Raw genomic sequence first — 107,373 nt, forward strand, 5'->3', positions numbered from 1 at the left:
GTGTATCAGGGGTGTGTACCATACCAGAGACAGAAATTAACAGACAGGGTAAGAAGACAGTGAGTGCATCAGCATGGGGAGAGACTTGTCTCTGGGAGCCCAGAGACAGCGAGACACTGGCTGGTTCTCAGCAAACAGCAGTGAAATGCTTCAGAGCAGCTGGGAAAGGGCAGGCTTTCCGTTAACAGTGCCAGCACCACCGACCGACCGACCGCTGCCATTCAGAAAAACAAAGACCTGCCCCACATTGCCAGAGACACAAAGGCAGTTCCAAACTGAATGAAACCGGAGTGTGAAAGGCAACACTCTAAAGTGTGTAACAAGAAAATCTCTGTTCATTGTTTTTACCTAGAAGTTTTATTTTTGTTGCCTTTTTTTTTTTGGTGGTTCTGGGGAATGAACCCAGAGTCTTGTGAATGCTAGGCAAGCATGCTAACATTGAGCAACATGCCCAGAACAACAAAAGAATAATGTTCAAGTGAGATGCTCAACAAGCTAGCCATGAGAAAAATAGCAATACATTTGAACATATTAAAATTAAAATGTTAATGTATCAAAACCATCATAAAAAGACAAGGCACAAAGTAGGAAAATGTTGTGTAAAACAAACTCACAGTAACATCCAAAATATATGAAGAATATCATAGGGCTGGAGAGGTGGCTCTGCAATTAAAAGATCTTTCTGCCCTAACAGAGGAGCCAGGTTTGGTTCCCAGCACTCATGCTGGGCAGTTCACAACCACCTGTAACTCCAGCTCCAGGGCCTCTGACACTTTCTGACCTCTGGGCGGGGGGCACCTGCATATATGTGCTCTCTCTCGCTCTCTCTCATGCGTGTGCGCACGCACATACACACACACACACACACACACACACACACACACACACACACAGAGAGAGAGCAAAGGTTGTTCAGGAAAAATAAAATAACACCTTGCCAATTCATGAGGCTGGGCAAAGGTTTTAACATATACTTTTAGCAAAGATGACCTCCAGGTGGGCAATATATCAGGAAAAGGCTAATTAAAACCACTATATAACCAGGCATGGCGGTGCATACCTTTAACCCCAGCACTCTGGAGGCAGAGGCAGGCTGATCTCTGAAAGTTTAAGGCCAGCCTGGTCTATGTAGTGAGACTTTGTCTCTAATTAATTAATTATTTAAAAAAAACAACCTCCCATATTTACCTGCCATTTTTAGTAAGATGATGATAATAATAATATAAATAAATCAAAACACCTGAGGAAAATGTAACTTAGTACAAGACTCTTTGGGAACAGTTTGGTAGGACTTAATAAGGAGTAACAAACCCTGGAGTGGGTAAAAGCTCTTGCTGCACAAGCCTGACGACCTGAGTTCAAATCCCCAGATCCCACATGGAAGAGGAAGAGAACTGATTTTTCAATAGTTGTCCTGTCACCTCCACACATGCTATGGCACCTCCACACCGGTATTCACACACACACACACACACACACACACACACACACACACACACACACTATATATATATATATATATATATATATATTATATATATATATATATATATATATATCTTATGGCTAGCCATGTGCACATATATATAATACAGGCTTAGTGTCCAGACCTACAATCTTAGCACTGTGGAGGCTGATGCAGGAGCATCCCAAGTGGATATTCGAGGGAACAGGACTATAGTATTTAGGGATGAAATGTGAGCAGTGAAACTACAGAGAAATGGGGAAATGGCTGGCAGGGATGGGGTGGAGGGAGAAAGAGTGGAGAGGGTGGATGGGTAACTTCTGGGGTGTTAGGTGTGTTCTTCCTTGTCCTGGTCACCACATGAGTGCCATCTGAACACAGGCATGTACAGGTTTCTGTGTGTATGTGCACACATGCTTCATATGCCTGCTGTACATTTCACAAGAAGAAAATATACAGATGACCAGCAAAAAAACAAAACAAAACAAAACAAAAAGACAGCAGATGGGCCACCCACTCCTACAACCCCAGCACACTGGAGGGGAGACAAAAGGTTGCCACAGATTCGAAGCTAGCCCGATCTACATGGGGAGTTCCCAGACGCTGAGGTAACAAGAGTGAGTCTCAAAAACCAAAGCAAACAAACTAAAAAGACATTTATTCAAGCCCATTAGTAATTAGAAAAATAAACCACTGTTTATGACCCGGCTACAAAACAGACAATCTCCTGTGCACCCTGAGAGAAGGGGAAGTAAGACCTTTGTGAAGAGCCGTGTGGCAAGAGGGATAAAAAAATATGAAAGTCAGCTGGGTGGTGGTGGCACACACCTTTCATCCCAACACTCGGAGGCAGAGCCAGGCGGATCTCTGTGAGTTCAAGGCCAGCCTGGTCTAGAGAGCGAGGTCCAGGACAGGCACCAAAACTACAGAGAAAACCTGTCTCAAAAAACCAAAAAGAGAGAGAGAGGATATGAAAGTCATCTATTTCGTGAATTAGAACTCTCCTGATGAAATACTAACACAGCAGCTCACGACATGCACACAAAGATGTTCTCCTTACACTCCAGTGTTGTTCGTAATAATGAAATGACTAAAGGCTCCATAGCCCATACAGTGAACTACTATGCAGCTACTAGAAACAGGATACATTTTTATAAACTGATGTGGAAAGATCTCAGACACAGGAAGAAAAGCGAGCAAAAGAATCACCCATACATTGCCTAACTCCGGTTTTAAATATGTACATATGCAGATGTACGGAAAATGGATCACAAATTCGGGCTCTAACCTGTCAAGGAGTGACAGGAAGTGGGGTTGAGGAGCAGGCAGAGGGCACGCCGTCGTCTTCCTCCACACACGGTCATGTCATTTCACATCCAGGCGCTACCTGTACAGTTCTAACAAGCACAGCGAGAGCGATTGTGCCCTATGCTCAGGTCTAAAGAGACGAATCTAACACATTTAGAAATAGCTTGCTTTCAGTCAAGTGTGGTGGCGCACGCCTTTAGTCCTAGCACTCGGTAGGCAGAGGCAGGAGGATCTCTGTGAGTTCAAGGCCAGCCTGGGATACAGAGCGAGATCCAGGGCAGCCAGGACTACACAGAGAAATCCTGTCTCAAAAAAAAAAAAAAAAAAAAAAAAAAAAAAAAAGAAAAGAAAAAAGAAAAGGAAAAAGAAAAAGGAGAGCGAGAGCCTGCTTTTAAATACCATTCAAATATTGTTTGTCTCAGGGCTTCAAGAGAGCTCAGAGTCGTAGATACAGGGCTGTCGGCCACCAGCCGATGAGTGCTGTGTAGGGCACGGGATGACTTGGTCCATCTCCAGGTTCGTCCTTAATCATCCATACATCTGTCTACATCCTCACATCCTGGTCAATGGCCACAGCCGTGTTTTCCCAGAGCGCTTTGCTAAAGTCAGTCAGTCCTGATGTCACCACCGGTCAAGTAAGAGCCACAGCCAAGTGTGCTGAACTTGGAAGTGACTGTTAGTGAGTAAGTGGGCCCCAGGCGAGAGACCTTCTGAGGGAGCCGTCTCCATCTCCGCGCCCTGTGAGGACCTGGACCCACAAGATCACCACCTAGGAGCTCTCCTCCTTCCCTTCCCTCACTCCAAAGTCCACAGTTCCTACGGTAGGAGAGGCACAGACTCAATCCCGAGTCACGTAGAGTCAGCAAATCAGACAAAAGCACCATGACCATGACCCAGGAAGGAAACCGACTCCACGCAGACGTTTTGGTGTGCGTTTATTTTTGATTCATATCATACCACACGGAGGGAAACTTCCAAACTTTTACTCTTTCAACATCTTGGCCTTTACCTCGCTGCCCAGGAGGAAAGCAGAACTAAGGGAGCCGAGCTGGAGCCCATCCTGTTTCCATGTGTTCGAGGACACCAGCAGCCACTTCCGGCTGTCAGAAAGACTGCACTCTGCTACAGACAGCTGGAAACACACCAGCACACGCAAGTCACCAGCTGGTCCTCGGGCATCCACGGGCATGCACCTTTTCAAAGCATCTCTTACTCAACGCTGTGAGCATCATCTCCCTCTGCCTTTTACGAGCAAATGCCTTCCTGTTCCAGGGTGGGAAACAAACTGAAATCGGATACATTCAACACTGAAGCCTGACTTCTCTAAGTCACCAAGAAGAGAATGAATTTAACTTTAGTACATTTATTCTTACATGATTCTTAATAAAACACTTTCAAAACATTCTGTACAGTTCAAGCCACTCAGAACTGCGTTACATTTCTATAAATGTGATTTGTTGGGATGAGGTGCCAAGGTGTCTCTGTACAAAGATGTACAATATGTACAGTCACTGTAGGTACAAGCTTGCGAAGCAGAGTCTAGAACACGGGATTCATGCCAAGGCTCAGAAAACATTTCAACAGATAAGACTAAAGCTTGGAACTGCACTGTGGCTCTCCCTGGGCATATGATCACTTTATGAACAATACACGTATAGGTCGCACAGAAAGTGGTTGACCCCAGCGCAGACAGTACCATGCGGCTGACTGGACACGGTACCGGCCGTTCTCCTGGGCCTCAGTCTGCAGTTGCCACGTCACTGAGCCGCCGCTGCCGCCGCTGCCTTGGGCTGAGCCACGGCTACACTAGGAGACTTAAACTTGGGGAGGTAGAGGCCAAACTTGTTTTCGATGCCGGCGAAAGTGGCTGTGGCAAGTCTGTAGCCACCAATGTGATCGGGGTTGGCAGGAGGCAGGTCTGCGATGCGCGACTTCGGTGTGGGGTCTGAGCCCGAAGGTTTGCTGTGGACAGGAAAAAGGAGAGTGAGCTCAGGGCTGGTGAAGGCAGCTGACGTTAGGCATGGTCGGTGGCTCCCGCACACCACCAAGAAGGCTGTCTCAGCTCTCCATGTCACCTCTTCTGCGTCTGTCGTGATTTCCAGCCTCACCACAACATTGCTTTCACCTACCTCATATAGAAGACAAATGGCCCCACCCTCAATGCATGAGCAAGCAGACTCCTGGACTCAGGAGAAAACACACTCGAATACTGATAGTCTCTGGGAAACTGGCTATGTGTGGACTTCTCTCAATTTTCAAACTGTATGCAGGAAACATGCATGAAATCTATCATAAAGGTATAAAAATTGATATAATTCAAGAGTTTCTTAACTAGTGGGCTCTTGAAGCTTCTCACTAAAAAAGAGACAGATTCAGTTCTGGCTTCTATAGTCTGAGGGTACAGAAAGACCAACATCAGCATCCGTACGATGGGATGATACATTGCTCTTCTTGCATCTCTTCTATGTACAGGTCCCCCAGGACTTGGGTCGATAGCTCACACCCCACTGAGGCTTTCGGCAGGAGAGGGGCTCACAGGCTTAAGAGATACAGACTCCGAGCGGTACTTGACCCTCTGTCCAACCGCTAATAACTGCTTGCTTGCTTTGGATACCGCTTCCCTGCAGACTCAACAAGCAAAATGCTCTTCTCCCAGGGTAAGCCCTGAGTGCTGAGCTCGGAGCAGCTCAGTCTGGGGCTGACACGGATGACTGACCCACTTCCCTTTGAAGCCCTGTGTGTGAACTAGCTATGTGAACATCTAGGTAGGAAATGGTGGGAATGATGAACTATCATCTCAGGAGTGTGACTACTGCCCGTTGGATTGTTTCTGGGCCATATTAAACGATCCAACTAATAATGACATAATCTCATTTTTTTAAAAAAAAAAAAAGACACTTATTCCCATAGCATTTTAATTCAATGCCTCCCTAAAATGGCCCCAAATAGTTGTTGAATACTATATGCTGAGTCACTCTGAGAAGGTCTGACTCTAACATGGGAGCTTTTAAAATCCATTGCTTTCTATGCCCTGGTTTTAAAGGACTCTGTTGCCTCCATTTTCTCGGCATTCCCAAAGAGGCTCCGTGAACAGAACAAGCACAGGTTTGGGTCTTTATCAGGAGAAGCAGATGCACTCACAGGCCTCCAAAGTCAATGTAAAACCACCGCTGCAGAAGTTCATAGGTGACCAGAGTGACTCCAAACTGAGGGGAGGACCGGAACACACGAGCTAGAAAAGACGGACAGGGAGAGGAGGCTTAACCCCTGATGGCTGTGGCAAGGCTACTGTGGAGTCACAGGGGCAGGACATGAAAGCCGGACAGCCACTCTGGAGGACCCCCCAGCATCTACCTGCGGTCCCTTTCCAGAATGCTGATGGCCCTTCTTCCCGGAGAATCTTCCGGAAACAGTCAATGACCCCGCTATATGTTGTCTGGCCAGCCCGGGCGGCCACCTGCAGCCTTGTCTTGATCACATCAGCAGGGGTCACCAGAGAAGCAGCAGGCACACCTTTGAGGAGAAAGCCACATTTCATTCATCCTAAGGGCGTCATCCATGGTGGTGAGATTTTGTTTGTGCCCTAACAAATAAAGCTTGCCTGGAGATGGGAGAAGCAGCGCAGGCAGCCGCTGGAATTTACCTCTAGGAATCCTCAGACTGAAAGGGCTGAGCTCCGGTCTCCTCCTGCCTTATAGTCTTCTATCCGTCCAGCCAGATCACTTCCTGTCTCCACCTCCCTAGTGCTGGGATTAAAGGCGTGAGCCTCCCAAGTACTGAGATTAAAGGGGTGTGCCGTGACTACCTGGCCTCTACAGTTAACTAGTGGCCAGCTCCACACTCTGATTTCCAGGCAAGCTTTATTTGTTAGGGCACAAACAAATTATCACCACAATACATCCAACAAGACAATCCACAACTGTAACCCCAAGGGGAACCGAAAGCTCCGTAAACAGACACCCAGACACAAGAGGAAAAGGAGCATTGAGGAGCCTGCTAGTTGCTTCAGCAGAATCTGGGAGAAAATGTTTTGTTTTTCTTTCTGAATATAGGAAATCTCTCTTGATTGCACCATCCCAAAGAACGATGAAAGAGAGAGAAATGTAATAATAGTGATAGGATAATTGCCATGTTCCCTTTCCAGTTTCAACTACTTTTACATTTTTCCCTCTTTAAATAAGACAAAAGTATTTTCATGTATAATGTATGAGATGACATTGATGTAAGGAGCCACAGAACATACGTGGCACCAAACCATACTGGTCTTGGCTGATTCTTGCCAACCACACACTATAGAGGTGAGTGTCAAAAGCATCAAGCACTGGCTAGTTTGAGGTGCTAAGAGAGAGGTGACTAATCCTCCCTTCAGATCTGCTCACGTGACAGAAGTCATTACAACCTGAATGAAAGCAGGTCAGGCATCCCGTTAAAGAGCAGCAGGGGACCCGAACATCCAAAGGCCACTCTTCCTCCCCTGCGCCTCAGCTCCCTGGGGTCGCCTGAGATGCAGCAGCAGCAGCAGCAGCAGCAGCAGCAGCAGGACACAGAAGATGCATTTCTCAAGCATAGCTTTTGTTCATAAAACAGAACAAACCTTGAAGGAGCAGCATGACCTTCCCCAGGGGGAAGGAATTCAATTTGGCCTAAATATCACGGTCTCATCACTAGGCAAATGGAGCTGGTGGCCCTGAGGGCCTCTGTTTAGAGAATGATGCCAGTACTCCCCTGGATGCGCCCAGCACCCTCTTCAGACAGAAGCAGGTAAACTGCTGCCTTCTGGGGCGGCCCTCCAGACGCTCTCAGGACCTGCTAGCGAAGCTTGACTGGTAATAATTGGAAAAACTCTCCTCTTTCTGGAAACCCGGCAGATGTCTACAGGCAAGAAGCTGGTGGGACTGGGAACTAACTGCCCACGTGGTTCTGTTGCCCACTGGCAAGTGCCTGGCTGTGAGCGAGCAGACGGACTCCCCTGGCAGGCCTTGCTGCTGATTAGGAAACACAAGGAAGAGTTGGAAGGGGAAATGCTGCCCCCTTCGGAACAGTCTGGTGAGTACAGGAAAGGAGCTGGGGGGGGTCCTTATGCCAGCCTGACCAGCAGCTCCCACTCCACTAGCCAAGATCACACATGCCAGAGGCCAAAGCATGTGCTGGACCCCAGATGAGGGCTCAAAGGCCTGGTTGTTTTTTGGGGGAGGAGCAGGGGGGGGGTTGGTTTACTTTTTAAAGCAAGTTGTCCCTTGTCATCAGAAGCAAGAACAATGTACCCATCCCAACGCTCTCAGAACCCAGGACTCCTAATCGAAAACACCAAACAGAAGAAGAGGATAACCTAGCAAGTGCTTGCCTCTGCAAGCAGGGAGGTGGCTCTGTTGTTAAGAGCACTGGCTGCTCTTCTAGAGGACCTGAGTTCGATTCTCAGCACCCACATGGCAGCTCACAACTGTCTGTAACTCCAGTTCCTGGGGATCTGACCTCTCCTGGGCTCCTCCAGTAACAGGCATGCATGTGCAATACATACATGCAGGCAAACACACACACATAAAAATAAATTAATCCTGTTGTGATTTTGGTTTTTTTGAGACAGGGTCTCACTCTGCAGCTCTGGCTATCCTGGAACTAGTCACTATGTAAACTAGGCTGGAGCTCTGCCTGTCTCTGCTTCCCACATGTCAATTAATAATAATAATAATAATAATAATAATAATAATAATAATAATAATAAACCCAAGCAGGGACCAGGAGCCTAGTCCTGGCCATGCTAGGTTCTGTGCGGGTTCGTCACTGGCTGTGTGGAAGGAAGACGGGCCTTTTCCCTGTCATTTCAGTGTGTGGCTGCCTCTAAGGATGCCTGGTTGGTCCCTTCTATTCCAAGTCAGTTCCCTGGTAACTCAAGAGTAAGGACACACACACGCACACACACACACACACACACACACACACACACACACGTTCAAACCCTCCCCTCCGCTCTTGGTCAGGAGCATCTTGATCCCTTCCTGACTGCCAGGCTCCTCTTTCTGATGGACTCTGTTCTGGGCCTAATCTGGTGTCTTAGACCAGATGAAGATCTTCATTCGATCTGTCATCTGTTGCCTCGTCCTGAGCCTCTACTGTTATGCCGGCCACTCGGGGGAGGCAGGGCCCTCAGAAGCACTCAGCCTACTACTACAGGGAAGGAAAGAATTCAAGCAACCGTTAGCCAAGCTGAACGCTATGATCAGAAAATACGGTCAGAAAAGAGATGAAAACGGAGTTGAGGGCGCGTGGGGGGGGGCGGGAGTCTGCTGCGGGGCGCTGCTTTGGTCCCACGAGAGCTGTGGTAGCAGGAAGAGAGAACTGAGCCCAAACAGGAATACTCCACCTTACAGGACAAGTACAAGGGCAGGCAGGGCCCGCACATCAGCACTAGGTCAACGGAACAACTGCTCTGGCAAAGAACTTCTCCACCTCCGTTGGCTGCACCCAAGGTTTCGGGAGCCCAGGAGGCTAAGAACCGTGTTAATGATGAAAGCCCAATTTAGATGGGCAGATCTAATTTGGCTCCAAGTTGCTAAGCTGCATTAAGTTGTTTATCCACATTATGCAAATGTAATTAACTCTCATCAGAATCACAGCACATCCCACAAAGGAGAAAAGGCAGCTATATCCAGCTAAGTCAGATCCCAACAATAACTTCCAGAAATAAAGAGCGAAGTCAGAGACTCTGTACTTCTTAAGAGAATTCTTTGAGTTAAAAAGGTCTGTAGTTACCTGCTATGGCTCCAGCCGCCAGGAGATTGATGCCTCCCACGCGTCCGTTCTCATCAGCCAAAAGGAGTTTGCAGTGAGCGTACACAGGAAAATAGATGGCAGAGAAGGGAATGTCTCGGAGGAAACAGGCTTTGGCACCCTGTCACACGCGAGGAAACAGGGCAAAACAGTGTGTGAACAGGGTTTGAATGTCCGCATGGGAAGCAGACCAGTGACAAGCGGAAATGTCCTTCAAACAGCATTAGGAGTGACGTGAGGGTGATTAGGGGGGGATAGAGGAACAGAGCAAGTGTGCCTGGCAGAAAGCATACTCTCCTTTCACGGGGAGACTGGGTATGCAGGCTAACCCCAGCAGCACTCTGGCAATAAGAACTTCCTAGCATTTCCAGAAGTGCTAGGCTTAGGGTTTGAAAACTTAGTTTGTTTTCTGTTCTGGTATTCACACCAAAGTGCAGTCGGAACAATATTAACCCCAAGGGGAGCTCTGCTGCAGGTCTCTGCAACTTGGCAACGTGTAACTGGAACTTTCTGTGCACTAAGCAAGGCAACATCTTAGGATTCATAAGGAGTCTCAAACTCCCAAGGCCGCTTGACCTGTCAGCTTTGCTGAGGGTGGGGGTGGGGAGCCGGAGTGGGGATGAGGTGTAAGGGAAAAGAGCAGAAGTATTAGAATGGCTTGATTCCCAAGCACACCCCCACAAAAAAAAAAAAAAAAAAAAAAAAACAAATTACCAATCTCAATCAGTTCCAAGCCCTGGGAGTGCCAGGCAGAGAATGCCAGAGGCAATGGAGAGGGCCCGTTCTAAGAAAAGTAGAGGGAAAAAACCCTAAAGCCTCGCCTGTTCATTCCCACATTCTACTCAAGACAGCCTGTCCCGGCCATGGAGAGGGCAGTGAACATCTTCCTCAGCATTGCCAGGGACCCATGACAGCCCCGTTTACCTCACTAGCCAAATGCTACACCCAAGCCCTGGGCTCCCCGATGGCTGTCTTTATAACAACAAAAACATCCAAGGACTCTTACAGGATGATACAGACAGAACCAATATTTATACATTCTGCTCTCCAAGGGAATCTCAGCGGACGGCAGAGGGTGGGCGAGAGAGGAGCAGAGTGGAGGCATCCTGTAAAGACGCACATGCCCGGCAGCTGGGCTCCCGGGCACCCTGTGGTGGCATGCCTCTAATCTAGACATTCCTAATTTCTAATTTGCAGTTACAGAGGTAAATTTACACATTTCAGCAGTTATGGATCCATAAATAAATTCAATGCTGCGAAAACACAGTCCCCTATAGAGGTGAAATTTCCGTATTCCCCCGTCTACCAGGGAAAGGAAAGGAAAGAAATACTCTCCTAGTTAGAGAAAAACCCTGGCTTCTGCTCCATTACATCTGATCTGTAATGACGGCGGCGGTAAGTGTACCTGCAGGGGAGGAATCCGTTGACTGGCGTTTTGTGAAAGTACAGTAACTGTTGTTGTTTTTTAATGGAATTCATTATTGACAAATCCTCCCACTTAACTTCTTAAAGACCCAAATCCTGTCCAATTCCACTATCGGGTTTTGTTTTGTTTTTAACCATGGTCAGAACGCTAAGACAAGAGGAGCCCCTCTTGGTCTGATAACAGAAGAAAGTATTCAGCCTCAGAGTAGGCCCAGTCCTAAGCCCACCCAAAGAGTGAGTACCACAGGAACTTCTCAAAGGCCCCGTGGGATGAAGGCCGAGAGCCTGAAGCCAGCCGTTCTATGGAAGAGATATCCTGCACGCGTAAGAGCTAAAAAAACGACAACAGGCGCCCTCGAGCGTGTGTCCCACTGCCTTTACCCGAGCGGACTGGTTTCACTTGGGTTTTCTATCCCATAGGTCACTCTGCTGGGTAGGCGTGCTTTTCATGTCGGGGATGGGGGTGTCACCTGGCTTCTGCATTCCTTCGCGTCTATTCTGTGTGTCACAGCTTCTCCACTCAGTCAGCCAAAGAAATCAACCCACCTTGTACAGTCCAAAGAGGCCCAGGTCCCGAAGCACGTTCAGAGCGCTGACTCTGGGCCCTGTGGTGATCTCTCCCGCCACCTGCAGGCGGATCTTCACTATCTCCAGCGGGTTGGTGAAGATGACCTGGGAGCCTCCAGCCTGCAAGCAAGGGAGACAGACAAGTTCTTCCACATCGGAGCTGGACGGGGGGTGTCCAGGCAGGAAAAGCCACAGAAGATTCCTTCACTTGACACTAGGGAAGGAGAGGCCCACATGGTGCTCAGTGTGAGAAGTTCTCATGGAGATGTCCCAAAGATGCCTCATGTCAGTCTCTCTTTAGGCTTGTGTTTAGCTGAGGCAAGGTCTCGCTCAGTCTGTAGCCCAGACTGGGCTGGAACTCACTATGTTGCCCGGTCTCAGCTAGAACTCACAGCAATCCTTCTGCCTCAGCCTGTAGAGTGCTGGGATTATGGACGTGAGCCACCATGGCTGGATTTAGGTTAATTTCTATTTGAAATGTCAAGACCGATTCTCAGAACTGACCTTCAGGGATAACCTCAAGCATATTCAAAACAGCAAAATCAATAAACTCAATTTGGAAAACCAAATGGAATGAAGATATAGGGGGGGGTGGACTCTGGGTGAACGGGAATGCTCCACAGAGCACTGTCTTCAGCCTGCCAGCTCGAAGGAAAATGAAGACAATGTTAGCCCCACACAGGTGCCTTCAGAGTCAGACTTACCTGCTCCGGGTCAAATTCTACAGTATGTGAGCATGCACAGAGCTCTGAACTTGGCCCAGCAACACCCACACAAAAGGAAGGAATTTGGGAAGGCAAACTTTAGTATCATTTCAAGACAAAACAAGGGGAAAAAAATCTTCAAGACAGAGCTGGGAAACAGAACTCTGAGTCACCCAGAGTGCAACACCCTCAGATCAAAGGCGCATTCCACACTCTGGTGGTGAGTGACAGATTTGATTTTTAAATGATCAGAGTGTGTTTGCATCTGATATCTGCTAAGCAGTGGAGGGATGAAAAAAGGAATGGTTGAAATAATTGCTACAGCTCCCTTTTGGGTTTCTGTAATATAAAGATGAGCATGTGTGCATGATCACATATCTATAAAAATAAATAAAATATATATTATCTCCCTTCATAAAGCGAAGGAATCTCATTTGTGTGGGTTTGTCTTAAATTGAGGCTGTTTATATTCTATAATCAAAACTATATTCATACAATATTCATAATTGTAATGGTATTCATATAATCATAATCATCACACAGTTGTAACTCAGCCGCAGCGCACGTCCCTGTAAAATAAGAAGTGTGCTCCTCGACGGGCACTTTTACAGGTGCCCAAACATCATATCAGTCCTCCAGCCATACTCCTCCACATCTGCCTAAACCTGTCACCCTCCCTGACCCTTCCAAAGGACAGCAAGGAGGCTCCTAACCACTCTGGGGCCACACGTCAATGCCTCTGGTGTAGATCCTGGCCGACCTTCAAACTCACGACTTTGAACACTACACAGCCCCAGATTCCTGTTCTCCTCTGGGCAGCTGACTGTCCTGCATGCCCCAGGGAACTAATCCCCCTTTGTCTTGACACAGCACAGATCACTAGCAGGCATGTAGGTCCCCCAACGAGGACGTACTGGTCGGATTTGACATGTGATTTGCCTGTGTGTCTTTCTTTTATAATCTGCTGCGCTGCAGGCAGAGAGGAGTGTTCAATGTTTCAATCTAAGCAAACAACACTTTCAAAAGGATGGCTGGGTGAGAAATTACGTTAAAATGATAATCCAAGTAATTACTCCTGCAGCTAGAATTAAAGCCCAAATCAATTGAAAAGTTTACTATTTCCCTGAAATTGCTTTTTTAAATAATAGTTGGAAAGACCGTATTTGGGGAAACATGCTTTCTATTCTAAATTAAGGCAGATTAAGATAAAAAGAAAAGAACTATACATTTTTATTATAATCCCCCAGACATACCACCACCAGTGAACTGGCCTTTAGGTGCTAAGTGTTAAATACAAACGTTATGTTTAAATAAACCCCAAGTCCTTTCATGGGTTTTGTTAGTTGGTTGGTTTGGCTGGTTGGTTTTTTGATACAGGGTTTCACTGTGTAGCCCTGGCTGTCCTAGAACTCTCTATGTAGACCAGGCTGGCCTCGAAATCAGGGATCTCCCTGCCTCTGCCTCCTGAGTGCTGGGATCAAAGGCGTGCGCCTCCACCTCCAGCTTGTCTTTTCACACTCCCCACTGGTGAATTCCACATCCCGCCCATCTCCCCAGAGATGGCCCCCAGCTCCCTTCTCTTGAGATTCTCTTCTCTCATCTGATCCTCTTAGAAATGAGGACCAGTTGACTAAGCTGTGCCCTCCTTCAACACGTCTCCAAATCTCTCAGGGTACAAACAAGCCTTCTTCAGTATAACTGAGGAAAGGGGCCGGCGACACACTTTCCACATACAGTCACGTTAACTGCTGTCTGCATTGAAGGTGTGCATGTTGGCACCCACAGGACACCCTGGAGCTGACAAGACCAGCCACCCAGCTACACAGTAAGCCATGGAGTAAGAGTAAGATTTACAGAAGAGAACAGAAAAAGCCCAGAGGCAAAAGGTAGCTGGGATAATTTAAAGTTAAGTAAAGCTGGCTAGAAATAATCCAAGCTAAGGCCAGGCATTCATAAATATAAATAAGCCTCCGTGAGTGATTTATTTGGGAGCTGGGTGGCAGGCCCCCCAAAAGAGTAAAAAATACCAACAACAACACAGGGCCTCATTTAGCCCAGGCTAGCCTTGAACCCATATGTAGCCAAAGATGACTTGGAAATTCTGATTCTCTTGCATTAGCCTCCCTAGTTCAGGAATTAGAGGCAAGCACTAACTACCCCTCCACTATAAAAGATACCTAGCTTTCCAGGGATTCCAGGCAGGTCTGTGTATGCTGTAGTCGATGAGTTAGGAAGCTAAAACAACCGATACAATGTATCTATCATCTGCAAAGAAGTGAAACACTTATTGCATCTACTTAGAACATAAGGGGGAAGAGCATACTTCCGTGGACACATGTAGACAGGGGCTTATCTTTCATAAAGGATAAATTGAGCCAAGTAAGTCTCTCTCCTGAGAAAGCACACACAGCCATGGTGTATATGTAAATATGCAAGCCTGGCCTCACCCCACACACAAGGCAAGGGCCCCACTGACAAGCCTCATCATGGAGAAGCCTGGAGCAACTGTTCCCCCTGACCCCAGGGACATCTTCTCTGAGTTAAAACTTCTAAGGTCATTGACCTCATCATCTCAGGCTCCATAAGCAAGTAAGAAAGAAGGTTTTCACCAAGACCTCCGGCCAATTCAACCAGAAGTTATTAACATTTTCAGGACCAAAATGAAGCACCAAAGTCCCAAGCAGATCACATTAGCAACTGTTAGGCAGACCACACACACTTAGATGTGTCAACCGGTCTGAATCCAATGCAGTGCTTACACCTTCAACACAGAGCATCTGAGCGCTAAAAGAATTTACGCTCTCTGTCTCCGGCTTGGGAATTTTTGCCAATGGCTACAATATAGTTACAGGGTCTTACGGCCCCTTGCAGCCCCATAAGGAGGCTTAATTAAACTACAAGGGCACACTCATTCCTACACATAAAACTGAAGGACCCAATTAACCAGCCCCCTCCCACTTACAAATTCCAGGGAGAGAAATGAACCGTCAACTCTACCTGCTATTACATTTCCTTTGATACTTAAAAAAACAAAACTTAAGAATTTAAGAAGCCTAGAGGGGGCTGGAGAGCTGCTTCAGCGGTTAAGAGCACTTGCTCAGTTGCTAGCACCCACGGGTGGCTCACAAACATCTGTAACTACAGACGGAGATGACCTGAAGCCCCCTTCTGACCACCATGGGCACTGAACCCACATAGTGCGCTTACACGCATCCAAGCAAAACACACATGAAATAAAAAATATATATATATACACACATATACACACACACACATATACATACACACACATATATATACATATGTGTGTATATATATATATATATATATATATATATATATATATATATATTTCAAAGTCTAGAAGACAGAGCTTTAGGAGCTTAAAAGAAACAAAGCTCGTGATAATAATACTCAAAAATCAGATTACCCAGCAGGGTGTGGTTGTGCACACCTTTAACCCCAGCACTCAAGAGGCAGAGGCAGGTGGATCTCTCTGAGTTTGAGGCCAGCCTGGTCTACAAAATGAGTTCCAGGACAGCCAGGGCTACACAGAGAAACCCTGTCTGGAAAACCTACAAGAAAAAAGGAATCAGATAACACAACGGGAAGAAGACTGGGTTAGAAGGCAAGCCCGAGGACCTGACTTCCATCCCCACAAGCCACACAATCCCAAATGTGGCGGCCTGCCTGGGAATCCCAGGGATAGCAGGGGTGGAGTCAAGAAGGTCGCTAGGGTTCACTTCCGGCCAGACTAGCCTAAATTGCTCAGCTTCACACCAACGAGAGATTCTGTCTCAAAGGAGGTGGACAGTTTTCTTGAGGATGCCACTCAAGGTTGTCTACACATACATACACTCACTTTAAAACACCACTTACCATGAGAATCCTCTCGGGCAGTTCTTTGAGTTAAAGGAAAATGTTGGGCCAGCAAGGTGGCTCAGTAGGTAAAGGTATCTGCTGCCAAACCTGCAGCCCTAAGTTCAATCCCTCCTCAAAGTTGTCCTCTGGCCAACCACACACAAACACCAAGGTGGGCAACACACACACACACACACACACACACACACACACACACACACACACACAAAAAAAAATGTAGTAAAAGTTTTTAAAGAGGAATGTCATTCATATTTCATACCTACTTTGCAAAAAGCTTAGAGGAATATGTTTGCCACAAGAAATACTCAGGATTGACACTCACACAGCCTCCGGCGAGGATTTCCGCTGGCAGTGGGATGGAGCCATCTCTTTTGGTAAACTTGTCCCGGACAAAATCATTAACCTAATTAGAAAGACAAGATCAGCTCATCAGAATTTCCTGTCACTTCTTCTGCTGGCACACCGTCATATTTCCAAATTATCAAAACACTTGTCTCGTGCTAAAAGTCAGATTTTACCAAATGTCTCCACGAATGTGAAAATCCTTACAAGTCCCTTAACAGTGTGCCAATCCCACCAGTATTGATTGATCTTGCTTTTGGCTTCACGACAATCTAAGTAAGTGACATCAGACCAGTGACAAGAAACTTACTGTCAGTTTAATGGCTTTTTCTGGTGCGACTCCGATCAGCTGTGGAATCAGACCTGGACAGAAGGAGAGGATCATGTCTTTACGTGAGTGGACAAGCCCAACAAGGAAGTGTTTTCTTCCAAGTTACCCACCAAGTAGCTCAAAGTTTTCATCTACATGGGGAAAAGGGATTATCCTAAAAAAATCCTAAATATATATTTAAAAAATCCTATGTATTATATAAATATATGTCACGCACATATATATGTATATAATTTACCAATCAAATATAATGTCATTTTTGAAGCTATAAGTGTTTTTCTTTAACATCCTTAAAAGATACATAAATAAATAAAACCCCTCTAGCCAACATCTTCCCTAAAGTACACAAGAAAAGAATGGAGCCTCTGGGTTTCTCTGCTCCGTAACTGAATTTCTCCCGGTCCCCAGCAGCACACGCAGACAGTTTACAGAAGCCAGTGCCTTAGGCTTGGAGAGACGCTCAGGGCAGTGTGCTTTCAACACAGCTAGGTTTTCCAACAGACAGACAACCTTGCTGCACAGTGTATGGCTGCTACTCACTATCTGCTCCCCTTAGCTTCTCTTCAGAGAAGCCCAGCATTCAGCACTCACGTATTTTAAAGAAAGCTAAGACTGTAAAGAAAAAAAAATGCAGCTTTTAGTACCAGTTTGTGAGTATCTCCTATAAGAGAAAACATATGCCACTTATATTTTTATTTACTAATATATGTCAAGCTTAAGGCATTTTAAAAGACTCTTCTCAAAACAAAAGAAATCATTATGCTTGGAAAGCTACATTTCCCAGGCTGGCTAAGAACTGGAAAAGAACAGGCGTAAGTAAACAACTCCATCTGGAGACGCCCGTGGAGCTCCGCTTTCTAGAGCAGGCAGGTTTACCAAGCTGTTGGCTTCTTTCCTTTTCCTTTTCCTTTTTCTTCTTCTTCTTTTTTTTTTTTTTTTTTTTGCATACATTTTTTAAAGATGCTAACAACAAACACATCTTATGGCTTTAAAAGCAGGGGAGTGATACTCATGTCTGCACGCTTCGTCTCAAGCCTCCCTGGAAGGTGCCAATGAGTGATTTTCTGGGAGCTGAGAGCCAGCAAGTAGTCGTGCATACAGGCTACTGTCAGTCACACTGAATTACCAACGACAAACACAAGCCGTGCACACCTTCTGCGGGCCGCAGACTGATCTAAAAGAACAAATCAGCAGATGGCAGTCTTAACATTCTTCCTTCCTGATGAGCAGACCCTATTACTTTGAGCCTCGCTCCAGAACCATGGTGTCAGCATGTGTATTTGTTTTCCAACTTTCCTCCCCAAAGCTCGTGGAATGTTAATAAAGTACTGATTTGTGTCATTTTATCATTGTTGCCTGCAAAAGAAATTTAGCGAGTCTGTCAACAACTCTGTCAATCATCTGACAGAATAATGGGCCAGTTCTAAGCAATATACGACAATCTCAACAATCACTGTGCTCCCAGGCAGGGCTCCGACAATCACTCCGTAATACAAAAGTCTCTCATTTAAAGGACCCATTTTATCAGCTTAGATCCTCACCAAAGTCAACAGCAACCTCCCCTGCTTGCAGTATTGCACCCTCTTAATTAATATGATGGCACTTCCAAACAAAACCTTCTAGAAGTATCTATCTACTGAGAAGGCTATCCAAGGCACGGCTAGAGTCCTTCTAATAGTTCTCTGTAGACACCCTTTGTAACGTAAAGCCACGCTAATTAAGAGAAAGGTCATTATTCAATAATGAAAGATTGGAGATGTCAAAGAAATAAACAACTTTAGTGCCATCCGCCCGTGATTCCCCCATTAAGTAAGACCTAGGTGCGAAGAGCTGAGTCCATTTAAAACAAGTCTTTGCACGGCCAGCGCCGGACCCCTGGGACAGCGGCCGCTGTTGACCCTGCAGTACAAGTCACGCAGCTGGGATCTGCAGAGTCCAAGCGTTCTGAATATTTGAGCAAATTTCACTATACTCGCTTCAGAAGCGGGGCATTTGGGCCTATTTACTCCATACACGGTGCCCACAACAGACATGCCAACGGCCTTCTCCGCCTCTAAATGTGTCCACTCAAATGCCTGACGGCGATGCCAACTACAGGTGCTTCTTCTCCTGCCCGTCTGTTCGATCCCAGTCTCTCTTTCCTAGGAAGAGCTCTGAGCCAAACAGCTCGACAGAGCTCAGAAGGAGCTGGGGATTAATAAGCCTGGGAATGCAAGCACGTACAGTAAATTACACAACCGCCCGGGACCAGAGCATGTGAAGAGTGTTTCAAAGAATTCCAAGTGGCGCCCAAAGGGATTAAAATATTAATCTCCCCCGCAAAAGAACCCTAAATTCTAATGTGAAAACATGTAGATGAAAGCCACCCGCTCTCCAAGAAGACAAGTTCCTACAAAGCCCCATTTGGGCCCGGGGAGAATTCTACACAGGGCTGCCGCCGGGGCTGGGCGCTCAGGAAAAGTCACCGCGAGAGAAGAGAGGAGGGAAGAGAGGAACGCTCTGCTCTGCCTGCCATGGGGGAAGGGGGCCCAGCTGAAGCTTGGGGCCCTAGGGTTTCCCTGCCTTTTAAAAATTCAGATGACCCAACTGGAAAAGACTTATCACAGGTCTCCTTGGAAAAGACAAAAACAAAAAATAAAAATAAAAAATAAAAACTCTCACCTTCAAGTAGCACCTGGCTTCGATTTCACGGGGAATGAGTGTGAGGATAGTACTCCTCTCTACATCTCTGTTGGCCCGTGCCCTCAGAGAGCACACTTACTTACACGGGATTTGGATCCCAAGAATTAAAAACAGCAGGAAGGGGAAGGGCACACCTGTTTGTAGACTACTATTTCTAGTCCCCAGAAGATGGCAACATGGGAAAAAGTACAAAGGGGGCGGGGACGAGGATGGGGGGGAGGGGAACAGCCCTAACTGGTCTCATAACAAGGGAGTAACATCTACTGATGGTGACGGAAAAATCACCAACTTCAGCGGCTGAGATCTGCCCACTCACCTCGGTAGAGTCCAAAGAAACCCTCATAACGCAGCACTTTCTTAAAGCAGTCGAAGCTGTTCTTGTACATCAGCTCCCCGACCACAGAGCCAGTGCCACGCTGGTTTTGCATCCGGGTCTTCACCAGATCTATGGGATACACCGCAGTGGCCCCCACAGCTACAAACAGAACAATTTTTAGGTTTAACAAGAGGAACACAATTAGATGGAGCGTTCACAAGGACATCAAATCTCATTTCCACGGGTGAGAAATAAACATAGTGTCTATTCTTACAAAAGAGACTCAACTTACTACACTTTTTCCTTCACTTATTAATAGAGCCAAAAAAAGGCAACACCATAGCTCAGAGGTAGTTCTTACCTAGCATGGGGGAGGACCTAAAACAATCTTTGATATCTTTGGTCTATGAGTTAGAAAGTAGATTCTCAAATCACCACCAACCAACATTAGAAAACCAGCTCCGTTTCCCTTAGTGACACTAAACTATTATGCATGGGCACCATTTCTTTTCATTCTATTAAATGCCTAAATAATACACCTACTCCTTCTTCATAACTGTGAAATGATGTTACATAAGCTAAGTGGTTGTGATTTTACAGTTTAGTTCACTGAAGCATTTTAGTAAATTAATCGAAGCTCTAGCCATTCTCTGGAGGAAAAATCCTCCACAAGATCCTGCCCCTATGTATGGAACTGGGTTGAAAATCAAACACACAAACAAAAACTTACAGTCCTGCTTTAGAATTTCTTGGGGATTGAAATATTTCATAGGACCTAGAGTGTTCTGATTTTGGGCTGTTGAAAACCAGAACATACTTGGCACCTTCTAAAACTGAGGCTGAAAAAAAAAAAAATCCTAGTCACCAGTTCCAGCTTGCTTTAAAAGTTCAGGAGCATTTTAATCATTTTTGGAGGTTCTTCTCAACAAAGCAATTTCAGGTTTTATATATTTTCTTTGTAGAATTACTAATTTTTTGTAGTAAAATTAGTCTTGGGCTGGGGAGGTGGCTCAGGAGGCAAAGGTGCCTGCCACCGAGTGTGACAACCTGAGTTTAATCCTTGGACCCCACACAGTGGAAGGAGAGAACCGACTCTGGCCAAGTTGACCTCCGACCTCCACATGCACACCATGATGGCACATGCTCACACATGCACACACAAAAATGGAAACCTTTTTAACGGGCTCTCTAATTTATGCTGTGAGCAGAGAGGAGAGGAGAGATTCTTTTTAGCAAATAAACAACATATCTGGACACTCTTAAGCCAGAGAAAAGAGAGAAAAATCACAAGCTCACTGCTGTGACTCTCTGTGAGAGGCTGTTTCATTTCACGAATTTCTGAGTTTGCATCTCAGATCTCGGCCTCCTCCCTGCCCCAAGCCTGACCCCATAAACTCCATTTTTAGTCTCCGTTTTTCACGCTGGTCTTAACTGATGTAATTAAGGTGAGTGCACAGCGATGCACTTCTGACTCTTCCGTCATTACAGAGGTTTTATGCTGAAGACAGACTGGAGCCAGAAGGGCCACAGCCAGGCTATGACAAGTCCCCCTGAAATCAAGAGCCTTCGGAAAGCCCCGCAGTCCTGACCCCCAGGAACAATGAACTGCACCTTCCCTGAGCTGTCCAATCTGCTGGGATAGTGTTACAGCAAGACCAGCCAGCAGCATGGCACTCACCTCCAGCAACCGAGCCCAGAGTGAACCTGTAAGCAGACTCGGCAATCTGGAGCCAGATAGGCCTGCCCAAGCCAGGAGATTGCTGTGGGGAGGGAGAAAGCAGAAAAAAAAAAAAAAAGCCTGAAAAAGTATTCTGCAGGTGATAAAAAACAAACAAACAAACTACAATTTGGCATTTTTCGAGTTTAAAAAAAGAAACTTTAAAACTGAACGCACACAGGATATTAGTGTTTTTTGAAAAGAAATACCTCGGGGCCAGAGAAGTGGCTCAGTTAAGAGTGCTCACTGCTCTTACAGAGGACCCAGTTTGGGCTCCCAGCACCCACACCGTGGTGCACTATCACCTGTAACTTTAGTCCAGGGAATCCAAGGCCCTCTTCTGACCTCCAAGGGCACCAAGCACACATGTGGCACACCAATATATATGTTCTCCAAACACTCAAAAACATAAAATAAACTAAAGGAAAAAAAAAAACATACCCAGCAAAATGCAGAGTAGCTTTTCCTTGACTTTCACACATGGACGGCCACTGGGGAACACATATTATCCTTGAGAGGTTTGCGTTTGCTTGTGTGCGCAGTACTGGGGGTTGATTCCAGGGCTGCGCGGAAGCCTGGGCAAGCATCGTATCACTGAGACCCATTTCTAGACCTCCCAGAAGTGAACTCTTAGGTAAGCAAATACAGCAGCATACACCATTTACTCCTCTTTAACTACGTCAAAAATTTGAACTACTTCGCTGTTTTTAACATTGAATCACTTGCTCACTGTCCATGCAGTGAGGTAGGGAGGTATAGTCAGCCATAGCTCACATGTGGGTGTCAGACCACCACTACAGCAATCAATTCTTCCCTTCCACCAGGTGGGTTCTGAGGAGCAAACTGAGATTGTCAGCCTTGGTGGCAAGTGCCTTTACATGCTGAGCCCCCTTTATTATGTTTTTTGTGACAAAGTCTCAGACCCTAGGCTGGCCCTGAACTTGCTATATAGCTGAGGATATCCCTAAATCACTGACCCTCCTCTCTCCCAAGTGCTAGAATTACAGGCATGAACTGCCCATACCAAATTATCTTCCTTCTAGAAATGTATCAAAATTGCCTAGTGTGATGAGCAGGCCTTTAATCTCAGCACTCAGGGGAAAGAGGCAGGCAGATCTCTATGAGTTCCAGGCCAGAGAAGATGGATCACATCTAAAACCTCTAATGACTACTGTCCTACCCACATTCACAGTTCTAACAAAATCAATGGTAATAGTAAGATAAAACAATGAAATAAATCTCCTTGTGATTCAGATGCTAGTCCATGGGCCCTGCACCTGGATAACTTGTCTATATCAATGTGTGAGTCTGGAACTTCGTGTTTTTAGTATGAAAACATCTACGCTCTACAAGATACTGGAACAAAGGAATAAAATATCTACTTTGTTGTAAGGAGCTTTTCAAAAAGAAGAGGAACAGGAGGAGGAGGCAGCAGCAGCATCTGATGAGCATCACATGAGCCAAGGTGCTCGATGTGCAAGCCTTATGGTCTGAGTTTGATCCCTGGAACCCATGGTGAAAGGAGAGAACTTACTCCCGAAAGATGTCCTCCAAGCTCCACACATGTGACACACGTGTGTCTGCACTCACACACACACATACAAATACAGTCACAGTAAACAAAACTAAAAAATTAAAGCCATTAGCTGGACATGGTGAGTCAGACATCAATTCTAAAGGGAATGGAGGTGGGAGATTCACAAGTTCAAGGTCATTGTTAGTTACAGGGTAAGCTCACGGCCCATCTGGGCTTTGGGAGACTATCTCGAGAGGAAAAAAAGCTGAATTTCGGAATACAGACTAAAGCTAAGCATTAGGGTGCACACCTGTCATCCCAGCTACTCAAACAGCCAAAGCTGTCGGATCAAGAGTCCAAAGCTGGACAGACGGATCAGTGGCTAAGACTGGCCACTCTTCCAGAGGACGCAGGTTCAGTTCCCAGCACCCACACAGTGGCTCACAACCACCTAAAACCCCAGTTCCAAGGATGCCCTCTTCTGGCCTCCAAAAGCACTACATGCACATACATATATACATATACATACATACATACATACATACATACATACCTATATACATACAGGCAAAACATAAAACATAAAATAAAAAATAAAAATTTTAAAAATAAATTCAAGGCAGATCTGGGGTCCAAAGTGGGACACTATCTTAAAAAAGGGGTAAAAGTTTTTTTCAAAAAATAATAGGTCTATGATCCCAAAGGAGCATCAAGTGACCACTAATTCCCTTATTCACATGGGCATTTTCTTCTGCATTCAACAATATAGATTTTTCTTTCAACTCCCTATCTTCAAAGAGTGTTTATAAGCCCTGCAAAATCCTAGGAAAACTGAAGGATTATTCTGTGCTTTAATTCTTAGCTAAAACATCTCAAACTATAAATACCCAAATGCCTTTTGACAGAAACGTCACCTTCATTCCCATTAAATAGCATTTGTAAGAAAACATTCGAGAGTGGGGTTACTGAGATGTTTTTTCTGAAGGCTTAGTTATCACTACAACTTATAGTTCCCTTGTATTCAGCTATGAAAATTAATGTAATTAGTGCTATAGGTTTCACATCATGAATATTCATAAAAGGAATGTCCCCATAGCTGTCTTCCCAATTAATGACTATGTGCTGAAATTTTAGCATTTAGGCTGAAAGAAAATACTCAGCACTACAAAGATCACCTACCGGGAGCAAACGGCCAAAGGCAAAGGCACTTTCTCCTTTAAGGTTATGATCATGACTGTGAAGGTTGATATTTAACAAGGCTAATTAAGTGGGTTTTCAAAGCAAAACAGAGTTGAGACTCTTAAATGATTTTAACTGGCTCCCTCAGGAATTTGAGATTTTATTTGAAGAGAGGTCCATTTTTTCCTTTTTCTTCCCCCTTTTTTAAAAATTTTGGGTGTGTTTGTTTTTGTTAAATGTAGGATGGTATTGTGTCAATGTGATGGGAATCAAGCCTACACCAGGCTGCTTTCTGTAGGTTGCCACCCCAACGGAGAGAAGGCCTCTTCCAACAACCCGTACCAGTGTGGGAGAACAAGGATGGCCCCAGTGTCTGAGAACAGCAGCGCTGGGTTCTCCATGAGCTAAGTGTGTGGTCAGAGAAGCAAGGTAGGGCTAGGAAACACAAAACAGCTACTCCAAACCACATCTGTGACATTCCCAACCCTTCACTGCAATTCAAAGTGAGGCTGAAACCCAAAGCTATGAAAGAACAGAAGGACCAAGCAGGTAGAGGGAAACTGTAGACTTTAATCATTTTCTTGTTTCTATCCATAAAACAATGTATGTATACTTTCCTCTCAGTATGAGGGGGTTCAGATGCATTAAAGACTGCAGTATCTTCCAATCTAAAAATTTTAAAGAGATAAATGACTAATAAGTAAATAATAGCTTGCATATAAATCTGATTTCTTCCTTTTAGAGAACAAGTTTCACTTTTTTGGAACTAATCAGTAAAATGTAATGTTTTCCTCCATGTATTCACAAATCCAAGACCAAAGACAGTCCATGAGACTATAAACTACACAAAGAGACAAAATCCTAAGACTAAGGAACAGCATTTGTGAAATAAAAATGCAATCAACCCAGTAATGTCGGGGTCAGTGATTCTCAACCTGTCGGTCTCAACTCCTTTGGGGGAGTTTCATATCAGATATTTACATTACGATTCATAACAGTAGCAAAATGACAGTTATGAAGCAGCAACAAAAATAGTTTTATGGTTGGGGGTCACCACAGGGTGGGGAACTGTATTAAAGGGTCACAGCGTTAGGAAGGCTGAGATCCACTGACCTAGCAGAGCATAACTCAGCTCATTTTGAGCAAACTGCCTAGAGCTTTAATATAATTTCCCATAGAAGCAAGAGAGAGAGAGAGAGAGAGAGAGAGAAAAAGAGAGAGAGAGAGAGAGAGTGCGAGCGAGCTATATGCCCAAGAAGGTTCATATAGATCATTTATCCCATACAGTTGAAAAAGTAAATGTGGGGGACCCCCTGTAAGAGAAAGAGGAGGTTGGTTTGCCCATTCTCACACAGGAACAGCCTGGTTTGGGGAGATGGGGACATAGCTCGGTCAGTACAATACCTGTCTAGCATGAACCCCGGGTTCAATCCCCAGCACTCATAAGACAGGTGTGCTCCTCCCAAGGATAGAGAGAGAACACTGTACAGTATCTGTTCACAATTACGTTTTTCAAAATTCAAGAGTAATTTTCACAAATTTGTAGAATAAAATATGAAGTTCAATTTACTAAGAACTCTTTAAATAGTTCAATGTCTTAAGTATTTTTTATGCTATAAAATTTTATTTTAAAAAATCACCAAGCCGGGCAATGGTGGTGCACGCCTTTAATCCCAGCACTCTGGAGGCAGAGGCAGGTGGATCTCTGTGAGTTCGAGGCCAGCCTGGTCTACAAAGCGAGTTCCAGGAAAGGCTCAAAGCTACATAGAGAAACCCTGTCACGAAAAAAACAAACAAACAGAACAGAAAGGGGAGAAACTGGTAGCAGAAAGCAAGAATTTGGGGAGAGGGGAACAAGAAAGCTAAACTGCAGATCGTCACAGCTCTCAGAGGAAGCACAACTGTGAGTGCAGACGCCATTTCCCTGCGCTTCACCTGAGTCAGACAGAGGTCCCCGTTGATTGTTAAGGAGGAACTGGAAATCCTAACTGGTTTCAGAAAGCAGTTCCGAGGAGCCCATGCAGAAGGAACATTTCCTACCACCCTTCTCCAAAGTCAAGACCTCTTTCTCTGTTTGTTGTGTTTTTTGTTTGGAGTCCGGGTCTTGCCATGTAGCTCAGGCTGGCCTTGAACTCGTGGCAATCCTTCTGCCTCGGCTTCCTAGTGCTGGGTTACAGGCACTTAACACCATAGCCGGCGGAGTACTTTGATTTCTCATTAACCTAACTGACAAAGTGAATAACAGCAAACCCACCCCAGCTACTCACCCAGGAGTCACCCGAGGAGAAGGGGCAGCCTGCCCCTTACCACCCCACGTGTCCTCTGTCCTTCTGCCCCACATTCCCTCCCCATCTCCCTGGCATCACACAGCCTCAGAAAGAACCATGAGAAACAGAGGTTCTTCGAGGAGAAGCCCAGTGAAGCCCAGGAGGAAGAGGCCAGCTCCCCTAACCCTCAGCCCCCACAAGGTCCGTGGACCTCTGCTACAACTGAAGCTTGCCCAAATGCTTAGAGGTCCAGGATTCCACTTAAAACAAGGCTTCGTTAAAAAATGGTTCCATTCTGTCTTGGAGGTCATCTCAAGGGTCTGACATTTCTACCTTACAAGACATGCCGGCCCCCCCCCCCCCCCCGCTTTTTTTTTTTCTTTTTTTGGTTTTTTCGAGACAGGGTTTCTCTGTGTAGCTTTGCGCCTTCCCTGGAACTCACTCTGTAGCCCAGGCTGGCCTCAAACTCACAGAGATCCGCCTGGCTCTGCCTCCCAAGTGCTGGGATTAAAGGTGTGCGCCGCCACCGCCCAGCAACCATTTTTATTATGTTTAATGTTAAAGAAAAAAATATCTTTCTGGTTCACTCATTAGATACATTTCCTTTTTCCTCTTGTAATCTTTTAGGCACAATCACAGTGACGGTATGTTTCAATTGCAAAATGCTTTGTACTTAAAACAACTATATACATACATAAATCACACACACACACACACACACACACCAGCTTAACTATACAAAGTGGCCTGAACACTAATCTTTAAAGGTAATTAGGCAAATGACTGGAAAGGAAGTCACACCCACGGCTGTTTGAACTCCTTATCTTAATAAGCTAGAAGAATGAAACTCACAAACTAGTCAAAATATCTAGCGCAGGTGTGGGCGATAATTCAGTCAATGGAAGCTCTGAGGCAGGAGCTCTGGGGTCTTTAATATTCATGCCGACTGAAGTCTTTAGGCTTGTCACGCCCACCCAGGTCAGCACTGCTGACGTCTTGTGTAGTCACGGACTGCCCATACCTGTCTCTGAAGTTCTGCCAGGTTGTAAGGCAAGGCCCCCTCGGCCAGCGGAGCTATTCTCTCGATGTCTGCCAGAGTCAAGCGCCTGAAGAGAGGCAAAGAGAACGGTTAGATCCCGACAGACCCCTCACATGGAACACACCTTTCTCCTCCCTCCTCCCTCCTCCTCCCAAAGGGGGCTATTTCCTTGTTCACGTTTTTATGACCATTTTAGTGAGGAGAAAAGAACAATAAGCTTTTGGATCTTATTCACAACAAAAGCAAGGCCTCCGGAGCTCACTGAGGAGGGAGGGATCTAAGGAGACTCCAGTGATAGGCCCTAGCAGCCAAAGCGAAGGGCCACAAACCCTCGCCATAATGCCGAAGTCCCCAGGGTCCCAGAAGGAAAGTTAGAAACAAGAAGGATCAATGCGGTTGGCTGCCTTCAAGAGAAGGCATGGGAGAGGAAGGAGCCTTCTTCTCTTTTACATTATTCCTCCTCAAAGCCCTTGCGTTTTGAATCAAATGAATGCAGCGCCATGGGTGCCAGAACTGACTTAAAAATTAGTTCATTCTGTGAGACAGCTAAAAAAAAAAAGTCAGATGTAGTTTTGAGAAGGACTTTTAAACCCCCCCCCTTTTTTTTTTTACAAGAAGGCTCAAAACATTTGTCTAAAAGCGTGAGTGTGAGTGTCGGATGGCTGAGACATGGCCTGGCGGCTTATGTAAAACACCAAACACTGCTGTTGCACAAGGCAGCTGACTAAAAACCATCTCCAGTCAGCAACGCCTCATACGGCAAGAAGGCAACAAATCACACATGCATATTATCCAACTTCCGTAGTCTCCAGATGCTTAAAAATCATTCCTAGTTGTGTGTATTGGCATGTGTATGTATATACACACACGTGCGTGCAGGGGCCCTTTGGAGCCACCAGAGGGCGCTGGATCCCCTCAAGCTGAAGGTACAGGCAGGTATGCACCACCCAATGGATACCGGGATCCAACCTGAGCCCTCTGCAAAAGGAGCGAGATCCTTAACTGCAGAGCCGTCTCTTGAGGCCCAGGAGTTCTGATATTATTACTTAACGAACTACTACAGGTGACCGACAGGAACCCAGGTTTTTAACAGACCATACACCTCTTTAACCCTGTCCGGATGAGGGCTTTCCATGGATTTACATGTCTTTACAGGTTAAATACCCTCTACACACTTTTTTGTTTTTAATTTATAAAAAACAGAAGCATAAACACCTGAGCTTGCCTCTGGAGGAGGCATGATGATATATGAGGCATATCTTTAAGAAAATAATACTCTCCAACACACATTGGGCAGGCACACACTCTTCACAAAGACAATTGTTTATGGCAACCGAAAAGAATACAACATTCCTCACCACAACATTTCTTCCATGCACCTCGGCCTAAATTCATGAATTTACAAAACTGAACCAAATTTCTACAAATCTCTTTAAATTCAGAACACTTTGAGAAAGCCTACATTAAACCCGACTTTTCCCTCTCTCCAACTCTCTACTCTTCTGTTTCTTCCTTCTCCCTCCTCCCTCTCACCCTGAAACCCCCCCCCTCCATTCCCCTGGCTCTCTGCTCCAACCCGCTCTCTTTGCTTCCGCTCCCTCGCTCCCGCCCTCTGCCTCTCGCGCCCTCTGTCTTCTCTCTCCTCCTGTTTCTCTTGCTAAGAACCTATCCACTGAAAAGGCTGTTGGTAAAAGGAAATGGCATATGTCACATCTAAAAAGGTCCGTCCCCCCCTTACTAAACACCATGAATCACAGACATTTACCCCGAAGCGTTATATAGGTCTGCAAGCTGGTACAGGATATCAATTTCTAGCGGAGTAACTTGTCCATAGCGTATGGCGTTCTGGGCAAATTCCTCTGGAAGAGGAAAGAAACCAAGGTGAGTGTCTCAAGAGCCTAATATAAACGGAAAGCAAAGGAATTTTAGCACACTCGACACATCTAAAACTAAATTTAAACACTCAAGTTCTGCTTATAACTGCATTCCTGAAAACTGGTGAAACTGCAGAAACAGATAAACCAACCTCACGACAAAACAATCACTTTCTAGTTCTCATTTCTCTTGCTTCTTCACTCTGGCCCCCAGAGTTGCAAGATAAAGGCGGCCGTTCAGAGGTCTCCCAAAACCTCCTCTCGCCGCTCACCCAAAAAGAGGGCGCTTGCTCCTCTCTCTGTGGCAACTGGGTCCCAGCACAAACAAGCTCCTGCCACACTGCCACTGACCTGTTTGACAGACCGGGCCAAGGCTCTTTTCAAATCTGTCAAGGGCATTTTGACCTTCGGGGCCTCGGCATCTCATTAAGTGCACCTGGGGTTCGAGGCCCCCACGAAGCATGCGCATGCGTGAAACACGCACATGTGTGCGGCAACCGGGCTTTCCGGCTGTTTTGTGGCAGACCTACACCGACCTCACGTCTATCTGATGGAAAGTGCGATTTCGAATATTCCAGTCAGTTTTCAAATCTCACCCTTTGTGACTTCAATATCTTTCCTCGTGCCTGCTAAAGTGCTGTAGATCTTCCGCACAAGCTCCATGTTGTTGAGCAAGGAGTTGAACGCGTTGAAGTAGGAGAAGCTAACTTGGTGTGAGGTGCTTCCTCCAGCAGCCTGGGAAAGGACAACACAAAACATTTAAAACTCAAAAGCAAGAAACGTGGTTTGGATTCTGCATTGATTTTTTTTCTTCCCTCAAAGTGGACCCGAAGGAGTCTCCGTCATTAAAACAGTTAACTACCCTCCTATAAATATAAGGGGCTAGCTGACTAGAGCACGGTGCACTTTGTACCCTCAGGGAAGTCTACGCAATTTAGGTTTTAAAGAAGAAAGCAACATCTGGAAGCTGGAGTTCATGGTTCACCCACCGCTAAGGTCAGAAACAACAAATACAATTACTGCAGATCAAAACCTGGCGATTTAAACAGAATTCTTCAAGACCCTCAACTATGCAATGCCTGCTAGTCCTGGAAAAATATCAGTGAATAATATAAGGGATATTTCCTACTTGTTAATTTACTTTTCCTATGCATAGACACAAAACAAGCATTATTTTTCTCATGCTGTAGATTGAAACCAAGGCCTCCTCTATACTTACCATGTACTCGACCACTCAGCCACACCTCCAGTTTTAGTAACCTTAAATTTTAAGACCATTTAAAATTATTATTTTGTTCTATGTATACTGGAATTTTGACTACATGCATGTGGTACGCCACACGTGTGCCTGGTGTCAGAGAAAACCAAGGGAGGGCATTAGGTCCCTTGAACTGGAGTTACAGGTGGTTGTGAGCCACCATGTGAGTGCTGAGAATTGAACCCAAGTCCTATGGAAGAACAGTCAATGCTCTTAACCACTGAGCCATACCTCCAGCCCTGAGATGATTTGATTACATCAACTTTCCTCAATTTTTTAAAAGCTATTGTTATACTTAAGATACCTAAGTTGGTGCCGGGCGGTGGTGGCGCACGCCTTTAATCCCAGCACCCAGGAGGCAGAGGCAGATGGATCTCTGGGTTCAAGCCCAGCCTGGTCTTTAAAAGCTAATTCCAGGGCAGCCATGGCTACACAAGGAAACCCTGTCTCAGAACAAAACAAAACAAGATACCTAGTTCGTGTGGCTCTCTGATCCTGCATCATGCAAAATACAGCTCCCCAAATGTACAGAAGATCTGGCAAGGGCTTCACTACTAAGTGGCATCCTCGGTGGTTCCAGGCCACAGGGCTCACTCACACTGGAGAGCAGGCAAGGAGCCTTCCTGGCCTCTGGAGGCTGAGCCCTCTCCCATCATTTAGCATAGGTCCCAAAAGAGAAGGATTGTGTTGTTTGTTCAGTTTCTAAAAGTCTAACTGCAAAGTTACAAGGCAGAGGTGATCGAAAATTGTCACTAAGACTCAAAGAAATACTAATAGAAATACCAAGGTAACAACCCCAGTCAAAAAAAGTCCATTACAAGCAGTGTGACGCACCGGTTTCTCTTTGACATAAATCCTTCACCTTCTACAGTGTAGGTAAAATGGGCAATGTCTCTGCCCCCATATAGATTTTATTTTTATTAATGTCAATATAGATACCAAATGCAGCCATAAATCCTTTGTCACCACCAACAGGATGAGAAGCAGCCGGCAACTCAGAGCAGCAGCCGCAGCCTCCATGGTCCCCGCCGCCGCCGCCGTTTGTGGTCCGGCCCCAACTCTAGCTTTGCCTCAGCAAGCCTCCCAGGCCCGCCTCGAACTCGGGATCCTCCTGCCTCTGCCTCCTTAAGCAAATCCTACCAGCATGCGCCACCACAACCGGCCGCATGCAGCTTGGGTCTGAGCTGGGGACTGCAAGGCCACAGGCAAGTGGCTTTTCACAAATTCATACCACAAACGTTGGGCACCAACGTCTTATTAATAAAAACAAACCCAGAGCCAGGTATGGGGTGAATGCTGGAAGATCAGAAAAGCAGAACAAGCCACATCCAACTTCACCTTGCCAGTTCCTCAGCTGATCTTGTTTCCTCAGACTGGAAGCCTCTGAGTCCTCATTGGAATGGATCTAAGCTGAACTGCTGCTTTAAAAGCTTAAAAAGCCTCTAGTTCCTGGTTTTCATGCCTTATATACCTTTGTGCTTCCTGCCATCAATTCCTGGGATTAAAGGCCTGTGTCGCCGGGCGGTGGTGGTGCACGCCTTTAATCCCAGCACTACGGAGGCAGAGGCAGGCAGATCTCTGTGAGTTCAAGGCCAGCCTGGGCTACCAAGTGAGTTCCAGGAAAGGCGCAAAGCTACACAGAGAAACCCTGTCTCGAAAAACCAAAAAAAAAAAAAAAAAGGCATGTGTCACCATGCCTGGCTGTTCTGGTTGTTTCCAGTGTGGCCTTGAACTCACAGAGATCCAGATAGATCTCTGCCTCCAGAATGCTAGGATTAAAGGTGTGTGTTACAACTGCCTAACCTCTACATTTAATATAGTGGCTGTTCAGTTCTCTGACCCCCCAGATAAGTTTATTGGGGTCCATAATATATCAACTACAGGGTCAGATTCCTTAATATTTTCCTCTGAGGATTGTGATTGTATTTTGGTAAACTGAGGCAACAGCCATCTAACCAAGTTGGAAAATACAAAATGGATCCCTCCATCCTAACTGACCCTGAGTGAATCCTTCCCCTGGATTTTCTTCCTTTCTTCTCTCCTTCCCTCCCTGATTCCTTTTCTGCCTTTCCTTTCATCTTTGGTTGGGGTACGAGGTGAAGGCACAGGAGTGGGGGAGGGGCTGTCAGGGAGGGGAGATGTGGAGGGGAGAGTGACATGCTCAAATCCACTGAAGAGAAAGTCCAGGAGTTGATCTTTCTACCCCAGTCTAAGTCGGGATAATGGTCTTCAGCTGAAACAACAAAGTACCCCCTGGCTTCCCTCCATCCCAAACAAGCGGTAATCAAAGACGTGCACACGGCACAGTGTGTGGACAAGACCACAGGTGAGTGAGGAGAGTTTCACCCCTGGGCAAGGGAGTTTGCTGTGGGTCCACATGATTGCCTGAGATGGATTTGCACTTTGACAGAACAAAAGCCCTGTGTCTGGGACACACACTCTGAGTGTACAGGCGAAGGGGCAGAGAGCCGTGACTCCAGAGGCTGGCGGCCCCACACTTCCTCCAGGCCTTCTGGCATGAGCCAGTGACCATCCCTCCAGCACACAGAGGAAGGAGTGTCCTAACTAGACCGCCACACACACACACACACACACACACAATTTAAAGCCTGGTTAGTTAAGAGCCATGCGGACACAAGAAGGCGTTCCAGAACCCAGAGGTTCAAAGCAGTTCAGGAAATGGAAAGTGAAAGCCTGTCTTCTTACTTACTGAGACTAAGTTCTCCTCCACAAAAGGAGTGAGCATGTGGGACCGGATGGTGACCATGACGTCACTGAAATCCAGACCTGAGATCATGCCACTTTTGCTCTTGTCTTTCAGCGCAAAGGCTTGCCTTGCATGTTCCAACTGCAATTCCTGCAGGGGAAAGAGAGAAAGAGCATTAAAATGGTGGGAGCATCTCCCAAGCACACGTTCTGTAAAGAAAGGGAGCAGAGATGGCCCTCCCCGGCATGTCCTTACTACAGAGAGAAGCAATCTGCAGCTCTGAATTCACAACTAAGCTTCTGATTTGTGCAAGGAGGCTTTCTGACGGACGGACGTGATACATGGTATTCCTTGGGGAAAGAGAATGGATCAGAGCTGGCAGTAACCTAGCAGGGTTAGGAGGGGGGGCGGGGGCGGTGGAGGACCTTTGGGTTTTACTTGGAAAGTTTCCATCACTGAAAACAGAAGATACAGCAGTTTTAATGCCTTCTTCCAGCTGCCACAATACACAATGATTTACTTTCTGGCCACCCATGAGAACTTCCTGAATTAAGAGTTTACATTCATTTTCAGTTTTTCACTTTCAAATGAAGCAATCAGAGCCGGCCTCTCTCCTTCTCTCTACACCAGACACCGTTTTTTTTCAAAGATTAAAAAAAAAAATTAACTCAGTATGAAACTCTACCAACTGGCAAATGCAACACTTCCTGATTCTGAACCGGAAGTTAGGCTCAGGAAACTGTACAAGCTTGTGCTCATTATCAGTCTGTCAGACTTGGGGCACAGCCACTCTCCAGCTGTAAAAGAATCCAGAAACTCTCTGATGTTTTGAACTACTGTAAAACTAAGTGTTGTAACAAGCAGTATCAATAAGATGAGGAAAATGAACCCCAGGATATGACACAAAGCCAGAGCCTTTCTGTCTTGGGCATCCCTGATGTAATCCAAATGGATGTGCTGGTTCAACACATGATGTGTTTTCAGATGTTCCATGCAGCTAGAAACTGGTCATATTTAAATATTATCCAAAGGTAAGACTAAACACTATCGTCGCCATGCCGTTCATTAACCAAAGCACTGCCTTACCTCTTCTGATATTCAAAATACTTTGTGGGGCTGGGGGACTCACTGGTAGAAAGTTTACCTGTCATACACGAGACCCAAGTTTCACTCCTAGCAATCACAAATGGATGGATAGATGGATGGATGGATAGACAGATAAAATGTTTTGTTGAATTCTCGCCCTTTTTATTTATTTTTTTACATGTGTGTATATCTTTTTTAAAAACAAAAACAAAAAAACATAGTCTCATTCATATAGCCTAGACTGGGTTTGAACTCTCTGTGTAGTCAAAGCTGGCCTTGAACCCCTGATTCTTCTGCCTTCACCTCCCAAGTACTGGGGTTATGGCGTGCACCACAACATCTTTTTTTTTTTTTTTTTTTGTTGTTGTTTTTTTTTTTTCTGAGACAAGGTGTCTCTGTATAGCCCTGACTGTCCTGGAACTCACTCTATAAACCAGGCTGGCCTCAAACTCACTCAGAGATCCACCTGCCTCTCCTTCCTGAGTATTGGGATTTAAGGCGTGCGCCACTATGGCCTGAAAGCATAACATCTGGTTTTAATTATATTTTTCCATGGACTTTGATATCTCAACAGTAATTCAAGTCATTAAAATTAGTTTAGCAAGTATTTGTTTCATAATTCATCATGCTATATGTTTGTTTTATATGGTTTTCTCTATGGGTGTGAGATTTCACAATAAAAATTTGAAAATTCTCAGCAGGGTGATGAGCTAAAGACAAGTATGTCAAACTTTCTCAATCTTTCAACGGGTCAAGAGCTCCAGACAGCTCTGCAGGTGATATGGGAATCAAATAAAGGCTGGGATCCCGTTAGAACTGCAAAATCTATAGCCACATCTGTAATCCCAACACTCCAGAGGTGGAGGTTGAAGGATGAGCAGTTCAAAGTCAGCCTTAACTACAGAGACTTTGAATAAGAGACTTGGTTTCTGGGCTGGAGAGGTGGCTTAGTGGTTAAGAGCACTGACTACTCTTCCAGAGGACCCAGGTTCAATTCCCAGCACCCACATGGTGGCTCACAACTGTCTGTAACTCCAGTTCTAGGAGACCCAACACTCTCACATGGACATAGCAGACAAAACACCAATGCACATAGACTAAAAATAAATAAATTTAAAGAAAGAGAGACTTGGTTTCTTATACTCTGGTTGCTGAGTAGGGAAGAGGCCTGGAGCCCTCAACAGTTGCTATGGATACAGACTTGCAGTTTGTTTTCTTCTCTCAGGCTCCTGTTCTGCACTGGCTTCCATCAGCCTCTGGTTCCTCTGTTGAACTCTCCAGACCGACAGTCAACTTTTAAGTATTCTCTGGGGTTAGTAAAGGGCAGAGGCTGGGCTGATGGCTGATAGAATAGGCAGGTAACTGCTTTGTGTGTGTGTGTGTGTGTGTGTGTGTGTGTGTGTGTGTGTGTGTGTGTGTGATATCAGGTGACCAGCTCTATCACTCTGCACCTTATTCCATTCAGACAGAGTCTCTCACTGAACCTGGAGCCAGGCTGGCAGCCATCAGGTTCCAGTGATCCTCCTGTCTCTGCCTCACACAGCCCTGGGATTACAGGTATCCAACTACATAAACATGCCCCCTCTTCTTTGTGGTGTGGGTGCTGGCGATTGAACTGATTCTCACATTTGTGCACAAGAACTCTACATACAGAGCCAGCTCCACAGCCCAGGGAACCATTTCTTTTCTTTTCTGTTTGTTTGTTTGTTTGTTTGAGACAGGGTTTCTTTGTGTAGTACTGGCTGTCCTACAATAGGCTGGCCTTGAACTCACAGAGATACCCTTGCCTCTGTCTTCTAATCACTGGAATTAAAGGTGTGTGCCACCACCACACAGCCAGGAAACCATTTCTTTTCTCTTTTTTTGTTTTTCGAGACAGGGTTTCTCTGTGTAGCTTTGCGCCTTTCCTGGAACTCGCTTTGGAGACCAGACTGGCCTTGAACTCACAGAGATCCCCTGCCTTTGCCTCCCGAGTGCTGGGATTAAAGGTGTGTGCAGATGATCTCATTCCCTAATCCAAATGGCTTTAACACAGAGACACCAGGGATTCCAATGAAGTGGCCTTACCACAGCATTGTACATTAGAATGGTAAATCTTAGAAGAAAAAAAAAAAAAAGCCGGGCGGTGGTGGCGCACGCCTTTAATCCCAGCACTTGGGAGGCAGAGCCAGGTGGATCTCTGTGAGTTCAAGGCCAGCCTGGTCTACCAAGTGATTTCCAGGAAAGGTGCAAAGCTACACAGAGAAACCCTGTCTCGAAAAACAAAAACAAAACAAAAACTCTAAAGAGCCAGAAGGAAATAGAATGGAAACTAAAAGAGAAATGCAAAAGAGGGGGAAAAGTCACGGAATGAAATTTTCTCATGAGAGTCTATCAAATGCCCAGTCAAATGATTATAAGTGAACTCACATCAATAAATAAAATAAACTCATCATCAAGAAGGCAAGGCAGGCCAGCATAGGAAATGGCTCTACTTGGTATGGGCCATGCACACAACCTTTCCTAACAACGCACCTGGTAACCTGTGCAACCCAGGACCCCCACCTGTATCAAGCTGTATATGCGCCCTCCTCCAAATAATAGGAAAGTTACTCTCCCCCAATAGCAATCAAACACAGGTAATTTCTATTCAAATGCATTCCCAGTTATACGCTGTAGGAGGGTGGGGGGAGCCAATCCAGCATGAACTTGTCTTGCTACGTGGGCAACAAGGCAAATAATGTCCTCTGAGTGAGCTTTTAAGAAAACCTCCATTTACTATCTTTAATTATTTTTCAATTAAAAATATTACTTTCTAAAATGGGGGGGGGGGCACACCAGGATATGCATGTGGATGTGTCAGAGGACAATTTATGGTAGTTAGTTCCCTCCTTCTGTCATGAGTTCAGTTCATCAGACTTGGTGGCAAGTCCCTATACTCACTGAGCCATCTTGCTGGCCCTGCTATTTACCATCTTATGTCTATGTATACTTGGGTATGCATATGATTAAAATCAGGTGCATTGTGGGAAGAAAGACGGGCAATAAAGGTTTATAACTCAAATTGGTCAATTAAAATAGAGAACTGACCAAATTACACCCCTTAGCAGCAAGTCCCTCTTTCCTTTAGACCCCATAAAAGAAGTCTCGGGCAATCACCTAGGGCCTGTGATGAATCTCTCACTCGGGCGGTCACTGCTCAACTTCATGTACTTCCTTCCGTCTATTCTCATCTGTACTATCACTCTGCTCCCGAATAAAGTTTCTTTGAGACTGCAATCTGTGTATGCCCTTATTTCAATTTCTTGAATAAGAGATCAAAACCTGGGAGCAACCAGTCAAGAAACCAACCACCGTTAATGAGATAGGGGGGACAGGCAGGGAGAGAGAATCCTAAAACCCTCCAGAGTGCAAGAGAAATCTGAAATGAGAATGGCCCTGGGCTTCTCAGCATCAACACCACAAGGCAGAAAGCACAGAAGAAATGCTTTAAAAGCCAATATCCAGTCAAACTATTTAGGATGGAATAAGAGCCTTTTCCATACGAGAAAAGTCTCAACATTCTTTATTTTAGTTTTCCCAGAGAGCTAATCCAGGACACATTCCATCAAAAAGAAGTAAACCATTATTAAGGGAGGATGAAACCCAGGGAACAGGAGACGCGGTGTAGCAGAAGGGCAAACACCCTGGGATCTCCAGGATGAAGGGGTGATGGTTAGCACAGAGCAGCAGCCATGCGGCAAGCTCAGCTTCACCTCCAGACTGCGAGGGCACCAGGACACGGTGCCACTACCATAGACAACACTCAAGTGGCTCCTCAGACTGTCAAACCCAGGGGCCAGGACACAGCTCCCTGAGAGCACTTGTCTAGCACGCACAATGTCCATCACCACAAAAGAAAAGGGACAGAGGGACACCAGAGGATTTAATACAGAGGATTGGAAGACTGCAATTCTACTCCTAGGTGTATACACAAAAGAACTGAAAATAGGTAATCTAACCAACATTTGAATATGAATGTCTGTAGGAGCTACTGCGCACAAGAACCAGAAGGTCAGAACAACTCATGAATGGACAAAAATATAGTGAGTTATACCATGAAGGTTATTAGGTTAAAAAAAAAAGAGAGAAATAGAGTATTACTACATGATCAAATACGGATAGTTCTTTCGTCGTTCGGTTTCTTTCTTTCTTTCTTAAGACAAGGTCTTCTCATATGGCCAAGTGTGATATAAATGCATGTTTGAACTCCTGATCCCCCTGCCTCAGCCTCCCAAGTGTTAAGATTACAGGTGTGAACCATTACATCCAGCTAAAGGCCCAGTGGTTGTCTTTTGCAGTACAGGTCATTGAACCTAGGGCTTCACGTACGCTAGGTGAGCACTCTACCACTGAACTACAAGCCCGCTCCCAATATGGCTAATTCTTTTTTTGAAACAGGGTCTCACTATGTATCCCTGGCTCACTTAGAACTCTCTGTATAGACCGGACTGGCCTCAAACTCAAGAGATCTGCCTGTCTCTGCCTTCTGTATGCTGGACTGAAGGTGTGTGCTACCACATTTGGCCTAATATGGAAAATTCTTTAAAATACTATGTTAAGTGGAGGAAAAAGACACACAAAAAGTCCTGTCATACAATCCCATTGGTATGAATTGTCTAGGATTGTTACAGCCATTAAAAACAAAAGGCAGATTGGTAGTTCCCAGAAGCTGGGAGAGAAATATTGACGGGAAGTGACTTCTAAAAGGTGCGGGCTGTTCTTTGGGGTAATGAAAATGTGTGGGATAAGACAGAGGTTGCAAAATACCATTAATGTACTAAGAGTCAGTAAACTATCTACTTTTAAAGGGTTTGTTTTCTATTTTATGTGAAAATTTATCCTCCCCCTCCCGTATTTTCTTTATCCTCAGCTGTACTAGGAATCAATCCCAAGGCCTCATGCATGCCAAGCACTGGGCCACACACACCTGGCCCTCAATTTTTGTTTCAGGTGGAAGGCTGCTGGAGAGTCCCACTAATATGAAATTGATTCATCTTACTGATAACCTCCCGGTTTTAAATGCACAACAGAGATTTTAAGATTCAAGATTGCCAGTAATGACAGGATGAGTTACCATTACTAAGTAGACAAGTCAACGAAGCCTGGAGATCCTAAACAAATGAATAATTCCAGTCATTAATTAGAGGTGTCCCTCAGTATCTGTGAGGTGTTTGGTTCTAGGACCCAACCCTACTGGTCCTCTCCCCGTGGACACCAAGAGCTAAGTGGTCCACTGTTTGTAGACAGCCTACGAGTGTGCCCCCACATACTTTCAATATCCCTTCCATGTAGCCTATGTGCATCCTACATTGTTTTGCATTTATTTATTTAGTGGATATGTGTCTGTCTCTCTGTGTGTGTGTGTGTGTGTGTGTGTGTGTGTGTGTGTGTGTACATGAGGAGGTCAGAGGATACAACTATAGAAAGGATGAGGGTGGAGGCCGAGGCAAGCAGATCTCCATGAGTTCAAGGCCAGCCTGGTCTACAGAGTGAGTTCCAGGACAGCCAGAGCTACACAGAGAAACCCTATCCTGAAAAAATAAAGAAGCAAAAAAAAAAAAAAAAAAAAGAAAAAGAAAAAAGAAAAAGAAAAAGAAAAAACCAAAGGAAAAGAAAAGAAAGAAAGAATGAGCGTGGAAAACGTCCAAGTGTGTGCTTGGCAGTGAGAGGTAAAAGAACCCCTCATCTCACATAGTTAGAATTCAACCAAACACAGCTCAAGTGGGAAGATGAAGCAGGGATACTCTAAGTTGAGTATTTGAATAAATGGAAGGACGTGCTGAAAGCAAATGGCTGCAGAGTTTGAAGAGCTCGCTTCAGTGGGAGGGAAATGAAGAATGGGGTGACGTGGGGACCTCCTCTGTCCCTGTACTAGACAATGCAAGTGTCCAGGGAGGGCGCCTACCTGCAGAAACTGAGTGAATTCCACATAGTTAAGGTGCTTCTTACGATTGTGCCCAAAATGCAGTCGGATGAATTCGCAGTCCCAGTTAAAAGGGATGTGATGATGGATAATAGTCTGTCCAAAAATCTCCTTGACATTTTCTTAAAAGGGAAAAGAAAAAGGCATCAGTCACACTGACAATGAGTCAGCCGGTCCACTGCAATGCTCCTACAGAGAAGAATTAAGAAAAGTTTAAAAAGTCAAGACCGTCTGCTTCTACTAAGAGGAACTGCAAATCTCTTTGTGCCCAGAAACCCATGCAGGAACACAACTGATACAAAATATAATTTTTCACTTAAGATTGTGTACCATTACATATAAGGCCATGAGATTCTTAATTTCTCTTGATTTAATTTTAATTAGGAAGCCGATTCCTACCTCGAAATATAAATAGCTGCTACTTTACATTCCAACATAAAATCAATAGTGTTTTCCTGGTTCCTCACGGAGTCGAATTAAGCCTTTTATCAGAAGCGTGAATACCTAAATTACAGTATAATGTAATATTTGTCATACTAAGTATGGTTTGATTGAGGCATGATTATTACATTCACACTAGCCTGAATATGACTATTGAAGATAGCTTTAAGAAATACTACCAACAGCGTATCATTAGCTCAGCAGTAAAGCCCCTTATTAAAAGCTAATAGTGTCAAAAATTGGGTCTTGCCACAAAGCCTCAAAATCCCCCGAAAATCCATGATTATTAGTCTGAACTATTAAAATAGTTTAAGATAAGTGAAATTAGTGATCCGCTTGTCAATGAAGCACCAGACACGGCATGCTAACTTCTCAATAGGTACGAGTCACGCTGTATGATACAACCAGAACTCCGTTGTTTATCTTCATGCACTAGCGAGATCATTCTTTCTTACAGTTTTACATTTATAATGACTGTTGCTTTAACAAGCAGAGACTGGGTAGACTAATTCAGAAGCTCATGCCAAAAAAAAAAAAAAAAAAAAAATCATTAGCAAAGTTAAGAGAGCAGGAAGCCTTTTAGTAAATGTCTTAAGAACCAAATTATTTTCCAATTAAAGCCAATTTTATTAGTGAAAGGGTTCTGCCATCAATAGCTATCAATTATCGTAAAGAATTAATAAACATGGGTTTAATTGTTTATAATCACCTCTATGCTGTTTTCTCTGATTTCGACAGTCTTTGAATACAATGCCCACCTCATAACTGACGATGGTATAGTGGATTCCCTTTGTCTTTCATACCCTTTTTCTTAATGAACGTGATGCGTTTGGGTGGAACTCTGAACTGGATCTGCCCTAGCAGTCTGGACTCAAGGCAAAAGCTCTAGTTTACAGGATGTAGCAAAGTCGGAAGGAGGCATTGGATGTCACTGGGGAGATGGGATTCTCATCTTCTCTCTCAAATGGATGCAGGATTTCTCAGCTAAGTGGCAACAAGATCTCAGGGTTTTCAACCCAGGTCAAGTATGTTCACTTTAAATAAACATAAACTAAACACTGCATGGGGTTTGTATTCTGAAAAGACTTCAATATCAACTCATGAGATGCTGGCTCAAATCAATGGGAAAGATCATCCTTAAAACTAGGCTTGGGGATGCAGCTTGTGTAGATTGCTTGCCTATCATGTATGAGATCATGGATCCAATCCCCAACAGCCTCTACCCTGGGGAGGGGGGGCGGGGGAGACATGTAAGTGAAATTTCAGGTTGTAAAATATGTTAAAGCTTATAAAACAATTAAAACAGTGAGGATTGTAAAATGTTTAAAATATGGACTACTAGTAAAAAATGTTTTTAGGATCTATCTAATATAATTAGTCACTCTATTCCCAAATTAACTATTTACTTATTTTAGAAGTCTAACAAACTAGACATGAGAGCGTTGGCCTTTAATCCCAGCACTCGGGAAGCAGAGGCAGGAGGACCTCTGTGAATTGGAGGCCAGCCTGGTCTACATAAAAAGTACAAAGTACCAGGCCAGACAGGGCTACATGGGAGAACCTGTCTCAAAAAAAAAAAAAAAAAAAAAAAAAAAAAAAAAGTCTAACAAAAAAGGAGTTTAAATTAAAAGGTAAAAGGCAGAATGGAATGCAGAATGGGATAACATAAATCACTGTATATATGAAGTGATACTAAGATCACTAAAGAAAATGAGTTATTTCACGGTAACCTTCACTTTAAAGGTTGAAATGCACAACATTCAACTATTTAATTGGAAATGCACACACTGCTACATAGCAGGTCGGAGTCTACTTTGCATGAAGCTATCTCTAAGGCAAAAGATAAGGAAAGATATCTGCCTGATTTTTATGTAATGGTAGATGAGACTGAATCCCTTTGATATGGTTCGGAAATTAAGTGTGAAAAAGCTTCGAATGAGGTCAAAGACTTAGAAGCCTTCAGACAACAAACCAAAAATATAGTCTTTTCTATTTTTTTCTGATATCACCAAAAGGATATTTACTAAGTTGTCTTTATTTACGTGTTTATTTGTCGTGTTGGGTATTGAGCCCAGGGCCTTAAGCATTTGAGGTAAACATCCTGCTACTGATCTCCACTCCTCACCCCCAGTTCTTTTTAATTTTTTATTTTGAGACAGGGTGTCATTACCTAGGCTGGACCTGAAGCCTAAGCAGGCCTTGAATTTACAATCCTCCTGTCTCAGCCTCCCAGTGGCCGGGATTACAGGCTTACACTATTGTGCCTGGCAGAGTTTTGTTTGGGTTGGTTTTGTTATTTGAAACAGCGTCTCATACTGTTGCCTAGTATGGCCTTGAATTCTTAGCAATCCTCCTGCTTCAGCCTTCCGAAAACTGGGATTACAGGCATGAGCTACCATACTGGGCTCACAAACTAAATTTATACAACACATTAGAAAAAAGATCTTTATAGTTAAAAACAAATTGTTAAAGTGGTGCTAACGATCGAACCTATGCCCCACCAATGCTAAGCAAGCAGTCTAACAGGGAGCCATTCCCCAGCCCTGTAATAAAAGCTCTTTAGTGGGAAACTCTCTCTTCCTAACTTCCTAGCAATCTCTGAAATCTCAGACTGCTGTTCAAGCAATTAAAATAGTGGTCTGAACTAGTCAGAGCAGGCTCTCAGATACAGAAGTGGCATTTCCCACAGCAGTATTTGGGCATCTACCGCTTCTCCCCAGATGGTCCCCTGACAGCTCTGTACGTGGTTTCAATTGTAACGTCATCCGCCAGTTTATTAACTACTCCATGAGACTTTCAGTCCTTTGCATCACACGCCAGGCTGCAACTGGAGTCACTAGGGCAAATAAGACTGTAAACCTATCTTGGCATCTCCTGAGATGTAGTCTACAAATCTGGCCCATGATCCATCACCTGAAGCTGGCTCAGGAATATCACAGAGATGGTCAACTACTGAAGTCCAATTTATAATTGCCACTGTTCTTTCACTGGGGTGTGTTTCCAAAACAAAATTACGTAAAAGTTCTAGTACTAAGGAGCATATACCTGCATGAGGCAATAGCTCCATCAGTTGCAGCACTTATCTTCGTGGGTCACCAGGTCTTGCCAGACCTGAGAGGGGGGACCATCATTAACCCCGAGCATACCTGAGTCATCTCACTGCTCTGCGGAACACGTTTCCCACCCAAAGAGAATCCCATCTTTCCAGTGGCAAACAAGGATTTTTTAGTTCTAACTAGCACTCTTTAGGAGCACTATTTGCGTGGCCACAGTTCTGGCCTGGCCTGACAGTCACATCTTGGCAGCAAGATCATGATCCAGGAGGTTATACTAGGTTGGTACTGCTAAGAGAAACAGGAGTCCATTCATGTTTCTGACAGAGAAAACAATAGACCACTTTTTCACTTCCTGCAGAGAGCATGGGCTTAGGGGAAAAAAGATGCCTTACAATTCCTTTGAAGAGGGAATTGGGGCCAGATAGCAAAAGTAGCTTGTCATTATGTTCTCTTTGCTCAAAAGGAGAGGAGCACGTGATTTGTCAGGAGGGCAGGTAATGGTGACAATGTGATTAAGGAAAAATGTTCCAAGACGTCTATTAGTCAGTTTAGCCGTATCAGTCACTTATAAAGACTGGACTAGGTGAAATACACATTGAAACATATTATGTAAATATGTCTGAGCAGAGGTTTCCATTTCCCCAGCAGCCCACGTGTGTCTCCCCATCTCATCCACCCTCATGCCCACCCTGGTTCTCAAGGGCGCTTCCTCCAGGGTCTTTATCACCTTGCTGCAGTACAAAATTACCTCTGACCGGGGCTGGCACTCTTCTCCAAGACTGCCACCATGCCTGCTCCATGAATGAGCCTGGAAGGAGCTGCTGTACCAACGGTGTGGCCAGAGAACTCCTCCTGTAGGTATACAAGCCATCAGCCCCGTGACACAGCCCGCCTGCCATCAGCCCAGCTTGACATCCTGATTTCAAGGATCCCAGCCCAGCAGGAGTCGCTGCTTCCAACTGAAAGGCTTGAGACCAAGTGTTCTTATTGCCAGGGGAGATTTTTTTTTCCCCCTCAACAGCCGGGTTTCACCTGCACAGTTCTTAGGGTGAAGTCAGAGAGGCCCTTAGGATACCTGTGGGAAATGGTGACTATCCTTGTGTACAACTAAACAGACACAACAGTGAGACTTGTGGATGTGCTTTTCAGTGAAGGAAAAAGTGGGAGGAAAGCAGAGGAGCAACTAGGAACCCGGAAAAGAGAACAAACATCAACAACAATAACAACAGAAAAGATCAACAGCAGGAACAGGTGGAGGAAGCCCCAGCCGAAGCATGTGACTCTCGGCTTCCTTCCGACTCTACTTCCGGGAGGGTATTAGTGTCCTGGGTGAACTCCCCCGGCACTCTGCGGGAAGGTGTCTGTTAGCCCCTTACCTACCTCCAGAAGGGATTACTGTGTGATCAGTCAAACAGAGCAGTCCTGCTGCCAAATACACGCAAAGGTTCGTTTCTCAGGAAAGATGAGTTCACAGTTAAAGCACATCACAGAAGCTACAAGCCTTAACATTAACAACAGTCTACTACCATCAAGTGACATGAACCCAGTGAATCCTCTTCTTTAACCTCAAACTCGAAGCTACTTTAGTAGCTTGTGTATTTTTTTTTTCAAAATAGTCCCTTCTGTGATGTCTGAAAACAATATTAAAGTTTCTTCCTGATTTAATCAAACACCCACGTGCCCCTACCTAGTCTTAGGGGTATTAGAGTCCATATCTATAGTTTTGTCTCCACAGAGAAAGGGCACATACAAGGTTCTTGGTATTTACACTACCATGCCCTGACACTTGGAATAACAGTGATGGTTATGTCTTCCCTTTAGAGAAAAGTCAATTTCAAAGGCACATGTGGAATACCTTTTTTGCTTGCTGTATGCCGACACCAACACTGTACTATATCAAAAGGCACCCCTGATTTAGAAGGTTTCTACAGTATGGGTGTGTCCTTGGAAAAGTTCCTTTTGATGAGTCCCTGGTCCTTACAAACGTGGGAGTGAAATGTGCATGAGGGTTTGATAGAAAATCTAGGGCATATGGTACATTTTATATTTGTTTACTAGTAAACAGTTGAGAGGGTCTCTTGGTTTTGTTTGTTTAGGTTTATTGTTTAGAATTAAATCTGTGATAAAACAATAAATACCTTTCTTTTTTTTAAATCAAAATAAATGCATGGCAGCAAATAACAGCGCCATGCAGTATTACCATTAATGAAGATTAGGTTTCCACTATCTAATTCTACCAGCAGGATACCAGGACACTAGTGGGTAACAGTGAGGCACAAGCACATGTATACTGTATCTAACACACCAGTCATGCAACGACCTCCACAAGGCTCATGCCATTTGGCAGTAACAGAGATACAAGCCATTAAGTAATTACCCACAGCATGCACTAAAAGTTTATTAAAGATTATCAAAGAGGAACGCTTTATTTATTTAAAAACAAAACAGAAACAGAACTCTAGAAACCTCTCCTGACCTTTCTTTTCATTCTGAAATGTATTACCAAGGCCTTGATATAAGCCCTCTCTCCAGAATGGAGGCATGTCTAACAACAAAAAGCCCCTTGTCTGGCACTCAAGTGAATGTCCAATGCTGCTATGTATAGGAATACTTGTTAAGATGATAGGTTTAAATATATGGCTTGATGTGTATAAAAAACAGATCTAAAACAGAGGCACAGATGAGAACAGTATGAACAAATGCACAGATAACACGGCACTCCTGTCCGAGCCCACAGAATATAGCAATGGCAAAGTGATCGGCCTCCATTCTATTGCAGTTCGCATCCAATATCTTTCCTTCTTTTCCTCGTGTGCACAAGAGAAAACTGTACCTTAAATAGCTCCAACTAAGAAATGGAAAGCCATTTGGTGCGAAGGATTTAACTCTAGTTACAGTGAATATCAAATTTCTTTTCCCTAAACATGTGTCTATAAATATATAACAACAATTCATTTTATTAAATGGATACAAACATAAAAACTGACCTTCCTCACATAAGCAAAAATCCTATAAAAATAAACTTCAAGTTGATGCAGAGAATCTGGAGTTCTGAAATGAGTGGGCCTTAGAAATCTTATTACCTGGCATTTGCTGTAAGTAACAGTTACAATGTTTATTTTCTTACAGACATAAGTCAAATATTCTCTTCTTTACTTTCAGATCAGTTGAGAGAGTTGGTCTAAGAGCCGGGTCTGAGCTCAGTGGCAGGATGCTTACCTAGAATGCATGAGGCTCTGGGTTCAACTCCCAGAACCACAAAAAAGGAAAGAGAAACGTGATCTACAAGTGAATCCTCAAAACTAGAGATGGCGGACAGGAAGAGGAAAAGATCAAAGTCCTTACAAAATTCGAGTGAGGGGAAGAAAAAAGGGGTTTGGGGAGGGGGTGGGAGAAACAGGAGGACCAGGGCGCACTGGGCAAGGACCCCAGGATTTGTAGATAATCCGTAATAATCTTCTCTGTACATTACAGAACAGAAAAAAAGAACCCAAGACTCTGGGGTGGGCTGTTCCTATGCCCTTCATTCAGATCATGGCAGGTGCTATTAAAAACTCAAACTACTTTCTCATCCCGACTATATTTCTTAAACCCTAACTCGTAAATCATAACCTAAGGGAAAAACAAAAGTCATAAAGTAATAAAGTTAGGAGCTATTTTTGTTTATCCACAAGCTTTTTATCTTCAGGAAGTAAGGTGTGTGTCAGCCACCCAACTGCTTCCTGTATTCATTTTCATCTCCTAATCAACAGTGACAGGGATCTGTTGATGGTCTGTTCATGAAGTGTCTTCGGTGACACTTTAAAAGAGACACACACACACACAAGCTGGGGAAAGCCACCAAATGGAGGAGGGACGATACTAAGGTAGGAGGAGACAAAATAAATTAGAACCCGCGTTGGAGAAGCCTAATTCTTCATGTACACATGATATAAGCACAGGGAAACCGTCACTAACCCAGATTCATGTGTCCCAGCTTCCCAACGTCGCTGAGCCACATTGGTTGGGAAGGGGGCCATGTGAGCACGTGTGCTACCCCCTGTAGGGGGAATGCTCAGCACTGCAGAGACGACACTAACTAACCGATAGAGACTGCGCTTTCTCTAGAGCTCTGGGTGGAGTCGACGCTAACTAACTGATGATAGAGACTGTGCTTTCTCTAGAGCTCTGGGTGTTCGGGAGGCAAAATGGCCAGCGAGGACGCCCAGTTACATGCAGAAATGTAAAGAGCTCTGCAGAGTATTCTTAAATGAAAATGCTCCTCACAGAGGAGGGTTGAGCCAATGAAGAGAGAGGGAAAAAATACCAAAGCAGACAGTGTGCCAACCAAAGACACAGGCAAGGTGCAGCTGGTCCTTCTGATGGACTCGTGGTTCCTCACAGTTATGGTGACGTTGCTTCCAGTGTGCTGTTTGTTTTGTTTTTGAGATAAGATCTCCATATAGTCCTGGCTGTCCTGGAACTCACTCTGTAGACCAGGCTGGCCTCAGACTCAGTGATTCACAGCCACTGCCTCTCGAGTGCTGGGATTAAAGATGTGGGCCACCACGTGTAAATCAAGGACATTTCTATCATAACTAAAGCATCATAGGGGATAATCAATGATGTGACTGAGGGAAAGCCTGAATGTCAAAGGTCTCTCTACTAATATTTGTGGCAATTCCCACCACAAAAGGGGGTCAACCTCACTTGTAGAAGACGGAAAGTTGTGGAAATCTAACATCCCAAACCTTGCTGAACCGAACACTTAAAAGTGACTAAGATGGAAAATTTCATGTGGTTTGTTTTTAACCATAAGAAAATACTGTTTTCAAATATTAAAAGAAAAAGAAATGGTAGAGAGGGGGATCTAAATCCGTGGGAACACTACATTGTTTTTTTTATTGAAAAATTGCTGGAGGAAAGATTAGACCTGTTACTAAGCATCAACTAATTTCTACAAATGAGCACCTTTAGAGATGAATGATAGCTGAAAAAAAAAGAAAAGAAAATTTCTAGTTTGTATCCTTCTGAGACAATGTTCCTACCAAAGGATTTAAATCAATGACAATTCTACTTTTCTAGGCTCTGTTTCCTACAACCAAGGCTCTAAAGTGGGGAGGAGGCTGTGGAGACTCTAATCTCACCTTAACTCCACCACCCCCACACCCCCTTGTGGGTGGGAAATGGCAGAATAGCAATTTTCCCAAGGTGCCATAGAGAGCCTCCAATCTCCCTATTCAAAAATAAAGTAAGACAAAAGCTCTTCAAGAAGGAGGAGACAAGCATTGGCGTTCCTACTTTTACTTCTTGGAGAGTTTTTGCCCAGGCTGGCCCAGAATGAGGAAAGCTCACCCGACTCTTTTAGGAAGTCAGAGCATCAGTGTTTGAACGAGCTGAAGCAACATCATTCATGAACTCCTTCACCTTTTGCAATGGTCTAACTCTGAAGAAAGTAATGCCCACGTTTATACGTATAAATCCCTTTAGGAAACTACTCCTCCACTCATTGACTAGGCCCGAAGTAAACAGCAACATGCATTCAGTAGTTACATTTGGGAATGAAGAGCTGGACCAGCCGTGGGAGCTTTACTATGACTTATAACCCCTTTGTTTTCCCTTACCAAATGTCACCTCTCCATTTCCACTCTTGTCAAACAATTGGAAAGCCACTATGAACATGGAATCTGGAGCACACAAAACAGACTCAAATGCCAAAAACTCTTGATAGGAGATCAACCTGGAACAAAATATAAAATATTACTGGGGCTGGAGGGATGATGACTCAGCCTCACAGGGGGCCCAGATTCAATTTCCAACACCCACATCAACCACAGGTTCATCCAATGTCCTCTTCTGGTCTCCAAGGCACTCAAACACACACACACACACACACACACACACACACACACACACACGCACACGCACACGCACACGCACACACAAACTAAATATTTCTTTTTTTTTTTTTTTTTTTTTTTGGTTTTTTCGAGACAGGGTTTCTCTGTGTAGCTTTGCGCCTTTCCTGGGACTCACTTGGTAGCCCAGGCTGGCCTCGAACTCACAGAGATCCGCCTGGCTCTGCCTCCCAAGTGCTGGGATTAAAGGCGTGCGCCACCACCGCCCGGCCTAAATATTTCTTTTAATTACTGGCTAGTAGAGAATAGGAAAATACTGGACCTGACTTTTATGAATCAGAGTTGGAGTTTAATAAAGACATTTTAATATAAGCTAAAGCGTGAGGGTTAAGAGAAAGAGGCCCTCAGACAAAAGACACACCCGAGAGCCTGGGTGTGGACGCCTCGCAGAAGTCACAGAAAGGAAAACATACCCTGGGTGCCTGCTCCTCCAGAGAGAGTCATCAATACCAGGCATTTAGTATGTGTTGCTGTATGAACTGTAGCTCAGGGTAAGCAGGTGACAGATGAAGGGTGGATGCATTTGCAGAAGGGAAGGAATAGTACATTTTTGTAAGCCCTTAACAAATTAAAGAACGTGAGTATTAATCAATAGCTCCTAACACCGCAGATAGGAGCAGGCCAAAAATAAGCCTGAATTTGATCAATAGTCTCTCAACCCCAGCACTGCCGACGTCTTTAGCTGGATAATCTTTCATTGTTGGGTCCTCTATGGCTTGTAGCATATTTAGCAGTATCCCTGGGTTCTGCGCAAGAGATGTCAATTTCATCTCTCAGTTGTGATAACTGAAAATGTCTTTAGATATTGTCAGAGATGTCCTAGAAAACAAGATTACCCCCATTGAGAACCAGTGATTTAGAACTAATCATCAATTGAGAGAAAATGTAATGCACAAAGGAACATGTTAACCGCTGCCACAGAAAGGCCGCCTAGAGGAAACCGCAAGACGGTGCAGGGGTCCACGAAGGTAACAGACAGTCACAAAGATGCTCTCCTGGCCTCCGTGCCATCTTCCCTGAAACTCCTGTGCCACAGAACGAAAAGCAGGAAGAAGTGAAAGTACATGAGAAGAAAGATGATGCAGAGGTCCCTGTAAATGAGCCTGTGCAGCTCTGGGGGGTGGGGGAAGGAAGGAGGGGATGCTGGTACAAGTCATTTGCTACATGCTACTGTCTGTAATTATCTCCATGGATCCAAAACTTCACCATCAGACCACCAAGTGCGCCTCTGAGAGATTGCTCTGCTTACACCCAAAACAGTCCCTGTTGACCCTCTGCCTCGGACCTGGGTATTCCACTTCTCTCACGTGTGCCCAAGTATAACTCAGGTACAATAAATCATCTCCTTACTGTCTTGGCTGAAGAATTTATATCTATATCTAATACATATATGTATACACACACATACATATATAGTGACTTCAAAATGGGTGTGGTGGCACATTCTTATAATTCCAGTGCTGGGGAGATGAGGCAGGAAAATTAAGGAGCTCAAGGGCCAGCTTCTACAATATAGCAAGTTCAAGGCTAACCTAGGCTACATGAGATGAGAGGGGCTGGCAAGCTTTTAGAAATACAAAGAAAGTATTTGTACATAAATTATGCCATCTGGAGCTTTTGGCAAAATAAGCCAAAAGACAGAAATTTAAATGAAATAAATTCAATAATTATTTTGATAGTTACCACTAGAACTATAGAAATCACTATATTATTCTGTTATGTTTAAAAAGACAGTGATGCTGGGCAGTGGTGGAAACACCTTTAATCCCAGCACTCGGGAGGCAGAGCCAGGCAGATCTCTGTGAGTTCGAGGCCAGCCTGGTCTCCAAAGCGAGTTCCAGGAAAGGTGCAAAGCTACACAGAGAAACCCTGTCTCGAGGAAAAAAAAAAAAGACAATGACATGTCTCTAATGAACCCTCAAAACAAAAGGTAAAATCTCACATTACTGAATATCTAGAACTTAAGCCCTAAGATACATATTTAGTGAGTTCTGAAATTAACCAAACTGCCTTTAGTGATGTCATGGAGCACGCACGTGTCAGCTGCAGGAACCAAAGCACTCTGTCACTGCGGTTCCATGTTCCTGTTTCCTTCTTTTCTTTTCTTTGTGACAGGGTCTCACATAGCCCAGGCTGGCCCTAAAGTCTCCATGTGGTAGAGGATGATGTTGAACTCCTAATCTTCCTGCCTCCACCTCCTGCGTGCTGGGACTACAGGCTTCTGCACCTACATGGCCTGCAGATTACAAAACCACCGTCCTAGGTCTTTTGAAAGCTTGTCAAAGATGGCTTGACTTTAAAGCAAGTAGGGTACAATATCAAGGACAGAGGATGCCCTGGACAAGTTCCTTGGCCTCTCCGTTTCCTTATATGTAAAACTTTTAACATTGAAGTCTCAAGCTTATTTTGAGAAATCCATGATGTAAAACATATATGCTTGCCGGGCGGTGGGGGCACACACCTTTAGTCCCAGCACTCGGGAGGCAGAGGCAGGCGGATCTCTGTGAGTTCGAGGCCAGCCTGGTCTACCAAGTGAGTTCCAGGAAAGGCGCAAAGCTACACAGAGAAACCCTGTCTCGAAAAACCAAAAAAAAAACAAAAACCATATATGCTCAATGCTTGGCACAAAGAGGCATTACTGTACTTTATCTATAACCACCACCACTGCTATAAAATCAACCCTGGGGCACCATCAGATGTAGGTTTACAGAGAGGGTTGGCACCTGGGCTCAGAGGTGGACCCTTAAATTCTAAAGGCGGGATTTGGGATCTACCCACCTCATATTGCTGGCAGTCTCCCTGTATCCTCCCTTGAAAACCATGATGCCACTGGGCTGTGGTGGCATATACCTTTAATCCCAGCACTCAGGAGGCAGAGACAGACAGATCTCTGAGTTCAAGGCCAGCCTGGTCTACAGAGCATAGTCCAGGACAGTCAGAGCTGTTACACAGAGAAGCCCTGTCTGAGGGCGGGGTGGTAGGAGAGACGTGGTGCCATTAACACAACACAGACGTCCTACGAGCTTGGAGCCTACAGGGCACACTGGCCCTCAATGCAGCCCAGATCTTGTGGCCATTGGTGTTCCCCCATCTCCATCGGCAGGAGAAAGTCAGGCAGGGGACGACTCGGCAGGTCCCTGAACTTGCCGGATGTGACCCCCAGTCCTGACTCACCTATTCTTTTTGGTTTGGTTTGGTTTTGAATTATTTTTTATTTGGCTTTTTCTGCTATTCCTGTTGCAGCACACCAGAACCAACCACACAATCCTCAAAAGCAACAAGCTGGGTGAGGTGTAGCTAGGCATGTGTGAGGCCCTGGGCTCCATACCTGGCTCCAAGAGGGAGAGAAGGATGGAGGGAAGAAAGGAAAAGAGGAGAAAGAAAATCAACATGGGGGGCTGGGCTTGAGTGAAACAAAAGGCCAGCGTGAGTGGGGTGCTGGGATTGACTAGAGTGTGGAATGCCAGGGAAAGGGGGCATCGGCAGGGGGTACCGGAAGACTCATTAGCCATACACTTTTAAATTCCTGAAATTTCATAATGAAGAATGACCAGCATTATTTCTCCTGACTATAAATATAATTCTAGAGCAGTGGTGGTGCATGCCTTTAATCCCAGCACTCAGGAGGCAGAGGCAGGTGATCTCGGTGAGTTCAAGGCCACCCTGGTCTATAGCGGTAGTTCCAGGACAGCCAGGGCTACACAGAGAAACTGTCTCAAAAAAAAAAAAAAAAAAAAGATAACAATAATTCTAAAACTTAAAAATAATAGATGAGCTAATTATCTATTTTTTTTAAAAAAAAAAACGAACTTGCAACAATTTGATTTTTGTTGTTTTTTTGTTTTGTTTTGTTTTTTGAGACAGGGTTTTGAGTCTATGTAGCACTGGCTGTCCTGGAACTTGCTCTGTAGACCAAGGTAGCCTCAAACTCACAGAGATCCACCTACCTCTGCCTCCCGAGTGCTTAGATTAAAGGCGTGCACCACCACTGCCCAGCAACAATTTGATTTTTTAAGTATCCAGAATTGGGCATCAACAACACAAGTAACTCTGAAATATAGAATGCATCACTTTGGAACACATTTCACGCTCAGTAATAAAACTTTCTTTTTTATAACAGAAAATAAAGATTAGCTCCCTATCCAGCAAAGGCCGTAGCTGCTGGCTAGCAAGTGGAATTTGTCCAACAGACATGTTTTCTTTGGCAAACAAAGAATTACTTTTCCAGATGCACTTGTTGGCAACATTAGGAAATCCTAAGATTTCATACAAATATCCAGCTTTCTGATTTCCCTTGACAAATTGCAAGCTTGGGCAACAGGAGGTTTCTGGTCCTAAGTGACATTTGGTAGCTCTTGGTGCCAAGCAGGAACTGCCTCCAGAAAGACAGCTGTAGACCTTGGCCGCCGACGCCTCAGGACACTGGTGACTCACTGATATTTTACTATGTGCAGCAAGCAGCCCTGTTAAAATGCAAGCCTGATGGAACCTGCTAAATTGATACATTTTGCCCATCAGCATACTCAGATCTCCACCAAACTACTGAGCAGCCAGGGTATTAGAGCCAGTGGAACACATCTACAGCCATTTACTTTCCTACTGGTCCATCTGCACGAGAAAATCAGGTGTGGGATAGCTCACCAGGTCCCTGGACTTTGCAGGATGTACACCTCATCCCTGGCCAAGGTTCACCTATTTTTTAAATTATTTTTATGGGGTGCAGTGGGGGTAAGGGGTACATTGAACTCCTGACATGCCTGCTTCTATCTCCTGGGTGCTTGGAATTTTTATTTGAAATTGCATATTTTATAACTTTGAAGTAACAAATTTTGTGACTATGTAGCACATTTTCCCACAAAGTCCCTTATCAGAATGAAAACTAGTCGGGCAGGTGGTGGCGCACGCCTTTAATCCCAGCACTCGGGAGGCAGAGGCAGGCGGATCTCTGTGAGTTTGAGGCCAGCCTGCTCTACAAAGCGAGTTCCAGGAAAGGCGCAAAGCTATACAGAGAAACCCTGTCTCAAAAAAACAAAAAAACAAAAAAAAAAACAAAAAAACAAAAGAAAAAAAGAAAAAAAAGAATGAAAACTAATACAATGCCAAAAATGTTTGTTATTTTTATAATTTTCTACAAAATTGTACAAAATAGCCAAGATTTCTAACAAAATGAATGGATCTTCAACATGCATGATAAAAAAAAAATAAAATAAAATAAACCACTCATGAAGGATCAGAGAAAAAACTGGGTCTTCCCAGTATAGCAGACAGAGCTTCCAGATGAAATTCTGACTAGACTAAATATAGAAACCACTATCCTAGAAGTTACAGTTTCAAAGAAGCAACTGTCTAAATATTTCAGATCAGATCACATGATAATAGTCTCTGTGATCTGCGTTTAATACATAAAATCATTTTGCTTTTCATGATGCAACCAGAATCCCAAGTTTAAGCCACAATCTCACAAATAACACTTGGCTGATAACTTGACTTTCAGACAACCCAGCAGGCTATTTATACCACACGATGCTGCTTCTGCGTGACTCTGTATCAAGCACCTTATTTCACTGTCTAATGGTGGACAGGGGATGGCAAGAAAGAGCAGTTCCTGGGCTAGAAAATATCAGGGGAAACACTATGTTCTTTTTTTGTGCAAAAAGCAAAAGACTTAACCTGAAGGCACGGAGATTCCAAAAGCAGGTCTCAGGTCTCAGGTCTCCGATCAACAAAGGAAGACTACTGACCGCTCCTAAACCAGCTCTAGCTCACACGTCAAGTTACTTAAACTTGTCTCTACTGATTCTACTCTATTGCGTGGTTTCCTTTGCCAAGGTGATTCTAAGTAATGTCATGTTGCCATCAAGTTACATCCTGTACGTCTCAGCATCAACAAACCATAACAGGCCGGGCGGAAGTGTAACAGGTGGCAGAGGCGCACACCTTTAATCCTAGCACTCAGAAGGCAGAGACAGGAGGATCTCTGAGTTCAGGGCCAGCCTGGTCTACAGAGCAAGTTCCAGGACAGCCAGAGAAACCCTGTCTTGGAAAACAAACAAACAAACAAACAAACAAACAACAACAAAAACTGTAACAGAACCTTTAACCCTGAGGCCAGAGTAAAAGTAACAATTTCATTCTAACCCTGAGGCCAGAGTAAAAGTAACAACTTCATTCTAAGCCTGAGGCCAGAGTAAAAGTAACAACTTCATTCTAAGCCTTCATTCACTGTCCTGGGTAACAGAGACAGCAAGAAAGAGAGAATTGGAGAAAGAGAAATTAATGATGAGAGATTACAAGAAAAGAAGACTGGATGTTAAGAGAACTAATTGTTGATTACCAAGAAAGCTGATTCACCACTCTGAGCCTCTTTTCCTTAATTGTTAAACAAAGGAATGAGTCAAACATTACCAAAGACTTTGATTCTGGTGAATTAAGATGTAAACCCTTAACCATAATACTGAGCCTTTCCGAAAGCCTGAGATTTCTCCCTAGAAAAATTCTTATACAAATCCACCCATTCTGCATTATATTCAGGAAGTTCAACAACTTCTAAACACCATGCATCCACAAAAAGGCAAGAATCCAAGTCGTCTAGGAAATTATATTTTTTTTCCCTCTGCTTCTGGGAGTAATTTGTGGGCAAAGTGAGACTGTCTTGAAAAAATGAAAAAAAAAAAAATGAAAAGGGCTGCCAGGTGTGGTGGTGCCTGTAACCCCGCAGTTGGGAGGGGGAAGCTGGGGGATTATCATAAGTTTAAATACATATCTCACAACCACCAAAAAAAGAAGATGAAGGGTGAAAGGGTATCTTTAAAAGATAAACTCAGCCAGCTGTGGTGACACACACCTTTAATCTCAGCACTGAAAGACAGAGACTGATGGATCTGTAAGGTACAGGCTAGCCAGGGCTACATAGTGAGACTCTGTATTTAAAACAAAACAAACAGCCGGGCGGTGGTGGCGCACGCCTTTAATCCCAGCACTCGGGAGGCAGAGGCAGGTGGATCTCTGTGAGTTCGAGGCCAGCCTGGGCTACCAAGTGAGCTCCAGGAAAGGCACAAAGCTACACAGAGAAACCCTGTCTCGAAAAAAACCAAAAAAACAAAAAAAAAAAGGAGTTAACTCAATTCAATATTACTAGATTATTCACTACACAAAGCTATTTGCTGATACACTCTGCCAAATTAATACTGGGATTCTACTTGACCTCATGAAAAATGCCATACTTTAACAATGCACTTCAGCCTACAAGAATCATCTAAAGTTTCAAAGGAGAACTAAAACAAGTTGGTCACAAAAGGCATGAGACATTTATGTGAAAACATGGTCATTCTAAAACCATGTCTAGAACTGGAGAGATGTCTCAGAGGTTGAGAGCACTGGCTGCTCTTCCAGAGGATCCAGGTTCAATCCCAGCACCCACACAGCGGCTCAAAGCCAGCTACTGTAACTCCAGTCCCAGGAGATTTGATGCTCCTGCCTGATTTCCTTGGGCATTACCTGCACACACATACATGCAGGCAAAACACGAAAATAAAAATAAAGGGGGGCCAGGCGGCGGTGGTGCGCGCTTTTGATCCCAGCACTTGGGAGACAGAGCCAAGTGGATCGCTGTGAGTTTGAGTCCAGCCTGGTCTACAGAGTAAGATCCAGGACAGGCACCAAAACTACACAGAGAAACCCTGTCTAAATAAATAAATAAATAAATAAATAAATAAATAAATAAATAAATGGAGAAAAATAGGGCCAAGTGTGGTAACTGCACAGTTTTAATCCTGGCACTCCGCAGATAGAGGCAGGTATGAGTTCAAGGTCAGCCTGGTTTACATAGTGAGTTCCAGGACAGTCAGAGCTACATAGAGAGACTCTCGTTTCAATAAATAAATACAAAACCAGGTCAACAACAAACATACCGATATTTTCTAAAAGAACAAAATGTGTATGCTACCTTTAATAATTCAGAAGGAAGAATTATAATTAAATATATTAATTTCTACAGACCTTCTAGCTAACCACTATTTAGACTCTATAAATGAGATCTGAGGCTGACCTGACATTTTGGTGTTTTTTTTGTTTTTTTTTTTTGTTTTTTTGTTTTTGTTTGTTTTTTCGAGGTAGGGTTTCTTTGTGTATCTTTGGCTGTCCTGGAACTTGGTGTGTAGACCAGGCTAGCCTCGAACTCACAGAGATCCATCTGCCTCTGCCTCCCAGGTGCTGGCATTAAAGGCCACATCATGCCCGGCATCTGATCTAACATTTTCAATACTAGACAAAAATGTATAACTTTTATCCAACACCTGCCATTTACAATGATGCATCTTTCCAAGTCATTAAAGATGCATTGAGTAAACGTTTGTTGAATGTCCCAAATTTCATGCACTGTGCCAAGTTCTATGGGACAGTAAAAGTGAACTCAGAGTCAGCTCTGGCAGGAAGGAACTCTTGGCCAGTCTGGCTACTTCAACCATTATAGTACTTGGCTCCCTAGACAAGACGACCAGTCTTGTCTTCTCCAACCTTCTTTTCTAAAGCATGATCATATTTATAGTGATGCATCAAGACTCTTCACTGCCCAGCCTTTTGCACAAGCACCTCTACACCTAGGAAAAAAAAATCCTGGCTAGGGATATAGCTGAAAACTGCCATAGTGAACAATTGTTTTCTTTATGTAACTCAATAAATATTGTATTTGTTCCATAATTCAGCCGCATGCGATTTTACTAACATTTAGAGCATCCCTTAAAGAATGGACTGACTCCAGAGTCAGGTGAATCCTTATTACTTCTGCGACTTCATACACATACACTACCAGGCTAAAAGGACCCCAAGAGTGGAAGTCAGGAGACACAGCAAAAGCCTAGAACACACAGTGCCCAGTTTCACACCAACTACATCTTCTGCAGCAGCAAAGCAATGCCACAGTTGTCATACCAAAGTACTTACAACATAAATACCCCACTGCTTATACACATACACACACACACACACACACACACACACACACACACACACACACACACTTCTTTCATGTTCCTTGGCAATCCTTTCTCCCTCCCTGGAATTCTTCTCCCTCTTCGTCCCACTGGTTTGTTCAAGTGTCAGCTCCCTGTGATGCTGTCCTAACTGAGAGTTAATGAAGCTTCCTGGGTCCTTCTACTTTCTGTGTTTATCATCACTGTCTTACTCCAGAAATACTGACTTGCTTTTACTTTGTCTGGTCCTCTCTTTCCCACTAAGCTATGAACTTATTCTTAAGGTCAGCAACCTCATTTTATTCATGCTTATATTTATAAAGCCCAATAGTACCTGGCAAATTGTGGTGTTTAATGTAATGTTTTCCAATTAAATAAGCAGACATAGGAATACAGATCACTCCCTAAGTTCTTCATAGTGCTTACCTCCTCCTAACATGCTATAATTTACTTTTTTTTTTACTTTATTACCTTTTTTTTTTTTTTTTTTTTTTTTTTTTGGTTTTTCGAGACAGGGTTTCTCTGTGTAGCTTTGCGCCTTTCCTGGAACTCGCTCTGTAGACCAGGCTGGCCTCAAACTCACAAAGATCCGACTGCCTCTGCCTCCCGAGTGCTGGGATTAAAGGCATGAGCCGCCACCCACCACCCAGCTATTTTATTACCCTTTGTGGCTTGCTTTCTGACACATTCTAACACTAAGAATAATGCCTGACACATTAGCAGGTACTCAGTATTTTTCAAATAAATGAATACAAAAAAAAAAAAATTCGTTATAAGGAGCCCCTCCTAATCAGGTTATCCAATATAAAATATGGTTTCTCTCATGTAAACTTTTTTTTTTTTTTTTAAGAAAATAAGAGCTGACAGCTTGCTTGATAAGGGCATTAAGGAACCCCATTTTATAAGTTTCAAGGGAAGATATTGGTTACTGTTACAACTCTAGATACAGGGCCGGAAAGATGGCTCAGTGGTTAAGGATACTTGCTACTCTTACCGATAACACAGATTCAGTTCCCAGCACCCACACAGCAGCTCACAACTATCTGTAACTCAGTACCCGGAGAACTGATGCCATCTTCTGGCCCCCTCACACACCATGCACAAAATGCATACACATACATGCAGGCAAAACATTTACATACATAAAAATAAGTACGTCTTTTAAATAAGTCAAGATGCAAGCTAATCATAGTGATGCACCTTTAATCCTAACACTCAGAAGCAGGAGGAGCTCTGTGAGTTCAAGGCTAGCCTAGTCAACATACTGAGTTCCAGGCCAGCCTGGGCTATGTAGTAAGACCTGGTCTCAAAAAAATTAAAAATAAAAATAAAAATAAAAGGTGATATGAAACTTACAGCTTTACATTTTTAATAAAATATATGAGTAATTTTCAGAACAGGTATGAAAGTTCTTACCCATCCTTGGTTTGATCAGCTACTCCTGCCAAGAGCTGCACAATCTTTGGGTTGCTGTTTGGATCATTGTACAGACCAAGATAGCGCTGAACGAAGTCTTCTGGGGTCATGTAATGTTCTCCATCCACCTCAGTACTGGCATACTGAAAAACAAACAAAAAGGCACTTTGAAAAAGGAGGATGATTCAACATCATGTGGTGGCCAGCAGTTGTGTGGGGGAAAGTAAACCAAGTTACGGTACTGGAATCAAAATAAGGACAATAAATGTGGCCATTGATTGCCTCTGGGTGGTAAAAACCAGACACCCAGACACCAATTTAAGACCACAGTAAAGAACCGATGTGTGGTCAACACTGACGAACCCTGGAAGTCTGCTGGGCGAAATGAACTGGACACAAAAGGCCCACAGTGTAGGACCCCATTTACATCCAATGTCCACGAAGTTAAGGCCATGGAGGAGAACCCGGAATTATGACTGCCAGGATCTGAGAGAGGGAAACAAGGGCTATCGGTTCAGTGAGTGTGGGGGTCTCTCTGAGGATGATGAACGGGTTCTGGGATTACATAATGGTGACGGTCACACATTAGAAACATTTAAATTAAAACCACTAAGTAGTGCACTTTAAAATGATCACAACAGGAACCTTTATGTCATGGGACTACTTAATCTCAATTAAAAATTACATGAGATGGGGCTGGAGAGATGGTTCTAGGGTTAAGAGTCCAGAAGACCTGGGTTCAGTTCCCAGCACCCACACAGCCCCGACAACAGTCTGTAACTCCAGTTCCAGAAGATCTAACTCCCCCTTCTGGACTTCTAGGGCACTGCAACCATGTGATGCACAGACAACATGCGGGCAAAACACCCACGCACATAAAATAAAAATAAATAATAAAATACAGAGGCGCCAGCAAGATGACTCTTGCTAACAAGCCTGATGGTCTGAGTTCAAGTCTAGGGAATCACACAGTAAGAGAGAATCGATTTCCAAAAGCTGTTCCCCAACTTCCACACAAATGCCATACCACACACCCATGTGCAACACACACACACACACACACACACACACACACACACACTAAGTAAGTATAAAAGTACATGGGCTGAGGAATAGAGCTTTCCTATCATGAATTTAATCTACTGCACTGCGAAAGTAAAATAAGTAAGTAAAAATAAGAACACTGGTACGATAAGAGAAACCAGAAAAACTAAGGAAAGGGAAAGAGAGGCCAAGGCCCGGAAGGTGAGCTCACAGACCCCTCACCTCCCAGATACAGCCGTTTGCCAAGAGCCCATGAGAGGGAGGCAGGGCTGCAGGCAGTCAGGGCTGCCATTAAAAATGAAATTACTAAAGAGATCTTCCAAGTCCCAGTCACTGGAAGAAGAAATAAAAAGTCTCTTACATCTCGTGTCAATTTTTTAAAAGTGTGCTTATCAAAGAAACCCCTTATCATTTCAAGGACTCGGTGCATGGGGGCATGACCAAGAGTCATTACCGACAAAGAGGGAGTTTCCCCAACTGAAGACTAGAAGAACTCATTAAATGTCATGCACACACGCAAAAAGAATTAATGTAAAAAAAATCTCACCAAGCCTCCCTCATCCTCATAAAACTGCAGGACAGCAAAATAAAAAAGAACAATCCTCAAAGTCCCCAGAGAGAAACACTGGGTCAGAATAAAGTATTATTGTTGACAGTGGACGGAGGCCCGCGAGGTCATCTCCGGCCTGGAATTCTGAACTCCCCATCACAGGTAAAGCGAGCTACACGATGTTGAGATCTCCACGCTCTCACCACTACTTCTGTGTCTTTGTGTCCCTCTTCGGGAAAGTGTGGACTTTTCTCGTACATGGACTCATTTGGGGTGGGCGCACATGCCACGGCGTGAGTGTGGAGGTTACAGAGGTCCTTTCCAAAGCCAGTTCTCTCCAAGCATCAAACTCAGGTCACCAAGCTTAGCCCTGGTGCCTCCCTTGCTCGGCTAGCTCACCGGCCCCAGGGGAATTTTTCTTTTTTTAAGAGAGAGCGAACTAAATCAAAGAGAGTGTGTAGGAATCAGGGGCAGGCGATCCACTGAGGAAATGGGTGAGGGAACCAGGACCAAGGTGCTGCAGCCCTCCAGGGTACCTACTCCTGACTGGGGCAGACAGAAAGCTGCAGGAAGCAGAGCCACCAGGAAAAACGGAAGACCACATTACCCGAGGCCCAGAGTGAGAAAGAAAGGGATGCTGGGAAGAATGCAAATCTGCTCAGAGTTCGACCTTCATCACCTACTTACTCCTTCACCTTGGCCATGTGTGTCTGTCCCCCACCCTGATGTGTGTGTCTGTCCTCGCTACCCTGACGTGTGTGTCTGTCCCCCCCCTGACGTGTGTGTCTGTCCCCCCCCCTGACTGTGTCCCCCCCCCCTGACGTGTGTGTCTGTCCCCCCACCCTGACGTGTGTGTCTGTCCCCCCACCCTGACGTGTGTGTCTGCTACCCTGACGTGTGTGTCTGTCCCCCCCACCCTGACGTGTGTGTCTGCCCCCCCCCCCTGACGTGTGTGTCTGTCGCCCACCCTGACGTGTGTGTCTGTCCCCCACCCTGACGTGTGTGTCTGTCCCCCCTGACGTGTGTGTCTGTCCCCCACCCTGACGTGTGTGTCTGTGTGTGTCTGTCCCCACCCTGACGTGTGTGTCTGTCCCCACCCTGACGTGTGTGTCTGTCCCCCCACCCTGACGTGTGTGTCTGTCCCCCACCCTGACGTGTGTGTCCCCCCACCCTGACGTGTGTGTCTGTCCCCCCTGACGTGTGTGTCTGTCCCCCCCTGACGTGTGTGTCTGTCCCCCCCTGACGTGTGTGTCTATACCCCTACCCCGACACAGCTGTTCTCCCTTTCACACGTATCCCCTTCCACACTGTAATTTACCATCTCCCACCTAAAATGTCCGAGCAGAATCTTTGTCTAGCTTGTTCCCTAATACGCTCCTAGAAACAAACACAGTGCTTGACGCATAGTAGGCACTCAAAAGACACCCACTGAATTAATGAATCAAAAGACACCCACTGAATTAATGAATCAAAAGACACCCACTGAATTAATGACTCAGCAGTAGGTATATAAACAAGCAAATAAAAGTCTGATAATCTTTAACTATGAAACTGTATTTTTGCTGGGCAAAATAGGAAATATCAAAAGTAATGACTTGAGCTGGGGTGGTGGGGGCTCACACCTGTAATCCCAACACTCAGGAGGCTGAAGCAGGAGGAACACAAGGTGTGTGAAGACAGCCTGCATCTGGTAAGGGCTTTTGTTTACCACCAAGCCTGACAACCTGAGTTCAATCACCAGAACCCACAAGGTGGGAGGAGAAAACAGAGTCCTCTAAATTGTCTTCTGACCTCCACACGTACACCGTGTGAGCATGTGTAAGCATACACACACACACACACACACACACACACACACACACACACACGCATCGTAAACAAAATGTATTTTAAAAACTGTAAGCCAGGCATGGTAGCAACACACCCGAAATCCCAGCACTGGGGAGGCAGAGGCAAAAATCAGAAAGATCACCCCCAGTTCAAGGCCAGCCTGGTCTATGTAACAAGATCTTGTCTCAAACAAACAATCGAAAAAGCACAACGTAGCTCAAAATAATACTTGCAGTCAGAAAAATGTTGATACTGAATAATGGTCAAACGTTATAACTGTATTGACAAGAACGGAGGATAAACCTGAAAGTTTAGGAAGGAAGCTTGCCTAGCTCGGGCACAAAGCCCTGCGCTCAATCCCTGGTACTTAAGAAGAGAGAAAAACCTATAAACATCAGCATAAAAATATAAAAGGAAATACCAAAATAAATGGCTAAAGGAGGTTCAAGTGACTGGGGTGGGGGGTGGGGGTGGGACGACGACAGAGAAGGATCAGGGCGAGGACTGCTGGTTTGCTCTTGGCTTAACTATTTCCAATACCTGTGATCTGAGTAAACCATCTGCCCTTCCAAACAGGAGGGAATTTAAACCAGAAATGTTCCCGTTGTCTTACTCTGAAAACATCAAAGGTCACACTTGCAAAAAAAATCATGTCAGCTTGCAAAAGAAGGAGCCTAAGGTGGACTTCTTTCCTAGCTGATGCTATCAAGAGCACTTGAGAAGCGTCACCCTCCAAATGAATCATGCCCTGGCCACATGACTACAAAAGCCATTCCTGAAGCAGCCTTGTGTTTAATCCTGGCTCTATTACAAATCAGCTCATGTCAGTCTTTAGACAAGCTCCTTCTTTCCCCAGGACTCTGGATCATGCACACTTCTGTGCAGTGAAGATAAAGTAACTCTTTGATAGATTGAAAGAGTGGGTCTATAAACAAAGGATCAAAAACAAAACAAAAAAAAAGAAAGAAAGAAAACCAGGGGCTAGCAAAACAGCCTGGCATAACAGCACTACATAACTGCTCTTGCAGAGGACCTGAGTTTGGGTGGCTCACAAATGCCTGTAACTCTGGCTCCAGAGGGATCCTACACTTTTGCCTTCTGAGACACTCATGTTCACATGTACATTACCTGCCCTCCCACCCACCCCCCGTCCCTGAGACACACACACACACACACACATACACACACACACAGAGTTAAAAATAATAAAAAAATCAACCAAAAAAAAAAAAAAAAAGAACTGGCCAGGCAGTGGTGGTACAGGCCTTTAATTCCAGCACTCGGGAGGCAGAGGCAGGCAGATCTCTGTGAGGTCAGCCTGGTCTACAGAGTGAGTTCCAGGACAGTCAGAGCTGTTACACAGAGAAACCCTGTCCTGAAAAACCAAGTCAAACCAAACCAAACCAAACCAAAAAATCTTATAAGATATTAGCAGTGTCCGTAAAGGAATTCTAGCCGCTGATAATAAATGTCGTCTACCGCTCTCATTACACACTTCTTCCCTGTGCTTCCGTCAACATTTGCCATAATAGGATACGTGGATTTTGTTTGTTTGTTTTTGTTGTAGAAACAGGGTCTCCTGTATTCTGGGCTGGCCTCGAACTCACTATATCCTTGAACTTGGGATCCTCCTCCTCCACCCCATCATTCCACTGCACCTCCGACCCCCAGTTCTGGGATTACATGCACGAGCTACCCTGTAGGGCTGGGGATCAAACCAGGGCTTGATGCAAGCTGGGCAAGCATTCCCGACTGAGCTCCACCTTCAGTGCCCGGACAGGTTAACAAGAACCCAAAAATCAGCAGAGCTAAGGACTCGCAGTGGAGAGAGGCGCAGGAGTCACGGGGCTCCTGGGAGTGGCGAGGGAGGTCAGCACTAAGAAACCTGACAGCAGGATTTAAGGAGCCCGATGAGTCATGCAACAACGGGAACCTGGCTGCCAAAAACTAAGTAAGATCACACAGTCACCACGGACACCAAAGGAGTGTCCCTTCTAAGGGCACGTGGATGGGGTGGGGGGAGGGGCGCTGCAGTATCTGATTTCAACCAGAGAGAGGAGAGTTCAACCTGGGGGATAACTTAGAAACGAGAACAATCTTTGTTTGTTCCTTCCTGGGAGAGGGGTTAATTGGAGCAAGCAACAGTAATAAATAGAGTTTGGGGCTGGCGGATATGGTTCACGGGTACAGCATTTGCACAGAGTGAAGGAAGCCCTAGGTTTGATTCCTAACAGCACCCAAAGTCTGTCTTAAGCATGTAATTGTGTGTGTTCTCTTTTCCTGTTTAAGAAAGACAAAAGAAAAAGAGAGAGAGAGAGAATGGGAGGGGGCAGGGAGGTGGGTATAGCTCCAGAGAGGGCTCAGAGGGTAAGAGAGCTCGCTATGCAGGCATGGGACCTGAGTTCAAATCGCCTAGCTCCCATGTAAAAAGCCAAGGGTGACCACGCAAGTGTCTGTAATGGAAGCACTTGGGAGGCAGAGGCAGGAGGATTGCTGGAACTTGTTGACTGCCAGTCTATCTCCAGGTTCAGTAAGAGAAGGTGCACATAGGTTCTGCACACACCCCATTCCCACCCCAGGGTGAGCACACACCATACTCACAAAGAGAGAGGAAAAAAATGAATGAATACAGATTGAGTACTTCAAAATGCCTGGGACCAGAAGTATTTTCAATACACATTTTTTTTGAATATTTGCATAGAATATTTGCACAGGAAATCTTTTTGCTATTGTTATTTTTGTTGATTTTCTCGATTTTTCTTTTTTTAGGCGGGGTCTCAGGTAGTCTAAGCTGGCCTCAAACTCACTATGTAGAAGCAGCCGGTCTTGAACTGATTCTCTTGCCTCCACTCCCCCAAACACTGGGATTACAGGCACTGCCACATCTGGCTCCTTAATGAGATATCGAAACACAAATTCCATTGTTTCATACATACTCTTGGGGCTTCAATGAGAAATGTTCCCCGTAGTCGGGGCATTCGAACGTGTGGTCCCTAGTTGGTGGCTGGGGAGGTTTAGGTGATGCTGTGTTGCCAGAAGAACTGTGTCACTGGGGGGAGGACTTCGAAATGAAAAGCTTCCCATCACTTCCAGTTCCCTCTTCCTGTTTTCTGCTTGTGTTTGAAGATGGGAGCTCTCGGCTTCCTGCTCCTGTCGGCCGCTTGCTGCTGCGCCTCCTGGCCATGATGGACTCTTAGCCCCCTGGAACCGTAAGCCCAAATAAAACTTTTCTTCCGGAAGTCGCCTTTGTCATCCTGGTGCTTTATCCCAGAACAGAAAAGTAATACACACACCTTTCTATACACTACCTGAAGGTGACTTTAATACAATATTTTCAGTGTGCCTGTATATTGATCTCAACCCATTATATAAGGTCAGGTATAAAACTTCCTGCATATGCCATCAAAATCAATGCTCAAGAATTTGGATTCTGGAGCATTTCTGATTTCAATGTTTAAGAATAGCAATGTCCGCCAGGCGGTGGTGGCACACGCCTTTAATCCCAGCACTGGGAGGCAGAGGCAGGCGGATCTTTGTGAGTTCAAGGCCAGCCTGGGCTACAGAGCGAGGTCCAGGAAAGACGCAAAGCTACACAGAGAAACCCTGTCTCAGAAGAATAGCAGCAATGTCCAACAAACACACAAAGGTATGGAGCAGAAAGCTGGGACTGAAAAAGGTCTTTGGGACCAAGTTATGGAAGGCCATGAAAGCTGAACAGATAACAGACGTTAGTCAGTGAAGCTTGCTGTATCATGAAGGATTTTAGAGAAACTATCCCTGAGCTGTTCAGGTGGATGAAGACAGAAGACATGACTGAGACAAGGAGACCGCGCAGTGTCCATCTCACAGAGCCTGGTGAAAGTCCCTGAGGCCAGCAGGAATGCAAGGAGGTAAAAAGCACTGCCGACAGCGTTTGACTTCACAACTGTGAGGACGCTGCTTTCTCAAGAGCCAGGAGAGAACACGAACGCGTGTCAGAGCTGTTAGTAAGAATTACTTGCCCATTCCTTCTGATCGCGAGGCGTGTGTTCTCCAGTGCCTGAGCCTGGCTGCCGGGACAAGCACACAGCCTACCCAGAACATACAGTGAAAGTAGGTGGCACCCAGAGAGTCCCTAGGATGCCCCAACTTTAAAACCCAGGAAACAGCAGCATTAGCACAAGCTACCAAGGACACGGGAACAGCAACAGGAAAACAAATGCTTTTGTTGACACGAGCTGACAAAGGCCTTGCCAGTACCTAGGCTTATAAATGATGCCAGAGAACAACTCCCCGACTCTCCCAGTCTGCTTTAACTTGATTTTAATCGAAAGATGGAGTATATAGCTGAAGGGGGGAAAAAAGCCCAAGTCTTCTCCTCTGCAGGGAGTCAGTACTTGACTTCTACAGAAAACAGTGAACTAATTAACCCATTAAATTAGAGGCAATTACTTGGCAATGTCAGGAAGCCTGTTGCCTGAACAGACAGAGCCAAAGAGAGTTCTGAATGGGAACTAGAAGCTACCCAGAGTCGGTTAAAACGCTAAAACGAATTAGAGATTTCACTAATAGAGAAGAGCTGGCCCGGCCGTGACAGGCTGCAGAGGCAGTGATGTGGCGGGAGAGCACACACCTGGAGGATGGGAGCCGGTTCCAGTCCTTACACCCCTGCATCACACCACACACACACACACACACACACACACACACACACACACACACCACTCATGCCACGGCACACATGTGAAAGTTAGACGCCGACTTTTGGAAAAGGTTCTTTTCTTCCAGCATGTTTAGTCCCAGGGATGACGCTCCGGTCATCAGGCTTGAGAGCAGGCACTTTTAACGTCTGAGCCGCCTCGACAGGCCTGGAGGCACATGAATCTTTAGACGAGGACGAGGCTGTGCTTGAGTACAATCCTCAGCAGCAAAATAAAATCGAGGTGTGTGTGTGTGTGTGTGTGTGTGTGTGTGATGTGTTTAAACCCAAAGTACTTTAAAAAATAGTTTTTAAAATATGTATGGACCACTTATTTTGAATAACTTTTAATGCTTCTTTTAATTGACTGCTAATAAGAGGGTTGGATTTGGGTTATTAATTTTTTTTAGTTTTTTTTTTTGTTTTTTTTTTTTTTTTTTTTTAGGCAGGGTCTCCTGTAGCCCAGACTGGCCTTTGACATACTACGTAGCCAAAGGTGACCTTGATCTCTTTGGTCTTCCTGCCTCTACATTCCAAGTGGTGAGATTACACACTGGCACCACTATACCACACCCAGTCTGGTTGTAGACAGATTTTTATTTTTTTTAGGAAGTAAAGATAGCATTGAGGTGATGCTTACATTTATGCTTCTCAATAGGGAGCTTGAGGCCACCTACAGTGAACAAGAGTCTGTCTCTCTCTCTCTCTCTCTCTCTCTCACACACACACACACACACACACACACACACACACAAATACCAATAAGGTAATATCAGAATAGAAATTAAAACTGTTAAGGGCCTTATTGAGGCCTTCTCTCTGTATTAATCAAAATACCTTGGATATTTACATTAAAAATGGAAAAAGAGACTTAAAATAGTATTTTGAGGTCTCAGCTGTTAAGAACATGTGCTGCTCAGCTGGGCGCTCGGGAGGCAGAGGCAGGTGGATCTCTGTGAGTTCGAGGCCAGCCTGGGTTCCAGAACAGCCAGAACTACATGGGAAAACCCTGTCTTGAAAAAAAAACCTTAATTAATTAATTACAATCTTTAAAAATAGAGCTTGGAGTCTTCCAAAATAGCATTATGCCAAAGATTTTATATCTTAAGTAATTTAATGGTTTTATCACATCTTTTCCATTTTTATTCCTATCACTTCAAAGGGTAACCTAAAATGACTTGAAATAAAATTGCCGAATATTATATCCTTATGCCAAATACCTTTAGAGTTAATCACTTGCCATTTTTAAAGCTGTTTCTTAAGCAGTTGTAAATCCCTCCTGGGCAAGAAGTCAAGGACACATGGAAGACATTGACAGGAAGAAGCTCCCAGAGCTGACGAAAAGTAAGTGGTCTAGTTTCCAGATTAAACTTTTCCAACCTAACTCAAGTATTCAGAAAGCAAACATGCTCACGGCTTTTGACATTTCCAGAGACATTTACATTTCCACCAAGGATAGTTCACATGTGCTTGAGAAGGCCTTGGCAGTCTGAGGCTTGAAAAACAACACAGACCTTATGAGAGTCTGGAGCCCTCCTCATACATGTAATCAAAATCCCGTATTAAAATTGGCAGGGTTTCGTATACATAAGCATGTTGTAATTACACTGAACTGGCTACTGCCCGAGGGGAGAAGACCAGGCCACCCTGAAACGGTCGGCCTTTTGAAACTAAAAGATGAATACATCAAGGCCTCACCTGACTGGCGTAAACTGGAGAGGAGAAACTCCCTTACAATTTACTAACATTAACCTTAGGTGACCTTTCAAACACATGACACCCACCTTACCAGCTAACTGTGTTAATTATAGCTTACAAAGCACTCACACACCTCTAAATTTCTACTAAGGGGGAGAAAAGATTATCTCAAAAATTCATAACTGAAATAAATTTTGTAAAAAAAAAAAAAAAAAGTCTAAATGATAAAATGTAATCTGTTTGAATGGTGTAAGTTAAAAAAAAAAAAAAGATTCATGCCGGGCGGTAATCCTTTAATCCCAGCACTCAGGAGGCAGAGCCAGGAGGATCTCTGTGAGTTCAAGGCCAGCCTGGGATACAGAGTGAGATCCAGGATAGGCTCCAAAGCTATGCAGAGAAACTCTGTCTCGAAATACCAAAACAAACAAACAAAAAAAAAACAAAAAACAAAAAAAAAAAAAAAACATTCATTGATGATTCTTCTTCAAATGTGTGTGCCAACACATATATTTATCTGTCTATCTATCTATCTATCTATCTATCTATCTATCTATCTATCTATCTATCTATCTATTTCAGGGCTGGACATGGAAACGCAAGCCCGTATTCCAGACACTCAGGAAGGCTGACACACACAGCCTGCCACAAGTTTGAGGCCAACCTGTGGTAACTAGCAAGCTCCACGTCAGTGAATGGTATAAAGTAAGACCCTGACTCAAACAAACAGACAAAAATCAGATAAAGAAGTCAATAAACTGCAAAAATGAAAATTGAGATGTTGGCTCTAGAAAGATGGTAAGAGCACTTACCGCCCTTTTTAGAGCTCAGTTTCCAGCACCCAGGTCAAGGAGTGCAGGGGATTCAGTGTCCTTTTTATGGCCACTGCTGGCAACTGTATTGACATGCACATACCCCCAGACAGAGGGGTGTGTGTGTGTGTGTGTGTGTGTGTGTGTGTGTGTAATTAAACACACATATATAATATATGTATATACATATATAATTAAAAATAAATATAATTTTTAATTGTGACGTATTACAAGTAGTTTTTTTTTTATTGTTTTGTTTTTTGGAGACAAGGTCTCATTGTGTAGCTCTGGCTGTCCTGGAATTCACTATGTAGATCAAGCTGGCCTTGAACTCAGAGCTTATATAATGAAACAAGATCAAACTATTTTTTTTTTTAAAGTATGCCTACCAAAACTAAAGTCACATATCTAGAAAAACTGCTTTTTAAGCCAAAAAAAAAAAAATCTGTGAAAATCCAATCTTTCTGTGCTATTGTGTTTCATCAATAGCCCATGCTGGGTACCGTGCCTCAGCATTGACACCTATACAGATCTCAGTGCCGAGAAGTAAGACACACAACATTGTTAGCAGAACAGACAGAAGAATCAGAAGCAGAAAATGGGGTCCTAAATCCCAGGCCAGTAACTCATTGGGGACATTTTGGCCCCCCCCCCCCAAAAAAAAAAAAAAAATTGACTCAGCTGGGCACGGTTGCACCCGACATCGCAGCCACGTGGGAAGCTGAGGTAGAATCACTGCTAGACTCCATCTCAAAATAAGCAAATATCTCTCAGTTTCTTCTCTGACAAGTAGTTACAAGCAAAATAGCTGGCCCGTTGTTTGGTGGGGGGATCTTCAACACCAAAGTATTCGGAAATGGGCAAAGACGAGTGTTGAAGTCACCGCTCTGAAATGCTCAGAAACAGGAAAGGGGAGGGACTTAGTGCCTTCTTCTGGCTTTCCTGCTTTTAGGCAAACATGAAGGAGTTATTCTTCATACGCTTCGCCTCTCTCCAGACTGAGGTTGCCCAGGGGTCGGCTTGCAGCAGGTCAGCTGGGACTGCCCTAAGCGGCTATCTCTGCATATCCAACATGCGGCTGTAATACGAGTCAAAACAGTCTCTCTATGACCGTTGCAAGTGATAGGAACTAATATTTTAGATCTTAACATCCTTCCAACTTCACTGACTCCAGAATTGGTGTCACTGAGTTTGGTAATGAGAGATATCACACAGAGTGTTTCCCGTGTGGAAAAAGGAGTTGTATGAACAATAAGGGGACATTATGTACCAGGGCGAGAACTGAGAGCAGGAAGCTAATCCTCTCGCTGTCCACTGTTACTGCTCGTCCTTCCCACGGAAGCCAAATTTAGTCAGGAATGCGTGCCCTTTCACTGTGCACGCCGTCTGCATGAGGAGCAAAGACCACAGCACACCTGACACACGAAACTTGTACAGCAGTGGGATGTGGGAGTAACCTTACTTTGATACACTCAGTCAATGGGGAAAAAAGCTTTTTCTATCCTACGTGTTTCAAGGGGAAAGAAGTAATTTTCTACACATAAGACAAGCAGGGTGTGGTGTCTTGTGACTGTAAATCTAGCTCTCAGAAGACTGAGGCAGGAGGATTATGAATTTGAGCCCAGCCTTGACTACAGAGTAAGTTCCAGACAAGCCAGATCTACACAAGAACAAACTAATGAAAACAAAGTGACTTTTTAACTTTAAGAACTTCATTAAGACATAGAACTATTTCTTAAAAAAATTAGTAATATACAAATTTCCAAGATTATAGCATCATATGTTTTAAGGAAAAGCGGCTTCATCCATTTAATTTTTATTTATTTATTTACTTATATGCTTTGAATTTTTTTTACATTTATTTGCTGTATGCATGGGGTGGGGACAGGAACAGAACACCTGGGTTTAATATAAATAGTAAATGTACACATATAACCTTCAGATTCATCAGATACAAAACCTATTTATTTTTTGCCAACGAAATTCTCTAGAATCCTGCCTTTCTGGCTCAGAATGCTTCCATAAATGCTAGTGCTTATTTTTTTTTCTTTCTACTTCATGTATGTACTAGAAATAGACAAAAAGATTTCAAAATTGGACTTGCAAGATGGCTCAGTGAGTAAAGGAGCTTGCCACCTAATGATCCAAGCCCAATGGCCTGAGTTCAAATCCCAGGACCCACATGGAAGTGCAAGGCGAGAAACAATGTCACAATAAAATATTGAGTTAATTTTTTAAAAGACTAAAACTTAAAATGCACATGTTTTCCCTGTCCATTCTAGCTCGTCCTACCGTCCGCCAGGACAATGCAATTTCTAACAGATTGGGGAGAACTCAAGAGCCTTATAAGTGTTCAAACAAACTAATGCTAGGGCTTCATTTTCTCTTCAAAAGGATGAAAAATCTTGGAAATAAAATAATGACCTCAGAGAATCCAATAACTGGAACCGGGAAGCTTCCCAGGGGAGATCAAGTTGAATAATTCGTTTGTGTTCTTTAACTGTTCTTTAACTAAACACTTCAGTCTCTTGTTCTAAGTAACCATGGGAACATACAAGGAACATATATGTTCATAAGCCTGGACAAATTGTGTCTCTTTGATAACCGAGGTACAGTTCTTGGGGAGATAGCCCACCTCAATGCTGTTAAGTTTTGATTGAAAACCAACATTCTGTCACAGAACAAGAAGGTCTTTTATCCTGATCTGGCAGATGTTGACAGATCAGAGAGAGATCCATCCAATGCAATGAATGAGTCTAGCCTGCATCTCATCAGTTTTTAATACATGTTTGTGGGCTTTGTTGTTGTTGTTTGGGGGGGCTTTGTTTGTTTGTTGTGTGTTTGTGTCTGTGTGTCTGTGCTCACACACATGCCCAAAGATCCCCCAGAGCTAGAGTCACCGATGGTTGTGAGCCACCTAGCAGGTGCTGGGAACCAAACTCAGACCCCTGTGCAGCAGCAACAAGTCCTTTTTAACCACTGAGCCGCCGCTCTAGCCCCACAGAAAGATTCTTTGAGGCAGAACAGAGTGATTCCGGATGTACTAACCGTTTATAATTAAACTATTACTGCTTTTCTGGTCCCAACCAAGCACCTGACGGTTCAGAAGGAAACAGCTGCTGCCTGCCACAGCCTCAGCTCTCCCAGCCTCAGACTGACCATCCAACTTCTCAGAACTGTACAGAGAGGGGAATCACCACTGAGGTTGACAACATCTGCACCTGGGATCTTGTGAAGACTTCAGATGCGTGTCTTAAGAATGTACTTGATTACTCACACACGGTGATAAACACATGTTAACAGCGGAGTCACTTTATTAATTTCAGCACAGCTACCTAGACAAGAATGTACGACAGTATTCACAGGGAAAAGGAGTCTTCATCTCTAAGCACAACTGGAACAAGACACTAAGCTTGGGTTGGTTCTTTGTGTTCTCGGCCACATTTTAGCAGTCACCTCACCGAATCTTTAAAAGACCTGTCTGCACGGAGTGCATCGGCCCTTAGACAGACAGAAAATAGACTCCAGAGGCACTATACATACCCAAGGCACATTAAAAATAGGACACATGAGAATTCAAACTCAGGTTGGAAGCCTGAGTTGCAAGTGGTGGTCAATGCCTATAACCCAACACATGGGAACATGAGAAAGGAGGATTTAGAGTTCAGGACCCGCCTGGGCAACACAATAAGTTCAAGGTCAACCTGGGCTACCTAATGAAATCCAGTCTATAAAAACAAAACAGACCAACAAAAATGGATGTCCAAACTAAACCAAACACACAAAAAGTTAAAAAGCTAAACAAAGCACTGAACCCACAAAGCCCATGTTGGCTCCAGCTGGATCGATCCTGAGGCCTCCTGCATGCCTTTACCCAGCTCAAGATGTTCCGAGAGCACTGTTGACAGATAGAAGGAAATGAAACCTCCAAGAATCAGCGTCTACTCGAAGCAATCATCCACAAGGAAGCATGGAAACAGAAAAACCAGTTTACATATCAATATGATCTACTTAAACATGCTCTGTTGAAACTATAGTTTCAACCATTCCAAAGTGAAGGGGGGAAAAACATCTTAGATGTTTTCTGTCTAGCTACTAAGAAAAAAAAAATCTAAATTCCTGCATGGCCTAGACACAAAGGCCTGCTGGACGTGGCTCCTTCAGCCTCATCTGTCACTGGCCCCCTCACTGACTGACACTTCAGACCCTCTGGCTTCCTTTCCTACTGGGGGACACAGCATCTGAGCCACATAGATGAGAGCCCCATGCTTGGATCCTCCATGCCACTTGACCTTGAGGGTTCAGTTCTTAACACTAATGTACTCTCAGGAGCTGTCACCGGTCTCTTGAAGGTGGTGAGAAATAGCGGTCCTTTCCTCGTTCTTCTTATTTCCTTATTGTACTTGTCATGCCTGTAGTAATCTCTTCTTGTGAGCTTTTTTATGTCTGGGTCACTCCTAGATGCTGGGGATCCAAACTCATGACTTCACGCCTGTGTGGTAAGCTCCTTACTGACGGCCAAGTCCCCAACTCCTTAATATCTCACTGGCAACTCTAGAGTGAGGTGCCTCCCATGCTTGACAACACAGGCCCAAATGAGCCTTTGCTAAAAGCCTGGTTCTGTCCCTCCTCAGCCTTTCCTTCCAAAAACAAGTAAACAACATAACACATAAACCGATATGCAGTGACCAAAAGGATACTTCATTCCACTAAACATTCCTGCTCTCACAAAACCCTAAAAAACGCATTCTTACTTCAACATCGCCTCCGCCTTCCACTTATTCTTCAATTTAGAAGAAACAAGACAGAGCTATTGTAGTTCAGTGGTAGAGCACTTGTCCAGTGTGAGCAAGATCTTAGGTTCAAAGCACAGCAAAGGAAGAAAGAAAGAAAGAAAAAGAAAGAAAGAAAAAAGAAAAGAAAGAAAGAAAGAAAGAAAGAGAGAGAGAGGAGAGGGAGGGAGGGAGGGAGGAAGGAAGGAAGGAAGGAAGGAAGGAAGGAAGGAAGGAAGGGAAGGAAGAAAGAAAGAACACATAAGATCAAGTTCAAAGCACAGCAAATAAATTAATAAATAACACATAAGACCAAGTTCAAAGCACAGCAAATAAATAAATAAATAAATAATAAATAACACATAAGACCAAGTGCGAAGCACAGCAAATAAATAAATAACACATAAGACCAAAAAGTGCACTTCCATGTGTTATAGAACCTTCATTGTTCATTGGTGCTAATGAAGAAAAGAACAGAAATCAAAGCAATACTTGGTTCTATATCTCAGCAAACTTGGTCTGGCGTACACAGTTATGTATTGTTTTGAGCCTACAATTAGCCGACAAACGAATGCAGAAAGTTTACCAACTAAAAAGAATTAAGAGATCTTTTTAAAATGGGGGGAAAAATCTGTTCCAAGCCCACTTTGTCACACCACGCAGAGAAGGCTAACTCCTGTCTTTGACATTCATCGGATTCGTAACAAACAGCCGGTTGCCTCCGCGCCATCCTCGCCTCACCTGCCTCTTATTACTACTTATTGTACCCTGATCTCACTCTTGTTGTATACTTCTGATGCAGGAAAATTGGGTCCATGACAGTGTGTGGGCAGGAAAGGGAAAAGAAGAAAGAGACAAATCAGGAAATGACAGTTCCACGGTGGCAATGGTACAGTCGGAGTTTGAGAACCAGCTGGGAAAGGACTGCCCAGTGGAACAGCTAAGAATTCGTCGGTGGTGCTCCGATGTCCTGGGCTCGAGGGGTTGAGGTGGGGAAGGCAGAATCCTGGGGAATCTCTTTTATTTTGCTTTGTTTTATAGTTTTACTTATTGACTTGATGTGTATGAATGTTTCGCCTATGTGCATGTATGTATGTGCACCACATGCATACCTGCTGGATTGCCTAGAACTGGGGTTACCAATAGTTGTAAGCCACAGTGTGAGTGCTGGGAATCAAACCTGAGCCTTCGTAAGAGTGTCAAGTGCTCGTAATTGCTGAGCCATATCTCCAGCCCCAAATGTCTCTCTTTTTTCTTATTAGCTAACAGAAAATACATGGGCTAGGGAGGTAGCTCAGATGACAGAGTACTTGCCCAACACCAATGCCTGGTTTTGAACCCCAGTACCTGGGGAGGTAGAGGCAGAGAGATCAGATGTTCAAGGTTATCCTCAGCTACTCAGTGACTGGAGGCTGGCCTGGGGTATATGAGCCCCCATCTCAAAAAAGAAAGGAAAAGGGACAGAAATAGCTCATCAAATTTTGAGAAGTAATAAAGAACACAGGGAAGCTGGGCATAGTGACACACGCCTTTAATACTCGCCACCCTTAGGAGGCAGATGCAGGAGGATCTCTGAGGCCAGCCTGGTCTACAGAGCGAGTTCGAGGACAGCCAAGATTACACAGAGAAACCCTGTCTTGAAAAGCCAAATAAATAAATTGATAAATAGAAAGAAAGAACAAAAGGACACATGGGGAAAAAAGGAGTATTTCCCTATACCTGATGTTTCTCTTTCTGAAGCCCTTCATGAATTACACACAGAACTCCACTAAGCACAGATGTGCCTGCACTTCCGAAAGGGCTCTTTTAGCTGGGCGGTGGTGGCGTACACCTTTAATCGCAACACTCGGGAGGCAGAGGCAGGTGGCTCTCTGTGAGTTCGAGGCCAGCCTGGGCTACAGAGTGAATTCCAGGACAGCCAGGACTACACAGAGAAACCCTGTCTCAAAAACCATAACAAAAGACTCTTTTATTGCCTTACATGACAGATGACTGTGTTGTTGCTTAAAGATTTGTTTTATTTTTAACTATGTGGATGTGTCTGTGTACACGGGTGCCCACACAAACCAGAAGGTATCTTATTTCCTGGAGCTGGAGTTACAGTTGGCTGTAAGCCGGCCAATGTGAGTACTGGGTACTGGGAACTAGGAACTGATCACGGGTCCACCACAAGAGCAGTAAGTGCTCTTACCCAATGAAGTCTCTCTAACCTACTTCGTTATTATTTTAAAGGCTTTATTAAGACCAAGTTTTTTCCATGTATCTCAGGCTAGCCCGGAGCTGGTGGGCCTCAGCCTCCTGAGTACTGAATTACAGGTCTATGTTGCTGTACTCAACTCTCAATTGTGTCCTAAAATTTTAAATCCAATATTCTCTCAGCGTGTGTGTGTTCTGGAACATTACTTTAACTAGGCAAAGATGTGTTACATTTGTTTATGCTGCATTTGTTTAACGAGTGTAAAAATGTGTTGCTGTTTCACCTTGCCTGCCTAAGGTACCTGATTGGTCTAATAAAAAGTTGAATGGCCAGTAGCTGGGCAGTTGAGGGATAGGCAGGGCTGGTGGACAGAGAGAATAAGTAGTAGGAGGAATCCAGGCTCAGGAGAGAAAGAGAGGGAGACTTCGGGGTCAGCCAGGCAGCTGCCAGCCAGCAGACACAGAAATGGACATACACAAAGAAAGGTAAAAAGCCCTGAGGCAAAATGTAGATGAAGAGAAACAAATTAAGTTAAAGAAAAAAAAAAAGCTAGCCAGAAAGGAACATAAGCTAAGGCTGAGCATTCATAATAATAAGTCTCCATGTCTCGATTTGGGAACTGGTTGGTGGCCAAAGGAAAGTCTGTTACATGTGTGCATGTACAGTATGCGTGCATATGTGTTCACGTGTATATGGACACATGTGTGGATGTGTGGCCTACATTCACATTGAGTTTCTTCTACCATGGCTCTGTAGTTCTGAGATAAGGTCTCTTGCTGAACCCAGACTCTACCTCCCCCGAAACTGGATTACACGCCGTCACTGCCATGCCTGTTTGGCTTTTATGTGGGTTCTAGGCATCGCTGGTCCTCACCTTGTATGGCAAGCCTTCACCCACTTGGCCATTCCCTCAGCCCTCTGCAGACTTTCAAGTAGCAAGCGCAAACGATACTTAACTCAAATTAACTTCAGAGTCCTGCTCAAACCAGATTACACTAACAGAATGATGGACATTTTAATCTTTGATTTACCGTTTTTTGTGAAACTGCTCCTTCACATTCTCACGGCACTACGTCCCCAGCTCAGTTCCTCCTTCCCGTTTGGACTAAAAGTGCCCGCTGTGAGTTAGCTCCTGGTTCTCTGCCCTGTTTTATAGTTAGGCTAGCACCCATACCAACTTGTGTCTCTCCTAATCCGACTGTAATTTAGTGGGTCACATCCATTTAGCAATCAAGCGTAACACCGTAGCCACTTTCTCCAATTCCCAAAACGGATGCTCTATCAATTAATATCTATCCGAAAAATGCAAGTTTCACCGCTCCTCTAATCCTCCCATAGCTAGTGGCAAAGCCAATAGCTTCCGCACTTACAAAGTCCCTGGTGTGGCCTTTCCATTTCCCCAGACTTCAGCCACGCCAGGTCTTTAGTCCCACGTGGATTATTTCAACAGCCTCATAGCTTCACCTTCACTTACTCCAATCTCCCACACTTTATCCAACACACACTCCAAGTGACCCACTCAGAACCCCACAGAGTCTACCCACTGTTTCAAAACCCAACTTCTCAGCCAATTTTTCTAGGTGGTTACAACACAAAGGCATGTTTTAATTTTATCTCTTAAGTAATTTTATCTTTAATATTCTTAGCAAAATATAGCTGCTAAAATCCTTAATATAACTCTTTCAAAAATCACCTCATTTAAAAACTCCTTAAGCATGTAATTATATATATATATATAATTATATATGTGTGTGTGTATGTATACATATATACATACATGTATATATCTTCTAGGCCTGGGTGTGGTAGCACTGTCTATAAACTCAGCACTTGGGAGGCTGAGGCAGGAGACTTGCCAGTTGGAGATCAGTCTAGGGCTACAAAGTGAGTAAGACTTAGTCTAAAAAAATAACAAAAGGTCTTTTAGAGGTGAATAAAAATGGGGTCAAAATAAGGATTTTCAGCTTGACATGGTGGTGCATGTGTTCAATCCCAGCACTAGACAGGCAGGTGGATCCCTAGGAGTTCAAGGCCAGACATAGAGCATTCTAGGCCAGCCAGGGCTGCACAGTGAGAGCCTATCTCAAAAAAGGAAGAGGGGGAGTTTTAGATTCTTTCTTCTACAACCTAGTTGTGCAGGTTAGCATACCCCATAAAGCTGCTTTTTTTTTTGTCTTGAAACTTGACAGGAAGACCAAACTGACGTAGGACTCCCAGAGATCTGCCCGTCTCTGTCTCTTGAATGCTGTGATTAAAAGTTGCTTTTTTGTTTTTTTGTTTTTTTTAAGACAAGGTTTCTCTGACTATCCTGGAACTTGCTTTGTAGACCAGGCTGGCCTCGAACTCACAGCTTTGCCTCCTGAGTGCTGGGATTAAAGGAGTGTGCCACCACTGCCCGGCTTAAAGCTGCTCTTCTTAAAGAAAAAAATATGGATTCTGGAACTCATTTGATTTGATGATGGTCTCTATGAACTCAGGGACGCTAACCAAGTCATTTAATTCAATCTACATAACAGACCTACCAAGTCTACCTCATAAGAGTGGTAAGAACATTAACAATATTTTTAGAGTCCTGAGCTAGTGTACACTACACTCAAAATGAGCAAAAAATGTCAGCAGCCGCTGTCCTTATTCCATGAACTACTATTCTGGACAAACCAATGCAACTGCTCTACGCCAGGCCATGTTTTGCCTCCACAAGTCCTGACTTCCTCAACGACAGCCCGCTAAAAAGGGAGGGGGCCTCAGAGAAGGAAAGATCTGCCACCGTTCAGTCTTGGCTCAATTCTCGGCTTCAATTATTATCAAATGATTTAATTTGATGATTGCTACTAAATGAAATACAAGTGCATGGGACGTAAAGAGTCCTTAGTAAATGTTGTTGAAGGGCCGGCGAGACGGTCAGCAGATAACAGGGCTTGTTATGCAAGCCTGATGACCTGAGGTCGACACCCAGAATTCACCGGGAAAGGAAAAATCGGAGTCCTGAAAGTTGGCTTCTGACTTCTACGGATGTCCTGTGGCATGTGCACGCCCACACTCATAGTCACTCACACACACATAAACTTCATTTTAAAAATATTTGTCGGGGTTGGGGATTTAGCTCAGTGGTAGAGCGTTTGCCTAGCAAGCACAAGGCCCTGGGTTCGGTCCTCAGCTCCAGAAAAAAAAAAAAAAGAAAGAAAGAAATAAAGAAAAAGAAAAAGAAAAAAAAAAAAGAAAGAAAGAAAAAAGAAAAAGAAAAAAAATGTGATAAATGTTATTTGCTAAAGGAAAAAGTAGCTAGTGTGCATTTTATTATATCTAATATGTCACTAAGCCATATGTATCCATAATGAAACTTTTTATAAAAGTATCCAATTGTTTTAAGTAACTAGAGTTTGAAGTAGACAAACCAGGAATAAAGTCTTAAAATGCCAGAAGGTAACAAAAAGTTGCCCCAACTAGATACACTGTCCTCCCAGCAGCTTTATGCTTTCCAGGGGAGTAAGCATCCTTACACTGTTTCTCTCTTGTCTGCCAATAATGCTGAAGCTGAGTATGGAATCTGTAATCCCAACACTAAATTCAAGGTTAGCCTGAGCTACCTAATGAGTACAGGCCAGCCGGTGCTATGTAGCAAGATTCTGACTAGAAAAATGAAATAATAATGATGATAATGATGATGTTTGAGTCAGAACTTTCTGTTTAGTGCTAAATATAAATTAACAAATTTCACTAATTTTCAGTACAAAAATAAGATACAGACAACATCAAAATAATGTTTAAAGGAGTAAGGGTAATGAGACAATGTCAGTCTAATATTTATGAGGGGTTTGATTCCCCAGCACCACAAATTAAAAACAATGTGCAAAAAGATCCCGACACTACTCAACACAGCAGATGAAGAGCTAAAGGGTGAATGCTGACCAAAGGTAAGGTATAGTCATGAGCTCTCCACACTCCCACCATCACTACCCACCCTGAACAACAAAATACACAAACCAGTAACACATTCATAAGGAGTCAGGCTTTTTCTCCATATAGATTTTAAAAGCTGGAAAAGACCCCGATTCCTATCTTCTTGTGTTCTACTGAGTCCCACATAAGAAAAAGAAACTTAGGGAAGCTAGACAATTAGCTTAAGGGAAAGCAGCCATAGAAACAAACACACACACACACCCACAGACCTGGGAATTAAACCTGGGTTCCAAAAAAAAAAAAAAAAAAAATCCGGGTCTGGGGGTGCACACCTTTAATCCCATCACTCAGGAGGCAGAGGCAGGCAGATCTCTGTGAGTTCAAAGCCAGCCTGCTCTCCATAGTGAGTTCCAGGACAGCCAGAGAGCTATCTAGTGAGAGCCTATCTTGGAAAAAAACAAACAAACAACAACAACAAAAAAAGCGTTCCTGATACCTGGAACAGGCCCTTTTCACTACATCATACAGCATCTCAACTGATTCCTCCATGCCTGCTTAATCAGAAAAAAAAAAATTACATGAACTCTCCACAAAACAATTAATTCTAGTCATATGACAGAGTTTTTACTAACTTTTTTTGCTTGTCCCAAAGAATACAAAAGTCTTAACACACAAATGGCGCAGTTCTATTATAATTGGTTTTGTTCCAGAAAAGATTCATCTCTTAGTATAAGAAGCTTGGTTGTACACACTTACAATCCCGGCACTCAAGGGGCTTGAGACAGAAAGATCAAACAAGTTCAAGGATATCCCTGACAGATTTCTGTGAGTTTGAGGCTAGCCTGATGTAATATTGAGTTCCAGGCCACCCAGAGTTACATGGTAAGACTGTGTCTCTAGACAGACAGACAGACAGACAGATAAAAATTCAAGGCTGGGCTACATAGCAAGACTTTGTCTAAAAAATAAAAATTAAAATTAAATCTCATTTTTTTAAAATTCTATTTTGTTTTCTTTTGGTAAAAACACTCAAACCCAGGGCCTCAAACAAGGTAGATAAATGTTTTAATCCTGAGCTACACCCCTGCCCTTACTAATTCCTTTCCATAAACTATACAGTGTGTGCTCTCCTATGCAGTCTCCTCCCCAACTAGGATTAAGGGAACTGCATGTCTCAGATAAAAGTGCCATCTAGCCTAGACTCACTAGTAGACGCTAGAATCTGCTCCTAAAATAGAATCATAGACTTTGGAATCGGAAGGAACCCTGAAGGTCACCTTTCATTTTATAGAGGGAAATAGTACCGGGAAGGAGTCTGTCCAAGGTTAAGTGTCTACACAGAACCCACATCCAGAATACAAAATTCTAAAAAAAAAAAAACCTCTTCCGAGAAAAACATAATCTTAAGTAAAATACCTTAGAAATTTAAGAAAGCAAAACAAAAAAACTAAGCTACAATTTTTAAATTAAGTCTATAGCAAGTCACTGAGTCTAAAAGCTTAACCTAAGTAAGGTATTAGAAAGTAAATCCTTACAACAATTTTTCCTTTTTGAAAATGTGTATGGATGTTTTGCCTGTGTGTACGTCTGTGCACCACATCCATGCTGTGCCCTCAGAAGCCAGAAGGAGATGTCAGATTCCCTGGAACTGGAGTTACAGACAATCCAGTGTTGCCATGTGGGTGCTGGGAATCCAACCTAGGTCTTCTAAAACAAACAGTGTGTTCTTGTCTAGGAGCTATCTCTCCATCCCCTTTCCTTATATTTTAAACAATTTATTATGATAAGGTGTAGGTGAGTGAGCACGTGTGCATATGTACACACAAGTGAAGGTCGGAGGACAGCTTTACGTAGTCAGTCCTCTCCTTCACATGTACATGGGTTCTGGGTAGAGCACTTTATCCAGAGCCTTTATCTCACAAGCCTCCTTGAGAAAAATCTAAAGCAAACATGTTGTATCATCGCCCCCAGATCTATGGTTGTAATAATTAGAAGGGGAAGCACAATTATAATTGCTGTTTTATTGCACAACAAATGACATAGATATTTATGAGGAGGAAAACTTTATAATCTCAAATCAAGCAAACAATAGTAACTCCAGGAAAACCTCTTATCAATCCCCAATATAAAGGAAACCTTATAATCAGTTGTTAAAAGTACAAACAACCAGGCATGACGGTACACATCTTTAATCCCAGCCTTCAGGAGGCAGAGCCAGGCAGGGCTCTGAGTTCAAGGCCAGCCTGGTCTACAGAGCGAGTTCCAGGACAACCAGCACTACACAGAGAAACCCTGTCTCGAAAAACAAAACGAGTACAAACTACATCCTCCACTCATGTTTATGAGACTAGATGGAAGTAGAATATTTCTCAAAGTTAGAGCTTGAAAAGGAATAATGATTATGCTCTTTTCAGTTTTTCCATGATGCAAAATTCTTTAACTTACCTGTAGGAATATGTTTCTCAGCTCATGAGGATCACCTCGCTTGGTTGTATGCACCTATGGGGTGGGGAGGGGGGGGAACTGGTTAATGCTTAGCTAGAAAGCATACAATCTCTTTAGATTATAGTTTACATTTGCCAACATCTGCTTATCTTTTAAAAGGGTATTTAGTGTAAAACAACCCCAAAGCTTAATTGCTGATAACACCTGTCAAACTGGAGATCTATGGCTAAGGGGTGGGAAAAAAGGGTGTGCATAACCCAAGACACAGCAAATTGCAGACGATACTTCCTCTGAACTGGAAAGGGAAACCAAGTGAGATAATCGTCTGCTTTATTCCACATCTACTAGCTATACAGTAGCCACCACCAAGCTGTAAACCCAGAGAGCCTCAGGAGTGGAGCAACAGGAGACGTAAAACACCCAAATTAATACCGGGGCCTAGCAGCCTTTCTTATGGAAAGCAGTAACCGCACATCGTCATCCTGGCGACCCTTTCTCCATCCAAACTAAACCTTGAGAGCTGCCACAAATATGGATACTTTCGACATCCTGCAACCTGCCGCGCAAATGTCAACCAGTGCCCTGGGCTGTACTGAGGCCCCAAATGACAACACCTACCCCCTCCCCCACCGCGGATGCCCTGGGTATCCCCGGCTTTCCTGTCCGCTTGTCCTCACTCTCTCTCCTCTGCTCTCCAACTCTGTGCTCGCAATCCCATGTACCTAGGGCAAAAGACTGCTCTTTTCCTCCTCCCAACCGTGGTCCTCACGAGCCCCTCCAACTCACGATCCCTCCTCCTTCCCCTCCCCCAGCCGGGCATCCTCTTCTCTCCGGTCCAAGCCCGGCACAGCTCTCCACCCGCAATCTAGAGCCCCGGGACGCGCTGGCCAAGAACCAGGCAAAGAAAGCAACGGAAAGAGGCGGGGGGCTGCACTCGGGGCCCTTGGAACGTCTCTTATGCAATAAAGGCAGCAGCAGAGAGTTGGAGTCACCTTGACCGCCATGCTGTGCTCGGAAGCCGGGAACGAGCGAGTGAGCGAGCAGGGCCCGAGCTGTCAGGGCGCGCGCGCGCCACGGCCCGGGGCCGCGCCCGCGTTCTCTCCTGTCGCGGCGCCGCGCCCGTCTATATGCAAATGAGCTAGAGCGCGGCGGTGCGCACCGAGAGGCCCCCGTCGGTCCATCTGCCGGCCAGCGGGGCTGTCACCTCTCGCGGGGGACACCGGAGCTCCAGCCGCCGGATCCCAGACCAGACGACGCGTGAGCAGAAGCGCCGCGGGGCTAGCCCCAAGTCCCAAGGCCAGGCAGTGGGTGTGGCTTTGGGCACTGGCTTCAGCCAAAGTCGGTTCCCTCTTGGGCCTTAAAGAAACACTTGGGGCCTGCATTGGGCAAGGTTTGGAAGCATCTGAGCGCTTGGACCATTAATAATGAGTTAATGACAACTAGTGACAAATGCTGACTAAAAAATAAAATAAAAAGATTAGAAACTTATCTACTTAGGGCTTTGGAGGGGGCACCCTAAGTAAACAGAACTTCAGAAATAGGCTCCTGAATTGGCATTCCTTGGAGCAGTCTTAATAGTTTATTAATAGACGCGCTTCACTTTCTTAGCCACACAAATCCTTTGTGCGATGTATATAGAAAACAACTTCATTTGTCTTGGGACTGGCACTATGCTGGCTCTCACTTCTACAAGAACACAAAACAATTCTTCACTGAGTTCCCAGCTTTGCCTTAAGCCAAAATAATGTCTTAAAACTTCGCCTTGCCGTTAAGATCTCTGAGGGCCAGGCAAGTAGCTTAGTTGGTAAATTGCTTACTTAACATGCATGAAGCAGGAAGCCTGGGTTCCATCCCCGGCATCGCAGAAACCCAAGCTCAGCACAGATGTCTAAGGTTGGTAGTTTGCGTCTGTAATCCCAGCACTTGGGAAATGGAGGCAGGATGATCAGAATGCATAGGAGTAGAGGCCAGGCTGGATACTTAAGACTGTCTTCAGAGAAAAGAAAACAAGAGAAATAGGGAGGGGGAAGGAAGAAGGGAGGGAGAGGGGAAGGGAGAGAGAGGAAAGGGAGGGGAGCCAAGGTGATAGCCTGAGGACCCTCAGAACTCATTAAGGATGGAAAGGTAACCAACTCCTTATTTTCCACACTTAAGCTAGGCAGGTGTGCATATGCACTGTAATAAATAAGATAAAAGTTTTAAAATTATTAAAGAGAAGAAAAAAAAAGATTCTACTAGGTCACATACTGATATTCACTCAAACATTTACTGAAATCCTCCCTGCGCTAGACATGGTCCTATTTGTAAAGTGTGTATATAAATATAAATATATATAAAGTGTGTGTCTGTGTATACTATATATATATATAATATATATATACACACAAAGACAGTTTATTTATTGCAAGACTTTCTTTGCCACTGTTATCATAGACCGTTTAAGGTTATAAAACTAAATAGAAATCCTAAATACTGTAGATGTCCACCTTGCTCAGTCATACTTAAGTGTTGCAGCAGCATTTGTTATCCACTGGGTTGCTACAAGAGAATTCGTCACGAACTGATGGTGTCTGCCTGTATTCCTACCCCCTAGCTATGGGCTTTATGTGCTAGTTTTTAATATTTGAGGCCAGTCAAGTGTATAAGTCTTTTTGTTGTTGTGTTTTGGTTTGGTTTTGGTTTGGCTTTTTTGAGACAAGGTTTCTCTGTGAAGCAGTCCTGACTGTCCTGGAACTCACTGTAAACCAGGCTGGCCTCGAACTCACAGAGATCCACCTGCCTCTTCCTCCCGAGTGCTGGGATTAAAGGCGTGTACCACCACCGCCCAGCATATCTTTTTTTTTTTTTTTTTTTACAAACAGTTTCTTGGCCGCGGTGTGGCACGCCTTTTAGCATTTAAGACATATCTTTGAGTTCGAGCAGCTGACTAATGTCCAGAGAGCGCAAATAACAAGAAATGTTGAAAAAAAAAAAAAATAAATAAATAAATAAGAAACAGTTTACTTATTCAAACCTGGATCATTAATGCACTTGAAAAGGTTTTTTTGTAGGTGGGAAAGAAATGATGAGATTTTAATTCATTATTCCCATTATAGTGTTAAAATTAAGTCTACTTAATTCATAAAGTCATATTCATGCCCAATACTTGCATCTATCAATAAATATTGGGATATTTGAAATTGTAGAGTCAAGTAAAAGCCAGCTCTCCAGACATTTTGAGATCATGTTTACCCACAACCTCAACCACATGAGGTTTCTCTTCTTTCTTAAATGAGACGTGTTTCTTTAAATTGAAAAAAACAGGTGCAGTAGTGATAGAAGCCAGGTTCCCACATGTGAGTGACTTCGGGCCTTATCTTATGCATGCACAGAAATCTCCCTCAAAATGCATTTTTAAAGGCCAAACATAAGGCCTGCAGCCATAATACTGCCAGGAGAAAACGCCTGGGAGGAAGCTCACTGACATCGCCTTTGCATGCCAAAGCCAAGGCTCAGGTTACAAAGGCAACAAAATAAGGGCTTACATCAAACTAAAATGCTTCTGTGCAGCGAAGTGAAGAAAAGGAGGAAAAGAGCAGCCTACAGCCTGGGAAAAGATGTCTTCACATTGTCCACATCCACCATTATATTGAGAAAACTTACACAACCTAGTAGCAAATAGATCCCAATCAAACAGTGAGTGAAAGACATTGCTCTAAAAATGGTACAAAAATGGTCAGTGGGTACCCAGAGAGGGAGCTCAAGATCACTTACCACCAAGGAAGGGCCAAGAGACAAGTGCCGGGAGTTATCTCCTCTTGCCTGTTAAGACTGTTATTATCGAAAAAGATAAAAAGCCAGCAAGTAAAACCTTGGCTCAGAGATGAAGGTATTCTTGGAATTTAGTGGAATCATTATGGAATCCAGTACAAAGATTCCCAACGAAGCCAGGTGGTGTGGCGGTGGTGGCACACACCTTTAATCCCAGCACTCAAGCAGAGACAGGCGGATCTCTGTGAGTTTGAGATCAGCCTGGTCTACAGAGCAAGTTCTAGGACAGCCAGGGACACACAGAAAAGCCCAGTCTTGGGGAAAAAAAAAAAAAAAAGATTTCTAACAATGTTAAAAATGTATATGTGCAACTAAAATCATATATGTGTGTAATTAAAAATGTTTATATGTTGCCGGGCAGTGGTGGTGCACACTCCTTTAAACCCAGCACTCGGGAGGCAGAGCAGGTGGATCTCTGTGAGTTCAAGGCCAGCCTGGTCTACAGAGTGAGATCCAGGACAGGCACCAAAACTACACAGAGAAACCCTGTCTCGAAAAGAAAAAAAAAGTTTATATGTACTTTAGATCCTACTTCTGGTCATATACCCACAGGACAGGAAACTACCACATCTTAACTGTATCTACTCCCCTGTTTGACAGATCACAACAGTCCCCTGCCGAGGGGATCAGCCATGTCTAATAACCTGCCTAATCCCTCTCCCAAATGCTGAATACCCTGCATGTAGCAGCCCTGTGGGTAGGGCGGTTCAATAGAGTCAGCTTCCTGTGTAGCTTTGTATTCTCTGTTCTGTGGGCGTGCTCTTGAATCTCCTTTCACAATTTCTCCAGCTTTTGGTGGCTGGTATTATTATTATTATTATTATTATTATTATTATTATTATTATTATTTGTTTTTTGTTGTGTTGTGAGATGTCCTGTATGCTATAAATATATGTTGCTATGATTGAATGATAATAAAACGCTGATTGGCCAATAGCCAGGCAGGAAGGATAGTGTAGGTGGGACAAGGAGAGAGGAGAATGCTGGGTGGAAAAAGGCTGAGTCAGAGAGACGCTGCCAGCCGCCATGAGGAGAAGCATGATGTAAGAAACCGGTAAGCCACGAGCCACGTGGCGAGGTATAGATTTATAGAAATGGGTTAATTTAAGATATAAGAACAGTTAGCAAGCAGCCTGCCACGGCCATACAGTTTGTAAGCAATATAAGTCTCTGTGTGTTTACTTGGGAGATGCGAGTGGGAAAGATTTGTCCCGACTGCCAGCAGGCCAGGACACAGGAAAACTTCAGTTACATTGTTGTTTTGGTTTGGTTTTGATTTTGGTTATTCAAGATAGGGTTTCTCTATGTAGCCCTGGCTGTCCTGGAACTATCTCTGTATATATGTATGTACATACATATGTACATAAATATGTGTCTGTGTTTATACACACATATATGTATATACATATTTTTTAAGGATTCAGATTTTATGTATATATGTGTGTCTGTTCATAAGACTGTGCACATGAGTTCAGATGCCATTGAATATAGAAGATGACATCAGATCTCCTGAGCTGGAGTTACAGGAAGTTATGAGCTGCCAGATATGGGTGGTGGGAACCAAACTCGAGTCCTCTATAAGAGCAACAAGTGCTCTTAACCATGGATTCATCTCTGGAGCCCCTTATATACATACTGTATCACATTGTGTTACATAATATAAATATACACAGTAAAATTAGGTTTCTTTAAACAGTTTCCCCTCTCTCTCTCTTTGTTTTTTGAAACAGGGTTTCTTTGTATATCTCTGGCTGTCCTAGAACTAGCTCTGTAGAACAGACTGGCCTCGAACTCACAGAGATCCACCTGCCTCTGCCTCCCAAATGCTGGGATTAAAGGTGTGCACTACCACTGCCCAGATAAACGGAGTTCTTGTCATGAAAACACTTTCAAACTGTCATTCTGATGTAATAATTGGCTAATACTATTAGCAGAAGTTTTAACAAATTAAAATTTACTATTACATCAATTGCTAGTGATCACCAGTTAAGGAAAAACTTATTATCTGATAATATATCAAAATACAAACCTCTCAGATAAAATTCACAAAATATATGAGAGAAGGAGATAAAATACAGAACTCTTCATATAGTCTTTTTTTTTTTAAGATTTTTATTTTGTGTGTATGAGAGTTTTGCCTCCACGTATGTGTACCACATGCATGCAGGAGCCTGCTGTGGACAGAAGAGGACAATAGATCCCTCGGAATTGGAGTTACAGACAGTTGTGAACTGCCATGTGGATGCTGGGACTATTGCTGTGAAGAGACACCATGACCATGACAACTCTTATGAAGGAAAACATTTAATTAGGCTTGCTTACAGTTCCAGAGATTTAGTCTATTATTATCAAGGTGGGACATGGTGGCATGCAGGCAGACATGGTGCTGGAGAGGAGCTGAGAGTCCTACATCTTGATCCACCAGCAACAGGAAGTGAACTGAGTCTTTGGGTGTAGCTTGAGCATAGGAGACCTCTAAGCCCACCCCCACAGTGACACACTTCCTCCCACAAAGCCACACCTACTCCAACAAGGCCATGCCTCCCAGTAGTGCCATTTCGTATGGTGACCATTTTCTTTCAAACCACCACAGAACACAACTTGGGTCCTCTGCCAGAGCAGCAAGTAAACTGCTAAACTATCTCTTCAGTCCCAAAAGTCTTCATGAATTCTTGATCCACATAATTACAGTGGTTTAGAAGTTTTTCTTTAAGTCATAAATAACATTATTATTATTATTATTTTAGTTTTTTGAGACAGGGTTTCTCTGTGCAGCTTTGGAGCCTGTCCTAGAACTCACTCTGTAGACCAGGTAGGCCTTGAACTCACAGAAATATGCCTGCCTCTGCCTCCCAAGTGCTGGGATTAAAGGCATGTACAACCACTGCCCAGCATAACATATTTCTTAAGATTTTACTTGTGTGCTTGCCATATATATATATGGTGGGGGAGCATTGAACCTCTGGAGCTGGAGTTATAGGTGGCTGTGAACTACCCAATATGGATGCTGGAACTGAACTCAAATTCTCTGGAAGAACAGTGAGTGATTTTAACCATTGAGTCATCTCTCAGGTCACAATAAATCTTTAGGAGCTGGAGAGATGGTCCAGTGGTTAATGCTTGCTCCTCTTCAGAACACTGGAGTTCAGTTCCCAGAACCCACAGTCTGTAACCCATAGTCTCATAATTGCCTGTAACTCTACCTCCAGGGGACCTGATGCCCCACCCTGGCCTCCCCAGGCATCAGCACTCACACCTACACACACACACACACACACACACACACACACACACACACACCACAATTTAAAATAAAATCTATTTTTCAAAAAATCTTTTGTTGGCTGGGCAGTGGCGGCACACGCCTTTAATCCAGCACTCGGGAGGCAGAGGCAGATGCATCTCTATGAGTTCGAGGCCAGCCTGGTCTACAGAGTAAGTTCCAGGACAGCCAGGGCTACACAGAGAAACCCTGTCTCTAAAAGACAAGCAAACCAACAAAAAGCTCAACAACAAAACCTTTTGTCATGTGTCAGATGGGAAGGCAGCTCTGGGTAATAACGGGGTGGGGCTAGGATGCTGCACAGACAGTGTGCTGGGCCAGCATGTGCAAGGGCCTGAATTAGATGCTCAGACCCACAAAGTAAATGAAAATAGTGGGGTGTGCATCCTCAGTCCAGGAAAAGAAATGTATAGCTGGTAGAACAACCATCCTGCTGAGTCCTTCGGCCACCTCCTCCCCCTACTCCTGGGGCTTGACTTAGATGCTGTCTTCACTCTCTTCCTCCAAGAAACCCATCAAGATGCTTTGGACCTGATCCAAACTAAAGAAGATGTGTCACCTTTAAATTGTATGTGGGCTGGAGAGATGATTCAGCAGTTAAGAACACTGGCTGCTCTTGTAGCCGATCTGGGTTGGATTCCCAGCCCCCACACAGTGGTTCACAGACACCTGTAACCCCAGTTCCAGGGGATCCAGTGCCTTTTTCTGGCCTCCCTGGGTACCAGTCATGCACATGGTGCGTAGACATACACACAGGCAAAACTCCCATACCCACAAAAATAAAGAATAAAATCTTAAAAAGGAAAACTAAATATGCAACTACCCTATGATTCACCAATTTTATCTCTCTATATTTAATCAAGAAAAATATATATATATTCACTAAGAGTCCTGCACCTGCTGGGTGTGGTGGTACATGCATGACTAGCTAGTTCCAGGACAGCCAGGGCTACACAAAGAATCCCTGTCTCAAAAACATTAAAAAAAAAAAAAAAAAAAAAAAGGAATGTTTATAACCACCCAAAACTAGAGATAGTCCAAATGCCCAAGTATGGTACACTTCAGAATGGAATATCATTCAGAAATTGTGTGAAGAAGAAGAAGATGAAGAAGCAGATTGTTGATACAATAGCATGGATGTGGGGAAGGCATCATGTCAGGTGTTAATAAAAGCTTTACACAGGATCACATTGTACAAAAGAGCTAACACTGACTAATGTCGTTTATGTAAGCCGCTAAGACCACCAGAGCTAAGGTATTGTGGGAAAAAAATCAGAACTGTGATGGCCGAGAGAGTAATTAAGAGGAAGGAGACCTGGAGGATGTATCTGGAGTGGTAATAGCAGGCTACACTTCGCTAGGGTTTGGGTACATTTTTCAAAGCTCATAGAATGTACACTTCAGGTTTATGCACATCATTACAAATGCATGTAAAGTTTTCAAGAGAAAATAATTTGAAAAAATATTGAGTTATACATAGCAATTCTGTGAAGTGTTATATCTTATATTTTTATTTATTTTTGGGACAGGGTCTCACTATATTGCCTTAGCTGACATGGAGCACACTATGAAGCCTAGGCTGGCCTCAAACTCACAAAAATCTTCCTACCTCTACCTCCCAAGAGATGGAATTAAAGGCATGTGCACCATGTCTGGCTTAAATCTATTTTGAAATATATCAAAGAAATGAGAAATGCTTATGAATGAATAGAGATACAGATATATGGGGCATATGTAACTGATGGAGCATTTAAGAGTTTAGTGAAATATTTGTTTCATTATTACAACTTTCTGGAAATTTTCATAATAGTGTCAGGGGAAATTGTGTCAAGTCTTTTACATAACCAGCTATAACATAATCCTGTTCCTGGGTTAGAATTAGTAATGAGACCTATTTCTTTCCTTCTTTTTTAAGATTTGTTTTTTAATTATGTGTATGTTTGTGGGGGGTATATACATGTGTGCATGCAGGTGCCCTCTGAGTACAGAAGAGGTCATTGGATCCCCTGGAGCTGGAGTTGCAGGCAGTCCAGCTTCCTAGTGTGGGTGCTGAGAAGTTGTTGGGAGGTCCTGCTGGTCAGAAGTTGCAGTCTACCGTGGCTTGACAGCTCTCCCTGAGCTCAGGGCTTCCTGCTCTCTACCTAACTGTATTTGGACAATATCTCTAGGCCTGGATGCCTGACTTATCTCAAGGACGACCCTTGACACAGTACCCAGCAAATGTTTATCCTTGCTGCTGCGCATATGGTAATTAGGTGATATTCTCTAGCTCTGTTGATAGGGCCATGCTGTTATTAGTCCAGCTATATGATAGGAGGGTGCCATTTAATGCAAATTAGGTGGTTCCCCTGCTACAGTCCCTAATCCTACATATCCCCTGCACTCTGGAATAAAGCTGAGCCGCCTCACTGAAGATGTCTCCCGGAAGGCTGTTTCCATTGTGTTCACAGGCTGTGCAAAGCTCTCTGTCACGGCTTCTGCTCCTTCATCCTCGTGGACTGGTGGCCAACGGACTGTGAGGAAAAGGGGGGACCCCACAGGAAGCGAATCCAGGCCCCCTGCAAGTGTACTGTGTGCTCTTGACCACAGAGCTATTACTCCAGTTCCAAGACCTATTTCTTAACCACTGACAGATTTCTCACTTTGCTGGAGGGGAGGGAAATAAAATTGAAACCTGGCAAGCAACACACCCCCTTGTGGGCAGGGGAATCTGTGAAGATTACCTTGCATTAAGGAGGGGAAAGTGTTTTCCTTCCCACAGATGCAGACAATAATTGTATGCCGTTGGGCAGTGGCAATGTTTGGGTAGCTGTGTGTGTTTAGTCTAATCACGACCCACAGGAAAACCAAAGCAAGCTTGTAGAACCTTCTTTGCATAGCCTCAGGAGGAGCCAGGCATGCAGTCTGAAGCCTAAATTGGAGCTCCCCTATTGGACTGTACCCAGGGTGTAACTCTAGATCCAGAACCTCAGGCTTTGGTAGGCAAGATTCTGCAAGTGACATTGTGACCTTGGATTGCTCAGCCAGAAGAAAGGTGATAAGATGAAACCAACCCCTTGGGGCAAAAAGTTTCCAAAAGGAGAGGCAGGTTTCTACTGGGAAACCCGAAAGTCTGCCAGAGAGAGAAAGAGAAAGCGTTTTAGCTTACTTCTCTGTCGAGAGATCAACGGTATGAATCAGAGAACAGGGAGGAATGTTCCTGACTGGCTTGCTTCCGTGCTCATGGTCAGCTACTTTTATACACAACCCAGGACCACCTCCCCAGGCTGGCACTGTCCACAGTGGTCTAAGCCTTCCTCCTTCAATTAACAATCAAGAGAATGCGGAAGACATGCCCAATCTAACGGAGGCAAGTCCTCAACGAGGGTCCATATTCCCAAGTATCTTTAGTTAGTGTCAAGTTGACAAAAATTAACCAGTGTGTACACACACACACACACACACACACACACACACACACACACACACACACGGTGGGGGAGCAAACGTTCAGAAAAGGAAGTAAGAACTGAAGTATATCACAAATTCTTTCTTAAAAGCTTTATTCCAGCACTACAACACGATTCTTATTTGATTTATTCTAAAAGATTAAAAAAATAAAAAAATTTAAAAAAAAAAAAAAACTTTTTATTATTTATTATTTATTTGTGTGTGTGTGTGTTTAAGTTCATGTGGAGGTTAGAAGACAACCTACAGGAGTTATCTCCTTCCTCCACGTGAATCCTAGGGATCCAACTCAGGTTGCCAAGCTTGGCAACAAGTACCTTCATCTGCTGAGCCATCTCACAGGACCAGAAATTCTTTCTTAAGTATGACAGAAGAATGAGCCCAGTGTTGTGCCATATGCCTGCAATCCCAGTACTTGGGAGGTAGAAGCAGGAGGATCAGGAGTTCAGGGTCATCCTCAGCTATATAAGAAGTTCAGCCTGGGTACTATGAGACCCTAACTCAAAAAAAAAAAAAATAAAGTATGTTGGAACAACAATAAAATCCCTATCAAATTGTACTGATCAAGCAGAGTGCAGCAGCAAGTGCCTGTGATCCTGACTGTCTAGAAATTGAACCAAAAGGATTACAAGTTTAAGGCCAAGGCTGGTCTTGGGCAGTGGAACTTCAACTGAAAAAAGAAAGCAAAACCAATTGGGCAGATCAGAATACTAAGTAAGCACACTGGAATTAGACCATTCTGGGGAAGCAGTGTGAAGCAGGTGAAGAGTGATAGTTAGACCTGGCAGTAAAGGAAGCAAAGTGGACAGGTCTGGGGAGTGGTCAGTGTCCTTTTAACCAGAAAGAAGGGAAGCTGAGACCAAAGGAAAAACTTGACTGGAATTTAAGCTCTCAAAGCTGCTCTCTCCAGATTCCATTTCCAGCTGTCCTGATAGTATGATTCCACCTTAGGGCAATGGCACTGTAGAAGAAAAAGTACATGAGCCAGGCGGATGGTGGCACACGCCTTTAATCCCAGCACTCGGGAGGCAGAGGCAAGTGGATCTCTGTGAGTTTGAGGCCAGCCTGGTCTATAGAGCGAGATCCAGGACAGCCAGAGTTACACAGAGAAACCTTGGAGAGAGAGAGAGAGAGAAAGAAAAAGAAAGAAAAAAAAAAAAAAAAAAAAAAAAAAAAAAAAAAAAAAAGAAAGAAAGAAAGAGAAGAGAAGAGAAGAGAGAAAGAAAAAGTACACGAAAATGAAATACACAGGAATTGAGGGTGGGGATAACCTCTCCACTTAATGTCCCATAGCATTGGTGTTTGTGTTGTGAAAGAGATCTCAACTCACACAATTAGGCACAAAGTTGTCGCTCACACTTTTGAGAAAGTGCCTGAGTTAATCCACTAACTGCTTCTTCTCGAACTGGGCTCAAGCCATCGTGACAGTACATCCTGACGTTCTGCAGTCCCAGAGTTCAGAATGAGGATTGTCTGCTTGCTCTTGCTATGCTCTGTCACCATGAGTGACGATAGAGCAGGAAGTCAGACACATTGGGTAGATTGTGACTTGATGACTTTTTACTCACATGGAAATTCCTCTCCTCATCCCAACCCTTCAATGCAGCATTCTCTGTGAACAGTTGTTTGTTTGTTTGTTTGCTTTAGGTTTATTTTAGGTTAGGCATGATGATTTATGCCTTTAAACCCAGCACTTGAGAGACAGAGGCAGGTGCATCTCTGTGACTTCCAGGCTAGTCGGGGCAACATAACGAGAGCCTAAGTGGCGGTTTGAAAAAAAAAAATGGCCCCCAAAGGGAGTGGCACTATTAGGAGATGTGGCCTTGTTGGAGTAGGTGTGATCTTCTTGGAGGAAGTGTGCCACTGTGGAGGTGGGCTTTGAGGTCTCATATATGTTCAAGATACTGTGCAGTGTCACAGAATGCTTCCTGTTGCCAGCAAGATGTCCACCTCTCAGCTCCAGCACCGTGTCTGCCTGCACGCTGCCATGTCCCACCATGATGATAATGTACTAAACCTCTGAAAATGTAAGCCACCCAATGAAATGTTTTCCTTTATAAGAGTTACCATGGTCATGGTGTCTCTTCACAGCAATAGAAACCCTAATTAATACAGCCTATGTCGGCCAGGCGGTGATGGCGCATGCCTTTAATCCCAGCACTCGGGAGGCAGAGCCAGGAGGATCTCTGTGAGTTTGAGGCCAGCCTGGGCTACCAAGTGAGTTCCAGGAAAGGCGCAAAGCTACACAGAGAAACCCTGTCTCGAAAAACCAAAAAAAAAAAAAAAAAAAAAAAAAAAAAAAAAAAAAAAAAAAAAAACAAAAAAAACAGCCTGTGTCAAATATTTTATAAATATTTTTTATTTTTATATATGTGTGTGTGTTTCTGTACATTTGTTCATGCACAGTTGCCCTTGGGAGCCAGATGAGGGTCCTGGAGTTGGAGTTACAGGTGGTTGTAAGCCACTGGATGTGGGCGCTGGGAAGTGAACTTGGATCCTCTTCGAGAGCCGCAACCACTCTTAACTGCTGGCCATTTCTCTAAACTTCCTGAGTAAGGTTCTCTTTGTTTTAGAGACAGGCTACCCTGGAACTCACAATGTAAACCAGGCTGGCCTGGAGCTCCTAGAGACCCACCTGCCTCTGCCTCTTGAGGCTGTGCCACTGTGCTTGGCCCTTTTCATTTTATCTTTGTCTGTGACCATGAGTGCTTTGTCTGCATGTCTGCCTGCACACCAGAAGAGGGCATCCAGACCCGTTACCGATGGCTGGGAGCTACCATATGGTTGCTGGAGATGGAACTCAGGACCTCTGCAAGAGCAGAGCTGCTGATGGCCTGAAGGAAGTCAAGTCACAGAGATGGAGAATGCAGCCTTCCTCAGCAAAGCGGAAATTCTTTGCTTATGAGCCCTGTGACTGCCACAGCAGTGTGGATGCATCAGAGCCTTCTAAGGGAGCAGCTGAGTATTGAATGAAAAAGAGAAATAAAAGGAAGGCCACGACTGTAAAAAAAAAAAAAAAAAAAAAAAAAAAAAAAAAAAAAAAAAAGAAAGAGAAATAAAAGGAAGGCTACGACTGCTCCCAGGTATGATGGAGGAGGTGTATTGTAGATAAAAGGGAGAGTATAGCCAGAGGCAGAGACATCTGGGAGAGTCTAGAGTGAACAAGACCCTGAGCTCAGCCATGAGGCGCCGGGGGTGGGGGGTGGGGTGGAGTGGGTGCAGTTTTTGTGGTGAGAGGAACCTTTGACCAAGAGAGGTGGCCTGAGCCAAGAGATTGGCATTCCCATAATGGCTGAGTTATATAAGGGTCAGAGGAGCTGGGGAAGGGAAGCCCGGACCAATAGATGGGCTGGAGAGTTCAGGGTAGGCGGCAGGGTATGCCAACCAAGAAGGCCCTGTGGAGATTGAAGGATGCTCAGAGAACCTGGCCAGCATCAGCACTGGTTTGTTAATGAACACCTCAGTTAAGCCATTTGCCCCTTGTTTGAGACCCAGCTAGTATCACCTAGCATAACAGAGTTGGAGAGGGGACTGTGGCCCAGAAACAGCTGGGCAGGTAGATATTCAAAGCCCATCTTCATTTGTTTATGTTTTGTTTGTTCATTGGTTGGTTTAACAGCAAAAACCAAGAATGTCTTAGAAAGCAATTGTTTTTTGTTTGTTTGGTGTTTTTGTTTGTTTGTTTGTTTGTTCTTGTTTTTGGAGGCAAGGTCTCACTGTCTTAGGGTTTCTATTGCTGCATGAAACACCATGACCGAAGCAATTTGGGGAGGAAAGGGTTTATTTGGCTTACATTTCTACAGTACAAAGAAGTCAGGACAGGAACTCAAACGGGGCAGGAACCTGGAGGCAGGAGCTGCTGCAGAGGCCATGGAGGGACTTGCTCGTGGTTTGTTCAGTCTGCTTTCTTATAGAACTCAGGACCACCAGAACAGGGATGGCCCCACCCACAATAGGCTGGGCCCTCCCCCATCAATCACTAATTAAGAAAAAGCCACACCTTTAATCCCAGAAGAGGCCGGTGGATCTCTAGGAGTTCAAGGCCAGCCTGGTCTACAGAGCTGAGTTCTAGGACAGCCAGTGCTATGCAGAAAAACACTGTCTCAGAAAAACAACAGCAAAAAAGCCTTACCGGCTTGCCCACAACCCAATCTTAGGCAGGCATTTTCTTGAGGTTCCTTCTACTCAGATGACTCTCCAGCTTGTGTCAACTGGACATAAAACTATCCAGCGTACTCACTATGTAGCTCTGACTGTCCTGGAATTCACTATGTAGACCGGGCTGGCTTTGAACTCACAGAGATCTGCCTCTGCTGCCTGAGAGTGGGGATTAAAGGCGTGTGGTACACCCCCATGCCTGGCTGGAAAGCAATTCTTAACAGCTGACATGCACTCACAAGCTCCGTGTTTCTGTTGTAAGGAGAACAATGCAAGCATAGGGACGGGTCTGTAGGGCTACTGGCCTTTGTCACCAGCGCCTCCTTGTTCCAGCTCCTCCTTGTTCCAGCTCTTTATTGCCCCATTCCCTCCCAATACAAGCTTGCTCTTTCTTTCTTCCTTTCTTCCTTTCTTCCTTCCTTCCTTCCTTTCTTTCTTTCTCTCTCTCATTTTTTTTTGTTTTTTTAGATTTTACTTATTTTTATTATATAACACACACACACACACACACACACACACACACACACACACACACAGAGTATTTTGCCTGTCTGTGGAGGCTAGAAGAGGGCATGGGATCCCCTGAGAATGGAGTTACTGATGATTGTGAACCACCATGTGGTTGCTGGGGATTGAACCAGGGTCTTCTGCAGGAGCAGCCAGTGCTCTTCACTGCTGGCCAGCGGTGGGGGAAGTTTCAAAACAACCAAGTTTTTAATTAAGCTAGGCTAGAGTTTAAATAACTTTGAAAACTAGAAAACTGTGAAATCTGCAGGATGTGTGCCTGGGAAGAGATATAGTTATTCAATACAATGCAGAGGCAGTATCTACAAGAGAAAAAGAAAAGACTCCTGTTTCTATCTCTATCCAGCTCATGTTCCGTGGTAACCTGGCCACAGAAAAGCAAAAGTGACACTTAGTTTATTAAGTAATGTTAAGTGAATGAATCAGAAATTAAAATATATTCACGCCAAGTATAAGTGTACCACTAATCTGAGTACTTTAGACAAAGCTGAGTCCAGATAATTGAATTATCTCTAAATCACAATTTCATGCGAGGTCAGCACTGATCAGATGCCTTACCAAACCTACCATTTTACTCCCTTCTGTTATTGTTTAAGATTTACAGTAAGTTCAGTTGATGATTGCTTTTTGTAAACCTACCTTGAATGATAGATTCTTGGCTACCTTCTGTGAACATATAAATTGTGGGTGGGTTTTTTTCTTGTCACTATTTTTCAAAGATTAACACTCTAATATTTCAAAGAAGCAGACTAAATAGTGTTTCCTCAGTTCCTCCCCTTTCCATCAAAAATTGAATATTATGCTTGGCTTTTCCCATTATTAGCAATCATTGCAGTTTGCAGGGAGTCCATACATATAATTGTTAATATTGTAGATATTTCAGAGAACAGGTCTTTGAGCAATCTGTCCAGTAAAGATTCTTCTGGCCCACCTGATGTGAAATCATCTACCCCAACCTACCCCAACCTATTCTATTTCCAACTCCAATTTGTGTGTGTGTGTGTGTGTGTGTGTGTGTGTGTGTGTGTGTGTGTGTGTTGAATACATGTGGATGCATGTGTGTGGGAGTTGGAATATATGTGCCTGCAGGAACCAGAGGAGACTATTAGGTATTCTGCTCTACCACTCTCCAACTTACTCCCTTAAGACAGCATCTCTCATTGAACCTGAAGTTTGCTACTTTTGGCTAGGCTGGCTAGCCAGTGAGTTCCAGGTATCCACCCATCTCTGCCCTCTAATGATGAAGTTATACACACATGCATGATCATGCATGGTCATGCATGGTTGTTTTTGTTTTTTGTGTTTTTTTTTTTTTTTACATGGATGCTAGGAATTAAACTCAGGTTGTCATGCTCAAGCAACAAGCATTTAGAGCTGTCTCCCCAACCCTTCCAATTTCTTTATATATATATATGTATATATATATATACATATATATATACATATCATATATATATAAAATATCTTTTGTAACATTTGGGTGAGGATTCTCATTGGTGAAGTCTTCTTTTCAGGTTGGAGTGCTTAGAACATCAGAACAAGTTAAGAATTTCCTGAAGGTTCTTAATCTTTCTGACCTGGACAGAAGATCAGTCACTATCTAGAAATCATCCAGACTTTTGGCACCAGAATGACTGCCAAGGCATCCAGTTTCATGGACTTCTAGGTTCTCAGCTTCTCCAAAGTACGGATGGCCATTGTTGGCTTCCTAGCCCCTATTGAGCATGCCAACCTGTGGTGGTTTGAAAGAAAATGGCCCCCGAAAAGAGTGGCACTATTAGGAGATGTAGCCTTGTTAGAGTAGCTGTGGTCTTGTTAGAGGAAGTGTGTCACTGTGGAGGTGGGCTTTGAGGTCTCCCATATGCTCAAGCCATACCCAGTATCTCAGTTCATTTTCTGTTGCCTGTGGATAAAGATGTAGGATTCTCAGCTCCTTCTCCAGCATCATGTCTGCCTACATGCCACCATGTCCCACTATGATGATAATGAACTACACCTCTGAAACTGTAAGCCACCCCATTAAATATTTTATTTTTATAAGAGTTGATGTTGTCATAATATCTCTTCACAGGAATAAAAACCCTAAGACACAACCCAAGTCCCTGTCTTACTTAGTTAGGGTTTCTATTGCTGTGATGAAACACCATGACTGAAAAGCGAGTTGGAAAGGAGTTTATTTGGCTTACATTTGTATTGTAACCCATCATTGCAGGAAGTCAGGACAGGCACTCAAACAGGGCAGGGACCTGGAAGCAGGAGCTGATGCTGAGGTTGTAGAGGGGCGATGCTTACTGACTTGCTCTTAGTCTGCTGTCTTATAGATCGCAGGACCACCAGCACAGACCACAGTGGGCTGCGCCCTCCCCCATCAATCATTAAGCAAATACCTTCCCATCTAACTATTTAAACATCCTATATGCTTGCCTATAACCCAATCTTTTTTTTTAATTTGTATGCTGTTTTATTGTATACTACAGTCAGTGTATATAAAATAGTTAAACCTTGTGAAACAGAAATCCATGAAAATTCAGAGAGGTAGATGTTAAGATCTGACAAGTAGAAGATTGTATATTATGGCACATGTTATAGAGAAGCTTTTGTACAGACTTCAAATTTAGTTCTCTTGAATATCCACTGGTTCATGAAAAGTGGTATGAGAAACCTTAAGATACACGACTACAAAAAGGAGCAGACTTTCTGGGGTCTGAAGGGGTTTGTACTTGAAGACACTCCAGTCAGCAGAGGGTCATGTTGAGCATTCTGCAGACAAAACTGTTTCAAGTCTGCAGCTACCTGGGAAACGTGCCGACTCGTCAGTCGATCGAGGGGCGGCAGGTCGCAGGGCCCTACAACCCAATCTTATGGAGGCATTTTCTTAATTGAGCTTGAGCAGAGGAGACCTCAAAGCCCACCCCCACAGTGGCACACTTCCTCCAACAAAGCCACACCTCCTAATTGTGCCACCCCTATGAGGGATATTTTCTTTTAAACCACTACATTCCACTCCCTGGCCCCCAAAGGCTTGTAGCCATATCATTATGGAAAAAAAAATGCATTCTGTACAACTTCAATAGCGTTCATAGTCTCTAACATGAACTCTATTAAAAAGTCTAAAGTTCAAAGTCTGTTCTGAGATTCATGCAATCTCTTAACTGTAATCCCCTGTAAAATCAAAATCAAGTTGGGCTGTAGCTTGTAATCCCAGCACTTGGAAGGCAGAGGCAAGCGGATCTCCATAAGTTCGAGACCAGCCTGGTCTACAGAGCAAGTTCTAGGACAGCCATGAGAAGGACATAGAGAAAACTTGTCTCAAGAAATTTAAAAAAAGGGGGGGGGATCAAAATCAAAAAGCAAATCACATACTTCCAACACACAATGGCATAGGATATACATTACCATTTTTAAATGTAGGGAAGGGCATATAATAAGGAGACATCGCACCAAAGCAAGACCGAAAACCAACTGGGCAAACTCCAAACCTGGTATCTCCATGTCTGTTGTCAAAATGCTCCTCAGATAACTCTAGCTTGTGTCAAGTTGACATAAAACTATCAGCACAGTGCTCTTTTATAAGATATATAGGTATATAAATTCTATTGGTCCAGTTCCTCTACAGAATTTTGACCAACACAAGGAGTACATAACTTGTGAGTAGAGGAGGTCGTGATTCACAATTAACCTAAGGACAGATCAGGAAGAGAGGCCTCCCTTCTGTGACAAGCAGACTTTCCTCACTAAGTCAAAACAGTAGGTCCCAGAAATAGCTGGCCTCAATGAAGTCAACTGTGGAGAAATGAGATCATACAAAAGCCTCATTTGAGGTGAAATGTGGCACTGGCCTTGGACTACATGGTCTCATTCTTGCTTGTGGGAACTCAGAGATAAGAGGCACAAGATTCAGGTAGTGGTGGCTCACGCCTTTAGTCCCAGCACTTGGGAGGTGGAAGCAGGCAGATCTCTATGAGTTCAAAGCCAGTCTGGTCTACAGAGAGAGAGAGAGAGTTCCAGGACAGCCAGGGTTATGCAGAGAAATTCTGTTATGAAAAAAACAAAACAAAAACAAGATTGTTAGTACTAATCAATTACCACTGCTCCTTGACTCTCTCAATGTACTACCTAATCCACTGTACCAATCACTCAATACCTACCTCTCCTAGTGCCTCAACCCACTGCCTAACCACCCAACCATCTCTAACTTCAATTCCAAGGAATCAGAGTCTCTTTTCTGACCTCTGAGAATGCCAGGCACACATGGTGCACATACATACATGAAGGCAAAACACTCACACACATAAGAATAAATCTTATTTTCTTTAAGTTTCAGAAGGAATTCATATAGTTTTCACTATTTTTAAGTCAGTCACAATAGAGCATACTTTTATAATCTCTGTACTTGGGAGGTAGAGGCAGAAAGACCAGAAGTGAATTTAAGGACAGCCTGGGTTACATGAAACCTTGAAAAAAAAAGTTTTTTCTGTTCACTTTTTAAGGAACAGATTTTATCTCCCTCTCCATATATTAAAGTGCACCCCCCCTCCACCACCAGGGCCACATTATTTAGTCCTGACCTCTAACTACAGAGAGTCTCTGGCCTCTGACTCCTGAGTTCTGGCATTAGAGGCATGCACCACTCTCCTAATTAGAGTTTTTATTGCTGTGAAGAGACACCATGACCATGGCAACTCCTATAAAGAAAACATTTAAGCCAGGAAGTGGTGGGGCATGCCTTTAATCCCAGCACTCGGGAGGCAGAGGCAGGCGGATCTCTCTGAGTTTCAAGGCCAAAGCGAGTACCAGGAAAAGCGCAAAACTACACAGAGAAACCCTGTCTCGAAAAACCAAAAAAAAAAAAAAAAAAAAAAGAAAAAAATCAAACATTTAATTGGGACGGCTCACATATTTTCTGAGGTTCAGTCCATTATCATCATGATGGAGAGCATGGCGGTGTGCAGGCAGATGTAGAGCTGGAGTAGCTGAAATCCCTACATCTTGATATACAGGCCACAGGAAGTTGACTGACTGTCACACTAAGGGAAGCTTGAGCACTTGAGACCTCAAAACCCACCCCCACAGTGACACACTTCCTCCAACAAGGCCACACCTCCTAATAGTGCCACTCCCTTTGGGAGCCATTTTCTTTCAAACCACCATAACCACTAAATCTGACCAAGGCCTTTCTATAAAAAGTGGAAATAAACAGCAGCAATCAATCAATCAATCAATCAATCAATCAATATGAGCCTGTGGTGGCTCAACAGGTAAACACACTTGCTACAAAGCGTGATGGTCTCAGTTCAGAATGTACATTGTGGGTCTTGTTTCAAAGAGTAAAGCAGTCATCCTGGATGGTCATTTTGTGATCATGTACAAATAGTGTGCTTTTATGATGGTTTATAGTCTCAACTTGACAGATTTTTAAATCATCCATCAGGCAAGCCTCCAGACACACCTGTAAGGGATCATCTAGATTAGGTTAGCCTCTGTGCACACCTGTGGGGGATCATCTAGATTAGGTTAGCCTCTGTGCATTTCTATGGTTGTAGGGGATCATCTGGATTAGGTTAGCCGCTGTGCATGTCTGTGGGGGATCATCTAAATTAGGTTATCCTCTGTGCATGCCTGTGGGGGACTATCTAGATTGGGTTAGCCTATGTGCATGTCTGTGGCTGTAGGGGATCATCTAGATTAGGTTAGCCTCTGTGCATGTCTATGGCTGTAGGGGATCATCTAGATTAGGTTAGCCTCTGTGCATGTCTATGGCTGTAGGGGATCATCTAGATTAGGTTAGCCTCTGTGCACACCTATGGGGGACTATCTAGATGGGGTTAGCCTATGTGCATGTCTGTGGGGGATAACCTTGATTATGTGGAAGTGAAATGAATATAAGCAGCATCAATTCCCTGGACTAGGTCCTGAACTGTATAAAAAGGACAAGGCTCACACATGAGCACTCATCTTCCTCTCCTTCCTGCCTTTAGGTAGAATGTGACCAGTTACTGTTGACATGACTTCTCTGCCATTATAGACTATATCCTGGAACATTTAGCCAAAATAAACTCTTTCCCCCTTGTTTTGCTTTTGTCAATATTTTTTATCACAGCCTTGCTGATGTAGTTCTTCTCTTACATTAGGAGAAAGGCAGAGGCAGGCAGATCTCTGTGAGTTTAAGGCCATTGCAGTCAACATAGCAAATTCCAGGCCAGCAAGAAATACTTATCTCAGACAAACAAACAAATAAAATAATAGGCCATATGCCCATGCATAGGATATGAGACAAAGAAAGAGAGAGAGAGAGAGAGAGAGAGAGAGAGAGAGAGAGAGAGAAGAAAGAAAGAAAGAAAGAAAGAAAGAAAGAAAGAAAGAAAGAAAGAAAGAAAGAAAGAAAAAGTGAAAATCCAAATGTCAGAAATTTGTAATGCCTTTAAGTTTAATTTATCTACTTACCTTACAGGAACTGCCAAGCAACAGATATCCCCAAGGCTGTGACAGAACTGACTGGATTCCTGTGGAAATTTTAGATTTAAGGAGATTTAAGGAAGCAATCGTCTCATATGATATGCATTCACCTTTTGTAAAGGAGATTTTAAATTCATGGTCAACTAATAACAGAATTGTTCCACAAGACTGGAGAGACTTGGTTACAGCAGTATTGGAGCCTGGTCCTCAGTTACAGTGGAGGACCTGGTGGAAAGATGAGGCTAAGACCATTGAACACTGAAGAGTTATGGAAATCTCCCAAGACCAACTTCTTTTTTTTTTTTTTGGTTTTTTTTTTTTTTTTTTGAGACAGGGTTTCTCCTGTGTAGCTTTGGCTTTCTGAACTCACTTGTAGCCAGCTGCCTGACTCACAAGATCGCTGGCTCTGCTCAATGCTGATTAAAGTGTGCGACAACGCCTGGCAAGACCAACTTCTTGAAGAGGGCAATTATGCCGATGTACAAAGACAATCTCTATATGATGACCACACCCTGGCTCTATGCTGTGCAGCAGCTTTGAATGCTTGGGACAGAATTGAAGAAGTTGGAAGTCATTTATTAAAGTTATACAGGGCCCAAAAGAACCTTAACCTATTTTTTATTTTTTTACAAAGATTGACCTCAGCTATAAATAGAATGATACCAAATTCAGAAGCTAGACAAATAATAATTGAATCTTTGGCTTTTGAAAATACTAATTCACAATGCAAAAGGGTAATTAGGCCTTTAAAAGCAAGATCAGCACCCACAGAGGAATGGATCTGAGATACAGTCAATATTGAATCTCATAACCATGATAATGCTTGGATAGGAGAGGTGATTTCCAGAGGATTGAAGAAAAATTGAAATGTTAGGTGTTTTCTTTTTTTCCTTTTCTTTCCTTTTTTTATTTTTATTTTTTATTTTTTTTTTTGAGACAGGGTTTCTCTGTGTAGCTTTGAAGTCTGTCCTAGAACTCACTCTGTAGACCAAGCTGGTCTTGAACTCACAGAGTTCTGCCTGCCTCTGCCTCCTGAGTGCTACGCCACACCATGGCTGCCCAATGTTAGGTGTTTTAATTGTGGCAAATAAGGTCACCTAAAAAGGGATTGTAGACAGGGCATTCTTAGAAAAAATGTTTTTTTCTAGGAATAATCCAAACAAAAGGCCCCGCCATTCTGGAGTTTGCAGAAGGTGTGGCAAAGGCCAACCTTGGACCAATGAATGCAGATCAACAAGGGACAGACAGGGCATAACCCTTTGCCAATGGGAAATGCTTAGAGAGCCTCTTGTAGGTCCCCATGTAAAATTTGGTTTAGTCGTTCCCTGTCACCATGGGGGAAACTCCTTCCCAAAGCAATGAAAAGACCTAATGCCTATTGTAAAAAAACAAAACAAAACAAAAACCATACTGTTCTAGATGATTCAATCTAAACTAACTTATAAGAGTAACAAATGCTTTTCATTTGATCAGATATAACTTGCCAAAAGGGAAACTCCCCAAGTTAGGGTTAGGGCAGGGTTTTGTTTTTCTCTTTCCAAGGAAATAAAAACAACCATCTTGAGGAAATTAAAAACTTTTGGACAAATAAGCATCCAAAGAAGGGAGAATAACC

General features: G+C 43.9%; 1 protein-coding gene across 2 annotated transcripts; it reads right to left on the bottom strand.

Moving 5' to 3' along the window:
* Nucleotides 1-3,691: 3,691 nt before the first annotated feature.
* Slc25a12 (solute carrier family 25 member 12) lies at nucleotides 3,692-85,324 on the bottom strand. Of its 2 annotated transcripts, XM_028885739.2 has the most exons (18): nucleotides 85,072-85,324; nucleotides 84,080-84,133; nucleotides 60,157-60,299; nucleotides 49,478-49,593; nucleotides 40,360-40,499; nucleotides 33,351-33,497; nucleotides 29,979-30,117; nucleotides 29,274-29,367; nucleotides 27,491-27,575; nucleotides 21,469-21,550; nucleotides 19,791-19,949; nucleotides 16,772-16,824; nucleotides 16,442-16,522; nucleotides 11,513-11,653; nucleotides 9,524-9,662; nucleotides 6,128-6,286; nucleotides 5,915-6,005; nucleotides 3,692-4,735 (listed from the first exon to the last, which is right to left on the bottom strand). In XM_028885739.2, the coding sequence occupies exons 1-18, from the start codon at nucleotides 85,081-85,083 to the stop codon at nucleotides 4,531-4,533; spliced, it is 2,040 nt and encodes a 679-aa protein (XP_028741572.1). In that variant the 5' UTR covers nucleotides 85,084-85,324; the 3' UTR covers nucleotides 3,692-4,530. The 2 variants fall into 2 exon arrangements, with proteins under 2 accessions (XP_028741572.1, XP_028741573.1); XM_028885740.2 differs by lacking the exons at nucleotides 60,157-60,299; nucleotides 84,080-84,133; nucleotides 85,072-85,324 and adding an exon at nucleotides 44,623-44,726 and having other exon boundaries at nucleotides 49,478-49,551.
* Nucleotides 85,325-107,373: the final 22,049 nt, after the last annotated feature.

This window comes from Peromyscus leucopus, chromosome 4 (genome assembly GCF_004664715.2).
Source record: "Peromyscus leucopus breed LL Stock chromosome 4, UCI_PerLeu_2.1, whole genome shotgun sequence".
NCBI lineage: Eukaryota > Metazoa > Chordata > Mammalia > Rodentia > Cricetidae > Peromyscus > Peromyscus leucopus.

Bases quoted from the DNA above. Each gene is read 5' to 3' on its own strand.
- Slc25a12 (XM_028885739.2), bottom strand. The intron at 49,594-60,156 runs GTAAGAACTTTC...ATTTTGTTCCAG, and splicing joins GCTGATCAAACCAAGGATGG to GTTGATCTCCTATCAAGAGT. The intron at 30,118-33,350 runs GTAAGTAAGAAG...GTCCTTTCCCAG, and splicing joins TGGAGGAGAACTTAGTCTCA to GCTGCTGGAGGAAGCACCTC.